This window comes from Acartia tonsa, chromosome 5 (assembly GCF_053477335.1).
Source record: "Acartia tonsa isolate MP-2025a chromosome 5, ASM5347733v1, whole genome shotgun sequence".
Classification (NCBI taxonomy): domain Eukaryota; kingdom Metazoa; phylum Arthropoda; class Copepoda; order Calanoida; family Acartiidae; genus Acartia; species Acartia tonsa.
Genome location: NC_137264.1, coordinates 47,751,080 through 47,895,258, shown reverse-complemented (window position 1 = coordinate 47,895,258; position 144,179 = coordinate 47,751,080). Strand labels below are relative to the sequence as shown.

At 35.3% G+C, this 144,179-nt stretch overlaps 7 protein-coding genes and 1 long non-coding RNA gene across 8 annotated transcripts; 6 read left to right on the top strand and 2 right to left on the bottom strand.

The window, feature by feature from the left end:
- The first annotated feature begins 1,309 nt into the window (after positions 1–1,309).
- On the top strand, positions 1,310–20,084 carry LOC145320367 (protein Star-like). The gene is made up of 14 exons (XM_080162782.1): positions 1,310–1,334; positions 3,308–3,357; positions 4,079–4,122; positions 5,410–5,484; positions 5,919–5,980; positions 7,003–7,087; positions 14,709–14,755; positions 15,162–15,241; positions 16,530–16,559; positions 16,905–16,953; positions 17,585–17,716; positions 18,209–18,251; positions 18,808–18,859; positions 19,960–20,084. Exons 4-14 carry the CDS (start codon positions 5,463–5,465, stop codon positions 20,060–20,062), a joined length of 705 nt encoding a protein of 234 aa, XP_080018908.1. The 5' UTR covers positions 1,310–1,334; positions 3,308–3,357; positions 4,079–4,122; positions 5,410–5,462; the 3' UTR covers positions 20,063–20,084.
- A 694-nt stretch (positions 20,085–20,778) lies between these two features.
- Positions 20,779–26,790, bottom strand: LOC145320366 (uncharacterized). The gene is made up of 6 exons (XM_080162781.1): positions 26,188–26,790; positions 24,809–24,871; positions 24,319–24,367; positions 23,258–23,289; positions 22,580–22,649; positions 20,779–21,662 (listed from the first exon to the last, which is right to left on the bottom strand). The coding sequence occupies exons 1-6, from the start codon at positions 26,282–26,284 to the stop codon at positions 21,599–21,601; spliced, it is 375 nt and encodes a 124-aa protein (XP_080018907.1). The 5' UTR covers positions 26,285–26,790; the 3' UTR covers positions 20,779–21,598.
- A 29,503-nt stretch (positions 26,791–56,293) lies between these two features.
- On the top strand, positions 56,294–58,048 carry LOC145318453 (uncharacterized). Its single transcript, XR_013879339.1, has 3 exons — positions 56,294–56,366; positions 56,957–57,022; positions 58,008–58,048. It is a non-coding gene; the product is annotated as an uncharacterized LOC145318453 (long non-coding RNA).
- Positions 58,049–80,448: 22,400 nt separating this feature from the next.
- LOC145320179 (uncharacterized) lies at positions 80,449–82,441 on the top strand. The gene is made up of 6 exons (XM_080162620.1): positions 80,449–80,558; positions 80,662–80,713; positions 80,804–80,891; positions 80,985–81,121; positions 81,639–81,736; positions 82,171–82,441. Exons 1-6 carry the CDS (start codon positions 80,542–80,544, stop codon positions 82,439–82,441), a joined length of 663 nt encoding a protein of 220 aa, XP_080018746.1. The 5' UTR covers positions 80,449–80,541.
- Positions 82,442–84,824: 2,383 nt separating this feature from the next.
- Positions 84,825–96,675, top strand: LOC145320365 (sushi, von Willebrand factor type A, EGF and pentraxin domain-containing protein 1-like). Its single transcript, XM_080162780.1, has 11 exons — positions 84,825–85,002; positions 85,349–85,509; positions 86,622–86,742; positions 87,080–87,186; positions 88,862–88,973; positions 89,584–89,662; positions 90,224–90,336; positions 90,993–91,056; positions 91,953–92,024; positions 92,910–92,974; positions 95,785–96,675. Exons 1-11 carry the CDS (start codon positions 84,867–84,869, stop codon positions 95,880–95,882), a joined length of 1,128 nt encoding a protein of 375 aa, XP_080018906.1. The 5' UTR covers positions 84,825–84,866; the 3' UTR covers positions 95,883–96,675.
- Positions 96,676–100,243: 3,568 nt separating this feature from the next.
- LOC145320364 (uncharacterized) lies at positions 100,244–105,039 on the top strand. Its single transcript, XM_080162779.1, has 5 exons — positions 100,244–100,314; positions 100,726–100,805; positions 102,280–102,351; positions 102,902–102,988; positions 104,885–105,039. The coding sequence occupies exons 1-5, from the start codon at positions 100,263–100,265 to the stop codon at positions 104,957–104,959; spliced, it is 366 nt and encodes a 121-aa protein (XP_080018905.1). The 5' UTR covers positions 100,244–100,262; the 3' UTR covers positions 104,960–105,039.
- Positions 105,040–117,957: 12,918 nt separating this feature from the next.
- Positions 117,958–124,304, bottom strand: LOC145319687 (uncharacterized). The gene is made up of 7 exons (XM_080161972.1): positions 124,095–124,304; positions 122,824–122,908; positions 122,108–122,238; positions 121,597–121,642; positions 120,698–120,751; positions 118,638–118,867; positions 117,958–118,170 (listed from the first exon to the last, which is right to left on the bottom strand). Exons 2-7 carry the CDS (start codon positions 122,899–122,901, stop codon positions 118,125–118,127), a joined length of 585 nt encoding a protein of 194 aa, XP_080018098.1. The 5' UTR covers positions 122,902–122,908; positions 124,095–124,304; the 3' UTR covers positions 117,958–118,124.
- Positions 124,305–131,588: 7,284 nt separating this feature from the next.
- LOC145319686 (uncharacterized) lies at positions 131,589–138,274 on the top strand. Its single transcript, XM_080161971.1, has 11 exons — positions 131,589–131,714; positions 132,113–132,173; positions 132,705–132,793; positions 133,346–133,398; positions 134,308–134,424; positions 134,733–134,850; positions 135,648–135,730; positions 136,221–136,421; positions 136,786–136,897; positions 137,200–137,285; positions 137,554–138,274. The coding sequence occupies exons 1-11, from the start codon at positions 131,618–131,620 to the stop codon at positions 137,671–137,673; spliced, it is 1,137 nt and encodes a 378-aa protein (XP_080018097.1). The 5' UTR covers positions 131,589–131,617; the 3' UTR covers positions 137,674–138,274.
- Positions 138,275–144,179: the final 5,905 nt, after the last annotated feature.

The window sequence follows — 144,179 nt, the reverse complement described above, 5'->3', positions numbered from 1 at the left end:
TTTATCATAAATTGGGGTGTATATTAATTTATGTTCAATTGTCTTATCCCTTAAGATCCCTAAAACCTTGGGCTAAAGATGTAAATAAAACAAAGATGACATTATCCATGAGTAGCGAAGCATAAAGAATTGTGAAAGAATCCGGAACAAAGTGTGTTAGTGGGCAGAAATTTGATATCATTAATCATTATAATAAAGTAAAAGGGAAGGTACTACCACCCTCCCATGAGAAATAGCCAAAAATTACGAAAATTTTTGAGATATGTCCGCAGGGCGACGCTTATATTGTAGAAACATGAATGAAAAAACAGCAGATTTTAACATATTATTATATGTATAAACACAGTTTAATTTTTTAACTTTCTTTATTGATGGAATACATATGTTTCTCTATAAAAATAGATCATCAGTTCCAATTAAGATGTATAAAGTAAGAGTTAAAAAAAAATATGTCAAAGCATTTTAAATCCTTTTTAAAGACTAAATAAGAAAGAAGTGTTAAAAATTATACCCCCTGCGGGGTTTTTTACTGCTTATATCCTCTTGGGGTTAGGGGGGAATTAGCATTTTTATATAAAACCATAGACAAATTATTTCCCGAATTAGATATATTTAAAATAAAAAAAAACATACATTTAAAGCATACTGAATGCGCATTGGTAAGGTATATATTCACAAAAAAAAAATATATATTGATCTTGGAAAGAAAACGAAGTAGCGGGTTCACAGTAGCTTTTCTCCTATTTCTAGCTCAAGCAGGAGGCCCTAACCCTGCGGGGCCAATTTCCTAACCCTTCGGTGCAATCATTAACATTTACCTAACCTAACCTAAAATAGCCTATCAAAAGCTACTTTTAAAATACGACGAAAACCGCTACTTCGTTTTCTTTACATGATTTAAGAACATCAATCCATCCTGAATAGAAAGCAAGAAAATCTCATCAATTATATTACGTTACGGACGGACAGACAAAGTGAATTAGCAATAGCTTCAATATTGGGGTTAGGTTTATTGCAGGTTTCTCAAGGGATAAGACAAGGAACGATAAAATGACGGACATCTACAATGATGATAAACAAAATTACCCTCTTTTTAGATTAAAAATATCTTTTGAAATGTTTGGACACAAAATTTAGTAAAAGTACCCCAAAGTTTTTGAGCCAACGTGGTAATAAAACTTTGGATACCAATGAGATTTACAGTCCAATGTCACCTCTCTCTTTGGATCTATTAAAAGAAAAGAAAAGTAAAAATTGAGCATATATTTTGAACAAATATCTTTATTTGAATCCAAATAAATGTAGATAAAATCAACACAACCTATATTCTAACGGTATATTTTTTGTTTAACAGCAAAACTACACTATAGTTCATGTTTTCTATCTGTATGTCCGTCAGTCAGTCCGCTAGCCCCTGACCCTATGAGAGAAATGTAATTTTCTTGGCTGTTATTGAAGATAAAGAGATGATATTATTATAGTGATTATTCATTTGAAATGTGCTCATTTCATTTATACATAGTTTTCTGTCAATAATTCTTCAAAAGACATAAATTTTTTTATAGGTTTCGTGATTATCTTTAGACCTAATAATTAAAATAATAACTAAATTGATTCCTTATATAAAAGTAACAAGATCTTTGTCTGTCTATGTGGGTACATGGCGTTCCTGCAACTGGCCGAAATACATCTAGATGTATTTTTGTCAAAATGTAAAAAACATTGCCAATTTTACATCTAAAATTTTTTTTATGTCATAAATACATCCTATACATTTTAATTAATAATAAACAATAGTGAACTGTATAGTAGACATTTATTATCAATACAAGATATCAATTAATACAATACAGCAGGACTAGGAAAATGCAGCAACCCATTGCTTAAAATATGATCTTCCTCTCTTGGGAGTTTAATATATGAGAAAAATATTGTACAAATTATTGATGTTATGTGGTAAATAGCTCGACATTTTCTTACAAAAATGTTTATTTCCATGTAATTTTTAATATTATAAAACTATAACCAGCTCCCATCCCCCTTTTAAAATCTATTGGATGTTTTGTTTATATATTTTGGTTTTGCAATAAAATATTATTTCAATTGAAAAAATTTAAGGAAGCTTTTATTAAATGATGTACCTTTTTCACAGTAAATAACGGAGCCAATTAGTAAATTTGATTTTAACTATCCTGTTTTTTATTCCATGGAACTTTGCTTTTCAGTTTGTCCTTATATTTAATTGTCTTATAGTTTCTTATATCAGAGTGTCCCCTCTTGATTTTCAAAGATCTAATCAGTGTGTTTTCAGTGCTCGATATGCACTTTATGGGAAAGCATTCTATACCTCTCTTTTTCCATCCATCTGTTTTCCTTTCCTTGCTTTTTATTAAATATTTCTTGTTGAAGTGAAGCTACTATTTAATTAGAAAATCTTAAGAATCTGTTATTTTTACTTTCTTGATATTTTGGTAAATGACTATATTTATCTGTGCTTCGCCACTTCGATGTTGACATCCTTGTTTAGTACAAAACATAATTTAACATTATGCTCAAATATTTTCTTTGTTTTTTAAAGATTAAATGTCCCCCTCTCTCACTTCCCTTTTCTTCTGTATTTTTCTTAATTTCAATATTTTTATTTAAAAACATAATTATAATTTTGCCTCTCTTTCTTTAAAATATTATGGGATCCAATATTTTTTATTTTAAATTATCGTCCTGAAATGTACAGGATGTATTTATGACATATTATAAAGTTTAGATGTGAAATTGGCAAGAAACAGATGTATAATTGACAATTTTGGATGTTTAAATGCCTGTGTTAGATGTTTATTTGTCAGCATGCCTACGATATATAGCAAATTACTGTCGAATTTACATCCAGACAAACAATTTTGACAAAAATACATCCACTGTATTTCTGCCAGTTGCAGGAACGGCAACGTCCCGTCTATGTATCTGTCGTCTATACCAAATGATCTCGCTAACCTCTGAACAAATATGGTTTTCCTTTACAGGGCAGCTACTCATAGGTCATAGAAAGGTTTTTAACAATCTAGGGGGAGGTGGTATAACCATCGCCAAAAAGAGATAATGCCCCTAGAAAAATTACCTCCCCCCAATTTTTTTTTTACTTTTACTTGATTTCTCTTGGGAGGGTGGTGGTACCTTCCCCCCAAAAAAATTTGCTTCAGCTGTTAGCGAGATCCTTTGCTGCAAACAAACAGACAGACAGATAGATAGACATCATGTTAATTTATCATGAGGATACAAAAAAAGATTTTTTTATAAAAAAAATATTAAGGCTGATGGTGTTCCGAGAATACACAATGGAGAACTAATAATTGAAAAGAGGTGATTTTATTTTAAGGAGTTTTTTATTGTATGAAAATAGATAAAGTGGGTATTATTGCATTGCAAAGTGTGATTTAATCTGGGTTGTTCATGGTTGGTTAATAATCAATCGCAAGAGAATAGTTATTTATCTCATCTAACCAGTTCTATTCCAGCTGATATTAATCGGTTTTGAAGCCACACTGGAAAAACAGATAAATATTACTGCATGAAAAAGTGAGATAGAATACGGAGTGCTCATAATTTATACCAGGAGAAAATCACCATCTAATAATAGATTTTTGTAGCTTTACAAATGTCAGCCAATAACAATTAAATAATAAGAAGAATTGTGTGGCTAACATTAAAATTTCAAATAACTCTCCTGAGCCTCCCCCCCCCCGCCTTTAATTGCAGACCACTTTATAAATGAACTAGCGGCTTCGCCCACAGAGGAAATAAAAAAATAAGTGCTTCTGGTGCTGCCACTTATTTTAAGATAACTGCCTAAAAATGGTGGGGTTGTGGGTGTCCCCCCCCCAAAAAAAATAGCCTAAAATCACCACAGTCGCAATAGGTATATTCCCTGAAGAGTAGAATCCAATCGGTTCAGTGGTTACCGAGATCTTAAGGGACAGTCGGACGGACGGACAGACAGACATCATTCTACTTTGTATTATAGATTTCTCGTCAAATTTATTAATTAAATTTATTTAAACCTATTACTCAAATCTTTATTTAGGCCTTTGTTAAACTGTTTGGAAAATGATGATCCCTACCTTACATGTAAGATAGTATTTACAAGTATATTTATTTTATTTGAAATCCAAGACCAAAAACTGTTTGAATACTTTCATTAATTAGGAATTGTTTGGTTCAAACTAGCATTGTCCAAACATTTAAAACCTTAAATTCTAAGCTAGAGAAGTGTTAATATATTTTTCTAAGTAAAGTATCTTTTTGAACAACCCTCAATATGAACACTTGTATATATAGTAGAGTGATAGAACTGAAAAAGTAGAATATTTTGTATATGTAACTGCTAAAATACAGGATACTGTTTAAAGACATACTTGCATTTTTAGTAATTGATTATAGAGATGCTTTCCTTATAACATTCTACGTTTGTTGTATTAGGAATCAGTATTCTAAAAATGAGATGAATAGGATAATAATAACACATAAAAAATTGTTGTAAATAAGGTAAAAGAGCAACATGTTATAAATGGACGTACGAACATTCTGGTAACAATTATATAGCTGCTACGCTTCCTAAATCGTACCTAACTGTTGTAAGAATCATCATGCAAAGTTGATATCGATAGGACAATTATAACATGTCTAAATTAACTAAAAAACCTAACTGTCAAGGACGGACTAACCCTAAATATAAAAAAGTTTTATTTAAAAAAAAACTAATTTATTACAATTATTGATCATAAAGTTTGATCACTTCTAGTTTTGAACCAACCAATCAAAATCCAATAAGATTACTAGGGTTGGGCCGGATATCCGGCCATTTTCAATATCCGGTTGGATACCGGATATTAAAACTATCCGGTTACAGGATATCCGGCTGATTTTTGACGCCGGATTAGGGGCGTCCAAGCTTTTTATTTTGGGGGGGGGGTAAAAATTTTTGAAGGGGGGGGTAATTCGTTTTTTGGGGGGGGTAAAATGGCGCCCGAAGCGCGCCGCAAATTTTTTTTACCCCCCCAAAATTTACCCCCGGGGTAAAATTTTTGGGGGGGGTAATTTAAATTTTAATAAATATATAGTATTAAAATGCGCGCGAAGCGCGCAAAATTTTTTTTATTAGAGATTTTTTATTTTGGGGGGGTAAATTTTAGATGGGGGGGGGGTAATCGCCCCATTACCCCCCCCCTTGGACTTCTATGCGCCGGATATCCGGTAAATTACCGGATATCGAACGTTGGCCAGATATCCGGCCGGAACCGGATATCCGGCATTAGAAATAAGCCGGATATCCGGTATCCGGCCAAAAAGTATCCGGCCCAACCCTACTATAAATTTGGGTACCACTGCACTGTAATGTTTATTCCAATAATTTAGATGTTATACAAAGAGATATATTAAAGCCCCCAAGACCCTGGAGTGAAGAATATATGACAGCAAGCTTCAATTTCTGTAAGTGCAGGATCTCATTAACCTTTTAACTCATAAGGTTCTCCTTTTCAGTGATGCTTCATAGAAGGTTTCTAACTATATTAGGGTATAATCCCTTTCGTGGCAACGCACCTTAAGGGGCGATTCTTCGTATTTTTCACAGTAGCTTTTCACCTGCGGGGGGCTATAACCCTGCGGGGCAATCACCTAACTGAATATAACCTAACCTAACCTAAAATAACCTATAAAAAGCCATTTTAAAAAAAAGATGAATCGCCCCTTAAGGGGCATTGCCACGAAAGGGACTATTCCCCTATATTGGAGGGAGGGTAACATCACCCATCATAGTAAAATCGTCCCTAACAATTTTGACTTGGACTTCTAAATAATGTTTGATTTCTCCTTCATGTTAGTAAATGTTCGTTTGTCTAACATTTAATTTTTTTGTTTTGTAGATTTAAAAACAAATTATCAGGCACTGGATGTGATGGAGATGGTCTATAAATTTAACTTGAAGGTATTGTTGTAAAGAAACAAGGATGACATTATCCATTAAAGGGAAGCTCTAAAATCTGAAGGAAGGGCAAACGAGCAATAACTATTGTAGAGTGTCAGTTCTTAGTAAGTTGGATATTAATTACTAAGTCTTAACGAAATGTACATAAATTTGTTGCAAATTGCATAAATACAGGATACAATAGAAGAACATATTTTCTTTTTAGGATTTGATTATGGAGGTGCCTCGCGTTAGATATTGTACATTGTTGTCTTAAGAATCATTATTTTAAAAATCATAGTATGAATAGGATAATTATATCATGTCAAAAATTGAAAATCAGCATGTTTTGAATAAACGTACGGCCTTTCTGGTAACGGTTATAGAGTTGCTGCACTTTATAAATTGTACTTAACCATTAAAGGAATTATCATGCACAGTTTAAATCTATAGGACAAATCTAACATGTCTATATTAACAAAACAAGCTGACCATTGCGGACGGATGGACTGACCTAAGTTATAAAAAAGCTTCACTTTTAAAAATAAGGATGATAACGTTTATAAGTAGGATAAACGCACCCCACCCAACTCCGTTTTTTTTATTTTGTGTGCGTGAAAAAAGGGTGCTATAACTAACTGACTCTTTTTTAACTCACTCTACATGACTGAGAATTAATTTTTTGTATCTTCATCTTGGCGGGCATAGTCTGCCAACAAACTTGGCAAGTTTATCCAGGTAATATGCAAAAATAAGTTGGCTTGATCAAAGCCTTTTATTTTCAAAATTATTTTTGATGTGATATAATCATTCGATTGATATGTTTATTGGAATACTGGTTCTGAGGACAACAAAGTACAATATTATAAGTGAAGCATCTCTATAATTTAGACCTAAAAATGTAAGTATGTCCTCAAACATTTTCCCTGTATTTACTTTTATTCTATTTTATTTTGTTTTTCAACAAATTTATTTAAAAATTTGCTTTGCTTTTTATGGATGTTGTCATCCTTGTATTTTTATAAACTGTTTGAATGTTACAGGGGGGTTTCTTTGTTGAAGCTGGGGCTTGGGATTGTGACTCTACTTCTGTATCTTTGCCATTAGAATATGAATATGGATGGACAGGTATTATTACAACTTTTACCTCAAATAATAGAGTTACATATGAGACATATTGGCTAATTCCACAAATAGGAAAATACTAAAGGAACATACAAGAGATCTCATTGGATGAAATTGTTTACACATTTTGTTACATAGGGGCTTATTTTTTCATTTTGTTTAGTCAGCTATAAATTGTTGCATTTTTAAGGATTAAGCTTTTCCTGGGTAAATTAATTCCTTTAAAAAATTCTTCTCGCATATAATGTGAAGCATATGAAAAAAACAAATATTAGGTTAGTAATGAAATTCTTTTAATAAAGTTAGCTTTCTAAAAATTATATCATCGAATAAATTCGTCTCAAATTCCATCGCCAGTATTTAGTATAAAACAAAATGTAAACAACCGATCTATCTGCAAAAATTCTCTTTTTCATTTTAACGAAAATTGGGTCAGTTGGACTATCTATATTCTATATATAATATGTCTATTCTTGATATTGAGGTTTTTTTTTAATGTACTATGTGTTGTACTTTCATGATTTTGTACACATCTGACATGTTAGTGTGGTAAGACGGCAGCATACGGACGGGCATTATACAGAGTTGCTACGCAGTGGCTTATCAAGTCAAGCCTTCTGCACTAATCCTATTATCACCATTCACCCCTGCCCGCTGATGACCCCACTGGTAGCGGTCAGATTGGACTGGCTAAATGGGGGAGGGACGCGGCCACCTAGCAACCCCGCGCCCCTCAGGCAACTATCCTACCGGGAGGTGGTTACCTTCCCCTTTACTGCAGCTTACCCCACAGATGCCTACCGCCGCGGGCTACGCCCTTGTCTCCCCACACCCCCTTCAAACCTAACTTATTATTATCATCTATTTTTGTATATATAGTAATCACCCATTGTAAATGTATTCAGTTTTAAATATATTTTTGTAGTAGTAAATCCTGCTAGTTTGTTATTGGTAGAATTCTTCAAGGCTAGGGGCTCGTTGGATTCGAACTCGCAACGGTAAGCTGAAACGCTTCAACTTACCACATCTTGGTGTCAGCGTGTTTCAATCGAGCCCTGCTAAAACTAGCCAATTCTACCTCTGATTGGACCCTTTTGCAAGTAAGGGGACAGTCAGCCGCCAACTAAGAAGCCAACTGACCCGCGAGACGGCCTTTTTAGGTCGATTTTCCATCATTTTGAACACATTATGTAGGCCTCTGGCCTACGGCAAGCAGATTTAGCCTGCTAAAAGTGCCAGTTGACGGCGTTTTCCATACCGTGAGGGAGTAGCGCTAGGTGCGCAGCCACGGTAATCGGATAATTTAGCTCAGACGGCTACAGAACTGAGTCTAATTTGGCACGTGTAGCTGGGACAAGCCCCAGGACACCCAGGCCAAATCTACGAGACGGACAGCTGCGTAGCTGGTCTCCCTGAGAAGGCAATGTGTGGCTGCAAAGCTTCAGCAAAGTAAGGCCTACCACTGCGACGGATAGCAGAATTTGAGCCCAAGGTGCGGCAGGACGGGACATTCCCTGCCGTTACCTCCCAGGATTCGAACCCACGGCGCTGCAGGACGGGCCATTCCCTGCCGCCACCCCTCTGGATTCGAACCCGCGGCGCTGCAGGACGGGACATTCCCTGCCGCCGCCACTCCAGACGCAACCCATCGACGCTTGCAGGACGGACATTCCCTGCTGTCATTGCTTCCAGAATCACACTTAGAGCTCCTAGTGATAACTACACATAAGTGTTTATAAATGTCAACCAAGTGATAAAATATAAAATTGTTGATCCAGTGATTTGATAAGCTCTAGTGATTCGAAGCTTCAGTGTAAGCCACCACCAAAGGTTTACACCCACTATGGTAGGCGATAGCACCATAGCTGCGGTTCGGCCGCCGCCGAAATTTCGCCTGACACCGGCCGAGCGGGAGGCCCCCTTGTCCCAAGGGCAGGACCTCCACTTCCCCTGCCATATCAGGGTGAGGTTCCCTACTCCTGACCCTGCCCAGCACGTACAGGTTGATGCCATGGTAGATTCTGGCAACCGTGAACCAGGGTCCGCTGTTATTTCCGAGCACCTCATGCACGCAATGGGCGTGCAGCGGATGTTGGTTCCAGACAACACCCAAATCCTGACCGCTAATGAGGAAGGGCAGCCCCTTCAGGTAATTGGAAAGTTATATGAATTATATATGGCAGTCTCACACACTCTTATACTCCATCTGTACCACGTGACCGTGGTACGGAATCTCTCGCACCCCCTGAACATAGGGGGGTACTTTCTCAAGGAGTTCGGAACTAGGCTCTGTTTTGACATGCAACCCCCCTGCCTGTGGGTGCGTGGGGAGTTTATCCCACTCCGCGGCGTCCCTATAGACCGGGAGACCGCCGAGAGAGAGTTGAGTTACGAGGGGCCTCTGCCAGGCCCGCTGCCGGAGCAGCCGCGCGTAGTCAAGCGAGGCACACACTGGGTGGATGCCGCGCTGAACGCCCACAGGGGGACCAAAAATTCCCCGAAATTTCCAGCCCTCCAGAGCCTATCTTCTCCGCCGATACCTTTATCAACGGCCAGCCGTGTCCACCTGGCCCCCTCTACCTGGGCCCCCCAGCAATCCAACCTGCCAAGTCCGAGACCAGGCCCGTCAAGTCGTGGTCTGATGCACTCGGAGCCGCGCCTAACACCCAGGATTCAGCCTCTCCCGGCGCCGTGCCCGTCAAGTCGTGGCTGAACGCCCCCGGAGCCAAGGCTGGCCCTGACAACCCGGCCTCTCCTAGCGCCGAGCCCGTCAATTCGTGGCCGGACGCCCTTGGAGCCACGAATGGCTCTGATGCCTCAGCCTCTCTCTCGGCGCCGAGCCCGTCAAATCGCGGCCGGTTGCCTCCGGAGCCAAAGCCGGCCCCGTGCCAGCCACTTACAAGCTAAGTGCTGTCACTCCAACAAATGGCCAACCACCCCAACTCCGTACGGCCAAGCGGGTGGTCTTGCCTGGGCGCAGCGTCATGGCTGTCCCTGTCTGCTCCGGAACAAAGGTTTGGGGAGTATCTTGTCATACCAGAAGGCCTGTATGCGCACCGGCCTGGCTCCGCCAACGTGTTCCAAGTACTGGTGGTCAATGAGGGGGAGATGCCTCTCCTGCTGAACGCCGGCCTCCCCGTGGCTGGGGAGCTGGTGAAGCCCGACATTCTAGAAGTCTCCGACAAGCCTCCCCCTCGCATCCATTCCTTCCAAGAGCCTGCTGAACCCCCAGATATGCAGCAGCTGTGGGCAGATCTTGAGATGGAGGAGAACGAATTTCTGCGCAAGGACCCCTTGCTCAAGAAGGAGGTCTGGACCCTGCTGTCGGAGTACAGGGACGTCTTCTCCAACTCTACACCGGGCTGCACCGACGTAGTAGAGCTACAGCTGCGCCTCAAGCCAGGGACCCAGCCGATCCGCCAGAAATTTCGTGATTTGAACCCATGGCAGGAGGCCGAGCGGGAAAAGCAGCTGGACACCTGGCTGAAGGAAGGAGTCATAGAGCCCTCGGAATCGGCCTGGAGCAGCCCCCTGGTGCCCATCAAGAAGAAGGACGGGAGCACCCGTTGGGCGGTCGACTACCGGGCCCTCAACAAGTGCCTTGAGCTGGACAGCTACCCCTTGCCCAAGATCCAGCAGCTGGTAGAACGAGATGGGGGACACCGCGTCTACAGTGCCTTAGACGCGGTGGCTGCGTACTATACCATCCGAGTGTCCGAGGATAGCCGGCCCTGCACCGCCTTCACCACCCCCAGGGGCTTGTACCAATGGAAAAGGATGCCCTTTGGCCTAGCCACCGCACCTGTCTACTCCAGGTTCATTGCAGGGGTTCTGAACCCATTGGGCACGGCCAACCTCCAGTCATATCTTGATGACATCCTGTCCTTCCACAACGACACCTGGGCCCACCTGGCTAGGCTCCAGGAAGTCTTGGAAGCCCACCGCAGGGGAGGAATCCGCCTCAAGCCCTCCAAGACCAAGCTGTTCCTAGCCAAGGTAGACTATCTGGGCCACACCCTCAGCCGTGAGGGGATAGCCATGCAAGAGGATTATATTGACCGTATCCTCAACTGGCCGGCCCCCAGCACCCACAAGGACCTGCTGGCACTCCTGGGGTTCTTTGGCTACTACCGGTTGTTCATCCCTGAGTATGCCGACCTCACCTACGAGATGAATTGGCAGGAAACGGCCAGGACACTGACCTGGACAGCCGAGATGGAAGCCCAGCTGGTACAGCTCAAGGACAAGTTTCGCCAAGCCCCCATCCGAGCGCCACCCAGGTTTGACCTACCAGCCGTGTTCCAGCTCACCACGGATTACAGCAGCCGGGCCATCTCTGCAATCCTCAGCCAGTGCCAGGACGGCAAGGAGAGGCTCATTGCCGCTGTGGGGCGCAAGACGACCGACCCCGAGACCCGCTATCCGTCCTGGAAGGGAGAGATGGCCGTCATCATGTATGGGATCCGGAAATTCCACAGCATCTTGTCCTACCGCAGCTTCCAGATCAACACTGATTCCTCAGCCTTGCTACAGATGAAGTCACTGAATGCATCCACAGGGATGGTGGCCCGCTGGCAGGAGGAGCTAGCGGCCCTAGACTTAACTGTCTGCCATCGCCCCGGCACCCAGAATACCAACGCTGACGCCCTCAGCCGCCGGGAGGATGACAATATGCCGGCCCCGTCTGCCGAAGAATTAGCAGAACAGGCTGAGTATCTCCATCACCTTTGCCAGCTAGGGGAGCCCGCAGCTGGCAGACCCTCCGCAGTACGGCTGGATCCGGCACGAGTCTTAGAAGCCCAGACCCAGGACCCCCTCCTGCTCCGTGTCCGCCAGTGGGTGGCTGACGGGAAACCCCCAACTAAGGCTGAGCTACGGGGCAAGGACCGAGACGAGCAACAGTACACCAGCCGCTTCGCAGCCCTTGGACTCGACGAGCATGGCTGCCTCACCACCACCGACAAAATCCTGACAGGGGAGAGAACAAGATACCTGCTGCCTTCGGCCCTCCGGCAGGACGCGTTCTTTCTGGCCCATGGAGCCCCCATGGCTGGGAACTATGGGATGGACGCCACTATCGCTCACGTCGCCAAGCACTTCTGGTGGCCCAACCTGTCCCGCGACGTCTGCCTGATGGTCCAGACTTGTCCTGAGTGCGTACAGAAGGTCACCAAGGAGAGGCTGAAGTTAGGAATACATGTGCCCTCCCGGCAGGGGTATCCACAGCAAGTCCTGTTCATTGATCTGGTGGGGCCCCTACCAGAGACGCCAGCCGGGAACCGCTACATCCTCACCTGTCAGGATGGGTTCAGCCGGTTTGTCAGCCTCTACGCCATCCCCAACAAGCGCACCCTCATGGTGGCCGAGACCCTACTGCACCGCCACCTGGCCACGTTGGGATGCCCCCTGAAGATTCACTCCGACAATGGGATGGAGTTCACTGGCCAGGTATTCAAGGAACTAGCCTCCAAGCTCGAGATTGGCCTGACACATCCACCGCCCTACAACCCGCAGTCCAACCGGGTCAAGAGGTTCCAATGGACGCTCAACACAGGCATGCGGCTGTTCCTGGATAGAGACGACAACAACTGGGAGCCACACTTGCCTGCTATCGCCTTCGCCTACAACACCAAGACCTGCAAGTCCACGGGCGTGACCCCTTTCCTGGCCTACTTTGGGAGAGAGGCCAAGCTCCCGGTGGACCTGGTACTCCGGCTGCCAGACACTGAGTATGCATCAGTCCCAGCCAACGTCCAAGCCCTCCTGCAACGATACCACGCCGTGTATGACGCAATCCAGCAGCGAGAGGAGGGAACCATCCGAAGGAGCGCGGCCGCCTACGAAGTCACGGCCAAGTACGAGGTTGGAGACCTGGTCTGGTATCTGGCCCCCAGCCTGGTGCCAGGGAAAGCAGCCAAGATTACCAAGAGATAGACCGGCCCCTGGAAGATAGTGAGACGGGCCACGGACGTCCACTACGTCATCAGACCCGCCTCCCCAACAGCCAAGATCTCAGAAATCACCGCCGACTGCGCAAATACACAGGAGATGTCACCGCCCAGCAGATTCCAACGGACATCCAAGACGACCTGGACGGCGACAAAGACGCCACTGAGCTGCCGGCCGGAGCCGCGGCGCTGCCATCTAGTGAACCAGGGCAGTTTCCAGTGTACCAGCCGGCGGCCGCAGCCCCACAGCCTAGCTGCCAGGATCGTGACCCGGTGGAAGAGAACCTGCAGCACCAACCCAACGAACCACAGCTGGCGCCGCCGGCCCCAGAACCACCCACGGATGCAGTCTGGAACCCGGACGCGGACATGGAGCCCCTATCTGCCAGCAGCGAGCCCTCAGGAGGAGAAGTGGCCACTGAGATGGAAGTTGCGGCCCCAGAAGGTGAAGCAGAAGCGATGTGCCCCCTCCAGATGACAGCCGTCCCCATCCGGGTGGGAGCTAAGAGGCCGAGCAACCTGGACAAGATGGGCGCCCCTATGGAGTTCTACGCGCCTTCTACCATCGTTGTCCCCCCCTTGGGAGCCTCTAGAGTGAGCCTAGGCCTCCGTGTTCAGCTACCAGCCAAGACAGAGATAGTCCTGCAGACAAGGCCTAATTTCCAACGCCGAGGCCTGGCCGTCGCCAACCCTCAGCTGGGAACCAACCGGGAGCTGACAATGCTGATATCCAACCACAGCCAGACCGAGCAACGAGTGTCCCGAGGAGCCTGTATAGCCAGGGCTGTCCTACACCGAGCTGTGCCCCAGGGAGAAGCTGCCGTCTCCCATGGTTCAAGGCCTGGTGGCCCGGTGGCCCCGCAGCCCTTGAAGGGGAGGTTGTGGTAAGACGGCAGCATACAGACGGGCATTATACAGAGTTGCTACGCAGTGGCTTATCAAGTCAAGCCTTCTGCACTAATCCTATTATCACCATTCACCCCTGCCCGCTGATGACCCCACCGGCAGCGGTCAGATTGGACTGGCTAAATGGGGGAGGGACGCGGCCACCTAGCAACCCCGCGCCCCTCAGGCAACTATCCTACCTGGAGGTGGTTACCTTCCCCTTTACTGCAGCTTACCCCACAGATGCCTACCGCCGCGGGCTACGCCCTTGTCTCCCCACACCCCCTTCAAACCTAACTTATTGTTATCATCTATTTTTGTATATATAGTAATCACCCATTGTAAATGTATTCAGTTTTAAATATATTTTTGTAGTAGTAAATCCTGCTAGTTTGTTATTGGTAGAATTCTTCAAGGCTAGGGGCTCGTTGGATTCGAACTCGCAACGGTAAGCTGAAACGCTTCAACTTACCACATTAGTAATGCTTTGAGAGTCATTAAATTTTTTTTATACAGGATACAAGACTAATTTTAAAGATAGATTGCTAAAATTTTATGTGTAGATTTTTATGACAATGAATGCAAAGCATCTACTCTATAACTCCCTTTGTTTAAATGTACATTGTACATATGTCAAGAATGCTACAAGGACTTCTTTTAAAAACAGATTCTGAAATTTTCAATAATTTTCATTGTCAATCCAGTTTTTTGAATCCTGGTTCAATAATTCAATAATCTGCGCTTTGCTACTTATGGATGTTGTCGTCCTTTTGATTAAAGGTAAATTTTAGGTGTTTTAATTGAGCCAAATCAAGAATATTTCAAAGAATGTGAAAAGGTGATAAATAAATATTTTCAGAGTAGCTTTATCTATGGATTAAAAGTCATCATTGTTTCTTTATCTATCTCTCTATCTTTTTTAGAAGTAGAGCTTTTTTTGTCTGATCAATTATAACTCCTTTCATCAGTAGTAATGCTACAAGTAAAAATGTTATTCTACTTCTGATCAACTTTTCTACATTTTTCAAATATATATTTATAATCTACTTTTGAATCCATCTAGCTTCCTTTTTTCTGTTAAATCTTTTGAGTAATATTTTAATAACCCGCCATTTTGAATTATTGGAAAAATGTTATTTTGATTTTTAGTTGCCAATTACGAAATATAAAGTCGTTGTTTTTTCTTTATTATAATTGTGGCATGTTTTGTCTCCTCTTTGATGTGATTCTTGTTATGTTGTAAGGTTGGAAGAAAATCCTTTTTAATGAACAGTTGTTTGGGGACTAAAAATTCTCCACATTTTACATATGTCAACTTTTACAGGTAATATATACTAGAGTCTAATTCTTTTAAAAATCAGTTTGTTAAAAAATACAACATTATATAATAATAAACTTTTTTGTGGGATAGATAAAACTATATTCCTTCAACATAAAATTAAAAACTACATCTAGTATGTGAAATTTAGTATCATAGGTTTTATCTAAGCAGTCAATGAAAGTAAAGTCACAATAATTTAACCCCTATATGAGTTTCTAACACTTAATGTTTGGAGAACTAGAGCTCAACCCTAGAAATTTAATACCTATATAGATCTGTTATGGATGCTATAATGCAACCCATTTTGTAAATATCTAATATGAGAAATTCTTGTACAAAAAAAGTTGTTGCTAATATAGGTATTAAACTGGTGAATAGGTGGTGCAGGCACCACCTAAAAAATGATATCATATTGTCTTATCCCTAAATATTAAACTTTTTTCTTTCATTGTCTTATCCCTAAATATTAACCTTTTTTCTTTCATTGTCTTATCCCTGAATAGAACCTTTTTCTTCCAATGTCCTATCCCTGAATATTAATCTCTTTCTCTCTCTCTCTCTCTCTCTCTCTCTCTCTCTCTCTCTCTCTTTCTCTCTCTTTCTCATTCTCTCTCTCTCTCTCTCTCTCTCTCTCTCTCTCTCTCTCTCTCTCTCTCTCTCTCTCTCTCTCTCTCTCTCTCTCTCTCTCTCTTTCTCTCTTTAAATATTAAGATACTACACATAAAGATTACTACGACTTTAGTTTATAATTACTAGTAAATAATAACTAAAAAAAGGTTGAATCATGGAAAGAAAACGAAGTAGCTGGTTTCGTCGTAGCTTTTAACAGGTTATTATAGGTTAGTTCTATGTTAATGATTGCCCTGCCCCCAAGGGTTAGGAAATTGGCTAAGAAAAGCTACTTTGAAAATATAACAAAACCGACTACTTTGTTTTCTTTCCGTGATCCAAAATGTTTAGCATTGGGTCATTTCTCAAAAATAATTATGCTTCCCTAGACCTAGACTGTAAGAGAGGACCAAATCAGTTCAGCGGTGTGCGAGAGCCATTGGTACAGACATAAAGACACACAGACATACGTCCTATTGCTTTTATCAGAGGATATTTAAATTTCATAAATATCCTTTAGGTGTGCAGCTATACTGAAAATTAGGTACAATAGTCCGTCCAACCTGAGAGTGAAATTTTCGCGTGTCGGCGGGGGTAATTTTGTGTATCAAATTATTCTGTGCATCAATATATCGTCCATTGTCTTATTCCTTAAGATCCTTGATAACAGTTTTTTTTTCAGTACTGGTAGCGACAATAATTCTAACACAGGGTAAATACATTTTAGCTATTCACTTTCTTTGTAAATAATTGGATTTTTTTCATTTTATTTTTAAATTTAAATTATTACAATAAAATGAGAGAGTCAGGGTACAATGGGCTTTTTATTACTCTAGTCCTCAAAGTTTTATAATACCATTTTCTTATTCGTTGGCACTTTGGGGACTAACGTGAATTTTAATTGGTCGGTTTCCTTAACTTGAGTGTTCAAACGTTTCAACCACTGATTTTAATCTATAGAAGGGGTAATTTTGTGGATTATCATTGGAGATGTACATTAATTCATCAGTTATTGACTTATCCCTTTAGATATTTGATGACAATATTTAATTGTTAGAATGATGGGAGGCTTTGTGGATGGAAAAACGGATAAAGCGGCCTTTGAAGTGAGTTTTCAAAAGCGAAGCTTTTCTATAGTTATGGTCAGTCTTTCCATGCGTAACGGATAGCTCTTTTCGTTATTTTAAACATGTTAGAATTGTCCTATTCGCTCGTTTGCAGGATGATTCGGGAATAGTCCTTTTCGTGGCAGCGCCTATTAAGGGGCGATTTGTATAATTTTTATAGGTTATTTTAGGTTAGGTGAGGTTATATTGGGTTAGGTGATTGCCCCACAGGGTTATGCAATTGGCATAGGAAAAAGCTACTGTGAAAAATACGAAGAATCCCCCCTTAAGGTGCGTTGCCACGAAAGGGACTATACCCGATGATCCTTATAACAGTTAGGCACGAATTAGGGAGCGTAGGAACTCTATTATCGTTATCATACGTCTATACTGATTTTAATTTTTTTGTATGATATAATTATCCGTTTCATCTGAATTTTAGAATGATTGATGATTCCTATGTCATCGACGAGGAACCACACACACTAAAATCTTATGCTTAGATATTTGGGGAGGGGTCAACAACATCCTTCCTCCCTTCTTTGGCGGATTTTTTTTTGCCAATATATCAATCTATTATTCAAAGATTATATAGATTAGTTTTTGTATGAATTACATATTTTTTCGTTAGATTCAATGCTTTCCGTTGGAATCAATTTTGCTGGCTTTGCAGAATCCTAAAGTGAACCTATTTGTTCTCGATATTGAGGGATTCGAACTGGCTGTTCTTAGGGCAATTAATTGGGATAAAGTAGACATAGAGGTGAGTAACATTACCAAGGATGACAACATCCATAAGTAGAAAAGCACAAGCAATCACGGATAGACAAAGTGAAAAAATGTGACAGCTAAAGTGTCATGTGTGACGTCATAAAAATACGTCTATTGTACATCTCTTTTTAGTGGTTTCCTTTCCCACTTCTCCTCTCATCCTCCCCTTTTAGACGTATTTTTATGACACTTCACGCTGTCCCCTCAAAAAAGTTAGCTATAAAGCAGTGTTCAGTAGTCAAAAAAAGAGTAAAAAAGGAAAAAAGAGAATAATATGATAAATAATAGTTAATATCGATACTTTCATCACTTAACATTACATGTCTTTTGTAGCATGACCAATAAACTGACTGACTGAAATTCGTATAATGGAGAGTGGAGGGTCAATTCCTACCCCACCCATTTCCCCCTACTTTTGCTCAAAAGCCCCTAGAGAACTCTGGTGGAGTAGCCGCTAGTGCTGTTAATTTGATTTATTCTTTAGGTTTTATCAGTTGAAGTAGAGCATTCTAGTACAGCCATGAAAGGTAAATATTTGTAGCTGTTTATAGTGCCTTAGGAAAATGGGGATAGATGTCACTGCTTTTGGCCTACCTATCCTATTGGCATCAGAAAATACCCTATAGCCCATTTCTTTTCTAGGGAGTTTCTTTCCCCCTTATCTTTCTCTTTCCCTCTACTGTGATGTTAGGCCAAAAGCTAAAACACCTATCCCCATTATCCTAGGGCAATAAACACAGGTACAATTTTTTTTAATTTTTACATTTCTACCAGGGATAAGACAATAAGCCATAATTTGCAATTCATCCCCAATGAATTTAATCAAAATTGTATCTTTTGTAGATTAAAATCAGTCATTGAAAAGTTTGGACACTACTAGTTTGGGAACCAACAAATTAAAATTCAATCATAGTACCCATAGTTTAATAGCCAACGAATACGATAACGTAGACATGAAACTTTGAGTACCAACCAGGGTAATGTTCAGCTCAAAGTCCCTACCCTTTATTTAATCATTAATCATATATCCGTGATTTGTATCTCAATTATATATAACTTATAATGTTGTCATCCTTGTTTTAGATTCTTCACCTCAAATAATTGAACATTTTATGGCGAGCAAAGGATATAAAAGGTATCTATCTATCTATCTACCTATCTGTCTATCTAACTAGGGGAAGATTTACAAAGTGTCTCGAAAAATCAGCCTTATGGCGTCATAAAAATGAGGGATTATCCAACTCTATTTGATGGGTTTTCTTTCCCTATTCTCCTATTCATTTTTGTGACGTCACATGGCTGATTTTTTTAGACACTTTGTAAAGCTTCTATCTAGAGTGTCCCATAGTGTAGTGGTAAGCGCACTAAGCTTTGGGTTGGGAGAAACTTTGGATCTACTGCAGTTCACGGTAAAATATTGCTGGTAACGAATATTGCCAAAAATCTATGAATTTTAAAGGCTGCTAGCTGCCAAACGGCTTAACGTACAGATCATGCCCACACACTGTTTTAAGCGGCATAAGAAGGCCTACAAATAATCTGGAATAGCCATTAATCAATAATGCATAATTATCTCGCAGAGAAGAGAAATGAGCAAAAAAGGCATATTTTACGCGTTTTTTCTTCAGTGAAGCTTTCCCTGTGCATCATTGAGTCTTGGCTATTACAGATTATTTGTAGGCATTCTTATACTGCTTAAAATGGTGTGCGGGTATGATCTGTACGTTCAGCCGTTTGGCAGCTAGCAGCCTTTAAAATTAATAGATTTTTAGCAATATTCGTTACCAGCAATATTTTACCGTGAACTGCAGTAGATCCGAAACTTTTTCCCTTCATATAGTTTTCACTTGTTTAACAAATGCTGTCACAATATATCAGATTATAAACACGCAACCTTCCCTCAGGTGCCCTAAGGTTGTAAGGAGGGAGATATGTAGAAAGTTAGGATTTGAAATGCCACACAACTTACATCATGCTTTCCATCGTCAATACTTCTCAGAGTGCCATTGATTAGGGTGGCTTAATATGGAACACCTGCCAAAACTCTAGGCCAGAAGAGTAATAATTGAGTAGCTTCTATGAAAATTGCGGGTCTGCTTGTAATATAACATCCAGCTGTGCGCAAAACTTACCAATGTATAATTGGCCAAAGGATTCTCACCTCCAATCTCCGTGTGCATCTGAATCCTAACTTCAGAGAATCAGGAATACTTATTTCTATTTATCTATATCTAGGTTTCAGCACAGAAATAGACGAAGTATCTATACTGGGAAAGAATTAGATATACTATTTGTAAGAAATGATATTGTATTAAAATATAATGTTGTCCAATTATAATCAATAAATATTCAACTTTTAATCTATCATAATGTTATGTGTGTGTGTCTTAGTAAAAAAAAACTTTTTAAATTTGTGTAGTACCATGAGTTAAAATGTCGTCCTACCAATTTTTTTATTTTTTTCTGGATGTTAATATTCAGAAATTTTCTGGGTGTTAATATTCAGGAAGGGTAATCTTGTATATCCTTATTGGGAATAAATAACAATGTATCTTAAACATTGTTGTGTCCCTTGTTATATTATATAATAGGGAAGGGGTGGTGCAAGCACCCCTATTTAGTCTGAAGTAATTGAAGAAGAAAAAACTATTTTATTAAATCATTATGAATCTCATATAAACAAAGCTTGTATGTCAGTTCGTTCGAAAGAGAAGAGAAGTCACCCCTGAAAAAAATTAAATAAAATTAAAAATCAAATATATAACACCCCCCTCATCAAGTACCACAGAGGCCTTTAGAGACACAACCGTTGGTAATGCATAAATGAAGAATACCTGGTCCCTTAAACAACAAAAACCTGATTTGTGTACAAAGTATTCTTAATTCAAGAAAAAATTTATAAACAAAAATTCACAAAACTTTTGTATATAACATTTTATTAAAATAGAATGGCGAACTAACGTACTAAGTAAATTGTGTATTGGATGTTCATTGGTAAGGGGTATCTCCACAAAAAAAACACAAAGTAGGTTTGCTGCCAAAAATGGATAATTCTTACTATAAATAAATTTATTTTTTCACAGAAAAAAATATATATATTACAGTATATGAACCAGAAAAAAAAATAATTAGTCATAGCAGTTTATATCATTTAAATTGTCCACAATTCAGCTGTATTTTTTTATTAGTTAAAGAGAGCTTTAAGTAAAACTAAAAGCTCACTTTCCAAAGGGGGGAGAGGAGGGGGGCTAACACTGAAGGGTCATATGATCCTAGCGGGGGACTTTATAAACTTTACTTTACCTAATACCTAACCTAACCAGGGACAAGGTAATGATATTCTGACAAACAACTCTAAAGGAAAATTTCCCCACAACCCCCTTCCCCTTTTACTCCCCTTCTTTCCCACCCCTCTTCAGATACATGACAAAAACAAAATATACCACCAGATAATTTATAAGGTTTCGTGATTTATTTGTAGAATTGTTGGTTAGAATAGCTACCCCTGAACCTAACCAGTGATATAGGATTAAATTCTAATTTTCTAAGGTAACTTTCCTTATTTTAAATGGAAAATTTATTAGGAGGCTTGAGGTTCCGTACCCGATGGGCACTTAGAGGGAAAGCACCTGTTTTTTTTCATAAAAAAATTAAGGAAGGAAAAATCCGCAACAAGAACTGAGCAGCTTTGCAACTTTGAAAGAGGAAACTGCTGCTGCAAAAATTAGAAATCAGCTGCTCTATTTAGCCGCTGCAGTTCATTCAATTATGTTAAGCCACTGCCGAACCCTGATAAATAAAGATGGAGGTTAACAAATTACAATCATAGAATTATTAGAATGACACAATATTAAATTCGCTCCCCATGATGAAGTCAACATTTATATTTGTCTATTATGTTTTGCTTGCCTTCTTTGAACCATCTACATACCCTTGACCTGTGATAAAGAAAATGGTTTATAAAAGTTAAGCAAAAAAATAATCTCTTTAAGTAGCAGAGCTATTCTACAATTTCCGTTGCTGACCGTCCGTCATCAGCAAGGATTTAAAGATTTAAAGTTTTCTTATTCGTTAAAGTGAATTTTGATTGGTTGGCTCATTAAGTTGAGTGTTCAAACGTTTTAACAACTAATTTTTATCTACCTAAGTGATAATTTTGTGTATCATCATTGGAGAAGTACACATATTTATCGGCCATCGTCTTATCCCTTTAGGTCCCTGTAGTGAAAGGGTACGTGATATTTTATAGTTATATCCTTGAATTATGACCTCAGCACATCTGCTTTTTAAATAACTTTGTCTGTCATTCCATGATATTTTTTGTGTTTCGCCGATTTCTCTTGGCATGGTAGAGGTACCCTCCTCCAAAATAGATGTAAATTTATGATAATCTCCACGTTAAAGAAGAACAATTTCGTTTTAGCCATTACCAAAAATCCTCACTGCACAAACACGCATAGACATCCTGTTACTTTCATGTAAGAATGGATAATACATTAAATTGTTCTGTGTAAATGCAGGTAGCGAGGGGACATTGGGCTTATTTTTACACTAGTCCACAAATAACGTTTTCTTATTAGTTTGCTTAACAACCTTGGGGACGTTTAATGAATTTAAATTAGTTGATTTATTTAGTTGAGTGTCAACCACTAAATGTTAAATTACAGAATGGGTAATTTGTTGTATCATCATTAGGAATATACATAAATGTATCCGTCATTGTCTTATCCCTTTAGATCCCTGGTGTCAAGAACCTGGAAAGCAAATTAAGGCCATTCTTACCCTAATTCTTTCTAACAATATTAATTTATCTCCCACTGCCCTTTTCCCTGAATCCCTTAAAATAAATACTTACGCTAAATAACGAATATTATTATTCTGTTCAAAGCATTCACTTCTCCCATTACATCTTAAAGGTCGACATTCTATCAAAAAATAAAATATCATAAAAAACAAGGATGACAACATCCATGAATAGCGAAGCACTAAAAATTCATGGAAGTACAAAAAATGAAATAATTATGGATAATATGGTCAGTTGATAAATATGCAATAATTCATATAGAAATCACAAATCCGTTCTCAAAAAAAAACAAATAATTTTAAGAATATTTTTAATGCTTGACCGACAGACTGACGGACAAAGTGAATTATACAATTTATGCTCATTGATATTGGGAAGCTTTACCAAAAATTTCAGCCGTCTATCTTCAATAGAAGCTGAGAAATTCGCAATTCTCCTATGGTGTTACGGACGAACTACCGGAAAGAAAAAGTGAAATATAGAGTAGCTCCGCTACTTAAAACATAAATATATATAGTGAAATAGTCTCAGAACAAGGATGACAACATAGCCATGGCCGCAGCGCTCGGGCCCTTAGCCTGCTTAGCCGCGGGCGCTCGGCCCCCTAGCCATATAACCTAACCTAAAAATTGTATAAAAAAATAACTTAACCATGGGATATTAAATATTTAAAAAGAAGAATATTTAAAATATTTAAAAACTTTGCCTTTTTTTGAAAAAAAAACTTACTTGATATACAGGTTTTCACTAACTTGGTGTATCTACAACAAACAAAAAATGTTTTATAAAGCCGTAATTCTTATATTTATATTCTTGATAATACAACAAGGTCTGTCTGTCTGAATCTTAAGATCTTAGTAAACACTGAACAGATTGGGCTCTGCTCTTAAAAGAGAATATGCCTACTAGTCATGTGATGGTTTTAAGCTATTTGGTTGGAAGGTGGTAGAGTTTAGAGAGAGAGATCTTCTCAAATGACACGCTGAATTTTTAGTATCAAAGTTATTAATAGTTATTTCTTTCATCGTATTATAAACCGCTTTCCGCGGATATAGAATGTACAATTATAAGATTAAAACTAGTTTTTTAGCCCCGAGGTGCCGAAGCACGGGCTAAAAAAACTGGTTTTAATCTTATGATTGTACATTTCTATATTCGTAGAAAGCTGTATATAATACGATGCTAGGCACCCCCTTAAAGTTAAGAAAATTTTAATGGTGTGCAGAAGGTGGTGTAGGTGGGTGTATCTACTCTCTTGGCATAATTGATGAGGGTAGAACCACCCCCTAAGGGTCCACTTAATTCTCTACACACCCCTAATGCAGCCAAGGTTGGTGTCAAGTAAAAACAAGGACGACATTATCCATAAAAGCGAAGCTCTGAAACGGGAGAAAAATCAGATAATTAGATCACATAAAAATTTGTTGTTAAAAAAGTAAAAAATTAACATATTTACGTACGTACGGACATTCTGGTAATGATTATGGAGTTGCTACGATTTCTACCACAGGAATCACCATGCAAAGTTTGCCATGTATAGGACAATTCTAACATGCCTAAATAAACAAAAAAGCTATCCGTTCCTAATTATAGAAAAGTTTCGCTTTTACAAAAGTCCCCAATGAAATTAAGGAGGGTGTATAAAAGTTTTAATTTTAAAATTTAGATTTTTTATTTGTGGATTTTTTTTAATGCGATGCTATACCGAATTTTGCAGTATAGCTGAGAGCCGGTTCTAATCCATTGGATATCAATCGGTTTCGAAGCCATACTGGAAAAAGTTTACTTACATGCTTTTGTCAGATGGAATAATTCCTAGTCCTAGTACAGTATACTTCTCTAAAATAAAATAAAAATATAAATTTGTGACATTTCTATAATTTCTGGGGACTTACACGAGGAATCCTGTAATAATTAGGCATTATCTCGAGTAGTGTAGCAACTCTACAATCGCTAAAAAGTAAATATTCTTGTCTGGGATATTTTCAGCTGGTATTTTCAGCTTATGCAACGGCCAACCCAGGTTATGAAAGTACCACACTATGCATAAAAATATGCGAATATGTGTAATAATTCTATTTTTATTATTTTGTATGCTTATGTTGAAATACATATCTATCTATCTATCTATTAAAATGATTTATTGTGCTGAATTGTTAATGTTCGTTTGTCCTTTCTACTTATTTTCAGATCATAATGGAATACGAGGTAGATGGGTAGAAAAACAACTAAGCGGGAGGGGGAAGGATTCTATCCCCCCCCCCCCACAAAAAAATAAACCTGGCTGAATCTCTTCACAACTTTCATTCCTCCATGTAAAATCCACTGGGCATAGATCATCATCTAGACATAGATAGATAGATAGATAGATAGTCAGATAGATAGATAGATAGATAGATAGATAGATAGATAGATAGATAGATAGATAGATAGATAGATAGATAGATAGATAGATAGATAGATAGATAGATAGATAGATAGATAGATAGATAGATAGATAGATAGATAGATATATAGATAGATAGATAGATAGATAGATAGATAGATAGATAGATAGATAGATAGATAAGCATAAACATAGGCGTCCAAGGGGGGGGGGGGTAATGGGGCGATTACCCCCCCCATTCAAAATTTACCATTTAGGAGGGGGTATTTACCCCCCACCCAAACAATTTTGGGGGGGTAAATACCCCCCCCCCCAAAATAAAAAATCTCTAATAAAAAAAATTTTCGCGCGCATTTCTTAATAATATATATTTAATAAAATTTAAATTATTCCCCCCAAAAATTTTTCCCCGGGGGTAAATTTTGGGGGGGGTAAACTAAATTTACCCCTGCCAACAGATTTCAGGGGGGGTAATTACCCCCCCCAAGCAAATTTTACCCCCGGGGTAAAAATTTTGGGGGGGTAAAAAAAATTTGCGGCGCGCTTCGCGCGCCATTTTACCCCCCCCAAACACAAATTACCCCCCTCTAAAAAATTTTTACCCCCCCCAAAATAAAAAGCTTGGACGCCCCTGAGCATAAACAAAATTGTAAGTATATTTGTTGTAAAACTGCTCAAATAGAAAATACTGTTTAAGGACATACTAACATTTTTTGGACTTGATTATAGAGATGATTCACATATAACATTGTACCTTGTTTTAATATGCATCAGTATTCAAAAAATTAGATAAATAAGATATTATGTAAAATTTAAAAGATTAAAAATCAACATATATTCAATGGACGTACGGACATTCTGGTATTGTTTCTTACGCTTTCTAAATCTTACATAACTGTTACAGCAATCATCATGCAAAATTTGAAATCGATAAGTCAATTCTAACTTGCCTAAATTAACGAAAAAAGCTATTCGTTACGAACGGGCGGACGTACAGACCGACCCTTATTATAGAAAATTAAATTTTTAAAAAAAAAATTATCAAAAAAGGTTAAAAATCAACATGTTTTAAATGGATATAGGGACATTCTTGTAACACTTTTAGAGTTGTTACGCTTTCTAAATCATACCTAACTATTACAGCAATCATCATGCAAAGTTTAAAATCGATAGGACAATTATAGCATATCTAAATAAACGAGATAAAAACTAACCGTTGCAGATGGACAGACTGATCCTAATTTAGAAAAGCATTGCTTCGCTGTAAAATTACCTTTCTGATTAAAAACATAGACACAAACTATGGCTACAGAAAGAATCACAAGAACAAATATTCCAATACAGCAGACGTTCTTTCTGGTAAGCCCCATTTTGTCATTACAACTACTCTTAAAGTCTAACTCTGAAAGGGTAGTTCAATTAAAAAAATTAAAGTAACACTGGGATCGGCAGCCTTAGTCACCATCAGCTGCGCGGCTTATAAATGCCCAACAAATCTGCCGCTCGTCGTAAACAAGCCTCACAAATCGGCGGCGTGGGCATTCAGCCTCTAAATTTAATTTTTCTAGAATTGGGCTAGAAAGCCATACTAGAAGCTTTAGCCGCACCCAAATGCAGCTGCCTTTAGAGTTTTTTTAAAAGCTGTAACCGATACGGTCCTCACTGTTGCAGCTTTATAACCGCTGAACATTAGCTCTATTACACTTTTTAATATTTGGATCTTCGATTGTCTTCCTTGTTATAACATATCTTTTTTTAATACACAACTTACTATTACTAAGTTATTAAATTTTCATTGTCAAATTTTATAGTTTTCTCATACAGAGATAAGAGGTTAATAATGAGTAAGAGTAATCAAAAGAGTTAAGAATATACTAAGCTCTCAATTTGAGTAACAAAATGTAAATAAACAAAATTATCTCCCAAAATGTTGCAATATCTATAAAATTCACTAATCACTGATAGTGATCAAGGTACATTTTTTCAATTAGAAGCGAAGCTCCAAATAATAATTTGAAAAAGAGATATATCCTTTTAATTTTATTCTAAATATTTTTTATAGAGTTTACATTGTAATTTTTAGACTTTTTATATTGTGAATTAAAAAAAAAATACTTAATTTAAAGGAAAGTCATATCGGGGGAGGAGAGGGGGGGGACAAAAGAAGAAAAATTTGCAGACAAGAGGTATTTTTTTAGGGGGTAGTGTTCTTATTATTGAAACAACTATGGTATACAGGGGGGGGGGGGGGTAAAAAAATTAAAAAAAATTGAGGGGTACCTATGACACCCCAAATTCATTTGGGAAGGGGGGGGGGGGGAATCACCGCAAACCCCCCCCCCCCCTCCCCCTAGATATTCCACACTTTTCTGGGATCTTGCCAAGTCAAGTATCAACTGTGGGGAATACCAAAGGATGACTCCATTCAAAATATGAGCTGGATCCGGCCAAAACCGGCCGTGATTTTTATAAAAAAAAAAGTTTTTTTCCGGTTTTAGGGGGTATCTGTAAATCGATTCAGCTGGAGCAAAACCGGTTGGAGGTACAAAAAATTTTACTTAACATGAAATTTAGCCAATGCAATTGTCTACAAAAATGTACTTTAGCACCAACTTGATTGGACAACTCTTTCCCCTCCTAAATGTCTATTTAAACCTCGGAAACGGCAAAAATCGCCAAAAATCAGGACTTCGGCGGTGAATAACGGCTAAATGGTCAGCCGGGGGCGAATCAAACATAAGTAAAGAAATGTCCGCCTCAAAAAGTTGTTCAACATTCCTTCCCCTCCTTTGAGGGTAAAAACTGAAAAAACGCGATTTTCAAAAGTATGCCCACTTCGTGGGTGTGGGGGGCACTGAACCCGTCACCCCAGGGTCACCAAATATAAAGTCTAGGCGGCCCACAATGCTGAATTTTCACTAAGTGAAAGTCTTGTGTCATTATCTCTTATGAGAAAAAAGTTATTAGCCGTGGGCAAATTTCAAATTGTGATTTTTGATGAATTTCTTTAATGAAATGACAGGCTGGTCAATTTTTAGGCCATTTTTTGCGGTTTTCGGCCTGCCACGCCCAAACGGTTTGAGATAATCTCATGGGACCTTTTGCACTACCTAAGTCTGGTTATTTCCCGGATTGGATGAAGCACGACGTCGCTGCGTGCCATCAAAAATCACTGGTCGGCTCATTTTGCCCCCTCTAAGCCTCACCGTGTGCCATTTTTCTGTGCAAAGATTATACCGTTTAGCCGTTATTCACCGCCGAAGGCGTGATTTTTGTCGTTTCCGAGGTTTTAATGGACATTTAGGAGGGGAAAGAGTTGTCCAATCAAGTTGATGCTAAAGTACATTTTTGTAGGCAATTGCATTGGCTAAATTTCATGTTAAGTAAAAAATTTGTACCTCCAACCGGTTTTGCTCCAGCTGAATCGATTTACAGATACCCCCTAAAAACCGGAAAAAAAGTTTTTTATAAAATCACGGCCGGTTTTGGCCGGATCCGGCTCAAATTTTGCATGGAGTCATCCTTTGGTATTCCCCACAGTTGATATTTGACTTGGCAAGATCCCAGAAAAGTGTGGTTTATCTACCCCCCCCCCCCCCGTTGGACGTCCCTGTTCTCAAAGGTCATGGGGAGGTTTATAACTTATAACACGCCTCCTGAAGTGCCCCTATAGGCCTCTTGGGGGGCGTGGCTGCTAGTTTAAATAAAAGCAAAACATTTTTATTATTTAGTGTTCTTTTATCACTCCATAAAACATCTTTAATCACTTTTCCATAGCATATTTTCAAGTATACATAGCATCGTATCAAAGACAACTTTTGACAAACATTAAAACCAAAATAAAAGAATTATTCAAACATAGTACTACTTTTTTCATTTTAAAGATTTATTCAAAAATAGTACTACTTTTTTTCATTTTAAAGATTTATTTGTTGGGTAAAGTAAAGTTTTGAGGATGTAACAATAGTACTACTTTTTTTCACTTTAATATCCGCAGAAAGCTTTCTATAATACTATTCTAATATTCTTAACTTAGTGTTCACTATTAAAAAAGCTTTCATTCAACTAATAAATTTAAATGCTGTTCTGGTTATATTTGTGGAGATAAGACAATAAGTATGTACTGTAGTACATCATAAGCAGAGTAAGAAAAAAAAACAAGGATGACAACATCCATAAAAGCTAAGCACTGAAATGGTAGGACAAACAGACATTAACACTTGTATAGTGTCAGAACTGAATAATCAGAATATAAAAGTATAAGAGTTGAAGCAAAATTGTAAGTAAATTTGTTGAAAAACTGCTTGATACAGGATAATGTTTATGGACATACTTACATTTTTAGGACTTGATTATAGAGTTGCTTTGCTTATAATATTATTCTTTGTTGTTCCAGGAATCAATATACCAAAAATCAGATCAAACGGATAATTAGATCACATAAAAATTTGTTGTTATAAAAGTAGAAAAATCAACATGTTTAAAATGGACGTACGGACATTCTGGTAATGTTTATAGAGTTGCTACGCTTTCTAAATGGTACCTAACTACTACAGGAATCATCCTGCAGAGTTTAAAATTGATAGGACAATTCTAACAAGCCTAAATTAACGAATAACAGCTACCTATCTCGGACGTACGGACGGACCTACCCTATTTATAGAAAAGCTTCGCTTTAAGAAAAAATGGGCGAGTTAGGCGTACTACCTTAATTATACGAGAGATCATGGGGGGAGGGGTATGGGGTAACCAAGAAGAAGGTACTATTGGGGATTTTAAGGGCGCGCTCAACTTTCCTCTTTAAAATATTTTCCCCACCTCTAAATGACGTAAACTAGAAGTTATAAAACATACATCAAATACACGTTTTATCTTGACATGTTTTTAAAAGCGAAGCTTTTCTATAATTAAGGTCGGTCCGTCTGTCCGTCCGTCACACACGGATAGTTTTTTTTCCGTTAATTGTTAGAATTGTCCTATCGATCTCCAATTTTTATGTGATCTAATTATCCGTTTGATCTGATTTTTGGTATATAGATTCCTGGGACAACAAAGTACAATATCATAAGCGAAGCAACTCTATAATCAACATTATCAATTAACATTATCCTGTATAAAGCAGTTTTTCAACAAATTTACTTACAATTTTGCTACGACTCTTATACATTTATATTCTGATTATTCAGTTCTGACACTTTACAAGTGTTAATGTCCGTTTGTCCTAACGTTTTAGAGATTCGCTTTTATGGATGTTGTCATCCTTGTTTTGTCCAAAAATTATTACAATAGGTTCAGCGATTACTAAGAAAAGCTGACAGAGAGGCAGACATTGCTCTCCTTACTCATATATGGTAGCAAGGTTTTTTGTCTGAAGCTAAAGATCTCGAAAGATACTAGCCCGAATTTGATGTACTATTCAGTGAAGCTTTATAAATAGTTTTATTGGGATGGTTTAAGGTTATTTTTATAACCTCTCCTACCCTCCCCAAGAGGCATAACAACTTGTCTATATTACAAAGTAGTAGGATATCTTTTTGTCCGTCTTCATGTCTATCTGAAGCTTAAGATCTCAGTAACTGATGAACCGACAAGGTTGTGCTTCTAGTTTTTTGTTGGTTTTAAGCTATTTTCAAGAAAGGTTGGACACGCCCTCCCGAAAACATTGTCACATCTTGATATTTCTTCAATTTTTTATTTCAAGTTTTAGACTTGTTTTCCTTTGGTTATTTTTTTTAAAAAGGGGAATCCTCATTCAAAAGTAGGGGCTAAGCCACCAAGATGTGTATTGTAATAAATCATACCACTCGCGAACACAGACAACACATACACCTACACACACACACACACACTCAATTTCGCTTGAGGCACTAATCTACAATGAAGACTTCTTTAAAACTAAAATATTTTAAAAAACATGCAATTTAAAAAATTTATTGTTCACTTTTGTTTAAATATTTTTACCCAAAATATAAAAATATAGCAGCTAATAGTGCTTGAAAAAATAACGCTATACTGGCTTCCAGTTATCAAATAAAATATATTCCGGCCTACCATTGGTAATTTAGTCTGTGTATTAGACTTTTAGTCTGTAATCGTTCATTTGTATTGAATGACGTCATTTATGTATAGGCACTATAAAGAGCTTCTCTCTAAATTCATTTATACTTTTTAAAACTTAAAATCACTATTGGAAATATAATATATTGCTAAAATAAGAATGTGTAGCCTTTGGTTTGACCTTAAACATTTTTTAAAGAGAATCTTACTATATTTAGGTTCGGTCCGTCCGTACGTCTGGAACGGATAGCTTTTTACATTAATTTAAGCATGTTAGAACTATCCCATAGATTGCATGGTGATTCCTGTAGTAGTTTGGTACGATTCAGGAAGCATAGCAACTCTATAATCGTAACCAGAATGTCCGTATGTCCATTTTTAGAAACAAATTTTTATATGATAAAATAATCTGATTGATCTGATTTTTTAAAGACTGATTCCTAGGAAAACAAAGTACAATGTTATAAGCGAAGCACCTCTATAATCAAGTACTAAACATGTAAGTAAGTCCTTAACAATATCTTGTATTTAAGCAGTTTTTCAACAAATTTACTTATAATTTTGCTTCGACTGTTATACATACATTTATATTCTGATTATTTAGTTTTGACATTTAACAAGTGTTAATAATCGTTTGTTCTACCGTTTCAGAGCTTCACTTTTATGGATGTTGTCATTCTTGTTTGAATGTGTATTGGCGTGTACAGCAATTCAACAGGGAAGTGTGAAACCATTAATGGATGTAAACATAGGGGAAAGCATTCCTTCCCTAGTTCAATTTTAATAGTGGACAATTTACTGCCACGTCTCACGGTCGTAGCGGTCATGCGTCACATTTGAAGGGTGACGCAAATTTCAGATCTCGTTTTTCGCTGATTTTTCTTCATAAGATAAAAGATAAAAGGGAGGGGGTAGAACCGGTTATAATAATGTTTTGTTTTCTCGACTTTAAATTAAACTCTACCTCAATTTTAAGTAGGGGGGTTACATTTACTTCCCCCTACCACGCGCCCGCAGTGTTTAAAGAAATAACTCTGGTATAGGGTATAGCCAACAAGAGAAATAATTATAAAATAATATTTGTAGGGCAGATCAAAAGGTCGTTAATTTTACTTTGTGTTGCCCCCGGCCCAACAACTGCTCAAAATCACGTATAGGTTTCTTAATTTTTTACCGAATTAATTTCGTTGTTGGTATGACCTGGATTTTATGTACACAAAAGTAAAAGAAAGGATTGACAATAAAATAATGCACGATGTTATTGGAAAATTAATAATTTATAAAATAGAATTATTTATAAAACTAATCAATCAAAAAAAAACATCGAAATTCTATTTGTACCTTTATAAAATTATTAAAGAAAATTTACCATTTACAAATATGAGAGAGGACAATAAGCCGTTATTTCACTAGTCTTATTCGTTGGCTTAACAACTTTGGGGACTTTTATGAATTTTGATTGGTTGGTTCAATAAGTTGAGTGTTCAAACGTTTCAACCTCTAATTTAATTATATAAAAGGTGTAATTTTGTGTATCATAATTGGGGATGTACATCAATTTATTGACACAACCCAATCTTTCCCGATTTTGTATAATTTTTACGGAACACGATTCCAGTGACGTCATATTTTTCTTTCCCGAAAAAGGGAAGGGGGGAAGAAAAAAAGAGATGGGAGAAAAGGGGGTTTTCCCCATCTCTTTTGAAGAGATTTTCTTACCCCCTTCCCTTTTTCGGGAAAGAAAAATATGACGTCACTGGAATCGTGTTCCGTAAAAATTATACAAAATCGGGAAAGATTGGGTTGTGTCCAATTTATTGTCCATTGTCTTATCCCTTAAGATCTCCCTAAGGGCAACAAAAATTTGTAGGAAAGAAATAACTGAAAACCTTCCAATTAACTACTATTACTATATATTTTTCTACAAATTGAAAACTAACAAGGATGGCAACATCCATAAAAGAGAAGCTCTGAAAGGGTAGGACAAACGAACAATAACACTTGTAGAGTGTCAGAACTTAATAATTAAAATATAAATAAAAAGACGAAAAAAATAGTTAGCAAATTTGTTTAAAAACTGCTTAAATACAGAACAATAAATAAGGACGTACTTACATTTTTTATAAATTGATTATAGAGAGGCTTCGCTTATAACATTGTACTTTGTTGTCCTAGGAACCAGTATTCCAAAAATCAGGTATGTCTCAACCATGACACTTTGGTTGAGCTTGACTTCCGAATTAGCGGGAAGTTCACGAGATCAGCTGGCGAACATACAAACCCCCAATACCAGGAACCATCAAGTTTCAACAGCAGGTTTGAATATAGATTTATTGATGAAATTATTTCAAAGACCTGAAATTACAATATCAATTAGTTCATAATTCCAGTTATTTATAACCACGTAATCTTATTTGCTTTTTAAAAATCATTTTTCTCTACGGTAAAAAATCTTTGGAAACTTTGGCTTTAAAGGAAAATTATTTGGTTTAATCAAACATTGTTAAATGCAACAATAAGGCACATAAAAATTACTAAAACATATATTAATCATAATTAAGTTTTATGCTTAGCTGGCTAAAGCCTTTTTAAAACTACATATAATCGTCCTATACACCATTCTTCCTTATAAAATTAACAAATTCTACCTGAAGCTCTTATGGTTTCAAATCCCTGATATACTAGGGTCGTTCACACACAATGAGACCAATGATAGGCCCAATTTTGTTCTCCGAAATCTTCACACTCTCATATCTCATTCAAAAGTAAAGAACGTGCGCATCATAATAAACAAAACAATCCATGCCGCGCCACATTATGAAGGGAAAGGCTAAAAAGACGACATTTGCGCTTAGTTTTAGGATTAATGATAAGGAATTAATTTCGTACTTGATAAACACAAAGCTTCCTCGAAAAGAGGTTAAGACACACCCCCCGTTTGAAAGTCAAATTAACTTCCTTAACGAGATTCAAGGTTTTTTTTGCGCTGAGCACTAGCAACATTTCTCACTAAACTCAACTCACCATAATCACATGAGAATGCCACATCCCGAAAACGTGACAATTTTGCTCCTAACTAAATGAAACCCCGTGAAATGCATACACAATATTATACTCCTCACTAGGACTCATAATACCTCACATTTTAGGATAGAAGGATGGGGATTGGTTTGTACCATACAACATTCCATGCACATGACAATCACAAGATCACATACACAAATCCTAAAATAGATAATCCTATTAATCATGATGTTGTAAATATAACAACTATACTAATAATAATCATTTCATAATCAATAGGTAATAAATCATTATTAATAAATCAATAAGTACCTACGAAATCAGGTTGAAATGTAAATGTAAACAAATAATGGTAAAAATAAAACGAAATAAATCTTAGACAAGAAAATTAAGATTTATAGGTACTTAAAACTAAATTTGTTAAGCATCAAAAAGAGTAGTGAGAAAAAATTTTTCAAAATCCTTGGGCAGAAAGTTTTTCAAACCTAATGAATAAGAACTGTAATATCTTAATCAACAATAAAACTTTTTAATACTTAAAGAATAGCAAATAATATCTTCGTTAGAATTTTCATTGAAATTATGAAAAAAAATACCAATTTTTCTTTGTAAAAAAAAATGAGACTTTAAATATGAATTTTCAATCATTCCTTGATCTGAATAAAAATGTTTTACTTGATTGAAATTCATATATAATTTTTAAAAAAAATCTGCTAAAAAAATACTTGATTTTTTTCTTAGAATAAATATCGAATCACGCAACCTCGACACATTTATTCCTTTTTGTTAAACTTTTCAGGTAAGTTTTAAAATGAATTGTACTTTTGAAAAGAAATTAAACTCAATAAAATTAAATTTGAGCATATGAAATAGAAGAATATTTAATCGCATTTCATTTGATTCTTATTTTAGGCATAAAAATAGGCATATGAAAAATGTGGCTTTTTACTAAAAAAAATCTCAATTTCCATAAAATAAGAATCAATTATTAATCATAATTTTTAACAACTGCCTGACTGATACAGCATGTTCTTCTAGGGGAGATTTATCTGTCAGTCTGAACAAGACTCTTGCAGTCTTTTTCCCATCCTCAATTCTCGTCACTCGGCCCATCCTCAAACATCTCATCAGCGGATTGGTACTCGTAACCAGAACTATATCTCCCTCAGTTAGTGGCTCCGCCATCTCATCCTTCCACTTGGACATCCGTAATATCTTTGGTAGGATCTCCTGGCGGTAGGCAGTCCAAAACTGGGCAGACAAATCTTCCAACAACTTCAACCTGGAGGAAATTTGGTCCTCCGGTTTCATCGCCACATTGCACAACGGCTGGCGGTCAACATTTCCCAGCAGCTGGCCAGGGGTAATCAGCCGCCAATTCTCCACGTCGTTCGCAGCTTCAATCGTCAATGGTCTGCTATTCATCAATTTGCTAACCTCCGCCAACAGCACCAGGAGCTCGTTGAAATTAACAGAACTATTCACCAACTTCTTGGACAGCAATCTCTTGGTTAATCCCACCATTTTCTCAGCTTGCCCAATGTAATGATGGGCTCGGGCCGGGATCTGAGACCAAGAAAACTCTACCTGGCTGCCCAACTTCTGCTCTAAAACTTTGCGAGCACCGGATAATTGTGTGCCCATGTCGCTTACTATGATCTTCGGCAGACAATGAACAGCTTCCAACTTGCGCAGGGACAACAGGATACTGCTGGTATCATACTTTTCCAAGGCATCTAACCATAACGCCCCTGAGAATCTGCAGACCACCACGAACACCCACACCTTCTTCGTTGCTGTCTGACTCCTCGTTTTGGCGGCAGCTCTCCTCGTAACCAGCGGACCCATCAGGTCGACTTGCACAGCTTCAAAAGGCCTGCTCGGGACCAACTTGTCAGGTAACACGTCCTTCATGGTAGCACGACATTCCTTAGCCCTCTCAACACTGCAGGGCCAACACTTCTTCACCTCCATGATGGACAACCTCCTTGCCTTCACAATCCAGCACCAACGGCGGCTCTCAGCTAAAGTTCCACGGACACCAGAGTGAAGCTCAGCATGTGCTTCTCTCATAAAAACAGCAGCTAACCAATTACCAGGCTCCAAAATTATTAAACCTGGCATGTCTTCAAATATCATTTTACGGCCACCAGTAATGGCGTCAATGACTGGCTGTCCACGACCAACCATCTTAAGAATCCTCATCTCCCTGGTCACATAATTTCCTCCGGGACCAACGACAGGCCAGGTCAATGATACTTCATGCACTAATGGATTTAATGACGCATAATTGCCTTTAGCGTCATTTATCCACTCATCCTCTTGGCTTCGTGACACAATGAAAAGTTCCGCCGCCGCCATAAAATTGTACAAAGACGGCTTGTACACAGTATCTGCGGCTGCTACATGACTATCAGCGGCTGTAGTCTTACCTTCTTGTCTGCTCTTTAGCTTCTTCAACCAGGTGTTCGCAACTTGCAGGACAGCTGCCATAATACGTTTGGCCTGTCCAAATGATCTCCTGTGCTTAAACCTAAAGACATCTTCAGCGGCTTCTCCGGCAACTTTCATTGAACATAACTTAACCATTTTGGTATTCAACTCCTCTGGGGGTAAAACCTGCTTGACTTCTTCGGCAGTTTTCACCGGCCACGCACTTTCATCCTGGCGCAACCATTCTGGGCCCAATCTGTACCTGGAACCTGGTCCCAAATCTGATACCTTGCAGGTGCTTCTGGTGCCCAAATCTGCAACGTTGTGCGTCCCCGGGACCCACCTCCAGTCATCCTTGTTGGTTGCAGATTGAATTTCTCCAATACGATGAGAATTAAATGTGTTCAGCATAGCACTGTTGGAAACTATTTGTGATAAAACACACGATGAATCAGTAAAGTACATCACTCTGATAATATCAAAGGGCAGGGCATCTCTGACGGACTTTGCCAACCTTGTGGACATCTGGCACCCCATCAACTCAAGGCGTGGAATTGATTCACACTTGACCGGCGCAACTCTTGACTTGGTGGCTAGCAGAAACGTTTCAAATCCTTGTCTAGTTGGCCACCTCAAATATGCATTAGATGCATAAGCCTCTGATGACCCATCCGAAAACATCATCAAGGATGGAAGGCCAGTTGGTTCATCCGGGACCACACAACGGTCAAACTCCAATTTAGCGACCTCAGCTCTGTCCTCCAGTGACTGAACAAGTTCATCCCGTAGACTTTTTGGAATGAATTCTTGCCAGCCCAAATTCAGCAAACATGTTTTCCGCAGGACAAGTTTAATTCTCAACAGAATAGGGCTGCAAAGCCCGATCGGGTCGAAGGTTTGGGCGGCGAACCTGTGGACCATCTTCTTTGTCAGATTCTCGTCCAAGGCGTCCTGGAGGTTGTACAAATCAGCATCCTCTTTCACCTTCCTTCCCTTGACCTTACCATCTTGGTTGACTCTTGTGGCGATGGACAACACATCGGTGGCTGGCTTCCATATCAGCCCGAGAACCTTGGTAGGCTGGCAATCATCTCCAGAATAAATGACTTGTTTGAAAGAAAAACTACCTTTGCCGATAATTCTGTCGGCCTCTTTCATCATCTCCTTGGCTTCTGGCTTCGATCCTGCTCCCGAAATAACGTCATCTATGAAGCTGTGCTTCTCAAGCTTGACTGCAACTGGAATCTGAGGTAACTTGAATTCCTCATCAGGGTAGGTAGGTATTTGTGGCTCCTTCCATAATTCAGGTTTAGCAACAATTTCACTACCGTTTATCTGTCCCTCTCCATACATCTCCTTGACCTCTGCTTCACTCTTTCCGCCGAACAGGCGGGACGTCAACTTCAGGGCTGTAACTGCCAAATTTCCCGCGGCTAACTCGCCGAAATTCACAACTTTGGTCAGGTAAATTTCAAGTGGACCATCTGGCGTCGGGGAAAATAAAACTCTCTTCATCTGGCTGTCGAACTCTGTGGCCAGGATGGAGTTATAAAACTTGGAGATATCCGCGGTTATACCAACCTTGTAACCGCGGAAAAGCATCAAATGATAAAAAATCTTCTGCATTGGCGGCGGGCCTCCCAGCATTATGTTATTAAAACTGGTACCCTTGAACGTCAGAGAACTATTTGCACACAATCGCATGGGTGTGGAACTTGAATCCTCCTTGAAAGCAACCACTATTGATGAACAAGACTTAGGTCCTTCATACTGCAATTCTTCAGGCGTGGCTTTTTGAAAAACGCCTCTTCTTATGGCGTCGTTGAATACCTCCACATACATTCCATAGGTACCTTCCTTGACCATCCTGGCACGATCCTTTTCAGCAATTTTGCGGGCTAAACTCTCATTGTAGGGTAAAGTGTGAGGATCTTCAATATAAGCATATTGACCTGTCCACTTGTTGGACTGCAAGTCTAGTGTTAAACCTGCCTCAATTATCCTCTGCCTCTCACGCTGGTCCCAGGTAGTGCCGTCGGCCATAGCCTTGCACTCTTGACAAGCAGTACATCCTGGACAAAGTGCCTGCGGCTGTATGCCAAACGATTCAGACGTCAGAAAGTCTGGCAAAGTGCCTCCACTGACACTGACAGCCTTATAAGCTGACTTTTGATCTCCAGCTCCACCATCAGCACTCGTACAGATAAAACCACTACCAAAAATGGTTCGCCACAACATAGACTGGCCCACTTTCTGGTAGGTTGAAGGAAACACGTCAGGATGTGTATTTCCAATGATGATATCTAAGCCTCCACTAATATATGTAAACCTTTCTGGTGGCATTTTAAATATCTCGGCGGCAGTTTCGGGGTGGACCGAGCGCATCTCGTTGGCCCCGCCGAGGGTAGGCATGACAGCTGCCTCAAACTCCCTCAGATTGCCGTCCCTATCCTTCAAATAAAACACAACATTGCGGCAGGAAGACTCACTACCATCAGCTACAGAAATAGTTGTATATCTGCCGGTAGATTTCAGCTTCAACTTGTTGGATAACTTCTCAGACACAAGTGGCAAATTTGCCCCGGAGTCAAACATTACCGTGGCGTGGCAGGTGCCGCCGCCAGGTGCTACAACAGGAACTAACTGAAGTAAGAAGGTACAGGGGCTGGGTGCAGAACTTGACTTGTAGACTGTATTCACACCAGCACTAGCCTCATGGAGTAACCTTGAATGGTATCTGTCACAATTATTGGTACCACAAACACCAAGCTTATCCGATTTATTACACTTGTCAGCAGTATGGCCGTCACACAAGCAGAGTTCACATAACTTCTTCTGCTGGACAACTTTCTTTCGGTCGACCACATCCATCTTCTTAAACGTGAGGCAACGGAAAATCGGGTGTTTCTCCTTGCAGTTCTCCACAGGACATGCACTGTTCCACTTGGAAGCCTTGTCCTTCCCAGCCTTTCCATTCTTATTGTCGCTGCGGCCAGATACTTGCGCGGCGGCAGCCCTGTCACGATTTCTCTTGCCGGCGCCACTGTCATAGGACATATCACCGGCCAACATGGCACCCCTGGTCCTCTCCAGCAGTTCTACAATCTTCGGGATGTTTGGTTGGTTCATGCTACCTAGCTCCATCATAATTTTGTCTCTCAAATTTTCAGGGCACTTGTCTTTAAAAATATGAATAAGAGTTAGGTGGTTGTAATCCTTAGCTGCAGAACCAACGATGGCTTCTACCTCCTGCATCATGCTCTTGAAGGTAGCAATTGCGCTAACCACGTCCACAGGTTTATCCACAGGTTTCATCTTGTTTAACTTAGTTAAAATCCTCATGAACCGGCGAGTGTTTGATAAAAACATCTGATCAAGAAACGCCCATTGTTCATTATGATCTCTAATCGCTGACACTTGCTTGCGTAGTTCCGGGTTGGTTATCACCTTCTCCATACACAACATCAGACTTAACCTCTGGTCAGCAAATCCATAACCAGAGCATAGATCCTTAAAGACCTGTTTAAAGTTTGGGTAATCCGTGTCAGTACCGTCGAACGACGGCAACAAACTGTTGTCCCAGCGCCCATACTGCGGGTTGGAACTCCGAATATCCACGGCAGACATACTTCTGGAGAGCATGGCAGGTGTCCCACTCTCATCCAGATTAGATGAACGACGTTCCATCTCTCTAAGCCTTCGGTACATATCACGTACTTCTTGGCGCAACTCCACGGAAATTTTAAGCACTCCCATGTCCATCTTCACCTTCTCAATGACGTCAAGGTTCCTGGCGACAGTGCTTGACCTCGCGTCATCTGAATCATTGTCAAGCCAGTACAGAATTTTTGTACACTGCTCCAACGACGCATAAACTTTATCTGCAACAGTTTTCTGCTCACTAGCTTCATCCAAATCACGCTTGAACTCGCGCAGCTCACTAGTCTCCACGGCAGGTTTTAGACTTTTTATTAGGTCAGATTGGTCCTTGACCTCACTAAAAATGTCACGAATTGATTTTACAGTCACATTTTCACATGAACTAAAACTTTGGCAGGCTTTTAGATTGTCATAAAACACTTTTAACTGTTCATCAAAAACTTCTAGCCTTTCACTGCCAATAGCGATAGCTCGCTCAATTTTCTGCTTTTTGGTTAGTGGCATATTGATTCACTAGGTACTTATTTCACAGAAAAATTGTCACAGTTTATTGCATCAATAATTCACTGGATGCTATTGATCTCTTGATGAATGCTAACGCCTATTCATCAGATACTTTGAAATTGTCTCAACCATGACACTTTGGTTGAGCTTGACTTCCGAATTAGCGGGAAGTTCACGAGATCAGCTGGCGAACATACAAACCCCCAATACCAGGAACCATCAAGTTTCAACAGCAGGTTTGAATATAGATTTATTGATGAAATTATTTCAAAGACCTGAAATTACAATATCAATTAGTTCATAATTCCAGTTATTTATAACCACGTAATCTTATTTGCTTTTTAAAAATCATTTTTCTCTACGGTAAAAAATCTTTGGAAACTTTGGCTTTAAAGGAAAATTATTTGGTTTAATCAAACATTGTTAAATGCAACAATAAGGCACATAAAAATTACTAAAACATATATTAATCATAATTAAGTTTTATGCTTAGCTGGCTAAAGCCTTTTTAAAACTACATATAATCGTCCTATACACCATTCTTCCTTATAAAATTAACAAATTCTACCTGAAGCTCTTATGGTTTCAAATCCCTGATATACTAGGGTCGTTCACACACAATGAGACCAATGATAGGCCCAATTTTGTTCTCCGAAATCTTCACACTCTCATATCTCATTCAAAAGTAAAGAACGTGCGCATCATAATAAACAAAACAATCCATGCCGCGCCACATTATGAAGGGAAAGGCTAAAAAGACGACATTTGCGCTTAGTTTTAGGATTAATGATAAGGAATTAATTTCGTACTTGATAAACACAAAGCTTCCTCGAAAAGAGGTTAAGACAAGGTACATCGGATTATTATATCACATAAAAATGTGTTGTTAAAATAGTTAAAAATCAACATGTTTAAAACGGACGTACGGACATTCTAGTAACGATTATAGAGTTGCTATGCTTTCTAAATCGTTCCTAACTACTACAGGAATCACCATGCAAAGTTTGAAATCGATAGGACAAGACAATTATAACATGCTTAAATTAACGTAAAAAGATTCATTTGATGACAAGATCTTAACATACCGAAAAAATCATACTACTTTACTTCCATCGCCTTTAGCTTATTTGACAATTCTTTAAATTCAGAAAAATATCATAAATTATTAAAAAGCTTCCCTGCAAAATACAACCAATGCTGACCAACCTTTTCCGAGATCTTTAGACAAAATAACTTACTAGGAATTCCATAGTCTCAACATTTTTTTTTACTAAGACTTTTTCTAAAGCACCATTCTATAACACATGATTCATAAAAATGAAGAAATGTCTTGGCCCTTTAACAGACTCATCCGCTCCCATTCGCATGCTTTGCTGTTGGACCTGGCATTATTTATGGGAAATCTATGTCTTGTCACGGGGGGCTGCCATTTACACATCCAGCAAATTTACAGTGGATGTGTTTATGCCAGTACAGTGGATGTATTTATGACAAACTGAATTTTTACTGTATAAATGACAGTAAAATCGATTCTCATGCCATAAATACATCCAACACTGGCAAAAATACATCCAACATTTTTAAACGTATGTCAAAAATACATCTGACACTGGCATTTACACATCCATACTTTTTCAATTATTTGTCATAAATACTATCTACATAATACAATATTATGATATTATTATATAGTTGTAAAGTAGCGAGCATATATGTACTGTTTCGTTAAACACTTTTTTAGTAGCGAAGCTACTCTATAATTTGGAATATCCGTTTTTAAAAAGAAATATTATGATATTATTATATAGTTGTTAAGTAGCGAGCATATATGTACTGTTTAGTTAAACACTTTTTTAGTAGGGACACCGCAACCCCCCAAGATTAAAAAAAATCCCCACTTTTTCGCTTAAAGTAAAAACGATGTCATTGTTTTATATACTACGCTGATAATGACACACAAAACAACAATAAGGGGAGGGGATTGGACTTTGAAGCCCCTATGATGCTAGTGTCGAATCCACTAGTATATTCTATAGCAATAATTTGACCACATGCGCAAATGTATCGATGATGTTTTGTTGGGAGCATCTTGAGAAAAAGGGAAGTAAATAGGGGGAGAGTAACTACTAAAATAGGGTAAAAAGTTTAAAACCTATACATACTGTACAAAATTTAATTAATTGTAAACAAATATTCATATAAATTAATCTAGATGTGTATTTGCCAGTGTTGGATGTATTTATGACATATAATTGAAAAAGTATGGATGTGTAAATGCCAGTGTCAGATGTATTTATGGCATGAGAAAGAGGAAGAAAACATTTTGCCAAAAATACATCAACTGTAAATTTGCTGGATGTGTAAGTGCTATAGCCCCCTTGTCACAATTTTAACTTATCATATCTGTATCTAAGTTTACATTTTTTCCTTTTTTTCTGCGCTTCTGATGATATTAGTCCCTTGTAAAAATAACTAGCGGTTGCGCTCATAGCGTCTCGGGCCAATGTTTTCGAAGGCGTAAGAAAAGTAAAAAAAATAGCCTAAAAAAAACTTAGATACAAGAATTAAATAGCATAAAACTATACAGGGGTCAATTAGAAGTTTCCATAAAATGATGAACTCAATCTATTTAATAGTTATTGAAATCTTAAGCTACAGACAAGAAATTCCCTACTACTTTCTATTATATTCACCAATGACCAAAATGTATGAAAAATACTTTTTATCAAATGCATGACATTTAATTATGGTAATTAATATTTCTAATTTGTTTCTATCAATCAACATATCATATTTATAGAAAATATATAAATGTTCAATTATACACAGGGAGTAAGGGAGGGGACAATGGGCAATACATTCAATTCAAGAGTTTTTGCTGAAAGGCCATGAAATCTAGATTTATCCAGAAAATTTAAAGAAAATTGTAAAGGGTATGTTAATCAAATTTAGAAAACTATAAAATAAGAAAAAAGTTCCAGGAAGTAAAGCATTCATTTGTAAATTAGATCACCAGTACATCAGACTGACGTAACCATTCGTTAAAAAAAATCTTCCCTGGAACTTGTTTACCCCATATTCCTAAATTTTAAAATGCCACTATATACAAGAATTAAATTAACGGGTTCTTAGATTGTTTATTACACAAATATCACAATAATTTTTTATCTATGAAATGGTATTTTTTGGAGAAAAAAATTTTTAAAACCAGCCATCTCATATCAAATTTTTCAGTCTGCTAGAAATTAAGTTTATTGATACTTGTTTGCTATATTCAAAACTAACTCAGCGAGTTAGCGGCAATGATGTGCTAGTACCCAAAGTCAGTCAGAATCTGATAAAATCTTGCAAATTCCCTTTAAGCCAGTACCCAAAGTCTGAGACTCCTAAAAATTTAATATCCGATCCATTGTCCCATCCCTAACTCCATGAATTATACACGTGTACATGAAACCACAATTTGACATTTGGTTCATTTGTCTTTAACTCTTTTCCTGAGGGGGGGGGGGTGGGGTTGAGAGGTGTAAAATCCGGTTGAATTTGTTCCACCGGCAAGATTTTTTGGTCTTTTGATAACTCGTTTTACCCCATCCCTTATCCTCTACCCCACTTTTGCTTTCATTACAAAATTCTTCCATCCTAACTTAACAACGCTGCTCAATAATGTAGCTCACCAAATTTACACATAAGGTGACGTTAACATGGGAAATACATATAATTAATTATGAAAATAATATATCCAAGTGCGTCTGTCGATAAAAAGAGAAAGACGCAATAAATCATTTAGCTCTTTATTTTTAATTTTTTAAGTTTAAAAATATTGTACTCGGCTATTCCTTGGCCGATTTAGGCTTTTAATCATATCCTGGCCGAGACAAATTTAGACCATTGACTAATCAAAAATCGGTTCAGTTAGAGGGATACCCAACGTCTCAATTTATTGCTACCAAAAGTCTTATAACTACGTTGCAATTATATAAAAACCCGTAAATTGAGTTTAATCAAAGGAGTTTTAAATCACGCCCCCATCCCGTGATACAGCGTGGAATTAATTTGTCATCGACCGTAAAATCCCCCCCCCCCCTCAAACTATCTCGACTTTCATAAAAATCAAGAAAGACTCAAAAGCAAAGTTGTTTTTTTAAATGTCAGGATGATTAACATTAGGTGCATAATTTGATAATGTTTACAATTTCCTAATTATACCAACTTTAATGTAGTTTTAAAGAAACGATTCAGTTGTAATATTTTAACTTCTAAGGGAAAAGTACATCTATCTAACAAAGTTTTTTAAAAAAAATTGGGTCGCTGGTGAGGCAAAATTGTTTTCGTAAAAAATCCTCCAAAATCACATAAAAAACCTACAAAAATACAACAAAATCTTTGTTAATAACCCTTTATGATTTTATTTTACTTTTGTAGATTTTTTTATGCGATTTTGGAGGATCTTTCACAAAAATAGTTTTGCCTCACCAGCGAGCAGCGATCCTTTTTTTTATGAATTCGCCTCTGGATAACTTCTAGAAAACGAGATACTCTAATATGTCATATTCTGGTATTCTATCATCCAAATCCATACAGACAACCAACATTAATATCAAAACCTTTGTCTGAAAGTCCTAACGGTGCATGGCAATGAGTTGCGCATATTTTGGGCCAAGCTTCAGCTGTAACCGATTATGTGGAGCACTTGACGCTCCACCTTAGGAACCATTTCTAACGTCTTTTGTTATGATTTTAGTGTATGCTGAAATCTTCAGTATTTTGTTTTCATTAGAAACCTCGATCGAAAAAGGGGAAAATAGCCTAGGATGTTCTATGGCAGGCGAATACCCACATTTTTATAGACATTTAGCTATCTCTAATATAAAGTAGAAAGATGTCTGTCCGTCTGTCCCTTAAGATTTCGGTAAACACTGAACCGATCGAATTCTACTCTTCAGATAATATATCTACTGATCCTGTGGTGATTTTAGGCCATTTTCTTGGGGGTGAGACACCACTAACCCCCCAAAAAAACAAAAATCCCCCTCAATTTATATAAAATAATTTGAAATTAGTGGTCTCAGCAACAGAGGAACTTATTTTTTAATTACCTCTTGGGGCAAAGCCCCTAGAGGTACTAATATATAGCGTGACTAAAGGGGGGGGGTCCTTCTCCCCTATTTTCAAACTACCCTGTAAACAAAAAATATCATTAGACCTTGTATAATTGTCATCAGAGTATCGCTATGTTGATAATAAATCAGTCAAAGTCAAAGACACAGGTCATTCAACGTCATATGAGCGACATAAACCATTCAGTTATACATATACAGGGTGCGTCACATAAATCGGGACATTTTGTAATTTTTAAAGAAATGAACATAAAATCGTCAATTTTAATGATTTTATTGAATTTTAAAAACTTGGAAGCAAAATAGGTATATGACTAGTAGATTATTCAATAAAATCGCCGCCAGCCTCAATCACCGTCTCTACACGCCTCCTCAACCGCCGGCAGGTCCAGGTTAAAATGTACCTGTCCAAGCTGGCGTAGTTCTCCTTGATAGTGGCAATGAGGGAGGTCTTTGTGGTATGGGCACGTCTATTGGTGCATGCTTCAAAGTAGCCCTAGGCCCAAAAGTCCATTGAATTAAGATCGGGCTCCTGGGAGGCCACATTTCCTTAGGATCATGAGTAACCGCCAAATTGACAAAATCCATGTTTTTGCTCTCATTTGGGCTAGGATTTAGCTACAGTGGACTTTAAGTACTCAAAATGCGTGTCTCGATGAGCTTAAGACACACAAAAAATTTTGGGTCAAATTTCCAACTCCTTCCCTGTCGGGCTCTACTGTTTGTGATTTCTTAAGGCTCAAAATCTTGAAAAATCGACCTCATTTCGGCTAGGATTGGGCTAAAATGAATTTAAACACGGCAAAATGTGTGTCTCAATGAGCCTAAGACACCCACAAAATTTGGGGTCAAGATTCCAACTCCTTCCCTGTCGGACCCTACGTTTTGTTATTTTGCACACTTAACCACCGGCGCATTTAGAATCTGCCTTGTTGAACATATATGCGTCCAGCTCGGTGTACACGTCCATCTTCGTCCAAAGATATTTTTGTGCTAAAAGGTCATTACCTAAGCTTTCTATAGTGGGGTCAAACGTCCTGATTGGTCAAGTAGTTTTCGCGCTATGGCCATTTAAAAAATGTCCCGATTTATGTGACGCACCCTGTATGTCCACAGAATGCTACCAGCTTAGACATGATTGTTTTTAAATAGACAAAAAATTATTTTCAAATTACTATAATTTAATCCTCAGTCAGTTGATAAGGTATAAAAGGTTCAGGCATTTAAAGGGATAAGAAAATAACCGATAAATTGATGTACATCCCTAATGATGATACACAAAATTACACTTCTGTTTACAATTAGTTGTTGAAACGTTTTTAAAACTCAACTTAATGCACCCTCAATTCAAATTTTAATAAAAGTCCACCAAATTTTTAAGCTAACCAATAATTAGAAAACGTTATTATAAAACTTTGGGGACTAGTGTGATAAACAGCCCAATGCTCCCTCCCTGAAAAAAGGTTGGAATACCTTAGCGCATGCAGACAAATAAACAAGGATGTTAAAATTAAAAGTAGCGAAGAATACAACTCTAGCCTAAAACCATTCAAAGACATAGATAGAAAAATAAAATTGTATAAAAACCATCCCTGGACCTATGAGAAGGTTCCCTAAAATGGAGAACCCAATCGGTTCAGCAGTTAGCAAGATCCTTCGTTACAGACACAAAAGCTTACTTCTTTATATAATAGGATTTTCTGCAATAACTATACAAACAAATTTAAAATCAACACATTTTCAATTGAGAAACTAACATTATAGCAATGATTACAGAACTGCTACGTCTTCTAAATTGTAACATGAAATTGTTAAATGAATCACCATGCAAAGTTTAAAATCAAAAGAACAATTCTAACATTCTTAAATTACAAATAAGATCTATCCGTTACGTTCAGATGGAGGTAACGGAATGACCCTAATTGTAGAAAATCCTGGCTTTCCAATTTTTTTATCTTCGCTTCAACAAATGTGTTATACCTGTTAAATGGTTTAATCAATCTAATGATATGTTGAATGCATTTCTAATGAGAAACAATTATAAGAAGGTTCAACTACGAAGTATAAATTACAATGTTTCACAATCGGACAAGCCCAGGAAGGGGTTGTCAAGAAAGTAGCTTTAAACTAACCCAAGACATTTATGAAGCCTCTCTTAAAATTGAGACCAGCAAATATTATCACAACTTAGAATAAAAAAAAGAAATTAGAATCAATAAAGACGAAAAAAGTCCCTCAAAAAATCAGCATGTTACGTCATAAAAACGAGGGATTCTTAAATCGTCATCTCTTTTTTAGGGGTTTTCTTTCCCACTACTCCTCTTCTCATCCCTCATTTTTATTACGTCATTGAATAAACTAATTAGATTTAAGATTTAATTCTTTTTCACAAAATTTGAACTTTAATCCATAGTGTAAAGTGGTATGTTTATTTATGGACATTCTAGACTTTTCCAAGTTTTTAAGTTTTTACTATCATTCATTACAACAAATTAAAAATCCACCTAACTCCTAGTTAATTTTTTACATTATTTATGATAGTGAGCATATTCCCAAATAAAATTTCAGTTCCTAAGATTTTATTCTTAGGAATGGCAAATTGCAAATTTTTTTTTAAAAATGCTAACCCAACCAAAATTTTGAATATTTTCTTCCTTGTTGTTGTATAAATTCTTACCACTGTTGAAAAGTTTGACCGCCAATTGTCATCTGCTAACCCTTTCCTTCCCCCCCCCCCCTTCCTTTACAATAAATAATTCAGTTGTACATAAATTCTCAAACAATTAGGTACACAATATTTCAAAGTAAAAATTGGATTTTATTTTGTTTTTAAAAAATTTCTTTTTTCAAAGTACTTAATATTTTTAACCTGTTTTTTGTTAAACCTATATTAATTTTAACTAGTATGAAGCTTGTTGTTTTCTTAATCATTTTTGCAAATATGGTTATTATTTTATAGAATTGAGAAGGCTTGAATAAAGCAAAATATATTTTCTACAAAGAAGTGTGTCCTTACTCTTGTAGCCGCGCGTTTTTTGAGATTTTATTCTTAATATACAACTTCAGGGTTTAAAACGGACAATCAACCAGAGAGAGAGGGTACTAGTCCCCAAAGTTTAATACCAACGTTTTCTTATACGTCGGCTTAACATATACGGGGCTTTTAATGGATTTTGATTGGTTGGTTTATTCAAGCACTAATTGAAATCTAATTTGGGTATCATAATTGGGAATGTACATAAATTTATAAGATATTGTCTATTCCATAAGATCACTGACAGTCAACTCTCCCCAACCAGGGAGTAAGGGAGGGGACAATGGGCAATTAATTCAATATAAGAGTTATCAAAGAAAGGGCATGAAATCCAGTTTAATCCAATAAATGTGTAGGAAATTATAAAGGGATTGTTAATTGAATAATAAATTTCTATAGCGTCATGTAACGTGAAATCACAACTTGTTTTTGATGAAATATATTGAGGTTTTATGGTGTGATTTTTATATTACAAGATTATTGGACCTGGCCAGCTGCTAGCACGAATATGACTGCCCCTTTTTATTCTATTTATTTCCCTTGCCCCTTGCCCCCACCTCCCTTCTCCCTTCTCCTCGTCTGCTACATTCCAAACTAACACAACGAGTAGTTATTTCCCTTGCCCCCACTTCCCTTATCCCTTCTCCCCGTCTGCAATATTCAAAACATACATAACAAGTAGCGGCATTTCATGCGCAAGTACCCAAACTCAGTCAGAAACTGCTAAATTCTTGCACATTCCCATTAAGCCAGTACCCAAAGTCTGAGACTCCTAAAAATTGAATATTCGGTCCATTGTCCCCTCCCTTACTCCCTGCTCCCCAACATCTTCTGTGTGTACATATAAGTATCTTTGCCTATAGCATATAGGGATATAAAAAAAAAAGTTTTGTTAAGATTTTCTTTATCCTCCTAATATATAAAGTAGTAAGCGTTTTTTGTCTGTCCCAAAGGATCTCGCTAACTGCTGAACCAATATTTTTCTCCTTTACAGTGAAGCTTCTTATAGGTCCTGGGGAGGTTTTAAACTATTTTGGAGAGGGTGTCTTCACCCCCCTCCACCCTAAAAATATTCTTTAAACTCTTTTGAAAACCAAATTTAAAATGGGATGAGGTCAACTTTTCCCCCTCCTACCAGTTCTCCTAGAGGCTTCTAGGGGCGTAGCCGCTAGTAAGTTATATTTGATCTTGTATATCTTAATTATTTTTTGTTTTTTTCTAGTTGTAATTTATACTTTGCAATAGCATCTAAAATTTTAGTGGTTTCAAAAGAAAAGTTATTTTTTTTATGATTAATTATTAATGAAATTAGTGTATTAAAAACATTTAGACAAGCCTGCATTATCAGTCTACATATTAAACTTGGAGCATGCTATATCCGCACTCTGCATATTTTTGTTTTATATCAAAATAAATTTCTATTTCAATTTTTTTTAAACTTTATCATTTTTTAATTAATATTGACTTTATTAAAACCATATTTAAACAATGGTTTAAAAATGTGACTCTTTTAACCCTAAAAAAAAGAAGGCTAAAAATTTTTGTGCATGTTCCCTGTTTGAAAAAAAAATTTCCAACTGTAAGTGAGTCAAAGTCAAATTTCCCAGGGAGTAAGGGAGGGTACAATGGATCGAATATTCAATTTTTAGGAGTCTCAGACTTTGGGTAAGGCTTAAAGGGAATGTACAAGAATTTAGCAGTTTCTGTCTGACTTTGGGTACTAGCGCACAGAATGCCGCTAACTTGTTTGTTAGTTTTAAAAATTGCAAACAAGTATTAATAAACTTAATTTGTTATGATGTGACTGGTTTTAACAATTTTTTTCTCTCCAGAAAATATAATTTCATAGATAAAAACTTTACTGTGATATTTGTTTAATAAACAATCTAAGAATCCAATTAAATTTTGGGTTATGGGGCTATGGGTTGAATGGGTTCCAGGGAGATTTTTATAGTTATTAATTACAGAATGGTTACGTCAGTCTGATGTGCTGGTAATATAATTTTCAAATGAATGCTTTTATCTTGGAACTTACTTCTTATTTTATTGTTTTCTGTATTGTATTAACTCTCCCTTTAAAATTTCCTCCATATTATCTGGATTTCAAGGTCTTTCAGCAAATACTCTTAAATTGAATTAATTGCCCATTGTCCCCTCCCTTACTTCCTGCAAATTTCCCCTCTTTCACCCTTTAATTTAACATATAATTAATTTTTAAGGTCTTTTTTACGTTTTTAATAGCCGTATTTCTTATTTTTTTTAAATCTAGAAGAACAATTTTTTCTTAATATGGCAATCTCTTTGCAATTTTTATATTTGATACCTCAAAATATATAATTTCTGCTGCGGCAGCTGTCACGTAGTGTAGACATGTTAAAAAAGCTTAAGTTTAAAATTTGAGGCATCTAAGCTAAAAAAAAATTTGTAACATAAAATACTTTCTTGTCAAAACAATATTTATGCTCTATACTTGGGTGACCATGTCATGTTTGCTCTCAGTCAGTTATGTCTCAAATCCAAATACCACCAACCCCCCCCCCTCCCCCCCCCCCCCCAACTGTTAAAGGTAAGAATTCAATGATTTTCTTTCGATATGTCACAGATTTAATTTTTATTTCAGAAAAATATTGGACATATGTAGACATAGATAATTTTTTTCTTTTCTACAAACTTAATTTTGCAATAGATAATGAAAAATTAAAAATGCTTTATTCTGTTTTGGTTCATTTTATGTTCTTACATGGAATATGCTATTCTGGGAGTTTTCATTACTCACCTTTGGAGCTTGGTTCTAGAAAAGATGGGTATGAAAATTTTGGATTTCATTAGGGAGGGATGGGACATAGGTATAATAAATCTCTAAACATGGATATGATGTATAAAATGGCGATTATCAAAACGGTGAAATTACAAAAGGGCGAATGGTACAAAACGGCAAAATTTAAAAAAAGGCAAATGTTACAAAACGGCAAAATTACAAAATGGTGACTATTACAAAACGGCAAAATTATAAAAAGGCAAATGTTACAAAACGGCGAAATTACAAAATGGCGACTATTACAAAACGGCAAAAATACAAAACAGCGACTGTTACAAAAATATAAACAAGTAGATATTTCTTTATTAAATTGAATCTATGAACAATTTATGAATTCCAAAACAAAAACAAGTGAATTTTAAACAGTGTTACGGTTTCCAAATAGGAAGTCTCCTTATGTTTTCTGGCTTATAACTCTGGAAACTTGGAGCAAGCCAGAGCATCCTCCTCATTCATAAACCCACGGATAACTGAATAGATTGAGTGGTTCGTTATTCTTTATATATAAAACTAGCGGCTTCGCCCCTAGCCTCTAGGGGCTTCGCCCTATATAGTTATGGGAAGTCAACCCTCCTTAATAGAAATATTAAAAAAAAATATTCTTTGTTTAATTACTCTGTGGTAAAATTAAACCCAGGTTGTGCGCTTTATGCAGAAAAATTTTGATTTGTACAAATTAAACCCAGGTTGTTTGCCGTATACACAAAAATTTCAATTCGTAAAAATTAAACCTAGGTTGTTCGCATACACAAAAATTAAAATTGAAAAAAAAAATATTTTTATTTTTTTGTCGGGGGGGGGGGGGGGGAATTCATTACTGGTTTTTGTTTACAAAAATTTTAAAAAATTAAAAATTTTGGAAGTGGGGATTTTTCTTCTTTTTGGGGGGGTTGGGGTGTCCCACCCCCCAAGAAAATAGCTTAAAACCACCAAAGGACCAGTAGGTATATTCCCAGAAGGGTAGAGCCCAATTTGATCAGCAGTAAAAATGTAAAAAAAAAATTTAGGGGGTTGTTTTTTTTTATTTTTGGGGGGGTTGGGGGTGTCCCACCCCCCAAGAAAATAGCCTAAAACCACCACAGGACCAGTAGGTATATTCTCTGAAGAGTAGAATCCAATCGGTTCAGTGGTTACCGAGATCTTAAGGGACAGACACACAGACGGACAGACAGACGGACAGACGGTCAGACGGACAGACGGACAGACATCAAGCTACTTTGTATTATAGATTACAAAAGTTGGAAGATTTTCTTTTAATATTTGGAACATTTTTTCAATAGGTCAATAGGTATATTATTTTTCGCCGTTCTGTAACAGTTGCCATTTTGTAATTTCACAGTTTTGTAAAATTCGCCGTTATGAAAATCGCCGTTTTGTATCCACTCCATTCCTCCTATATTGTTTTACTCTAATCTTTATATTACACAGGCAACTAGATTTTTATAACCACGTTATCTTATTTGTTGGCTCAAAAACACTGGTTACTTTTATTGGATTTTTATTAACTGATTATCTAGTATTGTCAAAAATAGGCAATTGTGATTTTTATATGAATATATTCTTGATTTATGACCACTGAATATCTGCTCTTGAAATCACTTTGTCCCTATGTCTATGATCCTTTTATTTAAGTTGTCATCCTTGTTTATAAATTCAAAATAGTAAAATTAGACAAAGTAAATAAACTGATGGCTTCCCTCTACTTAATACAAATTTAAGTTATCTTTTATAGATTATGGGATGATTATTTTGCATATGATGAAATCATGTCAACAGGGATAATGGTGAACCAAAGCTGGGCCAGCCTTGATCATATGCTACAGGTTCATTTTCAATCAATTCAGGATCATGTTTCACAAAACTTTGAGGAAAAACGTTCAGATTCATAAGTTTAAAGGAAGTTTGTTTTAAAAATTGGTATTATAATTTCTTTAAAATAGTGGTAACTAGTAAACTTTTTATTAATCCTCAATCCTTATAATAAAGTAACATGGTATCTGTGTGTGTACTAAAGGATTTCACTAACTATTGAACCTATATGGTTCTTCTTTTCAGGGTAGCCTCGTAAAGGTTCTAGGAAGGTTTATAACTATAAAGGAGGGTACAACCACCCTCTTAAGATAAATCGCCCCTTGAAAAAAAGTATCACCTCCTAAAAATAAATTTTAAAACAACAATACTGGAGGCCTCTTGGGGCGTAGCCTATAGTATGTTGATATTGGACTACAGTTAATAATACATTTAAGATTTTTAATATTGATTTCAACATATTTTAGGAAGAATTGTTTGGAACAGGTTAATTATTTCATATCAAAATTATCTTGTCTACATAGTATAGTAGGTCTAATATTAGAAATTAATTGAACACCAAGCAGCAATCAATTTAAAAGAAATAAATTTGCAAATTTTCCTCCAATTTTTGCAAATTGCATTAAAATATCTGATAAATATTTAATTTGATTGAAGTGTATTTATTTTAGAATGTACTATATTATTCCCCATTCATAAATTTATATTTTACCAAATTGACATAGGATATATTGGATACCGTCCTGAAGTTCAATGAAGTGTATTTATTTTAGAATGTACTATATTATTCCCCATTCATAAATTTATATTTTACCAAATTGACATAGGATATATTGGATACCGTCCTGAAGTTCAAAGATGCAAAGTTAAATGGAGATAGTAAGTAATATTATATAAATAAAAATATAAAAAAAATTACAATTAGTATAATTGGAAGCTGTCAATAGTGCCCTAGCAAAATGGGGATATATGTCACTGCTTTTGGCCTATCTATTCTATTGACATCAGAAAATACCCTTTATCCAATGTCTTTACTAGGGGGTTTCTTTATCCCAACCCTTTCTCTTTCCCTCTAATATGGAGGAATAGGTAGGCCAAAAGCTGTGACATCTATCCCCATTTTCATAGGGCACTAAACAAAGCTGTGTTTTTTTTATAAGATATAATGTTATATTTTAAAAAGTATGAATATTTTTCTTTTTAAACTTTTAGTTTACCCAATGTGAGATTATATTGGTCTGGAGCACTTGCACAATTGAACATGCAAGCAAACCAGAGTAAGTATCCTCATCAAATAATAGTTATTTATCGTATTCATTCGAAACTAATTAATATCAGGTGGATTAGAACCAGTTCTCAGCCATACTCAAAAATTATATATAGCATTGTAGTATATCCAGTTTTCTATGAATAAAAATGTATAATCATAAGATTAAATTAGTTTTTTAGCATGTGCAATAGGCATCTTAGGGCTAAAAAACCTTGTTCTAATAATATAATTGTACATTTTTATATTAGCAGAAAGCTGTTTATAATACAATGCGATAAATAACTCTAATCGTATCATATTATAAACAGCATTTCGCAAATATTAAAATAAAGAATTTTAAGAATCAAACTATTTTTATTAGCTTTGAGGGACTAAAGTTCAGGCTTGCAAAACTGGAAATGATTTCATAATTTTTATTTTAATATTCATGTGTGGGGTGGGGTATTTTTTTTCATGGCCCACAAACATATTTTATTGAAGAACTGTACCGAGATGATGGCAAATGTGGTTATGGTTTCAATGTGCCAGGTAAGATAAAAAAAAAGAAAATTTTCATAGTTGATAGGTGTACTCATTAAAAGCAAGTTGTTTCAAGTTTAAGGGAAAAAAACCTGAAATTATAAGGAAAAATTTTTGTGCTTGTTTTTAATGATAGTAAAATCAAATGTATCATTAATCAGATGTATTTGATAAATGTACAGGAACAGACATTCCAGCTGCTTGTGATCAATCCAATGGCAAAAGATGCTGTTCAGTCAACAATGATTGCACAAGTGATTGTAACTGCCTCACTCTAGGATGCATTGATTATGCAGCTCGTAAGTTGACATTAAATATTAATATCAAATTAGATGTGAAAAAAATTATTACTGTATATGTTCAGGCAATTCTGCTATAATGCGTGTAGCATACATGTATAAGATGCAAGATATTGATGACTGTGCAAGGCAAGTACATATTACACATAAAAAAATCACATTTAGAATTTATTTATTTGTATTTAACCCCTTTGCTAAAATCTATCTAAACAAGGATGACAACACCAATAAGTTCAAAAATTATTAAGGGATTTCGGGAAAAAAAATTATTATAGAGCAGTGTGATACAATAAATATTAAACTTGATAAAGTAGGGAAATCACGAAACCTTTAAAATCACGCAACCTTTAAAATTATGAAAACTTAAATTCTAGTAATCAAACTAGCACCGCAATTGATAAACAAATCTTAATATAACTTAATGAAAAAATGTAAAATATGAGCATATTCAATCCCTGAAAATCTAAAAATTCTAGTAATCAAACTAGCACCGCAATAGATAAACAAATCTTAATAAAACTTAGTGAAAATATGTAGAATGTAAATTTGATTAATCCCAGAAAATATGAGCCCTCTATCTTGTAAAAGAGTTGAGAAAATCATAAAACATAAAAATCTAGGAATCGATCTAGCACCCCAAATAACAGACAGATGGACAAAACAATATATATATTAGATGGGCATATAAAAATCCGAGAAAATCATGTTTTCCCCATAGCGTTACAGACTGACAGATAGACGGATGGACAGGCAAAGCGAATTATAGAGTAGAAAAATATGTATAACTACCCCTTCTGTCTATCAGGAGATGTTTACTGAGTCCAGCATGTGATATGTTTATGATGCATGGGTCAACATATTGCTTCTTTTATCCATATTCATCTATGAAGTCCCATTATATATCCCAGGTAATACCATATAAATCTCACAAACTCAACCCCATGCTTTTAATAAAGTTTTTACTCACTTGCAATACCCTTTGCATAGAGGGTGAATCCTGGTTGTGCAATATTAGTAAAATTATCTTCTTGATGTTTCAATTCGCAAACCATTGATCTATAAGGTCTCTGTTTCTTTTGAAAGGGGGTAATCCCTATTTCTTTGGGTAAGGGCTGCTATCATTGAAATTAAGGGTAAACAAGGATGACAACATCCATAAAAGCGAAGCACTGAAACGGTAGGACAAACGGACGTTAACACTTGTATAGTTTCAGAACTGAATAATCCTAAAATAAATGTATAAGAGTTAAAGCAAAATTGTGAGTAAATTTGTTAAAAAAACTGCTTGATACAGGATAATGTTAATGGACATACTTACATTTTTAGGACTTGATTATAGAGCTGCTTCGTTGCTTCGGACGGACCGACCCTAATTATAGAAAAGCTTCGCTTTTAAAAAAGAAAGTTTAATTATGATTATGACCTGCCCCTCCACCCTTGAATAATGTATATAAAATGATGTATATAAAATAATATAATGTATATCAAAAATTTTCAGACAACAATAACTGGAGAACAAACTTATGTCATGGAATGTGATGAAAGTCAAGCTAACATATTAAAGGTGTTAATTTTATTTATACATATATAATATACATTTTATAACATTACTTGTATAATCTGTATATACTAGCTGCTACTCCCCTATCATTTAGTGGCTCTGTAATCAAAGAGGCAGAGATTGGCTAGAAATATAGCTTTTACAAATCATCCCAAGAACTAAAAAAAGAATACCCTAAAACCATCACAGGACCTGTGTGAAGCTTACTAAAAATGAAGTACCCAATCATTTGAAAAGTTCTTGAGATTTTATGCTTCAGAAAAAAAACTTAACCCTTAACAGTCCCCTTGCCGCACCTTAATCGGTCTGGGGGGGGGGGGGGTCGTTCAACGCCCCCACCCCTATTATCTCGGTTTCTATTAGAGCTAGAGGGCTAAATTTTTTTGTACAAGTCCCCTGTTTGATAATAAATTTTTCGACTTTAAGTAAGTCAAAGTCAATTTTCGCTTCATTCACCCTTTTATTTAACAACCTTTGTTTTTAGGTCCTTTTTTTCTTAAAATTTTTAAACGGCTGTATTTTTCTTATTTTTGAAGCTAGAAGAAAATTTTTTTGCAGAAAATGTTTATCTTTATGTAAATTTTATATTAGAAATATCAAAAACTAAATTTCAGCGGCCACAGCTGTACTTGGCAGCTGCCACAGTCGGCGGTCGGCGGGAAAACCGCGGCAGATCTTTATGAAATTCTAAGTCAAAAATTGCACAGAAGCCTTTTAAAGATTTCTGGAGACCTGGAGGATCAGGTTCTGCAGGATCATACCTGGAACCTGAAATTGACTTGAACACCTGTATTTAATATTAGGAGGTACTACTAGAGAATATTTCAATATTTTGGTAAGAAAAGTGCTTTATTTAAGTCAGGTTTGCTGGCATCCTGTGCCCACCAGGATGGAGATATTCAAGAAATTCCAACTCTCAGCCCCCCCCCCCTGACTGTTAAGGGTTAATACTTTATATTCCTAAGACTATTTAAACGCAAAACTTTAGGATAATGCCTGGACAGATTCAATACCTCCTCCTACCTGGACACAGACAACTGATTGGTAATTATGATAGTTATTTATTGCTTTCCGCAGATGTAAAAATGTAAAATTAAAAGATAAAACCAGTTTATAACCCCAAGTTGGCAAAGGTTAAAAAATGGTTTTAATCTTATTATTGTACATTTTAATATTCCTAGAAAACTGGATATAAGACAATGCTATATTTGATTTTTCAGTATGGCTGAAAACCGGTGACAATCCACCAGATATTAATCGGTTTAAAAGCATTACTGGAAAATGATCTCTGGAACTTTAATATGCAATTTTGTGTCTTACATAAATTGTAAACTGATATTTTTTTCTTAATTATAGCACACCTGAAAATGGAAATGGAAAAATAAATAAACTGGACACATATATCAGTACTAGGCAAACTAGATATTATGATAACTTTTTACCAGGTAACCACTTCACTCTTTGCAAACATTTTTGAAAACTATTCAATTTTTGTATTAATTTTTCTTCAAATATTTTATTTTATCACTAAAATAATTTTTTTTTACCCTACTTTTCCAAGATATTCTTATATAATTTTGGGGATGTAGTCCCTTTCGTGGCAATGCTCCTAAAAGGGCAATTCTTCGTAATTTTGAAATGGCTTTTAATAGGATATTTTAGGTTAGGTTATGTTGGGTTAGGTGATTGCCCCTTAGGCTTAGGCAATTGGCCTAGCAGGGTTAGAGCCACCCGCAACTGTGAAAATACGAAGAATTGCCTCTTAAGGTGCGTTGCCACAAAAGGGACTAGACCCTAATTTTGTTTTATTGCTTAAGCTTGCCCAACTGCTTGGGAGGATTTTAATGGTTTGCAATGTTTAAAAATTGGACATGGGTGAGTGTTAATTCATTATGATAATAAGACGTACAATTGTTTAAAATAAAAAGTCAGTCAGTAAAATTAATTAAAAATATTTCTTTTAATCAGTAATGGATTTGACAATAAAGATTGGCATCATTGCAAAGTGTAAGTAAATGTTGTACTATTTTTATAAATTTGACAAAAGATTAAAATAAAAAAAATGCAAAAGTATATAGCCTGTTTTTAAAATCACATAGTTAACTTGAAAGCAATATTCTTAACAGCCATGCTCAACATTCAATGGCAGCAACAATTGAAAACCAAGAAAAGATGGATTGGGTAAAGAGTAAGTTTGGTTCACAGGTGAAATCTATTTGCATATGCATATTAAATTTTGTATTATAAAATAAAAATTGAATTTAAGATGACACAAAGTCATGAAAAGTTTTTTAATTTGTGGCTTAGTTTTAAGTTGAATTTAGAGGCTCATGATTGGGATTAGTGATGAGGGACTTAACCAGGAGGGAACATGGTATTGGGATTATGATCACTGGTATGCACGGCATTGGTTTGATAACAATGCACACAGAAGGTAATACTTAATGTTTCTTGATCAATTATCTGACAAAGAAAATAAACAAGCTATAAACATTTAATCCAAGATTGCTTTATAATTTGCTAATAATGTAAACTATTCTTATTATTCTTAGTCTGTTGATCATTAATTAGAAAATACAAATTGAATTATTATTTTTGTTTGACTTTAGGAATTAGACAGTAAAAGGTTTAATCCTATGAAAATTAATTTTGAACTAATTAAGTTCTTGAGGGAAGATTCAAAGGTTAAAGTCAACCAAATCTATAGAGCTAGTAAATAAATGTGTTTCCTAAATGGTTCTGAAAAAGTATATATCAAGCAGAATTTAATCTGATTTGTAGGAATGTTACAAACATATTCATCAGTTTTTCAAATGAATTTTTAGTTGGTGGGCTGGTGGAGAACCTAATAATGCGGGAATGGGAGAACATTGTGCATTTATGTATAATGGTGAATTTTTGTCATTATTTATCTAATTATTTAATCTTATCAGGACTGTAAAAACTGATAAACTTTATTATAATTTTAAAGGATTACTTTGGGATGTTCCATGTGGCTGGGGTGTCAGATTATTATGCCAAGGAAAAAGAGGTGATATATAATTAAAGCTTTCAGTTTTGTTCTTCAAGTTCCATATTGATAGATGAAAAAGAAAACATTTAAGAAATCATTCTTAGACAGTGTTGGCCTTGGAGGAATGGTAGATGGTTATTATGTAGAACACATGGGTAATTCATTTTGTTCAAATTTACATTTATCTATTTGTGATATCAGTAACTAATAACATCTATTGATTTCAGCAATTTGTGAGGAACATTCAAGGTAATTTGTACAGACATATCAACACAATTTTTAGATAAAATGAAACAAGAAAGTGTATTATTTATTAAATTTTATGATACAGTTAGATTTTAATTGTAGGGATATATTTTGGAATTTGGAAACAACTGTAGAAAGTGCAGAATCTATAGGTTTAACACAGAAGTACATAGAATTGTTTGCACCTAAAGGAATGATCAAGGTTTGGCACAGGTAATGCAGAATTCTCAAATTCAATATGGTTTTAATAAAATAACTAAAATGTTAACAATATTTTTATTTAGATATAGTCATCCAATCCATGTAACGCATGGATATAAAGTAAAGATATTTGTTGATGACGTAGAAATAGGCGAAGGTGAAGGCAAAAGACATAAGGGAACTAAAAGCTTACCCACTATGGTGTCTGCTAATCTTGTTACATTTCCAACAAAAGTTAAAGTTCAAGTTATAAAAAGAATTTATGGATATGGTTTCCTTTCTCCAATTGAATTTAATGTAGGTAAGGTATTTTGTTCCTGAATGGACTATATCAATGTAGCATATTTTTTAAACAAGGACTATTACATTCTAGAAAAGCTTTTATTTTTATTCAGTTAAAGGTTTATAGATTGTAGTGAAAGATCAGTGAATGGAGGGAAAACATATAAATATTTAATGTGAAGTTAAGAAAAGTCTAAATATTGAGAAGTCAAAACATGTTAAAAATCTGTGCTTAGAATAGACATACAGACATAGACTTTCACAGAATAGTTTTGTAATCAAAGATTTTTTAACTAACAATATCAAGCAGTAAAATCAACACTGATTCTATTTTATAATAATGATAGATATGCCCTATCATTTGGGATGTTATGATACAGAAAAGGGTGAACATGATATTGATGTCACATCACCAGTTGAATGTTTAATACATTGCAAGGTAATTTCATGTTTATTGATCATATCTTTACCATGTATCTCTCTATATATATATATATCTATATTATTATATTTGGCAGGAAAATGGAAAAAGGCTGGCACTTTTATATGGTGGAAAAGTATGCTCTTGCAGAAATGAATTTAATCCTCTTCAAATCAAAAACATTGCAAATGGTAATTTGAATAATGTAAATTGCACAATACAAATAAAAGCTTTATTATTTTTTTTTATATTCTATTATAGTAAAATGCAATCTGACCTGCACTGGATCTACTAACCAACTGTGTGGGGGTGAAGGTACATTCTCTGCATATGTTGCAGGTAATATTAATTAAAAACAAAATCAAGAAGACAAAAAAAATTTTAAGCCAGTTTAGATAAATCGTAAAGTTTTATATTTGTGCAATTAAAAAAATCAGAAAATTTTGTAGCTAAAACATTCTCACAACTACAATGAGATGCAAAAAAATGGGCGTTCTATAATTTGATTCCCCAGAATAGGGTTATGTTTTCATTAGATGCTAAAAATGGGTGGGTGGATGTTTAAATGTTTAACAACAGTTGAGTGCCATTAAAACTTTATTTATACATACTTCTAGTATGCAGAAAATGCAGTTTTCTGAAAAAAAATAAAATTTTTATTTATATTTTTTTATAAAAGAAAAATAAACCAGGAAAATATAAGATTGTGAAAAAATTGGTGAGTTGCAATTCTATCTGTAGGGGGTGACTAATCTACCAGGAAAACCACAACCCACAACTAAAAAATTAGCATGGATGGATAGGCAGACAGACAATCAAACAAAAATTTTTCTACTTACTACTACTTCTACTGTATTATAGATTTGATTGAGGATTTAAAGGACGCCTGCAAGAAATACCACGCTTTAACTGCTGAAAGACTGCCACAAGTAGACCCAATACCCCAAATTTAAAGCCTTCAGCTTCAATAACAAAAAAGTTCTAGGCATTTCAAAATAGCATTTTATGTACAATGAAATTATTGAAAGATTTCCAATGCTCATAAAAGAAAAAAACAATATTAAATTACGTCGCTTAGACACAAAATTATAACCTTATCTTTGTCAGAAACTTAGATTGCCGGTAACTGATTACATTTTTACAATAAAAACACCACATTTCATAGTCAAAATCTATGAAAAAAATTCGATTTAAATTGTATTTTTAAATGAAAATCATAGCGGAAACAAAGGGGGAAACTAATGCAAGCTTAGCTGTGATTGGTTGTTAAGCTGATTCAGCCTTCTGATTGGCTACAGTACAAACGGTACAAAGCAAGTTAAACTTAATTTTTTAAAATGATTTTTACTATAAAAAGGGGTATTTTTTATTGTAAAAATATAATTAGTTACTGGAAACCTAAATTTATGACAAAAATAAGCCTATAATTTTTTTTCTAGGCCGTGTAGTTTAATTTCAAAGTTTTCAACATGAGCATTGCAATTCTTTCAAAATTTTCATTGTACATAAAATGTCATTTTAAAATGCCTAGAACTTTTTTGTTATAGAAGCTGAAGGCCTCAAATTTGGGGTATTTGGTTTACTTGTCGCAGTCTTTCAGCAGTTAAAGCGTGGTATTTCTTGCAGGCTTCCTTTAAAGGCACTACTTTGCCTATTACAGACTATTAGAAACATAATTTATTAAGAATGTGAGAATGGTTATGAAAGATATGGCGGTAGTTGTTACAAAGAAGAAACTGAATCCTCATTAGCTGATGCTGTGATGACCTGTGGCTCCCAAGGCCTAATGTTATGGGGTCCCAAGAAACAAGGAGATGAAGTAGCTATTCCAGCTTTGTTTGGGTATATTTGATGTTTGAATTTAACTAAAATGATTTATATTTAAATTATTTCTATTTTAGGGATACCACTGCAAAATATTTGCTTGGAATTTATTATGTTAACTATTACGGAGTTCATTTTATTGATGATGCAAGTGTTCCTGGTTACAGTCCTTTCTATTGTAAGTATTTTATCATTCTTCTGTTTATTATTCTATAAATATTTTTGCATTTAAAAAAAAATTACAAATTATTACTATTCTGCCAACAATATTCAAAAGCTCATCAATGACATAAGTATTTTACTTATCCTTAGTTTCCATCCCATACATTGCTGATGAAGCCAAGGATCCAAACCCTGTTGCATGGAATCAATATCATAATGCAGTAAGTATAATGAGAAATACTTAACACTCAAGATTTATAAAAAAAAATCACTAAAAGAATGCACGTATCTTTGAAATAATGTTTGTTTTTTTAATATTTTGACATTAATATTAGCATTCTTAAATCAACCAATTACACTCATATAATTTTAGTTTTTCTTAATTGATTAATATTCATATTCCTATATTAGGGTTTTACTAATGCTATTTATAACACAGTTGTTTATTTACTATAGGCTGCTGGAAGTGGATACACCCTTAAAAATGGAGAGATTAAGTTTGGTGCTACTGGTAATGGCAAGGTTATTTGTGAAAAGTCAATAGGTAAGCATATGTACAATAATTGTGAATGTTACCCTATTTGTTTTCTTTTTGATCAATTGATATCTATCAAATCAAATATTACAGTTGCTGGTGAAGGCATAGAAAGGCCTCTCTTGTCTTCTGGAGTTGTAAAATTTAAACTAGACCAGAGCTCAAACCTTGAAAATTATGAAATTGATGAAACTGTATTGCAAGGTATAAACTATTCTCAAGATCTATTTACATTATTTGTAAACCAATTATTCATATGAACAGTAAAGTAATAATTCTAATTTATTAGCATTTTATAAAAGCAAGAGTATAAACTTTAATTATTATCCCTTTTATTTTAGGACATACAGGCTTACCTTTTAAAATAAGTAGAACAAAGTAAGTTTTATTAGATCTAAAAACATTTTTTTTTCTTCTTATGAATTTTATGAATATGCTTACAATAACTACTCTTTAAAAAAGACATTTTTCATTTTAGGGGTTCTGAAGATACGTTAACTCTGTATTTTCAATTAGATCATGCCATTGTACTTGAAGGATTTAAATTTGTTTATCCAAAAGTGAGTTTAAAATTGTAAATTGTTTTTTTTTTTAAATGTTCTTATATTAATATTTTATTTACACAGGCTAAGGCAATATGGGGAATACTTTATCGAATTCCTGCATATTGGTATCCCTATCCAGAACACAGAAATCAATATTGGATTAATTGGAGGACAGTAGATAAAGACATAACTGCTGATGATACAATCACTGTTAAGCACAGAACAAAAACACCATATGTGACAGATAGGTAAAAAAAAATATTTTTAAAAAGTAGATATACTCTACTACAATTCACCCAAATCAGTCACTCTGTTTGTAAGTCAGCTATTTGTTAAGCCAAATGTTCAACAGATAAATTGCAGTTGAAGCTATGCATTAAAAACATAGATTTAAGAACAATTTTTAAAAGACTTAGCAACCTTGCATGATTATATAATTAGATAATTGAATAGCTTTCAAAGATGGTTTTCTGTATTGATTATGGACAATTTCATGAATGAAAAAAACTTATTTTACTAGATTGGAGTTAGTGATTTATGGACCTAGAATAACAGAAGTCAGAATTGAAATGTATGGTGCCATATTATCAGATTTTATTCCAAAGACTGATATCCATTCTTTACTTCAGACATCCAGTAAGATTTTTATCATAAAATGAATTAGTAGGCAAACTTCATGTTGGCCCTGGTGGTGATGCCAATACGGTCTTCTATTGTGACGTTTAAAATCTAAGACGCTTCGCTTGCTTTGGCCATTTCAAACAAAACACTCAAGGGATATATGTATCTCATGCGAGTTATATTGGGTAGAATGCTTAGTTAAACCTTAAAGCCAAAACTGCCTTATGAATTTACAACCAGTACATGAATCGCAAAAGCCCATGCAATAAGATGGTTAGATACAAGCATTAGGGTAGTTGGTGGTGTAGAACACATGAAACAAGCATATATATATATATATCAGGAAGAAAGGCTTTTACTACTATGTACTATATTTACAGGATATGGGGCATAGGAACTATGTTATAAGTTACAGTGTGATAATAAGTCATATATATATTACAACACAATATTACAAAGTTAAAAAAAAGGAAAAAGGAAAATGGATTAAATAGGAAATTAAGCAATTAAAGGCTTGGTGTGACAGTGCATACATTTATAGGCCTATAGTTTAAGGTTATGAATGCAGTGAACACACTAAGATCTTAATATCAAAGTAATACAAATCAAGAATCTTAATAAACTAAAACATAATTACCCAGTAAGCTACTGGGGGCTTAAAGAGGAGTAGTTAATACTACAAAGTCCATATAAGAACTGACTTAAAGTTAGCATTACACCTAGGAATATCAACTTGGATATAGGTCATAGGAGGGGCTTAAAGTAGGTCAAAGTAATGATAATTATATGGTAAGAGATATTCTTATATGGTCATGATTAATAGTCATTATAAGTATATGTAGGCCTGATAATATATTAAATAGTGCAATAAGGTGATCAAAGTACTATTATTGTAATATATAGTGCTTTGTTTGCTTATCCTTAAGATTATGCTAATATTAAGATGTTGAAATGAAAGGGGCATTATGTATAATTAAACAAAATTGATTAACACTCTGCATTGCAATTATATCATCTTTTGGACATCCATCAGGAAGTAGTATGACAGATTAGAGTGTAGCATCTGTTTAATTAATCAATACAGTTGTTCAATTTATTGAAACTTAGATGGCGCATCTACACTGGTAAAATATTAGGGTATTATGCACAAATGACCTACAAAAATATGCATACACAATAACAAACTAAAAAATTTTAAATTTGGGAGAGGTGATCAGTAGTAGAAAAAAAGCTGAGAGATAAATGTACATTTTTATTTCTAAAGCTACATATTTTATATAATTTTTGTGAATTTAGAAAGTAGAGCAACATCAAGTACAACTACTACTGTTAATGATATTTGTCCAGATGGGGGAATTCATCTTTCAGGTTTGTGGTATTATGCCAGTCTTATCCTTTATCAGTTCACTTTTTTAAACATAATGGTAGTTGTATATTTTTATGCATATTTATTTAAGTAAATATATTTGAATATCTATTTGTAAATTAGGCACAATCAATCAAGTGCTTCCAACAGCAGAAACAAATGGTAATATTTTTACAGTTGAAATTGTAAATTCTTACAAATTTGATAATATTTTATCTTCTATTATTTTGTGAAGGATTAACAGCAGTAGTCAAGGGAAAAGATGGGTCAGATCTTTTAGAGGTGTCTCTAACATATCCTGGAAGTGGTGCAAATCTTCATCTAACAGTTGCAGGAACTAAAACAGAAATTTTAGATGCCATTCAAGATTTAAAATCTAGGATTGTACATATTCATATCACATGCACTGAAAAAGATTTCAAGGTATTTGTTTGATACATTATAAATCTTAATCTTGTATTTTGATTGCAAATTGAAATACCTCTTTTATGAATATCTTTTTATGCCAAGGTTTATTTTGAAAACAGCATATTGGGATCTATTGACCATTCATCTTCTGTTCCATCTGTGGGGTCTGTTTCTGTAACAATTGATAAGACAATTTCTGAGGTAAGCATATGTTTCTATTTTCATAGCTATTCTAAATAACATAATTGTTTATTTTAGTCTAAATAATTATGAACAAATACATATTCTTATTTTCTGTTCAATGATTTTAAATTGATTTCAGGACTGGGTAATTGATTCAGTTGGAAGAACATTTTCACCGTTAGTCTTTAGCGAAGATACTTTTCCAGAAAAGCGAATTGGTTGCAAAGGTAAATACCTAATAGCAAGAATACTTATTTTTAAGATTTTTTTATTTTTCTTTCATAAGAATTTCATTAATTTAATTTCTTGATTTTATTTTATCTTCATTTCTTCTTGAAATTAGATAAATTCTATACATTTGTTGTAGATACTATATAATCTACTTTTTTTTGCAGAAAATAAGTGTTTCTTTCCAATAGAAAGACAGTTTAAACTAATTCAATTGTATGAAGTTGCACCAAACAAGGTACACATTAAAAAATTGTAGGGTTAAGATATTGTTTTATCTTGTTTTAATTTGTTGGAGTTACATTGATACATTGTAAAATTGGTCATGTTTTAAATCTATCTTCAGATGACAACAGTAAGAGGTTGGCCTAATGTAGTATGCCACAGGACAGTAACTAACAATTTAAAGTGTAATGTAGGTCATTTTCTATGGTAAGTGTACAACTTGTTTAAATGAATTATTCATTATTGGATTATGTTTTAAATATTGAAAATTTTTATTTATAGGAATTATTGGAGAAATGAACATAATCAGCCATATATACCACATAAGTCTGTTTGTCCTGATGATGCTGGTGTGGTTGCTATTGATCATCATTGCATCAAAGTTATTAACACTGACATGACCTTTGAGGTTTTGATTTTTAGATTTAGCATATTTTTTAAATCCTGCTATTCAATTTAAGCATTTTTACTTCTTATAATTTTTTATTACTTTAACTAAGTTTAAGTGTGGATTGTTATTTTTGTCTTGCTTATTGTAAAAATATGTGTATAAAAATTGTAAAAGCTTTTGATTTTGGGATTTTAAAAATCTAGTGTAAGTTTCATATTTATAAAAGTTTCATTGATTAGGAGTCTGTGGCAGAATGTAATAACTTCCTAGGACACATTCCAATTCCTGAAGGAGACACAATGGTTGGTAAACTAGGGTAAAGCTTGTGTTAATTTGTGTAGAAAAAATAGTAAATTTTGCACTCTAACTAACTTTTTCTAATATCATAAATTTAAACAATAAAATAAAATGAAAAATAAAACAAAAAATCTACTTTTGTAGGTCATATTCATTACATACATCAATAGGATCCTTCTGGCTTGGAGTCCGCAAAAAAGATGGAATCTGGATGAGATTAGACAGGGACATTATAATTATCTATAAATTCAAATTAAATTGTTTACTAGATATACATGAATTGATTAACTTTATTTCTTCAATCATGTTAAGTGATTTCACTCAAATCTGTTTTTGAACCACCCTCATAGTTTATAATCACAAGTTAAAGGGACTGTGAACCTAAATTTTTCTCATCTTAATATCAAATCTTAACATAATCTCATTCATAATATCTCACAGATAGAGCATAACGCGCTTTTGTTTGCTTAAAAAACGGCATTTTCCGACGATTTTTATAAGGTCCAGGGAAAGGAAGAAATTTTCCGTATTCTATAAAATGTGCATTAAATTGCTTTTTTCTCCCATTATAGCTAAAATTAAACTTTTTCACATAGTTCTTGATTTTTCCTAACGGTTAAGCTGACTTTTAACATAATCCTTGCTTTAAACCAATGTATAGTTACTTAGAAATTGATAAAATAAGCATTATTTTTTATTGAAAACCAAATACAATAACAAAGCTAGAAACAGGTTTTTTTTATTAGTATCCAATTAACTTTAGATGGCCCATCTCTCGCCCACCTTTAATTACAGTAAATAATAAAGATGCAATATATCTTTATAAACAGTCTGATAAAAGTGTAAACTAATTCTCCAAAGTGGGTTATTTATTGTCTAACACAATAAAAAAGGATATTATGATTTTAAATAACCTATGAGATTCAACCTTTTGTAGACAGTGAGGTATTTTTTTGTCAATAATACGAATATAAAATAGGTCTTTATTACATAATTACTACGTTGTAAAAAAACTAATTGGCAATTTTATATCATAAAATAAATCCTTAACAGTAAATAAATTGTTTCAAATATATATGACAAGTTAAATATCCCTACAAACATTATAAAAACAAAAACATTTAGATTTTCCCTGTTTTTTTCCTTTTTCCTTCCCAAAATACCATAAAATCAAGGCATTAATCCTGGATTTTTTTGTTAATATGACGTTTTTGGTTGATCAGTGTAGTGAAATGTGCTTATTAAATGTTAAGATTTGATAATCAGATGAGAAATTTTTACGTTCACACTCCCTTTAAATGTCTTGCAATGACTGATCTTATAAGCATAAAAATATTTTCTTCCATATTTTTTTTTTTTTTTATATCTGATATTAGGGAAACCTGCTAAAACAAATGTTGATATATTTTAAATTTTTGATAATTTGTTACAAAAGGAAACCAAAGCACCTGATTGATGTAGAAATCTTAAACCCAGAAGAAGAAGGTATTTTGTTACATTTAATTAATGACATAGAAATTAAGAAGAAAAAAACATTTAATATGATTCAGGAAATTGTATCATTGCTGATGAAATGAACTATTTTAAAGGAAAAATTGTTGACTGTAACTCTAAGTTTAAGGTAAATTAATGTTTATTTATATGGATTGTGTTGTACAGAAGTGTTACAAAGGACAAAACTGTTATTGAGTAAATTAGTATAGTTTTAAGAATACAAAATGGAATACATTTAAAAATTACAATATAACATATATACAAAAAAAAGGACATGACAGTAAGGAATTGAGTCCATGGTCATGCACTGGCAGGTGGGGTGGAATACTTTGGTGAAAAAAGGATTAAATAACTTTCTATATTTTAGGTAGCTTGGCTTTTCTTTAATTATAACTAATTGGCTTTCACTAATTTTACATACATTTTGTACAAGAATGATTGTCTGCATATGCAGGGCTGATATTACTAGAATTAGGCTGCGCCCAACTACAAAATAAGAAATACACAACTATGTATCATCTTTTTTACAATCTAATCAAAAAAATTTCAGAATTTTAACTTTCTGCTGAAATAATGTTTGATTAGCTTTACTTAACAAGCATTTGGTAAAAATATTTACTTTACCAAAAGTTTATTCCATTTATCAACTATCATTAATTTAGAGTTTATGCAAACTTGGTCCAATTTGTCCTGAAGGATATATCTGGATGCCACCAACAAGATCATGTGTTGCTATTATAACTAACAAGATCAAGACAGCTGACAAACAAACTCTTATTGACACATTTACAGGTATAAACAGAAAAAATAGAATTTTGTCTCAGTTGCAATATTTAAATAGTCAAAGTAGGGGGAATACTTAGCCTTAAGTAAGGTAATGCAATCAAATTGTTATGTGTTTCCAGGATTTTATTAGCAAGATTTAGTTATGAGATACACCAAAATAATACCTCTTGGTGTATCCCATCCTTGTTTCTTGTAATATTCCTTTTTTATAGATGAGAAAATATGTATGAGAGACAATGCCAGAGCTCTACACATATCTCCTAATCAAGAATATTTAGATGCTGTAATAAGATATATGACTACATTTCTTTCAGTTGATTATTCAGCAGGAACAGGTAAAGTTTAAGATATTATTGTACTAGAAAGAAATACTTAAAAATGCTGTTAGAGAAGTGAAAATTATATGTTTTATTTGAAGGTTGGAGAAAAGTAGAGAAGAAAAATGGAACAAAATACTACACTTCAAGCAGCACAAATCAAGTTTGGGATACAGGAGATATTCCTGACTCATTGAAGATGACTGCTGACTCTGTCATTACTATTGAAAATGATAATGGTACAATTAAAATTAAAGGAACAAAAAACCCAAGAAGTAATACGAGGAACAAAGCTGTTGCATGTCAAGTCACAGAGTGTAGAACAAAAGATGATAAAATTTGTCATTTTCCCTTTAGATACAAAAACAGGCTTTATTCTTCTTGTATAACATTAGATTCAGAAACTTCATGGTGTAGCCTTAACACTGACTCAAACAATAACCATATTGATGATGGAACAAGTAGAGGTGAATGTCAGGATACTTGTCACATTTTAAATTGTCCTATTGGTTTCTTCTATCAGAACAACAATTGTTATCACATATCTGCAATGACTTCTAATGATTATCAATATAGTCAACAAGGAGCAGAAAGTATTTGTCATAATCTTGGTTCAAGATTGTATCAGCCAAGAGATTATAATCTAGATGGAGACCTGCTAAAGTCAGAGGAAAACTTTTTTAAGGAACTTTTTCACAGCCTTGCTAAAAAACCCCAGTTTTTAGCTATTGGGGCTAAAACTTCAAATTTTCCTTCCACAGGAGAAGTTTATTACAACGATGGAACAAGAGCCTACTATCTAGAATCTGTTATAGCACTTCAGGGTGGACTTACATCAACATATATTCCAGATTTAGCCTCCATAGATGAAACAATATGTATATTTATGACAGCTGAAGCAAGAATTGTAGCTGAACAATGTAATGGATTTGATGGGAACAAACCATTGGGATTCATTTGTGAGGCTAAACCTCTTATTACAAAGGATGGTCTAGATGTTAACAAAGCTTGTCATTTTCCATTTCGATTAAGTTTTGATGATGTAGAATTGTACCATTCTTGTATTTATAATAAAACTGCAAGATATTCCTGGTGCTTTACAGAACTTGATTCAGAAGGAGTGGGCATTCCTGGCAAAACTGGTATATGTCCAGATGAAAGAGAGATTACCTATGATGGTCCTGGTGGTGGAAAAGAATGTCACTTGCCATTTCTTTCAGAGAGAGTATGGTATGATCAATGTGCAATAGAACCAAGAGAGGAAATTTGGTGCCCAACAAGAATGGCAAATCCAAATCTCATGTTTGATGAGAACATTGATGAATATGGCTATTGCACTGGATATTTAGCAAGTGCTAATCCAAATTGCAATGCAAATTATGACTTTATTGGAGGAAAGTGCATAAGAGTTTCACCTTTCCCAGAAACCTTTGAGGCAGCTTCATTAAAATGTAGGTCTGAGGGATCATTTTTATTAACCATACTTCAAAGTTCTGTTATGCCACCTATAAAGTCACACATTGAAGTTATATCTAAAAGTAAAATACAATTTCTACCTAAATACTCTCCAGACATATCAACTTACTGGGTTGGTGGAGTTGTCACTAATTCAATTTGGAGTTGGGAAGCAAATGGAAAGAATTTTTCCCTATATTCTAATTGGTTGGATAAAAAAGAAAATGAGGGTTGCGTTCTTAACCAATGCACAAACAATTATCGACTTTCTGTAGAGGTCAACAAGAATTATGCATGGAAAGCTGCAGATAAAAATCTAGAGAAGCCTTATATTTGTGAATCAAAGTGTCAAGCTGGATTCTTGTGGTTCAAAGGTGCGAAAAAATGTTTGAAAGTTGAAAGTAAAAGTGTCCAAGCATCCATTGGTGAATCAATTTACCAATGTTCTAAATATAATGCAAGACTCATAAGCTTTGATTCCTGTGAAAGTGCAGAAAATCTTGCTAAGGATTTTAAAAGAATGCTTACTCAAAAATCTGATGAACTATGGATAGGTTTGTTTTCTAATGGTTTAGATAACCTTTTCCCAAGAAGGTTGAGTGAAGAATCTAAGTCATCTCATCCTGTTATAAGATCTGATGGTTATGCAGCAATAAAAGATTGTGCTTATCTTCCAGATACTAGTGAAACAGATGCACAAATAGGATTCTTTGAATATGTAAAACCAACTATTACTTTACAACACATTGAAATAGATACTTCTGAAAAGAAAGGATATATCTGTGAACAGGATTTTGACTGGAGCTGTCCACCAGAATATGTAAAATTTCAAGAAGATTGCTATAAAATATCTGATACACAAAATCCTTTTACTGATGCATTAATAAAGTGTAGAGAGGAAAATGGAATATTAGTTGAAGTATCAACGGACCTGCATAAATTATTGTTTGTTGAAATGGCTAAGCATAAAAATGTATCTAATACAAATATTTGGACTGGGTACAGGAAGGATCCTCCTAATGTTGCTGAAAATCCAAACAAAATGTATCATTCAACAACACACAAAGAAGTTACTTTGAATTCTGCAACAGGTTTGTTACATAATTTTCACATGTGTTATAATTTGTAATTTGTAAAAAAAAAAAATTAGGGGGGGGGGGTAACTTTTTCATAGGGGCTTTGTCCCATTGTATAGTGGGGGCTCCCCAGCCTTTCCTTATTGTTTTAGTTTACACAAAAAATTGGGGGTGGGGAGAGACAGACAGACATAGATATACTTTGAGTTATTTATATTTCTGACAGATGTATATTTACTTTATATTTTAGATATAAAGTAAAATTAATATCATCAAAAACATATTAATAAAAATAATAATTTGATTCTAAACTAATTTTCTGAATAGGAAGTGGAGAATGCTTGTCATTGGACATTATATCAACAGAATTGAAATTCTTGGAGTGTTCTGAACAATTGCAGTACATATGTCAAGTCAAACAAACTACTCATCCTGATAATATTGAATCTATGAAACTGCCCTATTATGTTCATCCTTTAGATAATATTACTGAGGCCAATTCTGAATCTTTTGTGGGATTTTCAAATAAATCTATTTTAAAAACTGAATTAGCTTCTGCAGCTAACTTTATGGGCTCCTCAAATTCATTTCTTACAGATATGAGTCTTCCTGACAAATTATCAACTTTACAGGGATTAACACTCGGGGTTTGGATCTATCCTAGAAAACTAGATGGTGAGCAATACATCATGAGCATTGGAGATTTCATCCATTTTATGTTAGTAGATGGAAGACCAAGAATAGATCTTTTTAATGAAGATGGAAATAGCTTTAGACAAACAAATGCCCATGCTCTGTTAGTCCCAATGAAATGGCAATTTGTGGCAGCAGTTATATACAATAATGGAATTAGTGCAATTTTTATTGATGAACATTATGGATATAAAACTAATGGAGAAGGAGTTTTTACATCAGAAAGAGAATTTTTCCCCATCACATTTGAAGAATCTTCACCACAGATTATATTTGGTAACAATCAGGTAAGAGATAAAGGTTTGCTTGCTAAGATATCTTGCCTTCAATATTATGATAAACCATTATCAAAAGCTCAAATATATCAAATGTCTAAAGTTTGTCATGTTGATAAAGAGTATAGAAGAGTCAAAGCTTGTCCAGATGATTCCATATTGATGGATAAAACGTGCTATAAAATGTCAGCCAAACCAATGACTTATACAGAGGCTCAACTGGAATGTACATCACCTCTGAATAGTAACAGGGTTTCCAGAGTTGCTTTCCCAAAAAGTTATCAACATCATCAAAATCTTCTTGTTCTGGCTCATTACTCAAAATCGGTAGATTCTATTTTCATTGGAGCAGATAGTTTATCAGGTAGTTAATTGTAAAATACCATTGATATATATACCATAGATTTATGAAGAAATCAACTGATATTCAAATAGTTAATTCACAAATATTTCATTATGAATATCATTTATTACAGTACATCCTGTGGGAAATGATTGGATTGATAGTAATGGGAAAGTTCTGACAAGACTAGACTGGGCTCAAGATCAACCTGATACTGGACATTGCGCTGTTATTGACTACAACTTAAACAAGTAAGGTTATTATATGCTTATTTTGTATGGCATCATTTAATTGAATTAAAACTTGCAGTTTAGAATTCTGTAAAACTTTGTCCATGGATGGGGCACAGTTTGACAGGGGGGGCACTTTGATTTATTATTATAAAACTTTTAAAATAATCAGTTCTTGCTAACTAATGCTACACCTGATGCACATCGAATTTTGATATCTAAATGCTTTTGTATAGAATAAGTTGTAAAATTTACAACTGAGTTGAAATTAGATTTAATATTTAAATAATTTAATCTATTTTGTTACTTTTGCTCCCCAGAGGTTTTGATGTACTAGTATGTTTGTCTCACACCCCTAGGACATTTACAAGTGTGCAAATAATATATTGATCACAGGAATACTAAGAAGTTCATTTGTTTAGTAAGCTCAGAAGTGTTGAGTGTACAGAAAAGCATTATTTTTTCTGCAGTTCACCTATTGAAGAGGAGCCACTGTGTCCTAAAGATCATTTCTATTTCAAAGGTAGAGTAGACAACATGTAATGTTTGACTATAATTCTAAATAAGCAATGTTTGAAATTACTAAATACCCTATCTTTATTTATAGGAAAATGTTTTTATGCAAGTGAAAACCATGACTTGTTGAATATTACTGAAGCTAAGGAGTCATGTGCCACTAGAGGAGGACTAATTGTTCCTATCAAAACTTCAGGGGTATACTATTACCTCAGAGCCCATGCTTCTCTACACAACATGTTTGACTTTCATATAGGAAAGATGTTGTTTAATTTATATCACCATTTCTTCTATCTTAGGTTAATGAATTTTCAATTAAACATAAGGTAATTTTATCTGACATTAAAATATTAAGTACCCTTCCTTTTAAGCCAAATGTGGTTCTGTTAAATTGACCATATCAGCTAATCAAGTGTTACTAATTATGAAGGGAAAACTAAAAATTAACAACATTTGCAATAAAGGTATTAATCTTACAACGTCAAAGTATACTGATGATAATGAATATAATACTGAAAGTTATGATTTTGATGGTGACAATGTAAAGTTTGTTGGCAAGAATTGTGTATATGCCAAAAGAGGAATTGGATTCAAAACTCGAGGCACTGAATGTTCAGATTCTTTAAACTATTATTGTCAATGGAATGGTAATTTATTACAAAAAATATTAAATTAAAATAACAGGGCTTGTGAGCCAAAGCCTCAGTCACAGTCATTGGCAGGGCTTACAGGATTATCACCATTAAATATAATAAGCCATCAATTAGCCATAGCTGTAGCTAACCTCAGCCAAAAGCACAAACTTCAAAACCTGAGCATAAGCCACTCTCAACCACATAACGTTATTATCCATGCCTTTTAATAAGCAGATAACCATAACAAACTAAGCAACCGAAAGGAAGCTAATTTGTTTATTCCTAAGCCACAGTTGCCAGGCCTTGATAAATTGGCTATATCACCGCGGCTCGCTCACTTATAGAAATGGGAAACTTATAAAAGTTTTACTCAACACACGAAATCGTAACAATTTTCATGAGAAATACGCATTTTATAAGGCCTACAAAACGCTCTAATTTTCGTTCTATTTAACGTAGTTTTATAATTTTTTTTGCTGTTTATTTTATTTTACATATACTTTTATCATTTTATCAAAAAAAAATTTATCTTTTTTCATCATTTTTTGGAGAAATTAATGCTTAAACTAAGGGTATCTTTAGACGCAAAATTGACGCACTTAGAATAAAAAATGCGTATTGAGTACAAAGGGGGGATAATTTCAAGTCATGGATGTTCTAAAGATATCTTTTTTTCCATAAAATTTTAATGTTTAGTCCACCCCATGTCACCCCGAAAATTATATATCAATTTAGGAAGATAATTCTTGTAGAATAGTTACTGAATTTACAACTTTATGTACTCTGAAAGTATAGTTAAGATCAAAGGCGTGCAAAAGGTTGGTATAGGGGTTGTTTACACCACCCTTGTAAAATTAAGGGGGATGGATACACCTCCCCAGGTGTCCACCCATGTCCACCATCTTGACAAGAGCCTACACCCTCAAATACACCCCTCTATAAATTCCAAGGGGGTGTAAAGGAAATAAATTTACACCCCTTAAAATAAAGTGGGGTTGGGGGTGTTTAAGGAGGGTGTATATAAGCAAGTCAAAGATTCAGATAATTATATACTATATATATTTTTAGATAAATTAATTACCAGTTAATGCAACCATCCCATAATCAATTAATCCAAATTTTGTTATGAAAATTGGCATGTGTAATCCTTGGTAGGTCTGTTTTTCAAAATTTAACAAAAAGTTAAGCTTAAGGGGGGGGGGGGGTAAGGCAACCATCACGTAATCAATGCACAAATGGCACTTAGAATTCGAATTTCATTACAAAACTTGGCATGAGTAATCCTATTTTCCCAAAATGGAACAAAAAGTTGGAAAAGTAATGGCTAATGGCTGTTTGCTCAGCTGTTTAGCCGTTTTTGGGCTATTTTCAGGGCAAATCCATCAATAATCATGTAGGAATCATCCATTAGGGATAGGTTTTAATGGGTACTGAGCTGAAAAATACTACCAAAAATAGTGGCAGCTGAGTGATGGCTTATAAGGATATAAAAAAATTGAATATTTCCATGGAATTAAACTTTTCTTAATTAACATTATAACTTTATGTCATGGACATATTACTAAAAGAACTTTTTTTAATTTCTAGATTTTGCTGTCATAACAGCTAAAAACTGCCAAAAATGGCTGAGAACAGCTGTCAACAGCCAAAAGTATATATTGTAGATTAAATCATCCCACCCTGGAAAAATTTTTATAAAAGTTATGCCCCCAGTAAAAATTGGTTGATTTAAGCAAAAAAATGACCCATGCTAAATATTTTTTCTGTGATGCAATAATTGTGACCTCATGAGCACTGCAAAGTTTTTGAAATCTGCAAAAAAAATGTTTTTTTTAGTTCTTTTGTGTGATCTCAATTTTAAAGATTTTTACAAAATTTAAATTCTAGTATGTCAATATAAACCTGAAATTTACCAAAAAAATGGAGCAGTCTCAATTATAACATATGAAGGAGTAGCAAGTAATCTGCAAAGTCAAATTCCATTTTTGCAGAGTTTTTCTTACATAACTTAAAAATAAAAATTTTAATTTTGTTTTTCATTTAGATGCAGTAACTACTGGACCAGGCAGTTTCAAAATTTTAGCTCAATATTCAATCAATTTTGCTCACCTTCCAGCACAAACCCCCCCCCCCCTTATTGATAAGAAGACCATTAATCTTGTTTGGGGTTTCCCTCAAAGTTTTTACACAGATAGTGTTAGTATTTATAGTAAATTATGACCTCAAAAATTGTATTATATATGTATGCAATTTTGACTTTGGAAGATGTGACATGTCTAGGGTAGGTTTTTTTTTTTAAACATACTTTTGCTTTAATGTATGTTAATTATACCAATAACCATATTTTAATTTTCAGTACCACCCACTTAACAGCTAGAACTGGCTGGAAACAGCTGGGAGTGGTCAAGAGTATGATGAGTAGATAGGGCTTTTGATGTGTTTAAGGGTAGGTTTTTATGGCTGCTGAGCTCCAAAATACCACACAACATCCATATGGCAGCTTGCTAACGGCCGCAGCTCAGCTGGGAGTGGCCAAGAGTAGAATGAGTAGATAGGGCTTGTGACGTGTCTCTAGGTAGGTTTTGAACAGTCTGTGTAACAGCCCCAGCTGCCAAATGGATGGACCCCCACTATTTATAGTAGTATTTTTGAGCTCGGTACCAATAAAAACCTACCCCTAGACATGTCACAAGCCCTATCTACTCTTCATACTCTTAGCCACTCCCAGCCATTTTCAGCCAGTTCTAGCCATTTAGCAGCTGGTACAGGAAATCTTAAAAATGGATATTTAAAGCAAAAATATGTTTTAAAAAGTTGATTCCTATGTAATTAATGATAGTTTTGCCATGAATATAGCCCAAAAACGGCTAAACGACTAAGCCGCCAGCTGTTAGCCGTCCCTTTTCCAACTTTTTGTTTCATTTTGGGAAAATAGATATACCAAGGATTACTCATGCCAAGTTTTGTAACGAAATTCGAATTCTAAGTGCAATTTGCGCATTGATTACGACATGGTTGCCTTACCCCCCCCCCCCCTTAAGCTTAACTTTTTGTTAAATTTTGAAAAACAGACCTACCCCCCCTTAAACTTGAATTAATTCCTTTAATTATCTTGATAGACATATGTTTATAACTTTTAATATATTTTACAATAGTGCTCAAAGATAATGTTGGGAGGGAGATATATCCCAATCCTCTTTTTATAAAATTTTTTTGAAATGTAATAAATTTCTTATGTAAAGTAGTTTTGGTAAAATCTTAATAAAATAACCCTTGATTTTAGTTTAAGGGGGCTGTTAAAAGTCATAAGTGGGGTGTCAAAAAATTTAGTTGTTAATAAATTAATGGAATATTACCTAATATTATAGGTAAATTTGAAACATATTTTTGATGTACAAAGAGATTTAAGGAACATGTATTACACTTTTTTTCATAGAAGAAATTGAATAATTTTTTATTTGTTTTTTTTCAACAAAGGTTATTTGTGTATCTCTTGGTACAAGATACCACCATATTATTAGTTAAATCTAATTTTTTATAAATTAAGTGAATCAGACTGTTAGACCAAGGGTAGAAACTCAGCAGATAGACAGACAGACAGGCAAGAAGAATTATCAAAGTTTGACTATAATAGACAATTAATTAGATAAAATCCAATAGAGAACCTGTGAATGATCAGACAGACGGAGGGATAGACAGACGGACAGACAGAGGGACAGGTAAATAGTAATAGACAGTCTTTGAGGCATTAACAAATTACAATTAGGCTATGCTAGATGATTCATTGAAATCCAAAAGAGAGGCAGTTAGACAGATAGACAGACAAGTGGTGGGACAGACAGACAAAAGGACAGACAGACAGAGGGACAAAAAGACAGACAGACAAATGGGTATTGCCTAAAAACAGTTTGGCTGCTATATGAATCATTAAAACCCACAATAGAAAAGAAATTTACATTAGTTTTTTTTTTCTATACTCAACGCCCCCCCCCCTCCCCCACTCAAAGGGGTTTATTATTTCTTAAAATCAATAAGTGACTTCTCAGCATAATAAAATTGAATATACTTTTTATTTCATCAATTTATCTTAAATAGAACGAAAGTTATAATCATTTTATTGTCTACAAGAAATATGATTTGAGTAAAAATCAACCTAATTGTCAGTAAAAACGTCATATTTATGCATATTTACACAGTAAATAAATTTTAAAATTGTATTTTATTGTAATGAATAACTTAAGGGGGTTGTATGAATTATCAAAAACCTAAAAAAACTAATTTGGTTAAATTAGTCTAAGTAATGATTGATTTAGTACAGCACATATGAATATGTTGTCAATTTCCTATCAGAGTCGCAGTGATATCAATCTGATTTTAGAATAATATAATCTTCTAAAGAAATTATAGTAATTTTTCTGTATCAAAAGTTATCTATAATTTAGCTCCAACATGTCCCACTGATTACAATCTGGCAAATCATGAAGAGGATGGAAGGACTTGCTACGGTCTTTCAGCTGGTATATTGAACTCTTTTAATATTATAAGTTATATATCCATGGATCAATACATACATCTCGGAATAATTTAGATTATCATTACAAAAAAATAGATTTTTTACTTTGTAAGGTTTTTCATTTCTGTATATTTACTTCACAGGTGAGGTAAAATTTAAAGATATAACCACCACTTGCAAAGGAGCTGGCAATGATCTTATACGTCCAGTTCTACCTGGTAGTTTGATAGACGTTGAAGCCATGCACCAGTTTGATAAGTAAGTTTATTAAATAATCCCTGTCAAATGCTTTCCTATTAGTAATTATGATACACAATAATTATAATTGTGAATAAAATGAAAATATTTTTATCTGTTCTAGAGATATATGGATAGATGCTAGTGCAGAAGGAACCTTTCATTTTAAACCTGAGGTATTAGTTTTAAAACATAAATCAGGATAATAGTAATTAAAGATTTTAAAGTAATGATATGTTTAAACATATGTTCATCATTCTCTACAGGTTGAAAGGAACTTCTCTTTTAACATGCCAAGTAAAATCACCGATACTTCAAAGGAAAGATCTTGGATTGTAGCTCTGAAAGATTCAGGTGGGAAATATATCCTTTTCTTTCAAAAATATTAAAACAAAAAATTTTTAGATACTTTAATCAAGTCTAAATATTTAAATGATTAAAATTTAGGTTATCTGATTGAAGACATGAAGACACCTGCTAAAGTACATTTTGACCCCAGTATTTGTAATGATGAAACAAAAATGTTTGCTGTGTATGCTAACTTTGGAACAAGAAGATTATCATCAAAAAAACCAGTCATTAAGGTAATTTATAAAAGAAAAGAATGGGAAGGGGAAATTGACTAGATTTTATTAAAATTACACTACTTCTGAAAGTAATACACTATTATACCATTTGGACTTTAATTAGCATTTACTATATGTTTTCAAAACAAATGATATCCATTTTTTGTTGATGGTGGAAGAACTAAAGTTGTATTTCTTTCAAATTGTGAAATATAAGTGTTTTACTTTTTTTGCAAGAGTATTTTTAATAACATGCATTTTTCAGATTTTTAGAAATAGGTAGTTCAAAATCAAAGTAAATACGAACATGCTGCTTCAACTCTATTCACAAAGTCTAAAGTATAATTATCAGTTTTTAATTCAATTCCTCCCTATTTTGTGAAATAGATCCCCTGAGGATTACACCTGACAAATTTTATAATATTATTGGTGCACCCCACCTCCCTCAAATCCCTTAATTGTAATCATAAAAAAAAATAAAAAAAATTTTTCTAATCTTACACAAGACATAATTATAATTAAAATATTTTGCCAGTTAATGGTTGACAGTAAAAACTCACTTTTGAAATGGACTTTCCATATGTATGGACTTTCTGGAGAAGAAGGAAATCCACACAGCTTCACCCTTGCCAGGTAAAAAAGAATGAACATTTCTTTAAAATTTTTATTTGTACATTATTTATATTATCTGTCTGTTATTGTTGCAAAATTTTTACTAAAATATCAAAAATATTAAAGAACTTAATATTTCTAAACTTATAAACCCTTATTACTTCTCCAATAAAAGTGCTTAAGTTTTTTTTTTAACATGAAGGTATATTTGTTTTTTTAAGTAAAGGATGAAATGATTTTATATAATTTTTAAAGTAATTAAAAAAAATACATACAAACACTATTTAAACTATGATTGATTTAGCAGCTTTTTGAAAGTATCAAATGCGCTTCTTAGGTCAAAAGACATTTCAAGGACATAAAATTTAGCTAAAACTTATTTTCAGTAGTTTCTTAGAATAAATTAAGATTGGATTTTTTTGATAATATCTTTTATTTTGACTATATTTGTTTAGAATTGTTGATGGAGAAATTCTCAATGAAGAAGAATATCCTCTAGTCAATCTAAAAAATCTAACTGATATCTTTAATGTTAAAATAATTTGTAGAAACAACAAATTTAAAGTTAAGTTTAATGATGATACTGAAGGAAGTTTCAATCTTGATCCAAACCTTTTAGCCTCTATTTCTGATATTCAAATGATTGGAAGTTTTGATATTATTTCTGCTGGTTACACTGGAGATCAGGTAAGTTATGTAAGAAAAAAGTTTGCAAATACAACTTAACCTACTAAAGATTTATTTGAGTTTAATTTACAAATGTTTATTCACTATTCCTTTTTCAGAGTTGTCTTAAGCTTGCTTCTAATGGTCGTATTGTACCTGTGTTCGGTAAAGGATGCAAGGATGAAACAAATCATGTTCTCTGTGAGTACCAAGCCTGTTACACCATTGAAGGAAGGGAATGTAAGTTCCCCTTTACCTACAAAGGCATAGAATATGAAAAGTGTATTGTGGATGATATTTTTCATCCCTGGTGCCCAACAGGTATTTTCTAAATTACATTAAATACATGAATTCATTAACAAAAAATAATTATATTTCATGTATTCATTCACAATTGATTAATAGTTTTTTAAGCCCATGCCTATGGCATCTAAGGACTAAAAAAACGGAAAAGTGGAAAGTTTATAATACGATGCAAGAAATAACTATTATTTGATCTTCAGAACTTGGAGGTTCATCTGGCTTTGATATAATAGCTTGGGGATCATGTTTGAGGGATTGTCCTGTGGAAGATTTTATTACTGCCTGTGAAACACCACCACCTATTCCTAATTTTCCATTGTTTAACAGGAAAATTTTGTTTCTCATTCTTTGCCTTATGAGATGTCTGTCCGTCAGTAAGGCATTGTTAGCTTTCATAATTTTTTTTTAAGTATGTAGAATTATCCTATTGATTTCAAACTTTGTATTATGAATCCTGTAACAGTTTAGTACAATTTAGAAAGCGTAACAACTTTACCAAAAAGTTTTGTACATCCATTTTAAATATCTATTTATCTCACTTTGATGAAAACATTTTCTGTATACTATGCACGCCAGGATACAATTGAATCAAGACAAAAGTAAGTGCCGAGCTCTGGGACCTATGTATGGTGAAATTAGACATAAAACCATGATGATTCCAGGTAAAACCAAAATATTTCAGCAGGGTCTTTTTCAGAAAATTAGATTTGAAAATTTCAAGTTCAATTTTCACCCCCTAGGAGTTGCCGCATAATCATGACAAGAAAAGCAAAGATTATATATTTAAAATTTTGAACAACTTTGCTTTCATGAAGTCTTTCATAAAACCTCACTATATATGATTTATTAAAGGCTGAATTTCCGTGACCTTAGCAAAGCAACTGATAAAAATGGCCATTAATTAACTCCCTTCGCGAGTGGTTTATGAAGAACTTTATAAAAGCAAAGTTGTTCAAAATTTTAAATAAATAACATTTGCTTTTCTTGTCATGATTATGCAGCAACTCCTAGGGGGTAAAATTGAACTTGAAATTTTCAAATCTAATTTTCTTAAAAAGACCCCGCTGAAATATTTTGATTTTACCTGGAATCATCATGGTTTTATGTCTAATTTCACCATACATAGGTCCCACAGCTCGGCACTTACTTATGTCTTGATTCAATTGTAGCCTGGCGTGATGCTAATCCTATTCATTTGATCTTTGATTCTTAGGAAAATAAGTAAAATATCTCTTTAATAAAGTCCTAAAAAATGTAAGTTAAAGTACTGTTAAAAAGTATCATACATTTTAGCTATTTCTCAACACATTTATGTACAATTTTGTTTAGACTTTAAAAAAATATCATGCTCATTTAGTTCTGACAGTAAAAAATTCTTAATTTTTTTAAAGTTTTTTAAATTTTACATTTATGTATAAAAATTTTAAAGGCTTTTAAAACAATTTCACTATTGATTGAACAATTCATAATTAAAACAGAATCAAAATTAAATAATATTTATAGTGCTCAATCACATTTTACCTCAAGTTGGTTCAACATTGAGAGTCAAAGACCATGGTATAAATTATGGAATACCAGAGAGAGACTTCACTATCCAACTTGGCCGTTTGATAATGCCAACACAACAGATGATGTGGAAATTTTAATTAAGGAATATGTTCATAACAACTCTGATAATAACAGTTATTATTTTTTACTTTTCATTGATAGCTTCACATTTTACACATAGCTTACTTCTTTAAAGAATACTAGCGGCTTCGCCCGTAGCCTCTAGGGGCTTCGCCCCAAGAGGAAATTTTAAAAAATAAGTACTAATGGTGCTGCCGCCAGTAGTTATATGTGAACTAACTTCCCCATAAGAAACAAAATTGTGGAAAAATAGGTACTTACTCGAGAAAAAAAAAAATTAAATTGGGGGGGGATTTTTTATTTTTTGGGGTGTTGGGGGTGTCCCACACCCCAAGAATATAGCCTAAAACTACCACAGGACCAGTAGGTATATTCCCTGAAGAGTAGTATTCGATCGGTTCAGTGGCTATTGAGATCTTAAGGGACAGACGGATAGAAAGACTGACAGACATCGTTCTTCTTTGTATTATAGATAAATTCTTATTTATCTTAGAATATGCAACATATTTTAAATTAGACCAACCTTGATGATATTTCTGCTCTGTATTCAACAATGTTTGAGGGAGATAACGTTACCTACACTTGTGACCATGGTTATATATTTAATGGGACCCATGATATAACATTCACTGCCACCTGTCAGAATAAATCTTGGGTATATGATTTTGATGAGTCACTTCAATGCATACGTAAGTTTACTTTGTTTATTAGAAATATTGTTTCAGTTCCCTTTATATAATTTTTTTGTTGCATAGATAATAAATGTACAATCCAGACATCTACCTGCCCAAAGTGATGGAGACCCTTTTATCTGCTTTTTAAAACATTTTATTCTTTTGTAGGGACTCAGCTGTGTAACATTTCTAACCCTATTAGCAAATTTTTAAGACCGAATACAACATCGGGTCAGGGTCCCTGTCCTTTATGCAGAGTTACTTATAGCTCATACCTCCTTGTTTCTTTTACTTTAATGCATAAATAACAAGTGTGAATTTGTTTTAAAATATGTATGAATAGTTTACTTATTGTGTTTAGCTGTTTACTGTTACTTGACAGTACCTGTATCTCCCAAAGACTCCATCGAGGCAGAACATAATGCTGAAGAGAGAGCACTTAATGATACTGACTGGAACAGCTTTTCAAGGGTTATCACTTACAATTGCCCTATTGGGTCTGTTTTAGAATATCCTAACCAGGTATTATTTCTTTATGAATTTCTAAGTTCAAAACACTGTCCTAACCTTCATTAACCCTTACAGATCGGGGGGGGGGGGGTCATATTGACCCCCCCCTCTAGTTTTTTTAATGTCATTTTTTTTGTATGTAAGATGGAGAGCTGTGACTTCATGACTTTTTAAGTTTAGTAATTATGCGTCGGCAGGAGTTGATTTTATTAGGATATCTGGTCTGTGTCGGTCGTGGTGTCCGGTCAAAGTCGGTTGGGTAGCACCAAAATTTAAAAAAAATTCTAAATAAATCTTAATTTCTACATTATGACTTTTGTGTATAAGGTAGAAACCTAAATTTTTTTGGTGAATACTGAGATATCAATGACCTTATGAGAAAAGTGGTGTTATGACCGTTTGACCACACCCTGACCGACTTTATGACCGATTTTTGTCCGGCTTTTACTACAGACATATATCATGAATATCGTGGCTTCTATTACAGCTGGAGACCTATAAATTTTTTTGATGAATTCTTGAGCAACAATAAACAGATAAAAATATTAATTGGCGCCGCCAACCGCCATTTTACCGCCGTAACCGCCGAAAATGGCGGTTTCCGTTATTTGCCGTTTTTCGGCGATGATCAGAAAAAGTAATATTTTTGTTATGAAAAATAAAAGTTCGTCCTAAAATTTGATCATCCTAGCTGCAAAATTGGCCGCTCTACAGCTGTTTTAAAATTTAGCGGCTGGCCGCTAAAAAGCGGCTAAGGAGCGGCCTGACTGCTATGACTAGAAAAAGTAATTTTCTCTAAAAATACACATGAACCACCAGAAAAAAATTTTACGTCTTTATCTGTAACAGAAGCCAAGATAGAGGGGGGGGTCAATATGACCCCCCCCCCCGATCTATTAAGGTGGGAATAGGGGCCCGATCTGTAAGGGTTAATGAATTTTTGGATCAAATTGATTTTGCTTTACTTGCAAAATATGGGCATACATTACCTTACTTGACAAAATATTGGCACACTTACCTGTTGAGTTTGGCATACTCTTTTTTACTTGATCAAATTTTTTTAATAAGTTAACATGTCATCACTCCTTTTCATAATTAATTTTTTTATTCACCCTGTTATCTAGACTGAAGAGCAAACAACTGCCATTACAAGTTTTGAAGTGAGATGTGATGCTGATAAGCATTGGCGCCCAGTGCTCCCACACAATCCCTATCCTGAACCTCCACAGATGCCCAGTTGTATTGGTATACCAAATTATAAATGCATTGCACAGTCATATTTTCTTATTTTAAACTCTTATTTTAAACTCCCCCCCCCCCCTTAGAGAAAAAGAAAATAAATTTATGGAAGGGGAGTCAACCAAAATAGTTTAAAATTCTTCCCTGGACCTATGAGAACCTACCCTCTAAAGGAGAACCGTATCAGTTCATTGATAAAGAAATCCTTCATTACAGACAGACAGAAAGAATCCTGTTACTTTAATAAAAGAATAAAAAAAAATATCCAATTTAAATTTAAAACAAAATAATTTTGATATATAATTTGTTTACAAATCAGCTCATTTTAAAATCATAATTTTAGCCATCAACTGTACTGAGGCACCTTTTCAAGTGGATGCCACTGGTCTCACTGTAATGAATTGGACAGAAGAGGTTGGCATGGCCCGCCCTTATGCTACACAAATCCAGGTAAAAACTTATGAAGATATTCTGATGATCCTGAAATGAGAAATGACAAGTATTTCTAAAGGAGTGGGGACAAAACACCTAATTTAAAAATGCCTAATTTTATAAATGTCTCAAGTTACAAAACACCTAATTTAAAAAGACCTAATTCAAAAAAGCCTAATTTAAAACTACCTAATTTTAAAAATGTCTAATGTGACAAAATACCTAATTTTAAAAACACCTAACTTTATATATGCCTAACTAAAAATGTCAAACTTTAAAAATACCTAATTTTAAAATAACTAATTTAAAAATACCTAATTTTAAGTATATCTTAAAAAATTGTCATATATATAACACAAAGTAGAATGATGTCTATCTGTCTGAAGCTTAGGATTGAGCTCTACTCTTCAGGGAATATAACTACTGGTCCTGTGATAGTTTTAAGCTATTTTTTGGTTGGGGGGTTGAGGGTTGGGACACCTCATAGCCCCCAAAACAGGAAAACACCAGCCCCCACAAATAATTTTTTTTTCTTTTTAAAACTAAAATCATAAAATGGGGGTGGTTGAGTATTTTTCTTGAGAATGGAGTGGTAACCTCCGCAATGAGTTATTAACCTCCCCTGGACCTATGAAAAGCTATTTGGAAAAGAATAACCATATTAGCTCATCGGTTAGCAAGTTCCTTTAGTACAAGCACACAGACAGACAGACTTATATAGGGATAATCAAAATGTACATTTGGTTAGATATGCTTCACATATTTTAAGCTATTTTTAAAAAGTTTAAGTATTTTAGGAACTAATATCTACTTATTTAGAAACAAGGATGAAAACATCCATAAGTAGCGAACACAAAAAATAATGGATACTAATAAGGACAGGGAGATTTAAAGAACATTTCTTAAAATCAAAATATATTAATAAGAGAAAATAAGCCTGAAACCTTTCACATGTGTCATTATTTTTTAATATCTATATTTTGTTTGATGAGTGACAAACATTTAAAAATTGGACCATCAACTTTAAAGATATGAGGAAATATGTAGAATTTTTTTTTTTAATTTACTTGTCCTTTTATCTAAGACACAAAAATCCCTGAGAACTACGGAAAATTTTATTTTAACAAACAATTTTTGAAAATCAGACTAAAAACACCAAAGATATGGAGGGAAATGTGAAAAATATAAGTATAGACAAAATTTTGCCATGGATGTTTTATAGTTAATTATGTTCCATAACAATGGGAATGTTTACAAGAAGTTTCAGCCTTCTATCTTAAATAGTAGCCAATAAAATCACATTTCCCCCACTTCTTCTCTTATAGAGAGACAGACAGACAGTCATATGGAATTACAGAGTAGCTTTGCTACTAAAAACAAAAATTTATTTAAGACCTAAGTGTCCCTTTTAGGTTTATTAGTGAAAAAGTTTGAAATTTTAGAATTAGGTATTTTTTAATTAGGCATTTAGATATTTTTAAATTAGGTATTTATAAATTTGGTGTTTTTAAATTAGGTGTTTTTATAGTAGGCGTTTTTAATATTAGATATTTTTTAATTTAGGTATCTTATAATTAGGCATTTTTAGTTAGGCATTTTTAAATTAGGTGTTTTGTCCCCACTCCTTTCTAAATTAAAACTTTCAGTAATGTAACTATATAGTATACTTAAGTAATAATTGATTTGGTTTCAGTACATGTGTTCAAGAGAGGGCTGGGGTTATCCTTCATCAGGTCTTAACACAACTATAAATATTTGTCAAGCTAATGGAGAGTGGAGTACTAAAGAAGTTGAAATGTGTGTCAGTAAGTTTATTTTTTGTCTACGTAAAATAAATGTTGATTGAATCAAATTTAATAATAATTCACTTTCTACCTTGCTAATATCTGTTAACAACTTTTATATTTTAAAAAAAATCCATAAATTCACGATAACCTGATATAAATCTAAATTAAAAGTAGTCATGAATGGAATAATATTTCTTGTATTCATTCAAATCCGGTGGATAGAACCGGTTCTCATCCATACGAAAAAACTATGTCCAGCATAGTATTACATCCAGCTTTCTACGAATATAAAAATGTACAATCATAAGATTAAAACCATTTTTTTCGCCCGTGCCTTCGGCACCTCAGGGTTAAAAAAATGGTTTTCATCTTATGATTGTGCATTTTATATCCGCAGAACGTGTTAATATTTATAAAACAATGCGAGACATAGCCATTCCAGTATTGGCTGTATTAGGGCTATGATTATAATCATTATATCAGTTTAGATAGCCCGTGATATTTGGTTCCTTAGGGCTTAAAAACTGGACTTAATCTTATATTTTTTTATTTTATTATTTGTGGAAAGCTGTATATAATACGATGCAACACATAACTACATCATTCCTTATAAACTTATTTCTTCTAGAACTTGATTGTCCTGCACAGCCACCCCCAGCACCAGAAGGTCCAGGTGCTAGCAGGAAATACGGTTTATTAGCAACAAAGTAAGTTCACCTCTAAACTATTTTTTTTAGTAGTAGCAAGGCTATTCTATAATTCACTTTATGCAGCAGGTCAAATGTCTCAAAGATCAGCCATGTGACGTCATAAAAATGAGGGACTATCCATCTCTTTTTCAGGGGTTTCTTTTTACACTTCTCCTCTCATCTGCCTCACTTTTATGACGTCACATGGCTGTCCCTATACCACTTTGTCTGCCAGTCAGTCTATAACGCTATGATGGAAAAGTAATTTTCTCAGCTGTAATTCAAGATGGAAGGCTGTTTTTTTTTGAAGATTCCCTATAGCAATGAGCATCAAGCATGTAATGTACTTTGAATGCAGTCATGCTACAAAATATAGAAATATGTGAGAAAGGTTTTGTGATTCTTGATTTTGATAAATGCTCTCAAAATCTCCTTGTACATATTCCAATCCATATTTTTTTGGGGCGTTGCCACTTATGGATGCTGATCTACTTGTTTTTATGATATTAATTTGAATTAACTTGTTGTGAAATTAACTTCTTGTGAAATAACTAAATTTGAAAACTTGTTATGTTCTAGGTACAGATGTCAAAATGGATATATGTTTGAGAATGGAGACTTTCCATTCTGGTATAATGAATGTAGACCTAACAGAGAATGGGCAATGCCTGATGATATAGTACCATGTATCAGTAAGTCAAATTATGTTTTAACTACCTAATTTATAGTGGAAAAATGTTATGCATACCGTTGGATTGTCATAAACTCTAGCTTTTTTGTGCTTTTTTAGTTTTAGAGCTACGGTGAAAAATCTGAGAAAAAGTTTGTAAAGTTTTAAGTTAATTGGAACACCTAGCTCCTATACTATATGTATGTATCACAGAAATGGTTCGCATATATCCAAAAACTCCCAACTCCTTTGAACAGATTTTCTTCCCCCCTTCCCTTTTTCTTTCCCAAAATCTGTATGACGCCACAGGAAGCAAAAGTGACTCAAAAGTAATACAGATTGGGCTTCGTCGTTTTTTTTATTAATAATTTAGTTTACAGAAAAAAGACATTTCTCTTGAAAGACTCTGGTCTGTACAAATCAGGTTTTAAACATTCAGTGTTGAGAAAGAAATCGATATATAATTACATGGATGTTGCACAAGATTTTCAAGTACTCTAATAAAGTTATACTTCCAGTTGGCTAAAATAATGAGACCTTCCATCCGTCCCCTTTACCCCTCCCCTCCTACTAGATGAACAAACTTACAAATAAATAAGGTCCATATTACTATCCTAAATTTACGACAAATTTTCTATAGCCAATATAACCAATTCTACGTATACTATATCAATTTAGAAAGAAGATGCCATGAACCGCGGCCTTCAGCTGATCCAAAAATGGAAATTATCTGGCCCTACAAGTATGTTATAATAATAATATGAAATAATGTCAGATTTTAATTCTTAAAGTTTTTCTTTATAATAAGTCAAAAATATCAAATAGAAAAATGAAATATGCATCAAAAAATTTAAGAAATCTTTATTGAAGATTTCAGCTGTCTATCTTCAAAAGCAGCGTTGAAGAATGAATTACCGATATATAAAGTAAATGATATTTTAGCTTTGCTAATATAGTTAAATTATAGATTAAATGAACTAGGAGATACAATCCTGTACAGGTGTCCAGCTGGCAAAATATAGTTAAATATTTTAGATTAAATGAACTGGGAGATACAATCCTGTACAGGTGTCCAGCTGGAAAAATATATTAAATATTTTAGATTAAATGAACTGGGAGATACAATCCTGTACAGGTGTCCAGCTGGCAAAATATATTAAATATTTCAGATTAAATGAACTGGGAGATACAATCCTGTACAGGTGTCCAGCTGGCAAAATATATTAAATATTTTAGATTAAATGAACTGGGAGATACAATCCTGTACAGGTGTCCAGCTGGAAAAATATATTAAATATTTTAGATTAAATGAACTGGGAGATACAATCCTGTACAGGTGTCCAGCTGGAAAAATATATTAAATATTTTAGATTAAATGAACTGGGAGATACAATCCTGTACAGGTGTCCAGCTGGCAAAATATATTAAATATTTCAGATTAAATGAACGGGGAGATACAATCCTGTACAGGTGTTCAGCTGGCAAAATATATTAAATATATTAGATTAAATGAACTGGGAGATACAATCCTGTACAGGTGTCCAGCTGGCAAAATATATTAAATATTTCAGATTAAATGAACGGGGAGATACAATCCTGTACAGGTGTTCAGCTGGCAAAATATATTAAATATTTTAGATTAAATGAACTGGGAGATACAATCCTGTACAGGTGTCCGGCTGGCAAAATGTTGGAGATTCCTCTGCCTTGGTAATCACACTAATAATCTTGTTATTTCAATATTATTTAATCTGCAACATTTCTACACTAAGAGGGAGGTAGGTTGTGCTAAAATTCGATAAAATTGTGAGTTTTAAGGCTTAAAAATAGAAGTAGAATGATAATATTAACTACATATGTGTATTCATTATTGAATAGAACCATAGATAAAAAAAATTTCCTTCCTCCCCTTTTCTCAATTTAAATTTTTAATTGGTTTAACATATGTTTTTACAATTCCAAGGTCCAGAATTTTGACAAACAATACAAAGTGAAAATTTTCCACAATCAACTTTCTTCTTTTTTCACTCTTCTCACCCACTTCACTTAAGTTACAGGACAAAAAAGTTTTACGCCAAAATTACCCCACAAAAATATTAAGATTTTTATCTATTTCAAATGGATTTAATTTGCTGAATCACGGCTCCTGGGAATTTCAAAAGTAGGGCTTGTGATTTATTTACATTTCTCTATATTTCTCTTTCTGTCACTAGCGGCTTCGCCCCTAGTCTCTAGGGGCTTTGCCCCAAGACGTAATTTACAAAAAAAGAAATTAAGTAACTCCACACAACTCCTAAAAAAAATGAGGGGGATTTTTGTTTTTTTGGTTGGGTTGGGGGTGTCCCACTCCCCAAGAAAATAGCTTAAAACCACCACAGGACCAGTAGATATATTTCCTGAAGAGTAGAATCCAATCGGTTCAGTGGTCTTAAGGGACGGACGGACAGACATCAAGCTACTTTGTATTATAGATAAGCAATACAACATCTGCTATATAACTCACTTTATCCGTTGTGTAATTCATGTACATTGCAACTTAGGGATGTTGTCATCCTTCTTGTTGATTTAGTTAAAAAATAAATTTATTTTCGCCAGGGGTTGGGAGCCACTTGATGGTAAGTCCTGGGGCGAGTATGGAACAAAAGAGCATCCCCAAAGAGGTGAGTCTGTTACAATTGCTTTGATAGGATAGTTTCTGAACTAAGATTAAAGGTATTTTACCTTAAATAAACACTACATTAACTTTCTATTTGGTGCCGTCACAGCCAAAAACTATTTACAAAAATTTATCTAAATATATGTATGTACATTGTACATTAAGATATATAAGTTTTTATAACATTTTATAAACATCCGTGATAGGTGGATTGAAAACTACCTGCGCTCTAATTGGTTGAATGGTGTACAACACTTAAGCTTCTCCAATCAGAGCGCAGATAGTTTTCAATCCACCAATTACAGATGTCAAAATTAATCAACTTAAATTGTATTTCCGCTTTTAGATAAAGAATTATACAAAAAAAATGAATTTTATAAAATAAAATCCTTAAAATTTGATGCAGATTTCAAATCTACCTCTAACATTAAAATTCTTTCCAACTTGTATATCTTATTGTACATATTACTAGGAGGGTGATTACTTTTGGGTGGGTGGAGCGTTATCCTCTGCAAAAATAGTTTGAAACTATTGCTGGACCTATAAGAAGCTTAAATTTAAATGAGATCCATATCGGTTTAGCGATTAGCAAGATCCTCTGCCTAATTAACACAATCAGGCGTATAGAAAACCTTTTACTATTTTAAAAGGATCAATTGTGGCTCTTTTTATTACAACAATATTTCCTATGTAATTATCTTACTCACTAGGTTTATAGACCAGATAGTGACCTATACCTGGATACATGATCCTGATAATATATCTTATTCTCTCTGTGTATATATAGACCAGATAGTGACCTGTACCTGGATAAATGATCCTGTTAATATATCTTACTCTCTCTCTGTGTATATATAGACCAGATAGTGACCTGTACCTGGATAAATGATCCTGTTAATATATCTTACTCTCTCTGTGTATATATAGACCAGATAGTGACCTGTACCTGGATACATGATCCTGATAATATATCTTACTCTCTCTGTGTATATATAGACCAGATAGTGACCTGTACCTGGATAAATGATCCTGTTAATATATCTTACTCTCTCTGTGTGTATATAGACCAGATAGTGACCTGTACCTGGATACATGATCCTGATAATATATCTTACTCTCTCTGTGTATATATAGACCAGATAGTGACCTGTACCTGGATACATGATCCTGATAATATATCTTACTCTCTCTCTGTGTATATATAGACCAGATAGTGACCTGTATCTGGATACATGATCCTGATAATATATCTTACTCTCTCTCTCTGTGTATATATAGACCAGATAGTGACCTGTACCTGGATGCATGATCCTGATAATGGCTACAATGATACAATGGTCTGGCTACCAAATCTTATCTATAAGAAGCTTCAATTTAAATGAGAACCATATCGGTTTACCTATTAGCAAGATCCTTCGCCTAATTAACACAATCAGGCATATATAAAAGATAGTGACCTATACCTGGATACATAATCCTGATAATATATCTTATTCTCTCTGTGTATATATACTAGATAGTGACCTATACCTGGATACATAATCCTGATAATATATCTTATTCTCTCTGTGTATATATAGGCTAGATAGTGACCTGTACCTGGATACATGATCCTGATAATATATCTTACTCTCTCTGTGTATATACACTAGATAGTTACCTGTACCTGGATACATGATCCTGATAATATATCTTATTCTCTCTGTGTATATATAGACCAGATAGTGACCTGTACCTGGATACATGATCCTGATAATATATCTTATTCTCTCTGTGTATATATAGACCAGATAGTGACCTGTACCTGGATACATGATCCTGATAATATATCTTATTCTCTCTGTGTATATACACTAGATAGTGACCTGTACCTGGATACATGATCCTGATGATATATCTTACTCTCTCTGTGTATATATAGACCAGATAGTGACCTATACCTAGATACATGATCCTGATGATATATCTTACTCTCTCTGTGTATATAGACCAGATAGTGACCTGTACCTGGATACATGATCCTGATAATATATCTTACTCTCTCTCTGTGTATATATAGACCAGATAGTGACCTGTATCTGGATACATGATCCTGATAATATATCTTATTCTCTCTGTGTATATACACTAGATAGTGACCTATACCTGGATAAATGATCCTGATAATATATCTTATTCTCTCTGTGTATATACACTAGATAGTGACCTATACCTGGATAAATGATCCTGATAATATATCTTACTCTCTCTCTGTGTATATATAGACCAGATAGTGACCTGTATCTGGATACATGATCCTGATAATATATCTTACTCTCTCTGTGTATATATAGACCAGATAGTGACCTGTACCTGGATAAATGATCCTGATAATATATCTTATTCTCTCTGTGTATATATAGACCAGATAGTGACCTGTACCTGGATAAATGATCCTGATAATATATCTTATTCTCTCTGTGTATATATAGACCAGATAGTGACCTGTACCTGGATAAATGATCCTGATAATATATCTTATTCTCTCTGTGTATATATAGACCAGATAGTGACCTATACCTGGATCCATGATCCTGATAATATATCTTACTTTCTCTCTGTGTATATAGACCAGATAGTGACCTATACCTGGATACATGATCCTGATAATATATCTTACTCTCTCTCTGTGTATATAGACCAGATAGTGACCTGTACCTGGATACATGATTCTGATAATATATCTTATTCTCTCTGTGTATATAGACCAGATAGTGACCTATACCTGGATACATGATCCTGATAATATATCTTACTCTCTCTCTGTGTATATAGACCAGATAGTTACCTGTACCTGGATGCATGATCCTGATAATGGCTACAATGATACAATGGTCTGGCTACCAAATCTTATCCAAGACTGTACAGGTTAAAATTGTAAAGAGGTTACTCACAAAAAAAAGATATTTTTGTCTTATTTCTTTTTCTCATGGGAGGGTGGTGTTACCCTCCCAAATAATAGTTATAAAACTTCCAAAGACATTATAAGAAGCTACATTATAAAAAGAAGTACTTCGAGAAGACATTTGATTACTTTTATATAAGGATAAGTAGGTTACTAACACTTTCAAGACATTTTAAATTCCTAAAAGTGGTAGCTTTAAATGGGGTTTGTATACTGTGTGTATGATAAATTCTAAAGTAGGTTATACAATATACATATAATTAGCGGCTTCGCCCCTAGCCTCTAGGGGCTTTGCCCAAAGAGGTATAATTACATCTTTTATTACCTGGAGATGCACCTTCTCCACCACTATTTTAAATGATTAAAAAAACATTGATGGGAGGATTTTTTGTTTTTTTGGGGGGTTGGGGGTGTCCCACCCCCTAAGAAAATAGCCTAAATCCACCACAGGACCAGTAGGTATATTTCCCCTGAAGAGAAGAATCCGATTGGTTCAGTGGTTACCGATATCTAAAGGGACAGACTGACAGAAAGACGGATGGACAGACATCATTCTACTTTGTATTATAGAGACCAATTACCACCCCCTCCGGCCATCCATTTCTTGTTAGCCATGTCATTAAAAGAATATGCAAGAGGGATTTTAAAGTTTGGGAGTTTTAAATTTAAAAATTAACCCAGAAAGTTTCAGAAACAACATTTTAATTAATGGGGCGCAGTGAAGAACAGAATATTTTCTAATAAAGGTAATTTTAATTTTTGTAAAGCCTCGGTGAATTCGTAATTCTATAATTCTATAATTATAAAATTCAGTTGGTTGCCTAAACCTATTCCCAAACAGACAATCCATCTCTTCATATTTTTTCCTCACAAATGCGGATTTTAATTCGAGGCTTATTCTCAGCTGAGGCACGGCTGCTGAGCCTTGATTTCTTCACTCTATTTCATGTTAAGAACTTATTATTATATCTATTAAGTGAATGAGTTGCGCTGCTAGTTTAGTATTTTTTTGTATGTACATTGTACAGGGGCATTTTTGTGCATAGAAATTTAAATATTATTATTAAGTATATATCATAGTATTATTAATAAAATATGCTTGAATCAAGCATGTTTTATGTATCTTATATTAGTTTTTCATCGATTAGATGATAATCTAAACAATTTTTGTATAAAAGTAAGCGGATGTCTTGTTGACTATCTGTAGATTAAGATCTCAATAACCGCTAGGTTGCCTCGATATCTTATTTAAAAAAATTGCCTTTTCAGTTTTAAAAACAAACACTAAACTACTTTAATGTACATAAGTTAAATAAACCTTCAGCAAATTAATTTCGTCAGAAAATGCAGAAAATTTGGATATTTTGTGGTGTCACTAAAGGGAAATAAGGAGGGGGGGGGGGGGCGGTGTGTTAAAGAAGGAAGTGGGTTATGGGGAACTGTACTAAGAATTGTTTGTCAGAACCACTGTCTCTTGTCCCTGATTAATTTGACTTATTAGTTTATCTGTAACAGAACTGCATTTTACCGGCTAGAATCAAGATTTACGCTGTCCTACTTTTATTTTTCCATAGTTTTTGCTTTAGTTTAATAAATTATGGATAGAGCATATGAGGAAATGCAACCTGTAATGCTGTGTTAATCTGCTTTTTCTGTCTAAATAAAATTAAACTTTCCTAATCTATTAATTATTTTGATCTTGGAATATCAATTTTAAAAACCTTACTCACCCCCCCCCCCCCCCCCCCTCCCAGCAGTTAGTCTTTTTGCATCACTGTGCATGAGGCTTTCCCCTTCATTTCTCCAAATAGAAAAATCCAAGAAGAATCAAGTATGCAAGGCGGTAAGATAATAATTTTGACCTGTAATATAAAGAAGTAATGTTTCTTTTGTATGAAGCTAGAGATCTAGGAAATTGTTTTCCTTACGGGTTAGGGGCGAAGAAAGTTTACAACCTAATAAGGATTTTACTTCAGTTTATAAATAAAAAAAATTCCTGGAGGCTCTTTTTAAATAGGGATCTAAAGGGATAAGACTATACCTGATAAATTGATGTAGATCCCCAATGATGATACAAAAAATTACCCCTTCTTTGGGACTCAATTAGTGGTTGATACGTTTGGGCACTCAACTTGATGAAACCACCAATCAAAATTTAATAAAAGTCCCCAACGAGTAAGAAAACGAAATCATAAAACCTTGGGGACTAAAGTAATAAACAGCTCAATGTCCCCTTCCTAGTTGCTTTTTTACTCCACACCACCAACAAAATAAATTGACCCATATAATGAATACAGTAGAAATCTTCTCTAACAATAAATCAATGCCCAACCCGATCAGCTGTAACCGAGATAGTTTGCTTTAAACGGACAGGCAGAAATATAGCTTTGCTGTAAAAAAAATGACCTTGAAATATCGCATCCATATTTCTAATATATAATATTCATTATTTATATGTATATGTAAAATTTATTAATTTGGGGATTAATTCATAACAGCAAATAATACAAAATTAGTTTTTTTTTATCGCATCGTATAATAGACAGCTTACCGCGGACATCAAAATGTAAAACTGGTATTAATATAATGATTTTTATTTTAATATTCATGAAAAATTGTCTGTAATAGGTTGCCATACATGAGGTCTCAGTATGGCTAGGAATCGGTTCTAATCCATCGGATATTTATAGGTTTCAATGCCATAGATAAAGATCAAAGAGTCGGTTGTCTGAAATTTGCGATTTTAATGCCTTGGAGCCCACTATAAAGGTTACGTTGTTTAACAACCTTCCCCATTATCGGGTATATAACCTTCAAAAGAAATAAAAATGATTTAGAAATAAAAAAAAATGCTTAATTGTAAAAATCCCCCTTGAATGCAAACAAAAAGCGAATTTAGTTATAGATTAATGACATTAGTTGTATTTTAATTAACACGTTCAATCATTCAATGTTATGTGCTAAATATTGATTACATTGATAGTGCTTTATGTTACTAACTATTTATATCAGGGCTCGACAGCCGACCGTCAGCCTCCTGTAAGCCTTAAGGAAATCAACCCTTTTCAATCTTAAACCTGAGTCTAAACCTGACCCAAAAAATACCTCCTTTCAAAATTAAATTTTAAAGCATCCAAAAGGCTTGAAAGAAGGTGTCCTAACTTTTGTGATTTATTTAAAAAGCTACTAAGCTAGTCGATGTTTTTAGTAAGTAGTAGATGTAAAATGATCCATAGAATTTAGATATTAAATCGTTTTTTTTTGTGAAATATTTTTGAAGTTAGTTATGAGATTATTAGCAACATAATGTTATAACATATATAAGTTTTTAAGATACCTTACTATTTGAGTTCTGTTGAGTAATTATTGAAAAAAGCTATTTTGTTGAACCCCGTTGAAAAAAAAACTTTGAACCTTTTGTGATTTTTTAAAAACTAGCTAGTCAGTCTTTTTAGTAAGTAGTAGATGTAACTATAGAATTTTGATATAGAATAGTTTTTTTTTGTAAAACTCTTATTTTTGAAGTAAGTTAAGTTTTTTTTTAAATCAGTTCGTTTTAGGGTACAAAAACGCAACAAAAAAAAATAGAATCGCCATTATGAACAAAAATAGAAAGATCTTTAATTTGACACCTTACTTTTTGAATTCTGTTGAATGATTATTGAAAAAATCTATTTTGTTGAACCCTGTTTAATCAAAACTTTGAACTTTGGGATCTCGTCACGAATGTGTTAAAAAATAACAAAAGTTAGGACACCTTCTTTGAAGATTTGTCGCGCCTGCCGAGCCGTGATTTATACCAATAAAAATATTTAAAGACACCATTTTTTTTAATAAGTTGAATACTTATTCCTTTTTAAATCACTTTTTTGCTTTAATCTTTTTCATTAATTTGTTTCATGAATTACTTTTAGAATTTTTGAAAGTGAAGCTTTTCTATAATTAGCATCATCTCGTCCGTCTGTAAAGGGTTAGCTCTTTTAGTTAATTTAGATATGTTAGAATTTTCCTATCGATTTCAAACTTTGCATGTTGACTTAAACAGTAAGATACAATAAAGACAGAACGTCTATTTAAAACATGTTGATTTTTAACCTTTTGATATCAATTTTTAATAAGATATGCAATATTATAGGCTAGGTATCTCTATAATCGAGTCATAAAAATTGAGCATGTCTTTAAACAGTATCCTGTGTTTAAGCTCTTTTGACCAAATTTACTTTTAATTTTGTTTATTCTCCTTTTTAGTTCTGACACTCTGCAAGTGTTTATGTTTGTCCTTGTTGATGAATTTTTGTTTGTGGATATTGTCATCCGGCCTTGTTTTCTAGAATTATTATAATCAAAAATGTCAATTTTACAAATAACAATGTTAAGTACACTATTATTGTGTGTGCCTGGTAGGGTTTGGCCGGATATCTGACCTTTTTCAATATCCGACCGGAAACCGGAAATTGAAACCTTCTGGCCGGACAATATAATTTTGTATACTATACAGCAAAAAACCATGTTAAGAAACAGTCACAAGCACTATTTCATAAATTTTTGGTTGAGTTTTACCGACCCAAGAAAGTAGAACTTAGTCAAATGATAGCAAAAGTTCATTAGATTAATTGCTTAGAAGTAGGATCAACCTAATAGTTACTAATTTTAAAGTTTTAACCTTTTTTTCATTCGAATCCGGCGCTAATAAAAAACTGGTTTTAATCTTACAATTGTACATTCTACATCCGCGAAAAGCTGTTTATAATACGATGCGAGAAATAACTATTATCCGGTTTACGGCCAAATATGTATCCGGCCAACCCTAGTGCCTGGCTGGAGTGATTATGTCTGGACAGGTTCTGAGTGGGTGTGGCAAGAAAATTTAGATCAGGCAACAGCTCAAATGGTAAACATTTTTCATTATTGTCTTTATATATAAAGTGTGTTTTTTTTATGAGAACTTTTTTGAAAGCAATTCTATCCCACTTATAGTTATCAGAATTTAATGATTAATTTTTAATGCAATTAATAGAAAAATAAAAAATATTTCAGTTTTTATTTAAAAAGTACAGTAAAATCTAGAATTCAAAACTTAAGTGTCAAAACACTTCAAAGTTGAGATATAAAGCTAAAAATGTATACAGATACTATTAGGGACATGTACTAGAACATATCAAAGTTTGAAGGTCATATCCCAACCAGGGAGGGAGTACTGGCCCCCCAAAGTCGACTACAGAAAATCCAATTTTTTAAAGAAAAATGCGCAAAAAACATTTTTATATGTTGACACCTAAGTTTTGAACTTTAGATTTTTCTGTACTTTTTAAATAAAAACTGAAATATTTTTTTGGTATCCTATTAATTGCATTAAAAAACGAAGAAAATAAGCCATTAATCAATAAATTCTGATAACTATAAGTGGGGTAAAATTGCTTTCAAAAAAATTCTCATAAAAAAAACACACTGTATATATATGTTTGTATGAATGGATATAGAATACGTGGATATTGAGACAGGGGAATTTTTGTCGACAATTTAGGTTTCTAATATTTAGTTGGGTTGAGCTATTTTAGGTACAGCTTAGCACTACAGTGTTAGGGCACTACAGGTGAATTCTTTGAAAGGCTAGGGCCACTACAGGGCAAGTTATCAGGAAAAAACGAACCCCTCCCTTATTTTCAATTTATTAGAATTAAGAGGTAGGGGTTTCTGCTTGTTAGGTACCATGTTGAAAATCATCCTTAAATTCCATTAATAATATAAAAACAAGGATGACAACATCCATAAGTAGCGAAGGTCAAAAATTATGAATGGATATCGGGCATAAATGGATATAGAGCAGTGTAATACAATAAACATTAAACATGATAAAACAGGTAAAACAGAAAACCTTTAAATCGCGCAACCTTTTAAAATCCCGAAAACTTAATATCTAGGAATTGATTTAGCACCCCAATTGATAGACAAATCTTAACAAAACTTGGTGAAAATAAGTAGAATCTAAAATTAATTAATACCTAAAAAATTTCAGCACTCTATCTTGAAAAGGAATTGAGAAAATCACGAAATCTAGGAATCGAACTAGCACCCTAAATAACAGACAGATGGACAAAACAACATATAGATTAGATGGGCATATGTAATTGGAATCCTCACTAAAAATTTCAGCTGTATATGTTGAATAGGAGCAGAGAAAATCACGTTTCCCCTATAGCGTTACAGACAGACTGACTGACAGACGGACAAAGTGAATTATAGAATAGCTTCGCTACTAAAAACTTGGAGTGCAACACCTATGTCTGGATGTCCAAAAATATATTATTGTTTAGTTGGCGAAAGAATAATAAATATTTGGAATTTACGCTAACTAACTAATTAAGGATTATGTTGATGACTATGAAGATTATCATGTTGAACTTGTGGCTGTCATGGAGTTTGATGATACTAATGTGGTAGGTAAACCAGCGGAATTTGCGTCAATGATAGCGTGCTTGCTGTGGGAAGGTGTCGGGTTCGAGACTTGACCACACAGCGTCATATTAAAGACTTTAAAATGGTACCTTCTTATACTTTGTCTGGCAGTGACTTTAATAGGGATAGTATGGGAAATGTCTTGACCTGTAAGTATGCACAATTCATTACCATGCACAGTTAGGACTTGTACAAATGACAAACACATTTATTTTCGTACAAATTCATGATTTTATGCTATTTCTTGGTCACTTTATTTTTATGATCACTGTACATCTGTTCTATATCTTACTTTGTTCATCTACGATAATTTTATCCTACGCTTCTTTTGGATATTGACATCTTTGTCTTTTTAGAAGCAGTTGATAGTGCCTAAAAAATGACGTCATACTATATAAATGACCAATGACTGGCCAGAAAACATTGATATTGACAAATGGTAAAATGTATACTTGCCTATCATTGGTCATTTGTATTGTATGACGTCATTCTTTATAAGGCACTATCAAATGCTTCTTTTTATTATTATAGATAGAAAAGAAAGAAAATGAATATGATTATTTTGACCCAGATCTAAAGGAGCCAATTCTTTCTATTTCTACCAACAATAAAGAAATGGTAAATATTTTTAGCAGAGTGAGGCTACTTTATACTTCACTTTGTCTGTCTGTTCGTCCATTAGTCCGTAATACTATGGATAAGATTTGATTTTCCCGGCTGTTATTCAAGATAAACGGTTGAATTTTTCTGTACCAATGAACATCCAGTAAATTTTATTCGATTATTATATTGTTGTATCATGCAGGGAGTAAGGGAGGAGACAATGGATCGAATATTCAATTTTTAAGGAGTCTCAGACTTTGGGGACTGGCTTAAAGGGAATGTGCAGGAATACAGCAGATTCTTACTGATTTTGGGGACTTGCGCATCAATGCCCCGCTAACTAGCTGAGCTAGTTTTAAATATGCAGACAGAAAAGTTTGTTATTTATCGCTGGTTTTAACAAATATTTTTTCCCAAGAAAATGTCTTTTCGTGTATAGAAACTCTACTGTGATATTTATGTATTAAATAATCTAAGAACCGCTTGAATTTCGGGGTCAGTTATAAATATATCAGAAGGGTTGAGTAGTTCTAAACAAGATTTTTCTAGTGATTAATTACAGAATGTTTACTACATTGTGATGTGTTGATAATTTAATTTTAAAGTAAATGATTTTTTTCTTAGAACTAATTTTGTTCTAAATTAGGTTACCATGATCCCTTTACAATTTTGGTAAAATTTTCTTGATAAATCTGGTTTTCATTGCTTTTCAGTGAACCCTCTTAAATTGAATTAATTGCCCATTGTCCCCTCCCTTACTCCCTGTGTATCATGACAGATCGAATGACCAAGTAAATATTTTCTGGTATTCATTTGAATCCGGTGGATAAGAACCGGTTCTCATCCATACGAAAAAAAACTATGTATAGCATCGTATTATATCCAGCTTTCTATGAATATATAAAAATGTACAAACATAAGATTAAAGCCAGTTTTTTTCAATATTCAATATCCGCGGAAAGCTGGTTATAAATTGATGCGAGAAATAACTATTACTGTATGTTCAATGGTATTGGGGATAAATTTATTTCCTAGTATAGCGTGATGCACATCACGAAACCTATGACAAGTTAGCTTATATGAATAGTTGAATTCCATAGAATAAAGTTAGCTTTCTATAAACTCTAGCTATACACTCGAAAAATTGCAAGGTGTTTTGTCTGCTGTATGAATTCCTTTTTCAGGATTGACGAATTTTGGGGTCAGATGGAAAATCATCATATTTATTATGTTAGCGAAAAAGGTTCTTTCGCACAAAGTTCCTATTAAGCACTGGGAACACCCTTCCCCTTTATTAGAAACAAAGTAGCTTGATGTCTGTCTGTCCGTCCGTCTGTCTGCCCCTTAGGATCATAGAAACCACTCAACCGATCGGATTCTACTCTTCCGGGAATATACTAACTGGTCCTGTGGTAGTTTTAGGCTATTTTCTTGGGGGTTGGAACAACCCCAACCCCCCCCCCCCCCAAAAAAAAAATCACCCTCAATTTAAAAAAAAAATTTAAATTAGTGGTCGCAGCTCCAGTGGTACTAAATTTTTTTTTTTTCTTAATTACCTCTTAGGGCAAAGCCTCTAGAATGGGGGCGAATCCGCAAGTTTATTATAAAGGAATAAGGTATAACCAACAAGTCAAATAAATTTAAAATGATATTTAGGGGGGCAGATAAAATGTCGTCAATTCTATTAAGTGTTTCCCCACAACGACAGCTGAAAATCGCGCATAGGTTTCATGATTTTTTCCCGAATTAATTTCATTGTTGGGATAAGCTAATTCACTATGCCTTGACCTTTGATTTCTGAAAATTGTTATAAACCTTTCCAAACATATAGAAAGTTACAATTTAAAAATATCGACCCATTACTACAAAATAGAGTACAGTTAAACATTAATCATTTTTTTTGTTTTTTAGGTATTGCCTGAATTCATGGATAAAGCAATTAAAAACCTTATGCAGTGGATACACATTTTTGTTCATAAAGATTGAGAAGATTCTAATATTGTTACAATTAGATAAAATAAAAATACAAGAATGAAAGCATTAAATCTTTTAAAAAATAAAAAAAATATTTTAAAATGAAATATTAAAGCTTCTATTAAAAAAATGTATAGATGTACAGGGTGGGGCAAATAAGACCGGACAAATTCTAACTTCTAAACAAATGAACATAAAATCGTCAATTTTAAAGATTTTATTGAATTTTAAAAACTGGCAAGCAAAATAGGTATATGACTATTAGATTATTCAATTAAAATCGCCGCCATCCCTAATTACCGTCTCTACCCACCTTCTCAACCGCCGGTAGGTCCAGGTCAAAATATACCTGTCCAAGCTGGCGTAGTTCTCCTTGATAGTGGCAATGAGGGAGGTCTTTGTGGTATGGGCACGTCTATTGGTGCATGCTTTAAAGTAGCCCCAGGCCCAAAAGTCCATTGAATTAAGATCGGGCTTCTGGGAGGCCACATTTCCTTAGGAACGTGAGTAACCGCAGGATCCAAATTCGCACAACTTTCAAGCTACCCTTATACACGGAGGCTCTTATTTGGCCCACAGTTGAGCTAGAACGACGTTCTTTACCTTTTTAGAAATGGCATGAAGTTTCAGCTAGGGTTGTGAGCGCAACCCATAGTCTAAAGTGAGTTTTAAAGTTCAATGTGGGTCCCTGAAGTCAAGAACCGATAAATTTTCACGGATTTGTGACGTTTTTTACATCTCAAAATCTGCCCCGTTGCACTTTGTTGGAGTACTACGGCCAAGCCATTTCAGATAGAGAGCTCTAGTCTTTTTTAGTGTCTTACTTATGTATCTAACAGTATACCCAGCAAGTTGCATAACTCTACCTCACCTACAGAGGGGCTGAGGTCAGATTTAGTGGGCCCTAGTCTAGAATCCAGATTAAACCACCGGCGCATTTGGAATAAGCCTTGTTGAACATATAAGCGGCCAGCTCGTTGTACATGTCCATCTTCGTCCAAAGATTTTTTTGTGCTAAAAAGTCATTACCTAAGCTTTTTATAGTGTGGTCAAACGTCCTGATTGGTCAAGTAGTTTTGGTGCTATGGTCGTTTAAAGTTTGTCCGGTCTTATTTGCCCCACCCTGTATAATCCAGACAACTATCCGGCCTAAGTGACGGAGACCTTTTTAGTCTGCTAGCTATTTGCTCTTTTGTAGAGACTTGGCCGTGTTTATATTTCTAATGCTATTGGCAGATATTCAGATACCCAATGGAAAGTCGGAAAAACCTCATCCCTTGGATATCCTTATACTAAAGTAACAGGATGTCTGTGTGTCTCTGTGTTTGTTTGTACCGAAGGATCTCGCTAACCGCTGAACCGATCGGGTTCTCCTTAACAGGGTAGCTTCTCATAGGTCCCGGGAAGGTTTATAACTATTTTCTTGGGGGGTGGGACACCCCTAACCACCCCAAAAAATGAAAAATCCCCCCCCCCAAAAAAAAAATATTTTTTTAACTAAAATTAAAAATTAGGGGGGGTACAACCCCCCCCCCAAAAAAAAAAAAAATTTCGCCCCCCCCCCCAAATTTTTTTTAACTTTTTCTTTTAAAATCTAAAATAAGAAATTGGTTTATCAAATTCCACTCTCCCCTCCTCAAGTGCCCCTACAGGCCTCTAGGGGCGTAGCCGCTAGTAGTTACATATAGAAAGTACCACCGGTCCCCCTCTATTCTTTTACTTTAATCTTGAAACAAAAATTAAATTAGCAACCGGTTCCATTCCCGTTGATAATAATCAGTTCTAAGCACTACTGGAAATAAATTCCACAAAATTTTAAAATTACTCTGATTTTTCGAATACATTTCTCTGAACCTATAAGAAGCTTCACTGTAAAGGAAAATCAGCGGTTAGCAAGATCTTAAACATTGACACACAGTTAAGCAGACATCCTGTTGCTCTTGATAAATAGCAGTGGATTTATATAATACTAGCGGCTTTGGCTTTCCTCTAGGGGCTTTGCCCCAAGAAGTAATTTTAAAAAGAAATAAGTTACTGGTGCTGCCAGTAGTTTTATGTGAACAAACTTCCCCATAAACAAAAAAATGGAGGGGGGGGATTTTTTGTTTTTTGGGGGATTAGGGGTGTCTCACCCCCCCCCCCCCAAGAAAATAGCTTAAAACCACCACAGGACCAATAGGTATATACCCTGAGGAGTAGAATCCGATCGGTTCAGTGGTTACCGAGATCGAAATTGGCGAAATTAATATACACCAGCATAACAAAATAAAATATTTAGGAATAGCAATTGCTTATAATATCTTAAACATTAAAATAATTATAAATTTTACTTTTAGGGAGGTTATCACTTGATGAGATATAAACATCCAGAGAATTAAGGTAGAAAGTTAAACTAGATATTTAATTTTAAAAGTGGCAATCTTATTAATTTCAATTGATAAGAAAAAAAATTTAGGATCAACAAAGTATTTATTTATGATATTCTAAAGTGTGTAAAACTATCAAGTATTGGGTGTTTACGTATCTAATATTACCAATATTTAATCTACTTAGGTGTATATGATCCCATGTCTGTACAATTATATGGTAAATAAAATCTTATTTTTTTATTTGACAACATTTTGACTAAATATCTAAAACAGTTACTCAAAAATGATTTCTTATAGCTATTTTATTTATCTAGCCAGTTTTTTGGATAATTGAAGAACAAAACTTAGAGTATCATACCTGCCTTTCCAAACCTTATATTGAACATTATGCTGGAGAAAGCTTATATGCAGAAGAAGTTCCATTTTTATTCAAGTAAAATTTATAATGTTTAATTTTATTGGATTTACTAAATAACATTTTGTATGATAAAAAACCTTGTATCTTTCTCTTATTTGTACTTGATATATTATTTTGTTTACATCTTTGCAAGGATGGTCCAGATTTAGGAATACCCTGAATGTTGTGAATTAAATAATTTAAATTATGGATTTTATTTACAAAACTTAGGTTACCCATTCAAAAATGTAAAATTCTGTTTTTAGATACAATTACCTACTGAAACTGTCTTTCTGGTGTTGGAATCCAACTTGGCATCATTGTTATTAGTTTAGTTGTAAAATTTGTAAAATAAATAAAAATTGTCACATACTGTTTTTAACCTATTTTTCAAAGATATTCTGGTAAGCCGAGCGTTCTCGGCCCACAGGGTAACGAGTTCGGATTCAACGAGCCCTAGCCTTTAATTATTCTACCAAAATAAACAAGCAGGATTCAAACATACAGAAATGATATATTTAAACTGAATAATATTTACAAGTTATGTTTACTATATATATACAACAGATTATAACAATGGTTAGGTTTGAAGGGGGTGTGGGGCACTAGGGCTTAGCTCCCGACGGTAGACAGGCTGTGGGGGCAGCGGTGGTAAAAGGGGAGGCAACGCCTCCCGGTTATATAAGCGCGTGAGGGACGCGTGATAGTTGCATGTTTGAGTCCCCTCCCCACATTTAGGCAGGCCAGTTTGACCGCTGGGTGCGGGGTCAACAGCGGTCATGAGATAGATGGTGATATAATAAGATTAGTGCAGGGGGTTTGTTATCATAAGTCACAGCGAAGCAACTCTGTAAACGGCCTGTCCGTCTGGGTGTCGTATTACCACAACCTCCCCTTCAAGGGTTGCGTGGCTCCTGAGCCACCAGGCCTTGAACCTGGGGATACGACAGCCTATGCCTGCGCAGGACAGGCAGTTCTTGGGGCACAGCTCGATGGAGGACAGCTCGGGCTACACAGGCTCCCTGGGACACTCGTTGCTCGGTCTGACTGTGGTTGGTTATCAGCATTGTCAGCTCCTGGTTGGCTTCTAGGCGTGGGTTGGCGACGGCCAAGCCCCGCCGCTGGAAATTTTGCCTTGTCTGCAGGATTAGTTCTGTCTCGGCTGGTAGCTGGACACGGAGGCCTAGGCAGACTCTGATGGTTCCTAAGGGTGGAATGGCGATGGCAAAGGGTGCATAGAACTCCATGGGGGCGCCTGCTTGATTCAGGTTGCTTGGTCTCCTAGCTCCTACCCGGATGGGGATGGCTGTCATCAGCAGGGGGCACATGGCTTCAGCTTCATCTTCTGGGGCGGCCTCTTCCATCGCAGTGGCTGGCTCTTCTCCTACAGGCTCGCTGCTGGCTGGCAGGTTCTCCATGTCTGCGTCAGGGTTCCAGATGGCATCTCTGGGTGGCTCTGGAGCGGGCGGCGGCGGCGGTGGTTCGTTGGGCTGCTCCTGCAGGTTCTCCTCTACTGGGTCACGATCTTGGCCGCTAGGCTGTGGGGCGGCTGCGGCTGGCTGGTGCACTGGGAGCTGTCCTGGGTCGCTAGCTGCGGGCGCCGCCGCTCCAACTGGCAGCTCGGTGGCATCCTCGTCGCCGTCTATGTCAACTTGGATGTCTGCTGGGATCTGGTGGGCAGTCACATCTCCAGTGTATTTGCGCAGTCGGCCTACATGCGCGGTAACTTCTGAGATCCTGGCTACTGGAGAGGCAGGTTTAATGACATAATGGACTTCTGTAGCTTTCCTCACTACTTTCCAGGGGCCAGTCCATCTCTTGGTAATCTTGGCTGCCTTCCCTGGCACCAGGCGGGGGGCCAGGTACCAGACCAAGTCTCCAACCTCATACTTGGCCGTGCCTTCGTAAGCTGCCGCGCTCCTCCTGATGGCTCCCTCCTCCTTCTGCTGGATGGCATCATACACTGCATAGTAGCGCTGCAAGAGAGCTTGGACGTTGGCTGGAACTGAAGCATATTCGGTCTCTGGCAGCCGTAGTACCATGTCCACCGGAAGTTTGGCCTCTCTCCCAAAGAAGGCCAGGAACGGGGTCACGCCAGTGGATCTGCAGGCCTTGGTGTTGTATGCGAAGGCGATGGCAGGCAGGTGGGGCTCCCAGTTGTTATCGTCTCTGTCTAGGAACAGGCGCATGCCTGTGTTGAGCGTCCTATGAAACCTCTCCACTCGGTTGGACTGCGGGTTGTAGGGTGGTGGATGTGTCAGGCCAATCTCAAGCCTGGAGGGTAGTTCCTGGAATACCTGGCCGGTAAATTCCATTCCATTGTCGGAATGGATCTTCAGGGGGCATCCGAACGTGGCCAGGTGGCGGTGCAACAGGGCTTCAGCCACCATGAGGGTGCGCTTGTTGGGGATGGCGTAGAGGCTGACAAACCGGCTGAATCCATCTTGGCAGGTGAGGATGTAGCGGTTCCCAGCTGGGGTCTCTGGCAGTGGCCCCACCAGGTCGATGAATAGGACTTGCTGTGGATACCCCTGGCGGGAGGGCACGTGGATCCCCTGCTTCAGCCTCTCCTTGGTAACTTTCTGGACACACTCAGGGCAAGTTTGTACCATCAGACGGACGTCACGGGCCAGGTTGGGCCACCAGAAGTGCATGGCAACGCGGGCGATAGTTGCGTCCATCCCAAAGTGCCCAGCCATGGGGGTCCCATGGGCTAGAAAGAACGCGTCCTGCTGGAGGGCCGAAGGCAGCAGGTATCTTGTCCTCTCCCCTGTCAGAGTCTGGTCAGTGGTGGTGAGGCAGCCATGCTCGTCAAGCCCCAGGGCTGGGAAGCGGCTGGCGTACTGCTGCTTGTCTCGTTCCTTGCCACGCAGCTCAGCCTTAGTTGGGGCTTTGCCATCAGCCACCCATTGGCGGACACGGAGCAGAAGGGGGTCCTGTGTCTGGGCCTCCAATACTCTAGCTGGATCCAGTCGGGCGGCAGGAGGCCGGCTAGCTGCGGACTCCCCTAGCTGGCAAAGGTTGTGGATATACTCAGCCTGCTCTGCTAATTCTTCGGCGCTAGCCGTTGGCATGTTGGCATCTTCCCGGCGGCTGAGGGCGTCGGCGTTGGTATTCTGGGTGCCAGGCCTGTGGCAGACGGTAAAGTCTAAGGCCGCTAGCTCCTCCTGCCAGCGGGCCACCATCCCTGTGGATGTGTTCAGTGATTTCATCTGTAGCAAGGCAGAGGAATCAGTGTTGATCTGGAAGCTGCGGTAGGACAAGATGCCGTGGAATTTTCGGATCCCATACATAATGGCGGCCATCTCTCCCTTCCAGGACGGGTAGCGCGTCTCAGGGTCGGTTGTCTTGCGCCCCACGGCGGCAATCAGCCTCTCCTTGCCATCCTGACATTGACTCAGTATGGCAGAGATGGCGCGGCTGCTGAAATCTGTGGTGAGCTGGAACACCGCTGGCAAATCAAACCTGGGCGGCGCTCGGATGGGGGCCTTGCGGAACTTGTCCTTGAGTTGCAGCAGCTGGGCTTCCATCTCAGGCGTCCAGGTTAGGGCCTTGGCCGTCTTCTGTCGATTCATCTCGTAGGTGAGGTCTGCATACTCTGGGATGAACAGGCGGTAGTATCCAAAGAACCCCAGCAGCGCCAGCAAATCCTTGGGGGTGCTAGGGGCTGGCCAGTCCAAGATACGGTCAATATAGTCCTCCTGCATGGCTATCCCCTCACGGCTGAGGGTGTGGCCCAGATAATCCACCTTGGATCGGAACAGCTTGGTCTTGGCTGGCTTGAGGCGGATCCCTCCCCTGCGGTGGGCTTCCAAGACCTCTCGGAGCCTGGCCAGGTGGGCCCAGGTATCCTGGTGGAAGGTCAGGACGTCGTCAAGGTATGACTGGAGGTTGGCTGTGCCTAGTGGGTTTAGGACCCCTGCAATGAACCTGGAATAGACAGACGGTGCCGTAGCCAGGCCAAAGGGCATCCTTTTCCATTGATACAAGCCCCTGGGGGTGGTGAAGGCGGTGCAGGGCCGGCTGTCCTCGGACACACGGATGGTGTAGTATGCGGCCACCGCGTCTAAAGCACTGTAGACACGGTGCCCGCCAGCTCGTTCCACCAACTGCTGGATCCTAGGCAGGGGGTAGCTGTCCAGTTCCAGACACTTGTTGAGGGCTCTGTAGTCGACGGCCCAGCGGGTGCTCCCGTCCTTCTTCTTGATGGGCACCAGGGGGCTGCTCCAGGCGGAGTCTGACGGCTCTATAACTCCCTCCTGTAGCCAGGTGTCCAGTTGTTTCTCCAGTTCAGCCTCTTGCCGCGGGTTCAGATCCCTAAATCTCTGGCGGATCGGCTGGGTCCCTGGCTTGAGGCGCAGCTGCAACTCAACCACATCTGTGCAGCCGGGGGTAGAATTGGAGAAGACGTCCCTGTATTCTGACAACATAGTCCAGACCTCCTTCTTGAGCAAGGGGTCCTTGCGTAGGAACTCATTGTCTTCCATCTCCAGGGCCTCCCACAACTCCTGCATTTCTATAGGCTCAGCAGGTTCTTGGAACGAGTGGAGACGCGGGGGAGGCGTATCAGAGACCTCTAGAATGTCAGGTTTGACCAGCTCCCCTGCCACTGGGAGGCCAGCATCCAGCAAGAGGGGCATCTCCCCTTCATTGACCACCAGTACTCTAAACACAGTGGCAGAGCCAGGCCTGTGGGCATACAGGCCCTCTGGAATAACAAGATCCTCCCCAAACCTCTGTTCTGGGGCAGCTAGTTGGATGGCATCCTTGGTGCGATGGCCTACTAGCTCAACAGGGACCGCCATGACCCCGCGGCCAGGCAGGACCACCCGCTTGGCTGTGCGGAGCTGGGGTGGCTGGCCATCAGTTGGGGTGACAGCGCTTAGCCTATACGTGGCTGGTGCGGGGTCAGCTTTGGCTCCGGGACCCACCGGCCGCGACTTGACGGGCTCGGCTTCTGGAGGGGCTGACGTGTCGGAGCCAGGTGTGGCTCCGAGGGCGTCCGGCCACGATTTGACGGGCTCGGCGCTGGGAGAGGCCAAAGTGCTGGGTCCAGCTTTGGCTCCGTGGGCGTCCGGCCGCGACTTGACGGGCACGGCGCCGGGAGAGGCTGAGGCCTGAGAGTTGAGTGTGGCTCCGGGTACATCAGACCGCGACTTGACGGGTCTGGACTCGGGCTTGGCTGGTGGACTGGCTGGAGGTCCCAGGTAGAGGGGGCCAGGTGGACACGGCTGGCCGTTGATAAAGGTGTCGGCGGAGAAGATTGGTTCTGGAGGGCTGGCAATCTCAGGAAACGTTGTTGGCAGGCTCTCCCTCGGCACCTTGGGCACTGGGGGCAACCCCATGGCTAGCAGGTTAGCTCCCTTGTGTGCGTTGAGCTCAGCGTCCACCCAGTGTGTGCCTTTCTCAACCACACGCGGCTGCTCAGGCAGGGGGCCTGGCAGAGGCCCCTCATAACTTAGCTCTCTCTCGGCTGTCTCCCGGTCAATGGGGACGCCACGGAGTGGGATAAACTCCCCACGCACCCACAAGCAAGGTGGTTGCATGTCGAAACAGAGCCTAGTTCCGAACTCCTTGAGAAAATACCCTCCTAGGTTCAGAGGGTGTGAGAGGTTCCGGACCACAGTCACGTGGTATAGATGGAGTATAAGAGTGTGTGAGACTGCCATATATAACTCTTTTAACTTTCCTATTACCTGGAGGGGCTGGCCTTCCTCATTAGCAGTCAGGATTTGGGTGTTGTCCGGAATCAACATGCGTTGCACGCCCATCGCGTGCATGAGGTGCTCAGAAATTACAGCAGACCCTGGTACACGGTTGCCAGAATCAACCTGTACATGCTGGGCAGGGTCAGGGGTAGGAAACCTCACCCTGACATGGCAGGGGAAGTGGAGGTCCTGCCCTTGAGACAAGGGGGCCTCTCGTTCGGCTGGGGTTGGCAGAAACTTTGGTGGTGGCCGAACCGCAGCTATGGTGGTATCGCTTACCATGGTGGCTTAGACTGTAGCTTCGAATCACTAGAGCTTATTAATTATCACTGGGTCAACAATTTTATATTTATTTTTATCACTTGGTTGACATTTATACACACTTATGTGTTGTTATCACTAGGAGCTCTAGGTGTGATTCTGGAAGCACTGGCAGCAGGGAATGTCCGTCCTGCAAGGTTCAGAGGGGTGACGGCGGTAGGGAATGACCCGTCCTACAGCGCCGCTGGTTCGAATCCCGAAAATGGCGGCAGGGAATGGCCCGTCCTGCAGCGCCTCGGGTTCGAATCCTGGGAGGCAGCGGCAGGGAATGTCCCGTCCTGCCGTGCCTGTGGCTCAAAATCTGCTATCCGTCGCAGTGGTAGGGCTTACTTGTGTGCTGAAGCTTCGCAGCCACACATTGCCTTCTTAGGGAGACCAGCACCCAGCTGTCTGTCTCGTAGGTTTGGCCTGGGTGTCCTGGGGCTTGTCCCAGCTACACTTGCCAATTTAGACTCAGTTCTGTAGCAGTCTGAGCTAAATTATCCGATTGCCGTGGCTGCGCACCTAGCGCTACTCCTACACGACACGGAAAAAGCGTCTTAACTGGCGCTTTTAGCAGGCTAAATCTGCTTGCCGTAGGCCAGAGGCCCACATATTGCGTTCAAAATGATGGAAATTCGACCTAAAAAGGCCGTCTCACGGGTCAGTTGGCGGCTGATTGTCCCCTTACTTGCCAAAGGGTCCAATCAGAGGTAGAATAGGCTAGTTTCTGTAAGGCTCGATTGAAACACGCTGACACCAAGTTCTGGTAAGCCGAGCGTTCTCGGCCCACAGGGTAACGAGTTCGGATTCAACGAGCCCTAGCCTTTAATTATTCTACCAAAATAAACAAGCAGGATTCAAACATACAGAAATGATATATTTAAACTGAATAATATTTACAAGTTATGTTTACTATATATATACAACAGATTATAACAATGGTTAGGTTTGAAGGGGGTGTGGGGCACTAGGGCTTAGCTCCCGACGGTAGACAGGCTGTGGGGGCAGCGGTGGTAAAAGGGGAGGCAACGCCTCCCGGTTATATAAGCGCGTGAGGGACGCGTGATAGTTGCATGTTTGAGTCCCCTCCCCACATTTAGGCAGGCCAGTTTGACCGCTGGGTGCGGGGTCAACAGCGGTCATGAGATAGATGGTGATATAATAAGATTAGTGCAGGGGGTTTGTTATCATAAGTCACAGCGAAGCAACTCTGTAAACGGCCTGTCCGTCTGGGTGTCGTATTACCACAATATATCTAAAATATAATGAGGCACCTGTAGAATCATACTGCAGAGCTAAAAATACAAATAAGACCCCAAATAACTTTTTGGGGGGATTTTACCCCCCCCCCCCCCCCCCACTAGTTTTTTTCAATGTCATTTTTTTGCAGGTAAGATAGAGAGCTGTGACTTCATGACTTTTTAAGTTTAGTAATTATATGTCATCAAGAGCTGATTTTATAAAGATATCTGGTCTGTGTCGGTTGTAGTGTCCGGTCAAAGTCAGTTAGGTGGAACCAAAATTAGAATAAATTCTAAATAAATCTTAATTTCTACATTATTACTTTTTTTTTATAAGATAGAGATCAAAAATTTTTCTGAGAAAAGTGGTGGTTCTATTACAGCTAGAGACATACAGGGTGGGGCAAATAAGACCGGACAAACTTTAAACGGCCATAGCGCCAAAACTACTTGACCAATCAGGACGTTTGACCCCACTATAAAAAGCTTAGGTAATTACCTTTAAGCATAAAAAAATCTTTGGACGAAGATGGGCTCGTACTCCGAGCTGGCCGCGCTTATGTTCAACAAGGCAGATTCAAAATGCGCCGGTGGAATAATATGGATTCTCGACTAGGGCCCACTAATTCGGATCTCAGCCCATCTGTAGATGAGGTAGAGTTATGCAACTTGCTGGGGATACTGTTAAATACATAAATAAGACACTAGAAAAGACTAGAGCTCTCTATCTAAAGTGGCTTGGCTGTAGTACTCCGGCAAAGTGAAACGTGGCAGATTTTAAGATGTCAAAAATTGTGTGAAATCGCGAAAATTTCTCGGTTCTCGACGTTAGAGACCCATATGGAACTTAAAAACTCATTTTAGACTATGGATTGCGCTGACAACCCTAGCTGAATCTTTATGCCATTTCCGAAAGGTATAGAACGTCGTTCCAGCTCAACTGTGGTCCAAATAAGAGCCTCCGTGTCAAAGGGTAGCGTTAAAGTTGCGTGAATTTGGATCCTGCGGTTACTCACGTTCCTAAGGAAATGGGGCCTCCCAGCAACCCGATCTTAATTCAATGAACTTTTTGGCCTGGGGCTACTTTGAAGCATGCACCAATAGACGTGCCTATACAACAAAGACCTCCCTCATTGCCACCACCAAGGAGAAATTCGCCAGCTTGGACAGGGACATGGTGACCAGGGCCTGCTGGCGGTTCAGGGGGTGGGTGAAGGCGGTGATTGAGGCTGGCAGCGATTTTATTGAATAATCTAATAGTCATATACCTATTTTGCTTGCCAGATTTTAAAATTCAATAAAATCTTTAAAATTGACGATTTTATGTTCATTTGTTTAGAAGTTAGAATTTGTCCGGTCTTATTTGCCCCACCCTGTATATTTTTTTGGTAAATCCTTGAGCAATAATGAACTTCCGAGAATAGTAAGGTCAAGCTGTTTGAACACTCCTAGACTGAGTTTCTATTTCCCATCAGTAATTTTGCTGTTTATAAGCTGCCAGTTGTCGAACAGCTCTAAACCAGCCAAATTTTATATGTAGTCTTTTTATTGTGATCATTCCTAAAAAATATATATACTTATATATTATCCTATTTATCTTATTTTTGAAATAATGATTCCTGAGAAAACAAAGTACAACAAGGATGACAACATCCATAAAAGCGAAGCTCTGAAACGGTAGGACTAACAAACATTAACACTTGTAGAGTGTCAGAACTAATTAAATCAGTTTATAAAGTCGAAAAAAGTTTAAGATTTGTTAAAAACTGCTGAAATACAGGTCACGCCAGGCTACAATTGAGTAAAGATAAAAGTGCAGAGTTCTGGAATCTATGTATGGTGAAATTGGACAAAACTATGAGGATTCCAGGTAAAACCAAAATATTTCAGCGGGGTCTTTTTTAGAAAATTATATTTAAAAATTTCAAGTTCAATTTTCACCCCCTAGGAGTTGCCGCATAATCATGACAAGAAATAGAAAGATTATTTATTTAAAATTTTATTTAGTTTAGTTCTTCATAAAACCACTCCTGAAGAGAGTTAATTTATGTCCCTTTTTATCAGTTGCTTTGCTAAGGTCACAGAAATTCAGCCTTAAATAAATCATATATAGTGAGGTTTTATGAAAGACGTTTGAGACTCCTGCGTTTGTCCTGGAACCTTCAAATCATATATTACAGTATTGACTCAATATAATTGCTAGAAATTCACCAAAATAAAATATTGATATTTCCAGTATACCTTTAAGTCTGATTAATATCCGTTGGATTAGAACCGGCCATACTGAAAAGTGATTTTTAACATCATATTACAGAAAATTTTCTAATAAAAGTACAAAAAAAAATATTGAAATTTATACCAGTTTTATTACCCAAAGTTTCATTAGTGTAAAACAAAATTGATTTTAAACAGAATGTTTTGCACTATCAATATAGTTAGTTAAATTTAAAATGAACGAATCGTTTGCAGTTTGTGTAGCTATTTTTTAATCCTAACCTAATCATTTAAAATTCTAAAATTTTCATTGGTATTTATTTGGTCTTTTTACTGAACCCTTTATTTATATTTTGAAAGATCATTAAATCCTCCAGTTTTGCCGGTTGGGTGTAAAACTAGCAGTTAAAAATATTGACGGTGACATTTCATAAACTTTCATACTTCACTAGCGGGAACTTTGACAAAGTAACCTCAGGAAATTTATTTAAGGAAAGTAGCTTTTTAAGGAAAGTAGCCTCCATTGTTAATAAAGGTCATGGCCGCAGCACTTAGCCCCCTAGCCTTCCTATCCTAGCTTATAATTTAATCTAAACCAACTATTATAAAAAATATTAAAAATTGCAAAAACAATATTATAAATTGTAAAAAAATGGAAAAAATATACCAACAAATTTTTAAAATCCACGAAATTCTAAACCACCAATGTATTTCCTTAGGAGGCTACTTTGTCCAAATCCTCACTAGCAGCTCTAAGAGTATTAAATTCGTCTCTACATTTATAGTTGTAAAATTTATTCATATTATATACATATCTTTAACATTAAAACCTATGTTAAGTCATTAAAGTTTTTTTTTTACATACAAATTTTAAAAAGTTTTGTAAATTATAAATTTTTAACATATAACAATTTTTATTTACATTTAAGTATTTTTTTTGTAGATTTAACTCCAAACTGACTTCATATCAACACCAGAAATATTCCACAACCTAGAAATAAAATAAAATTTTTTCTCGTATTCATTCGAATCCGGTGGATAGGAACCGGTTCTCATCCATACGAAAAAACTATGTCTATTATCTTATTATAAACCGCTTTCTACGAATATAAAAATGTACAATCATAAGATTAAAACCAGTTTCTTTAGTTCGTGCCTCCGGCACCGCGGGGCTAAAAATACTGGTTTTAACCTTATAATTGTACATTTTATATCCGCGGAAAGCGGTTTATAATACGATGAAGAAATAACTATTAAACTTTTTAAAAAAATCTAATTAAATAGTTACTCAAGAAACATTCAGTCCGATTACACCAATTGGAACTTGAATTGTTTTATAGCTATTATAGGTTTCATTTAAAAAAAAACACGAAAATTGATCAGAAATTTGCGTAAATTTTGTACTTGTTAGAGTCATTTCTATTTTCAGATTTTTTAGAGAAGCTATCAGAAATTTACCTTTTATCTTGAAATTGAGAACTGGCATTATCAACAGGCGAGCAGCTGTCCTCATTTCTGGCACTTGCTGCCTGCCAATGGTCTGCCACCACGTGGTAGGAGGAGCCGCCGCCGGTCAGTTCAGGTATAGAGTTGGAGAGGGTGTGTGTGGAGTGGAGTGTCCCCTGCCCCCCATCCTCCTCATTGTCATTGTGGGATAGCACCCACTTCAGTGTTCTTTGTGCCTTCATCTAAATACAAATATTTTGTTAAATCACAAAACCTTTCAAGTAAAAAATTAAGCAAAACTGAACAAATTGAAAAAAATTTAAGATCATTCGGGTTTTTTTTTGGGGGGGGGGGGGGGAGGGGGCAAATCTTTGTAGCAAATACCTTTTTATTTTAGATTTATTTCCATGGATATATATAACTTTATTTGCGATAAAAAAAAAATATCGCATTTACTCTAAAACAACGCCTAAATAAAACAAAGCTTAACCAGAAAGAACCATACTAAAGGGTATGCAAAAAAATGCGGACATTTTTTAAATTCAAATTGCGCGGCTTGTGTCAATAGTAGAAAAAGGTTACGCATACCGTTAGAACCACTAAGAAGTCTATTTATTTTTTGGAAATATAAGAAAGATTCCTCTGCTATGTATATTTAGGGAGCTAGGTGTTAAAATGTCCCAACTGACGTAAACCTTTACTTGAGAGTATGTATATAACTAAAATTTAGAGAAAATATTTTGCAAAAATAGATGCGTACATTTTTAAATTTCAAATTGCGCGGATTGTGTTAACAGTAGTTACGCATACCGTTAGAACCGCTATGAACTGTATTTTTTTTGGAAATTTAAGAACGGTTCCTGTGCTACAAATAATCTAGGAGCTAGGGTGTAAAATGCAGGAATAGGTATAACCAACAAGCAAAATAAATCTAAAATAATATTTGGGGGGCAAATGGAGATGTCAATTTTACGATGTGTTGCCCCCCCAATGACAGCTGAAAAACACCTATAGGTTCAGTGATTTTTTCTGAAATAATTTTGTTATTGGTAGAAGCTGGGTAAAATGTCCCAAAATATACTCACAAGTAAAGTTTTAAGTCAGATGGGACATTTTAATATGTAGCTCCTAAATCATACGTAGCAAAGGAATCATTCTTATATTTCCAAAAAAATAACTTATTCAGTTTAAATTGCGTTTGAAAGCATAAAATAATAGCGGGAAAAAATTAAACTATTGTAAGTAATACAGATGCTCAGCTGTGATTGGTTGTTCAGCGGACTTAGCGTAGACTCAGGCTTCTGATTGGCTGGAAATCCTAGAGGCTGGCATTCTCACGCTACAGTACGCTCAATACATAGCAAAATAAACTGAATTTTTTAATGATTTTTATTATAAAGAAAAGTGTTTTTATTGTATAGACGTTATCAGTTACTGGTATCCTAAGTTTCTGCCAAAAATAACCTTATAATTTTCTTTCTAGGCGACGTATTTTAATAATGAAAATTCTATTATTAGCAATCAAAAACTTTCAAAATTTTTATTGTACTAAAATGTTATTTTGAATGTCTATAACTTTTGTTTTTGAAGCTGGAGGCTTCAAATTTTGGGTATTGAGTCTACTTGTGGCAGTCTTTCAGCAGTTAAACGGTATATTTCTTGCATGGTTTCTTTAACACAAGCCGCGCAATTTGAATTTTAAAAATGTCCGCATTTTTTTGCACACCCTTTAGTTTATAGGATTCACCACTATACACAAACAGACAACCTGTTATTTTAAACAGCAGCGTAACGCCCTAATAGTAACACTCCCCTGATACATCTGTGCACGACATTGTATTTGTTCAGTATAGCTTAGAAACAGATTAATATCCGGTGGATAAGAACCTGTTCTTAACTACCGAAAAAATGCCTTAATATCCAGTTTTCTAAAAATATAAAAATGTAAAATCATAGTAAAACCAGTTTTCTTAGCTTGTCCCTCAAACATCTTGGGGCTAACAAAACAAGTCATAATCCTATACATTTTTATATCCGCGGAAAACTGTTTATAATAAGAGAAACAACTATACCTGATTTGGATTATGTTCTGGGTACAGCAGTAGTCTTGGCTTTATGCTATCTTTCTGTAAAAAATTTATATATAAAAAGAAATTCAATAAAGACTAAATACATTAGGCCTAGCAAGGAAAAAGGTAGCTTAGAAAATATGTAAAGGAGGGGGGGGGGGGGGGGGGTTAGTGCAACTATTTTGTAATCAATGAGTAAATGGCACTTAGAATTCGAATTTTGATCTGACATTTTGCACGAGTAATCCTTGGTAGGTCCATTTTCACTAAATAGAACAAAAGATGGCTCAGCCGTTTTTCCCTATTTTCAGGGCAAATTAATCATTACGTAGGAATCCACTTTTTAAAACATATTTTTTGTTCAATTAATGTTAAATTATAGCAATAACTATTTTTTTTAAATTTCTAGTACCAACAGCTACCGGCTAGAACATTTTGATAAAGTTTTGGAGCTGCAAAGAGTATTTTGGAGATATGTTTTGTAACTAATTTGCCCTTAACCTGCCAGCCACTACTTTTCCAACTTTTTGTTCAATTTAGGGAAAATAGACCTACCAAGCATTACTCATGCAAATTTCAGATGGAAATTCGAATTCTAAGTGCCATTTACTCATTGATAAGAGATGGTTGCATTAAAACCCACATTATAAAAAAAATATTACCATATCCTATTATATAAAGTAGTGAGGTTTTTTCGTCTATAGCTTGAGATTCTGATAACTACTAAACTATTTAAGGAAAGCTTCACATAGGTCCTGAGACGATATTACGTTAATTGATTAAGGTTTGCTTTTAGGCCATTTTCCTACTTTCCTAACTACATCAAATACAGAGCTCCTAGAAGCTATAAGTGCAGCCGCTAGTTAATATATATAGAGTAGCTGCGCATTAATGATTATTACCTTTTCACAGCTACCATCCTGTACACTGCTTGGATACTGACCAAACCTGAAAAAAAAAGAATTAAAGTTATCTTAAATACAAAAGAAAAGTGTTAAAATACATGTCTGTAAAATCTCGTAAATTCTGTAGAGCTTTACAGCTATTTCACGAGGTTAAGGGCATAGACGTCCTAAAAGAAACTCTCCCTCAAGAAAAAATTATTAAATTAAATGTTTTAGAAATACTTTAAATGTAAGTATGTCCTTAAACAATATTCTGTATTTAAGCAGTTTTTCAGCAGATTTACTTAAAATTTTGTTTCGTTCGACTTTTCTACATTTATATTCTGATTATTCAGTTCTGACACTATACTATAGTTTGTCCTAACGTTTCAGATTTTCGCTTTTATGGAGGTTTTCATCCTTGTTCTTATTATCATTTCTAAGACATAAATAGGTATATCTTAATCAGCTTCGCCACCAATGCACATAATAGTCCTTGTTTAAAAGAAGTTTTTGTCCAAACAATTACCTGGAGTTTAAGTCTTGAACCGAAATTCTTTCCGGATTAAAATAAGTTGAAATAGCAGAGATATCTCCAACATTTGTGTCATACACAAGGGTGTTAAAATCTACAGGCCCGCGGTGCAAATGGTTTAAAATCTAAAATAATAAACAATGAAAATTATGTGAAAACATTTTTTCAGTATGGCTTCAAAGCCAATAAACATCAAACTGGATTATAAAATTTTCTCTTCCAAAAAAATCATGTATAGCATCATATTGACAATTTTCCACGAATAATAAGTTAAAATCATAAAAATAAGTCAGTTTTGTTAGCCTGGGTTATGGCCACTCGTGGTCAAAAAACTGGTTTAGATCTTTTAATTTATTTGTATTAAAAGCTGTGGAAGGCTGTCAATAATAAGATACAATAAATTACTATAAGAGAGTTTTTAACCATTGGTTTAAAAATAAGCTAGGATAGAAAGATATTGCGAGTAGGGTTAAAGATACAACAAATTTATTCCGTGTGAAATAACTGAACATTCTTGTGGTTGAATGTTTGCATTGAACCACTTGAAGGAAAATATAACTGGGATTTTCTTCTGGTTCCAGGATTAGAGATAGCCTCTGGTTCAACAGAAATATTACCTGGGATTTTCTCCTGCTCCAAGGAACAGAGGTAGCCTCTGGTTCAACGGGAATATTACCTGGAATTTTCTCCTGGTTCGAAAGGAATATTACCTGGGACTTTCTCCTGGTCCATGGGACAGAAGTGGCCTCTGGTTCAACGGGAATAAGGTCACCCTGTGTAATCAGCATCTTCAATCTAATAAATTACATGGTGTTAGAAAGGAGACTGAAAATTATGCATAGATGTATTAATAAATAACAAGTCAAACAAATATTATAAACATTGAAAGGGGAAAAGATGTAGAAAAAGAAAGGAGGATTTAATTTATAGTCTTAATATCTCTGCTAGAAAACTATAAAACTACAAAAAAAAATTACAAAAAGTGCAGTTAGTCTCTTGTATAAATGTATATTTGGCACTCCTTAAAGCATATAATGTCAAATCAGTACCCCATTATTAGATTGAAAGGACTCAGTGAGTCAATCAGCGAGGAAAGCGGTTAGAGTTGAGCTACGCATCAAAAAGCGAATTTGTGCTATTGTAATAATTTAACAAAATTATATCTAAATCCCTACTCTTCAAATTGGACTAAAAAGAATTTCAAAAACATATCCGGCCAGATCATTGGTTAAAACATGTCAACATTTTAGTAGAAAACAGCTATAAAAAAAATTCTTTAATTAAGCAAGCTTTAAGATTTTTTAAAAAAATTTGTCACAAATATTAAAAAACGAAATATTAAATATTCTGTTAAAATTTCTCTTTAGAAAATGGACAGTTTTTTAGGTATAATCTAAATAAAGTTTAATTTTTTGCAATTAAGAGAAACGCAAAAACCAAATTATGAAAATATTTTAAGGTAACTAATGATTCGCAAATAACAGAAGCTAAAATACAGATACTAAATGGTTAATAATGTTTTCTCAGAAAAAGAGTCGAAGTCTGAACTTTATAGGCATTTATCAAGAATGGAATCATATGGAAATAACGAAGCACAAAAAAATAATGGAAATAAAAACAAACAAAAGCGAATTCAACATTAATAAACAATTATAATAGATAAAATAATGAAACCTTTCATGCGTTTCTTCATGAATTCTAAAAGGATTTAGCATCATAGACGAACCAAGCAAATTAAGCTAATTTTCTAAGGAATCTTTACAATAAAATGACAAAAGTGAAATATGGATTAGCTCCACAAATCCAACACTAAGATAGGTATACACATAAATAAAATACGCAATGTAAAACATAGCACACAAAATATTACATCTTATAAATTAAATCAATTCAAATTGAAACTAAAGGAACTTAACAAATAACTTTCCCACAAAGACGAACAATTGTAAGTGTAAAGTAGCTTTGTAAATTAAAAACTTACCCAAAATATGATGAAACTAGGCAACAAACAGAACACTCAAACACCTTACTGGTGAATAACTTTTAAATTACTGATGAATATTTTGTAAACAATAACTTTAGGGGTAATAAATCATTTTTTGGGGGGAGAAAGGGGGAGAGGAATTTTAGAATTATTAATTGATTATTTTTTATTTTAATTATTTTTATCTAAAGCATAGAAAAAACTTCGTCAGTAATTTAAACATAAACAATATTCCTAAAATGATTAATTGTTGTACATACTGTCATAATCTCTTAGCGAGCTTTTTTTATAATTGAAATTAAATCATAATTCTTAGTGAAAAAATTACAGTCAATTATTCTTCTATAAAAGTTAAAGGATGTTTGTCTGTGTGTCTGTCCGATTAACCGATATGGTTCTTCTTTACAATGTAGCTTTTCATAGATCCTGGAAAGTTTTAAAACTTTTTTGAGGGAAGGGTACAACCACCTTCTGAAGAGAAATCGCCCCGAGATAAAAAAAAATGACCCCACCAAATTTTTATACTTTAATCTAAAATTTAAATAGTGGAGGTCGACTTCCCCACCCTAACTTAAAGATTCCCTAGAGGCCTCTAGGGGCGTAGCGGCTAGTAATAAAATATAACAATTGGTTATTTATTTTCTTAAGAACTGCACTTTTAACTGAAAGATTGAGTTTAAAAGCATGTTGAAACGACGCATATTAACATTAAAAAATGAAACTTATAATTAGTTCTTAAAACAAAATTTGTAAAAAGTAAAGTTTATTTGATATAAATTCATAATAATACGAAGTAGAACAATGTCTGTCTGTTCCTCTTCGATTTGGTCTTTTTCAGAATATCCCATGCATTATTTCATCTTTCAATATTTAATAGAAACTAAGGTCGTATCCATAGAAATCATACTAAAACCTTGCATCAGAATTTTCGGGGGTTTCAATGCTCAACAGGGTACTTTGTGTGAAAGTACAGAGTTTTCTTAATATTAAAATCGAAGCTTTCCTATAATTAGAGTCGGTCCATCAGTACGCCCGTCCGGAACGGTTAGCTCTTTTTGGTTGATTTAGTAATGTTATAATTGTCCAATCGATTTCAAACGTTGCATGTTGATTTCTGTAGTAATTAGGCATGATTTAGAAAGCGTAGCAACTCTATAATCGTTCCCAGAATGTCTGTACGTCAATTTTAAACACGATAATTTTTAACTTTTCTTACAACACATTTTTATGTGATAGAACTATCCGATTGATCTGAAATTTGGATACTGATTCCTAGTATAACAAAGTACAATGTTATAAGCGAATCGTCTCTACAATCAAGTCCTAAATATAAGTATGTCCTTAAACAATATACTGTATTTAATTAGTTTTTTTTTAACAAATTGACTTACAATTTTGATTCGACTCTTATTTATATTCTAAATATTCATAAACATGATAATTTTTAACTTTTCGTTCTTAGAATGTCTGTACGTCAATTTTTAACTTTTCTAACAACACATTTTTATGTGATAGAATTATCCGATTGATCTGATTTTTGGATACTGATTCTTGGGACAACAAATTACAATAATATAAGCGAAGCAACTCTATTATCAAGTCCTAAACATGTAAGTACTAAGTATGTCCATAAACCAGTCTTTCAACAAATTTACTTACAATTTTGATTCGACACTTATTTATATATCAGTCCATCATGTATTCCCTCGGGTAAGAAATATTCATTCCTAAACAAAAAACTGGACAGGAATATCATTCTCATTTAAATAAAAACTCATTTTTATGCTAGTAAAATGTGGTTTAATTTTGGTTTTTAAATTTCATTTATTTCTCTGGTATAATTTTTCTTTCTTTTAGTAATTAATAAAAATTCTAAAATCTTCCAAAAAAAATTAAAAATCTTCTAAAATCATACCAGGGATATAAATGAGATACCAGGGAAATAAATGAATATTTACATCCACTATTTAAGGGGTCGTTTATATGGGAATGGGGTATTCCTGTCCAGTTTTTTGTTTAGGAATGAATATTTCTTACCCGAGGGAATAAATAATGGACCAACAAATTTTCTTACAATTTTGATTCGACACTTATTTATATTCTGATTATTCAATTCTGACACTCTACAAGTGTAGGTTCTTTTGTCCAACCAGTTCAGAGCTTCACTTTTATGGATCCGCATATCCTGATCCCAACCAATGAGGCTTGGAGAGTGAAACTTTACTAAATAACAAGGATGACAACATCTATAAAATATCAGCACTAAAATCAAATGGTAGGACAAACGAACATAAACACCTGTAGAGTGTCAGAACTTAGAAAGCAGAATGTTTTTTTTAAATTGTACTGACAAAAAATTGTATATAAATTTGTTAAATAAAAAAACATAATATATAAGGACATACTTACTAATTTTTTGGACTTAATAATAGATATGCAATATTGATGTACCTACATTTTAACAAGGATGAAAACATCCATAAAGCGAAGCTCTGAAATCATACGATAAAACAAACGAACGGTAACACCTGTAGAGTGTCAAAACTTATTGAGCAGAACATGAATTTGAATGTAATAAACAAAATTGTATATAAACTTGTTGAAAATTGCTTATACATATTGTATTCTGTTAAAGGACATACTTACAATACATTTTTAGTTTTTCATTTTAGAGATACTTCGCTTGTTGTAACTAACTGTTACAGGTATTATCATTTCTAAATTAACAAAAAAAAGCTACTCACGTATGCTATGAGATCATCTATAAAAGCGAAGCCTAAAAATTTAGATGGTCAGACAGACAAACATTTACAAATATAGAGTAGTGAATCGATTCAGTAGTTATTGAGATTTTAAGCTTCAGGTAAAAATCCCATACTTCTTTATATAATAGGATATGAATATGATAATTTTGTCTTATTTTTCACCTACATCGTTACAATTACAAAAGCGCGATTTTGTTTTTTATTTATTTATTCGTTTGCTTTTGCTTTATCCCTGTCAACTAGCGGCTTCGCCCATAGCTCCTAGGGGCTTTGCCCCATGAGGTAACTAAAAAAATGAATAAAAAATTCGAAAATAGACTAAAACCACCACAGAACCAGTAGGTATATTCCTTGAAGAGTAGAATCCGATCGGTTCAGTGGTTACCAATCTTAATGAACAGACAGACGGACAAACATCATTCTACTTTGTATTATAGATATTATTTTTAAGTTCTAAAATAAATATTTTGAATAAACTTTATTGCAACAAATTACCAACCATAACCATGGTTCTAATCTGTAATGTTCTGCTCACATAACAAAAAGGTTAAAATACAAAAAAATGGGATCTAGTGAAGATCATGGTAAAATGTTCCTGGTAACGATTATCTCCAAATATCTATGAAATTTCCAGGCTGCCAACTGGCTAAACGTACATCATGTCATACTCGCACACCGAATGAAATGGTAGAAGAATGCCTATAAATAGTCAGGAATAGCCAAGATCAAATGATGCACAGGTAAAGCTTTGCCGGTCTTTTTTGCGCATGTATGTGCACTGCGAGATGACATCGTATTGTTGAGTAATGACTATTCTAGATTATTTGTAGGCCTTCTTTTGTCGTCGGTTAAAATTTTGTTCTATCATATTCTATGCAGTCCACCGTTTTGCCGTTAGCAGCCTCTAAAGTTTATAGATTTTTGGAGATAATCGTTACCAGGAACGTTACCGTGAACTGCACTAGATCCAAAATTTGTAATTATATCCAGACTGCGGCGTGAAGGATATTGCATATGAAGAAAAATGTTTTACTTTCAGTGGAAATTAAAAGTATTTATTAACTGCAATTTGTCCCATTGTCGCCTATACCTTTTTCTAACAGATCCTTTTTTGTGAAGGGAGGGGAGGAAGTGATATTTCTTTTTTTGGGGTGGGGGGAGGGGGTAATTTTTCATTGGTTGATCAAACTTGTAAGGGTTTGAGGAACCCTCCCGAAAGAAGATAAAAACCTTCATTGAAGGAGAGTCATATCATTCCAGAAGTTAACGAGATCTTTAGGTACAAACAAACAGATCTTGTTACTACAGTAATTTTTTCCCTTTTTTCTAATTCCCTGTATTATATGACTTGTAAAAAGTACTCATGTAAATTATATTGTAATGGTAAAATTTACACTGATTTTTCACTCAAAGCTTTAGCTTCTCTGTAATTTTTTAACTTCAATCTTAATTTAAATTTTCGTTAGTTTATGACAGGTTAGAGCTATTTATCACGGTTGAGGTAATGTTTCAAATATATAGAGCGATTTTAACATTACAACTGTATATATAACTTCAAACAAACTTCCTTAAAAGGACTTGATGAAATGTTCAACATTGTTAGGACCATTCCAACTTATCTTCAAATTCGTGTTATTACAATGGATATAGAATACTTGGACATTGCGAGAGATTCTCTTTAACCCTGATAAAATGTTTCTCTCAGCTTGCTTATATGAAGGTACTACCCTCCCCCCCCCCCCCCCCATCCTCCTTTATGACTTTACCACATCCCCCCCCCCCCCACTGAGCAGGGAGGAACGTATTGACTAATATAAATAATAATCTACAATATCCACATAGTCTATATCCATTGTTATTACAGACGTATGGCTACTATATATATATCCTTGTTAGTAGCGAAGCTACTCTATAATTCTAAGTGTCCGTCAGTCTGTCTGTACGTCAATCACGAAGTGGGGGAAACGTGATTTTCTCGGCTCCTATAAAGACAGACGGCTGATATTTTTAGAGGTTAAATAAGTATACATATCCCCACAAAGTTTCATTAAGAATTGCATATTAGTTGAGGTGCTAGATCAATTCCTAGATTTTCACGTTACAAATCTTACAAGGTTTCAAGATTTTTAGTTTAATGTTTATTTTATGAAACTGCAATAAAGTTAATTTTTTTCCGGATATCCATCCATAAGTTTTGAGCTTCGGTACTTATGGATGTTGTGATCCTTGTTATTTTATTGATATGAAAAGAAAGTATTGGTTCAGGACCAATGACTTCATGGCATGCAAACTTTACGGTCACAAACTTATTATATTCTTTAATCTTTGTGTTAAAGTAAGTGAATGTCTGTCTGTTTGTCTGAGGCTTAAGATCTCGCTAACCGCTGAAAAAAACATGGTTCTCCTTTGCAGTAAGCTTCTCATAGTTCCAGGAAAAGTTTATAGCTATTTAGGGTAGGGTACCACCACCTTCCCCATAGAAAAATGGCCATAAAAATAATGACCCCCCCCCCCCAAAAAAAAAAAAAAAAAAAAAAAAATATTTTTACTCATCAACTCCATACCCATCCCTCAAGAACCCCTAGAGGCCTCTAGGAAGTTATCCGCTATAAAGTATTGAAGGAACCAAAGTTTGTAATATAAAACTTTGGGTACCAGAATGAATTATATTCCCAGTATTGATCCGAAACCGATTAATATCCAATGGATTAGAACCGGTTCTAATCCATATTGAAAAACCATGTATAGTATCGTACTACAGACACGTTTCCACAAATATTAAGATAAAAATCATAAGATTAATACCAATTTTATTAGCCCGGCCTTCGGCCCCTCCCGACTAACAAAACTGGAATTAATCTTATAATTGTACATTTTCATATCCACGGAAAGCTGTTTATAACACGATGCGATAAATAATTATTCTAAAATGAAGATAATTTCCCAACCGTAATTGCACCATGGTCGGGTAAGCTTAGATTTCCATAAACACCAAAAGTGAAATTTCTCGATGCAGTGTAGCCTATGAACGTTGAATTCATATCACTAGGAGCCCTTATCGGATCATCAACTTTAAAACGTTTTCATTAAAATGATTCCCCTCCACGCCACCCCCTAATACACCCCCCTAAGGAGGGTGTTGAAATAAAAAAGTCATAACCTTCTTGAATTTAGAGGGTTTTTTTAAAATTTGGTGCGCTTCACGCCTCAATGTATCCGTCGATGGATGCTTTAAGGACCTATGAGTAGCTTGATTTTGCCAGGGGGTGCATTCATTTATTTTGAAGGATGTCAAATTTTCGGGAGGGCTTCGCGCACCCAACTGGCAAAAGCCTGACTGATTACAAGTTTCATAGTCCACACTAGTATTATATTATCGGTGTGCATCGAACCATGAGCCACAGAACTAAATAAATAATAATTCTTATGTGTTCTAGTTAGGAAGGGTACAGTTACATGTAAACTTTACCTAAGGAAGTTATCTAGAATTATATGAATTTGTTGGTATAACTATCTATACTATATTTTGTGTATATGCAACAAAGGTTTACTTAACTTTTATTTAAATACTAGTGGCTTTGCACCTAGCCTCTAGGGGCTATGCCTCAAGAGGTTTAATCAAACCAATTTTTCATATTTTAGATTTAAAGAAAAAAATTTAAATTCTAAATTTTTTGGGTGGGGAGAAATTTTTTTTTTGGGGGGGGGGACGTAGTCGACCCCACTATTTTAATTTTAGTTTTAAATTACCCAACCCCCAAGAAAATAGTTATAAACCTTCCCGGGACCTCTGAGAAGCTACCCTGTAAAGGAGAACCCGATCGGTTCAGCGGTTAGCGAGATCCTTCGCTACAAATAAACAGACACACATACAAACACACAGACAAACAGACAGACATCGTTTTACTTTGTATTATAGTTTGTGATTTATGATTTATTTTACGTTTTAAAAAAAACATATTGGGGAATAGTCCTTTTCGTGGCAACGCCCCTTAAGAGGCAATTCGTCGTATTTTTAAAATGGCTTTTTATAGGTTAGGTTATATTGGGTTAGGTTATTGCCCCCAGAGGGTTAGGCAATAGGCCCCGCAGGGTTAGAGCCCCCCTTCAAGGCCTAGAAATAGGAGAAAACCTACTGTGAAAAATATAAAGAATCGCCCTTTAAGGTGCGTTGCCACGAAAGGGACTATACCCACATATTGTTTAATGAGACAATATATATATGAATATATTTTCATTAAATATGCATTAAAAAACAAGGCATCAAAATTTACTACTTGATCAACAGCTGCCTATCGTCGCCAGCTGCTTAGCTGTAACTGCAGATTGTTGAAAAGGCCAATTCTTACTAAAAAACTAACGAATTGAATTTGGTTCTATTTTTTACAGGGAGGGAGAGAAAATTGGATTTTAAAATGCACACTTGCACCCAAGGTTTGACTTACTGTTGACTGAGAAAAAATTTTTAGATTATTGTCTTATCCCCTAAGAACCCTGAATCTTAATGTTATTTAATTTCTCGTATTTATTCGAATCCGGTGGATAGGAACCGGTTCTCACCCATACGAAAAAACTATGTTCAGCATCGTATTATATCCAGCTTTCTACGAATATAAAAATGTACAATCATAAGATTAAAACCAGTTTCGGCACCTCGGGGCTAAAAAACTGGTTTTAATCTTATAATTGTACATTCTATATCCGCGGAAAGCTGTTTATAATACGATGCGAGAAATAACTATTTCAGGATCTAAAATGATCTTCTTGCTAGCTGGATTTGTTTTTGTATCCTTTGCTACAGGATCTATCCTTCCAGATAATGATTCACAAGTAGCCGTAAGGGATCAAAAAGGTAAGTAGATTCCATTCATTCCAATCATGAAATTTTAAAAATGTAGGAATTGATCTAGCACCCCAACCAATTGACGAATCTTAATGAAAATATGAAGAATGTTAACACAATTAATCCCTGAAAATTTCAGCTCTCGAGTATCTATCTTTTAAAGGAGCCGAGAAAATCACGTTTCCCTCTTCCTGTCTCTGACAGTCGGACGGACGGACGGACCGACCCTAATTATAGAAAAGCCTCGCTTTTATAAAGGGATATACAGAATTATAGAAAACAAAATAAGGCTAAACAGACAGAAAAAAGATTTAGTTAGATAGATAGATAGTAAGACAGAAAGATAGAAAGACAGACATTAAGAAAATACAAAGAAAATGATAAATATATATATATATATTTTTAAGTTTTCAATGTATTGAACGTGGTGAAGTTTCCAAACGATGGTTGTACAATCGGAACAACTAGGTATATTATTTATTTTCTCGTATTCATTCGAATCCGGTGGATAAGAACCGGTTCTCATCCATACGAAAAAACTATGTCTAGCATCGTATTATATCCAGTTTTCTACGAATATAGAAATGTACAATCATAAGATTAAAACCAGTTTTTTTAGCCGGTGCCTCCGAGAAATATATTAAAAAGGTTTTGTGACATTTTTCTTTAAATTTATCTTTCAATCATTTAATCGAATTGTACTTATTTCCATCCGTGATTTTTTTAGCTTCGCTACATTTTATACACTATTTATTTATTACACTAGTCCGCAAAGTCTTAAAATAACGTTTACTTATTTGTTGGTTTAACAACCTTGGTGACTTTTATTGATTTTTTATTGTTTTTTTTTATTAAGTTGTGCGTCTAATCATTTCAACCACTAATTGTAATCTACAGAAGGGGTAAATTTGTATATCGTCACTGGGAATGTACATCAATTTATCGGCCATTGTCTTATCCCTTTGGTTCCTTGATTTTTTACCTATATTTGTGTTGCAGTGGTACGTGCTATGCCCCTAACGAGTGTACAGCTCTGGGAGGACAAAATATTGGAGCCTGTGCCAACGGATTTGGAGTCTGCTGCTCATGTAAGTTATTACCAGCAGGGAGGAAGGGGACATTGGGTAGTTTAAAACACTAGTCCCCAAAGTTTTATGATAACGTTTTCTTACTTGTTGGCTAACAACCTTGGGGACTTTTATTGAATTTTAATTGGTTGGTTCATTTAGTTGAGTGTCCAAACGTTTCAATCACTAATCTTAATCTTCTACAGAAGGGGTAATTTTGTGTATCATCATTGGGGATATACATAAATTTATCGGCTATTGTCTTATCCCTGGTTATTAAAAAGTTTCATATAAAGTAGTGGCGTGCTGTAGGGCTTGGGGGGGGGGGGTAGAGGAGTGTCAACGCCTCCCTATAGTGAATCGCTGTGCACGCCACTAATATTAAGCATATTCCTGTATAGCTTCGAAACCGATTTTTATCCGCTGGTTTAGCACCGATTCTGAATCATACTGAAAAATTGTATCATAAACAATTTTCTGCGAATAATAAAATAAAAATCATAATATTAATACAAGTTTTGTTAGCCTAGGCCTTTTTTATTTAAAATGTAATAATTATTTTCATATTTTTAGTTAAAGCATCTTGTGGAGATAATATAAGCAAAAACAACACTTACTTTTTGATGGTAAGCCTTTAACATTTTTAAAACCAATAACCTTGCTATAGTATTACTCATTATATTTATTACATTAGTCCCCAAAGTTTTCTTATTCGTTGGCTTAACAACTTTGGGACCTAAATGGATATTGATTAGTTGGTTCGTTAAGTTGAGTGTCCAAAAGATTTAACCACTAAGTTATTGGCCATTGACTTATCCCTTTACTTTATATTAGGGTTGGGCCAGATATTGAAAATCGTCCGATATCCTGCAAATTACCAGATATCCGGTATCCGGCCAGATATTGAAAATGGCCGGATATCCGGCCCAACCTGATCCCTGATTATTATCACATATTTGTCATGCCTTTTTGCCTATTTTAGTTGTTAGATAATGTCCGATCTCCATTCTTATAAAAAAAAAGTAATATGATTTAATAATTATTCTATGTGATGATATCGATATAAATCAAAATATAACGTAATGTTTTAACATGTATGTATAAATATGTGTATCATGTAATATTATCATGTTTAATTTATTTATGAATTTTTCTATTAAGATGAATAAACCATTTAAAACACACAAAAATTAAAGGCACATGCTTTTACCTCAATTGAAATTTGGGATTAAAGGCTTTCTCGTCCCTTATATGTCCCTCGAAAGAAGAATTCTTTAAAAAGTTTATTGTTTATATCTGTCTGTATGTATGTGTTTAAAGAAAATGTATTCATATAATTATATATATCCAACAAACTGGAAAATTTGCAGAAAACTGTTTATAATAAGATGCAATGAACAAGACAAGTATAATATATACTTTAAGACACCTTTTAATAAATATTGTATATACAATTTAACGATAAAATTATTATACAAAAATAGTTAATGCAAGTAAAATATAAAAGTAAATAATAAGAAATTTTATAATTGTAGGATGGCTCGTCCGGACCTTCCCCCTGTAAATCTAACGTGTGTAGGATCGACTCGAATATTTGTCAAATCAGATTGGACTTTGAGGAATTTAATCTGGATCAACCTGTTTCAGGAACAGTAAGTATATTTCCAGTATGGCTTCGAAACTGATTAATATCCGCTGGATTAGAACCTGTTCTAAGGCATACTAAAAAATTATTTATCATGTCGTATTATATCCAGCTTTCTAAGAATTAAAAAAAATTCTAAAACTATCACACCTTTGCTTATTTTGGCTTTTTAAAAGCTGAATACCGATTAATTTGTTATGCACCTAGCAAACCAAGCTCATATAAATTAATCATCACAAACACTAGCAGACATTACAGATTACAGTTTACAGTTACAGTTGTTTTGTAACCGTTAATATGTGATATTAATTGTAGTTGGACACAGCTGGAACTGGAATGTATGGAGATACAGTGTGCCAACGCTCAGTATTTGTCCTGGAGTCGGATAATGGCAATACCACTCCCCTCTGTGGCAACAACAAGGGATATCATAGTAAGTATCAACAATTTATATTACAATCTAAATAATTATACTTTACTTGATAGTAGGGTTGGGCCGGATACCGGATATCCGGCTGATACCTAATGCCGGATATCCGGCCGGATATTTGTACAACGTTCGATATCTGGCACATTACCAGATATCCGGCCAGATAACCAGATATTTGGCATTAGAAATCATCCGGATATCCAGTATCCAATTAGTTTCAATATTCAGTAACCGGTCGAATATTGAAAATGGCCGGTTAACCGGCCCAACCCTATGTAATAAAATAAAAGTAACAGAATGTCTCTTTGGTCTGTCTGTCTGTACCAAAGGATCTTTCTAACCGCTAAACTGATATGATTCTTCTTTACAATGCATATTCTGATAGGTCCTGGGAGGTTTATAACTATTTGCGGAAGGTTACCAACACCCTCATAAATGAATCCAACCCTACAACCTACCCCTTCACCACCTAAAGTGCCACTGGAGGCCTCTAGGGGCGTACCTGCTAGCAAAACAGGGATAAAAAAAAGAGGATAACACTGGAGAATCATATTGCAACTTTTTGCATACAATTAGTCCTTTTATATAAAGTAACAAGGTTTTTTGTCTGTACCTTTGAATGAGTCCTCCATTTTGAGGTATCTTCATATATGTACCCAGATGGATCAGGCTATATTATATTTAGATTCAAGTATTAGGATAGTTTTATTTAAGCAATTTCCTATCTTTCCTTGATATTTAAAATGGAGGGGTTCTAGATACTAGGGGCACAGCAAACTACTTTCTGATTTATATTTCAGTGATTGTTGAAGCTGCTGATGGTTGCAATCTTATGGAGACAACCTGGACAGGTTCTTCCACAACAAGAACACTCAAAGTTTTGGTAGGTTTCTTTGAGCTTTTTAAAAAATATTCTTTTGGGGTCTACTTTAGTACTTACTAAGACAGACTATCAAAACAGTTCTCGTGGTATGTTTGAATTTTTGTTTTGTTTTAATCGTGTTAATCTTTGATAAAGAGAAACTTGCAGGAAATGAGTAACTAAAGTATCCAAAATGCTCCGTTAAGGTTTACTAACATGTAACAGACAACCAATGCTTTGATGCATGACCTTTGTCTGTGAAGTCCTAACTGTGCATGGTAAAGAGTTGCGCCTGTTTATGGGCCAAGGCATTCCCCCTAAAATTTCTTTTGTAGCGTACCTGACATAGCAGCAGTAGGTATAATTTTTAACATCTAAAGTTATGATACGGTGTCAGTCCAAGATTCAAACATATCACCTTCCCGATAACGAGCGAGTGCTACGTGTTGAGCCACGATTGCAGGTTACATACAAAAATATTAACATCATTGATCGTCTATCATTTGCTCAGGTATCTCAAATTGCTTGTGATGCGAGGTGGAAGGCTCCAGCTGGATGCACCCAGTGGTTCACAGGGGCCTCCAACGACGTGGTGAGCTACAACTGGCATGGCGGGATTCACCTGGCTCAGCACAACTACAGGGCCTGTATCAGGAGAGAGAAGGGAATGTGCAGCATCCAGTATCATGCTGCCTCAGTTGAAGATTTTCAGGTATGCTACTCAAAGTCTATTAAACACAAGGTTTAACTGTGACAATTTCTCATAAGGAAACAATCCAAAAAAATGAAGCGGGGATTCTGTAAGCTTTGATAATCTGGTTTCCGTTTTTTCCTAGACAAAAATCTAACTCTTATCAAGTATACTTTGATTAAATTATATATATTCCAAAATTATTTGCTAAATTGATTTAGTTAATTGATAAAGTTAAAAGATAGATTCAATATACTGAAATACAATTTCTTGATAATTTTTATATTTTTTTAATATTTATTTAAAATTTACGGACCAAAAATAATGTAGGTGTCACTGGTAATTTTGAAGGTATGTTAATTTACAGATATATTTTTTTACCCAGATTTCTGGAACAACAGCATCCTCATATAGTGCTGGATCTGAATGCTACTTGGATTATATTTATATTCCTAGAGGAGGTATAACTACTCAGACCACAAGTAAAAAGAATTTAGGTAAAACTTATTTTTCTAATCCTATTCATCTCATTTTTAGAACAATGGTTTCTGGAACAACAGGGTACAAAATTATAAGAGAAACATACATCTCTATAAATTCTAAACATGAAATTATATAATCTTTTACTGCATCCTGTATTAAGCAAAACAATTTTGTACACTTTAGTTTTGACTTGCAAATTAATGTTCTACTTATTAAGTTCTGTGATTCTACAAGAGTTATTGTTCGTTTGTCCTTCCTTCTATGGATGTTGTCATCCTTAATTTCCTAATCTTTAACTTCTTATGAAATTTTTTAGATCGGTATTGCGGAGCAGGATTGGGAGTACCACCAACCACCGGTACGACAAGAACCACTATATACACCAGAAACTATCCTTTCCATGTAAGTAGAAGAATGTTAACAAATACAGATGGTACTACACAAACTAACCTTTGGAAGAAAAAAAATTATTTTATGCTTATTCAAGTTTCCGTCTGGGTTATAGCTCCTGAAAGGGGCTGAAAAGTAAGTAAAACTAAATAAAGTTGATGAATTCATCAATCGAATATTGGTTTAGCAGATCCTTTGTTACAAACAGACAGACAAACTTACACAAATCATAGTACTTTTATATAAGGATAAATGTATCGATATATTTCATTCTCGTTAGATTGGTGTTGTGTTTGATGGGTCAGAAATGGTGCCAGCACCTGTAGGAACTACTCCTGAATATTCCAAAGGATTCAAGATCCACTACTCACAAAGCATTGCCTGCCTTATCACTGATTAGTATCTACATTATGTAATTGTACAATACAAACTTGAAAAAGACGACATTGTAATATTAGATAACGACGACATTTATGTATGATTATAATAATTTGAGGCAAATTGGAAAAAAATGAACTTAATCTTGTGCACCTATTTTTTTATTGATTAAAAAAGGCACAAACACATGCACAAGTATAAATATAAAAGAAACACACATTATATAATTTGAATCTCATTGAAAAATCCACTTTACTAACCAAATTGCACCATAATATGTGATAAGATAATTTGTAGTAAATTTTTGTTCATTGTTCAGTATTCCATTGATTCCACTGGATAAAAACTAGTTCTAAACCGTGTTAAAATTATATGTATAGTATGGTTTTATAGAAATTTTTCGACAATACAAAAAAGTCTGATTTTTGCTTTAAGTTAACACACACAAAAATATTTTTTCTATTTTCGTATCTGCAGTCAACTGTCTATAAAACCATACCAGATTTATATATTATGTGATTTTTACTGTAACTCATAAGACTGAATTTTTTATTGTTTTTTTACAGCACTTTTTTTTAATTAAGCACTCTTACTCTTCAATTGAATAAATGCATACTATTATTTTTAGTCGTTTTAATAATTTATTCAGCTTCTCTATACTTATTTAGCTATAAAAATTGGAAAGAATTTTAATGAATATAATAGATTTGAAATCTGCATAAAATTTTAAGGATTTTTTATAAAATTCGTTTTTTATATGATTCATTATTTAAAAGCGCAAATCCAATTTAAGTTAATAAATTTTGACCAATAGGATAGGTGGATTGGAAACTACCTGCGCTCTAATTGGTTAAATGATGTACGTCACTTAAGCTTCCAATCAGGGCGCAGATAGTTTTTAATCCACCAATCACAGATGTCAAAATTATTTAACTTAATTTGTATTTGCGCTTATAGATAAAGAATTATTCAAAAAACGAATTTTATAAAAATTCCTTAAAATTTTATGCAGATTTCAAATCTATTATATTCATTAAAATTCTTTCCAATTTTTATAGCTTAATACTTATATTAAAACTTCTCATAGGTCCTGGCAAGGTTTACAGCTATTTTGGGGGAGGGTACCACCACCCTTCCAAGAGTAATCGTAAGTAGAAGATGTTCTATTCAGGGATATAAAGGGATAAGATGATGGTTTAGAAATATATGTATATAGCCAAAATTATCCTTTCTGTGTGTTAAAGTTAGTGGTTGAAACGCTTGGACACTCACTGTATGGACCAACCAATCATATTCAGTAAAAGTGTAATAAACAGTCCAATGTCGCCTCACTTTATGAGTGATATTACTTTAAGTTTTCTGTATTAGAGTCTACTGTTTTTTTTAAATTGTAGTAAAGATTATTAAAAGCGAAGCTTTTCTATAATTAGGGTCGGTCCGTACGTCCGTACGTCCGTCCGTCCGAGATAGATAGCTTTTATTCATTAATTTAGGCATGTTAGAATTGTCCTATCAATTTCAAACTTTGCACGATGATTCCTGTAGTAGTTAGGTACGATTTAGAAAGCATAGCAACTCTATAATCATTATCAAAATGTCCGTATGTCCATTTTAAACATGTTGATTTTTCTACTTTTTTGACAACAAATTTTTATGTGATCTAATTATCCTTTTGATCTGATTTTTGGTATATAGATTCCTGGGTCAACAAAAAACAACATTATAAGCGAAGCAACTCTATAATAAAGTCCTAAAAATGTAAGTATGTCCTTAAACATTATCCTGTATCAAGCAGTTTTTCAACAAATTTACTTACAATTTTGCTACGACTCTTATACTTTTATATTCTGATTATTCAGTTTAGACACTGTACAAGTGTTAATGTCCGTTTGTCCTACCGTTTCAGTGCTTCGCTTTTATGGATGTTGTCATCCTTGTTTTTGTAAAATTTTGACAGGTTGTTGTTGTTGCATGTAAAATAACTAAAGAAAATTCATTGGAAGCATGCAGCAAAAGTCGTCTTGGAATAATTAAAATTAAGAAGAACAAAAATAATCATACTAAGAAAATAGCCTGAAACCAAACTAAAAGGTACTCTTCCCTTAAAAGCTTTTTAGCTTCGACCCACTTTGACTCAAATAAACCTTGCTACTTATTATGTTAATAGACTAGTGGCTGCGCCCCTATCAACTAGGGGCTCTGTAATTAGGTAGCAACTCTATAGTCATTACCAAAATGTCCGCATGTCCATTTTAAACATGCCGATGTTTTACTTTTTTGTCATCATATTTTGTATGTTAGAAATATCCGATTCATCTGGTTTTTAGAATACTGATTCCTATTACAACAAGGTACAATGTTATGTGCGAAGCATCTCCATAATTAATTCTTAAAAATGTAAGTATGTCCCTAAAATTTACTTACAATTTTGTTTATACTTATGCAATAATAATCTGCTTATTCGGTTCTGACACTACAAATGTTAATGTTCGTTTGTCCTTCAATTTCAGAGCTTCGCTTTTATGAATGTTGTCATCCTTGTTTTTTTTTTATAAACTCTAAGATACATGAATATAATATTTACTTGTAAAAAGATTCAAATCCTTCATAAAAAAATGCATAACAATAAAAACAAGTTTTAAGAGGACCAAAAAAACGCCAAGAAGCAGCCTGACTGACATTTGATTGTATTTGCATAATTTTTCTTAAAACAAGGATGACAACATCCATAAAAGTGAAGCTCTGAAACGGTCGTACAAACAGACATTAACACTTGTATAGTGTCAGAACTGAATAATCAGAACATAAATGAATAACAGTCAAAGCAAAATTGTGAGTAAATTTGTTGAAAAAACTTCTTGATACAGGATAATGTTTATGGACATACTTACATTTTTATGACTTGATTATAGAGTTGCTTTGCTTATAATATTGTACTTTGTTGTCCCAGGAATCAGTATACCAAAAATCAGAACATTCGGATAATTAGATAACATGAAAAAAGTAAAAAATCAACATGTTTAAAATGGACGTACGGACATTCTGGTAATGATTGTAGAGTTGCTACGCTTTTTAAATTGTACCTAACTACTACAGGAATCACCATGCAAAGTTTGAAATCGATAGGACAATTCTAACATGCCTAAATTAACGAAAAAAGCTATCCATCTCAGACGTACGGACGGACGGACTGACCCTAATTATAGAAAAGCTTCGCTTTAAAAAAATTAATGCCTGCCTTACTTCCAGTTACAATTGCATCTGCTTGTTATGGGTTGCAATACTCATACGCCCACTATTAGATATTAGGTTAAGTAATATCCAAAAGAAAACCATTTGGTTGCACTAATTTTGTCTCAGAATGTCTAAATTAGCACATGGTAATGAGTTGTGCCTGTTTATCGGCCAAAGCATCTCCACTACTCTAACTATTTATGTCGTGTACCTGACATATCAGCAGTAAAAACTGTTTTTAATGTTTTTAGTTATGCCGCGGTGTCGGTCTGAGATTCGAACCTATCACTTCCCCGACGACGAGCGGATACGCAACGTGTCGAGCCACGGTCGCCGATGTTTTCGCGATAGAAAGTCAAAAAAGGACAAGTAAGGCCATAATGAGCGCAAGGTAAAATTCACAATATTTATACCGACTCAAGATTTTTATTAACCTACGGAAGGGCAGGCGTATTTTTACTAGCATAGCTTTTTTTGTTCTACTTCCAATTTAATTTTAAAATTTAAATTACCTTACAAGTACATTAATAAAGCGTAATCTTACTTTGAATACACCGAAGATTTTATCAAGCTGGGTCCAATTTTATTAATCTAATGTCGTATAAGAAGGAAAGAGAAATTAATGAGTTTGCTGCCCCAAAACCTTATAAACCATCGTAGTGGATAAAATGAGGGTAAACATGGACAAATCAAATAATTTAGGATATCTCACTAGTACCCTTACAAACTGTTGAATCAAACAAATGTGGTAGTCGGACAGACAGACTGTCACTTCCTAGAGCATACTACGCTCCGAGACTCCCGATAAACACGCAGGTGTTAAAGCTCCACCCAGCACATTCTTCAAAAAAACCTTTTCTTTTGTTTGACAGCCAGCTTAATGCGGTCAACACTAACAGCCGCCGACGGGGGAAGGGGTTGCCCCTCCCCCCTCATGTTCCAGCTAACCTACCCTTTTCCGGGGGATGCCAGCATTACCCCCACACTAGCCTGCCCTTCTGCCTTTCACCTGGACAGCACTTCCCCATTCTCTCCACACCCATTGTCTACCTAACCCCATATCTGTAATTTGTTGTATATAAAGCGATTATCTTATCATGTATAATTAGTTCTAAATAAATCTTCAAACTGTAACTACTTGGAGTATTTTATTGATAGAATCATTAAGGCTAGGGGCTCTTTTGCCGGACTCACCAAATAGGGCTTGAACTGCTTCACCCCTATTACACAAACACAAGAGCTTATGACGATACTAACAGAATATAACGTTTTCTACTATTAATGTAAGTTGTGCAATTTGGAAATTGAAAATGTGCGCATTTTTTCACAACCTTTAAATCCATAAATCTTCAAAAAGGCCTTTGGAAAAACAGGTTTTTAGGGCATAATTTGTTAAAAAATCATTTTTGAATATTTGAAACTTAAATGTCCTAGAATATATAACATATTTTATATAATTGTTTTATAAAAAAATTAACCTGTAACCTATAATACAAAGTAGTTTGATGTCTATCTGTCCGTCTGTCCAACCGTCCATCTGAAGCTTAAGATCTCAGTAACCACTGAATTTGATTGGAGGGGGGGGGGGGACACCCCAAACCACTCCAAAAATGAAAATTTTTGCCTCCCAAAAACAAAATTCTGGGGAAACTACTTCACATAAAATTAGCAGCACCAGAAATACTTTTTTTAAATTACCTATTGGGGCAAAGCCCCTAGAGGCTAGGGGCGAAGCTGCTAGTTTACTTATATGACTAATTTACTTATAAGTGATTTTCCTTGAAAAAAACTAGCACACAAATAGTTTTGATTATATTTATTCAAATACTATTGGTCTATACAAAAAACAATTCCTCAAAGAAAAATTTACCCCAAGATTCAACTTTATAGCAGACTTTTTATATTCAGTAAATTAAAATATAACCATTGCTTTGTACCAAAACATGTATCTTTCAAATTTGATTATATTTACACTGTTTTCATATTGGTCCAATTGGTACTACGTCAAACCCTAGATACGTCAAACGGTAGATGCGACAAACGCTAGACAGACAAACAGTAGACAGACAAACCCTAGACACGACATACGCTAGATAAGACAAACACTAGAATGCGACAAACGCTAGAATATGACAAACGCTAGATTTTTTCTAAAGGCGACAAACAATAGATACGACAAACGCTAGAATTAATCCTTATAAAAAATTAAAAGGATGTTTGTTTGTCTATACCAAAGGATCTCGCTAAATGCTGAACCGATCGGATTCTCCTTAACAGGGTAGCTTCTCATAGGTCCTGGGAAGGATTATAACTATTTTGGGGGAGGGTACCACCACCCTCCCCAGATATTTCGCCCCTAGAAGAAATTACCCCCCCCCCAAAAAAAAAAAAATAATATTTAAAAATTACTAAAATAAAAAATGAGGTTGATGGGGGGGGGTCAAAAAATTTATAAGAAAGTTTTCTTATTCGTTGGCTAAGCAACTTTTGGCACTTAAATGAATTTTATTGGTTGGTTTAATAAGTTGAGTGTTCAAACGTTTGAACCACTAATTTTATGCTATAGGGGATGTACATTTTAGGCCATTATCTTATCCCTTTAGATCCCTGCATTGATAGTAATATAAATTTAGTATTTATGAACGAAAATATCTTTGAATATTTTTTTAAAGTTTAAATTCTAGCGTATGTCGCTTCTAGTGTTTGTCGCACTTTAAAATTTCTACTGTTTGTCGCGAAATTGAAAATTCTACTGTTTGTCGTAGTCTAGTGTTTGACGCATCTATTGTTTGTCTGTCTAGCGTATGATGCATCTACTGTTTGTCTGTCTAGCGTTTGTCGCATCTACTGTTTGACGTATCTAGTGTTTGACGTAGTACCGTCCAATTAAGGGATTGAGGATCTAGACCTTATATCTTTCTTGAAAAATGTTGTTTTCTTTTACTAAGACTACCCTAAACTCAAAGCTTTGGTTATAATGGAGTAAAAAAAAAATATTAGTTTATTGGGAGGTTATTACAAAGCCTGACTGTGAGTTATTCCAGTGAAGACAAAGAAAGTCCCTCAATGACGTTATAAAAATGAGGGATGAGGAGAGGAGGAGTGGGAAAGAAAACCCCTAAAATTGAGTCGGATAATCCCTAGTTTTTATGACATAACATGCTGATTTTTTAGGGACTTTCTTTGTTTTCTATTCCAATTATATTTCATTGTCCAAAACTACCTACAACCCAAACACCGGTTAGGGGGTTCAGATATTAGTTGAGTGGATCAAGGGTATTTATAGCGACTGAC

Bases quoted from the DNA above. Each gene is read 5' to 3' on its own strand.
- LOC145320179 (XM_080162620.1), top strand. The intron at 80,892-80,984 runs GTGGGAAATATA...ATTAAAATTTAG, and splicing joins TGTAGCTCTGAAAGATTCAG to GTTATCTGATTGAAGACATG. The intron at 81,737-82,170 runs GTAAAAAAGAAT...ATATTTGTTTAG, and splicing joins CACAGCTTCACCCTTGCCAG to AATTGTTGATGGAGAAATTC.
- LOC145320364 (XM_080162779.1), top strand. From the start codon at position 100,263: ATGTCAATTTTACAAATAACAATGTTAAGTACACTATTATTGTGTGTG. The intron at 102,352-102,901 runs GTAGGTAAACCA...TTATTATTATAG, and splicing joins AGTTTGATGATACTAATGTG to ATAGAAAAGAAAGAAAATGA. The intron at 102,989-104,884 runs GTAAATATTTTT...TTTGTTTTTTAG, and splicing joins CTACCAACAATAAAGAAATG to GTATTGCCTGAATTCATGGA.
- LOC145319687 (XM_080161972.1), bottom strand. From the start codon at position 122,901: ATGCTGATTACACAGGGTGACCTTATTCCCGTTGAACCAGAGGCCACT. The intron at 118,868-120,697 runs GTATAGTTGTTT...ATTTGTATTTAG, and splicing joins CAGAACATAATCCAAATCAG to ATGAAGGCACAAAGAACACT. The intron at 118,171-118,637 runs GTAAATTTCTGA...TTTTATTTCTAG, and splicing joins TCTCAATTTCAAGATAAAAG to GTTGTGGAATATTTCTGGTG.
- LOC145320366 (XM_080162781.1), bottom strand. From the start codon at position 26,284: ATGGGGCTTACCAGAAAGAACGTCTGCTGTATTGGAATATTTGTTCTT. The intron at 23,290-24,318 runs GTAAGTAAACTT...TGTTTGTTGTAG, and splicing joins ATTCCATCTGACAAAAGCAT to ATACACCAAGTTAGTGAAAA. The intron at 21,663-22,579 runs GTAAGTATTTAT...TCTTTATCACAG, and splicing joins AATAATATTCGTTATTTAGC to GTCAAGGGTATGTAGATGGT.
- LOC145320367 (XM_080162782.1), top strand. From the start codon at position 5,463: ATGACAGCAAGCTTCAATTTCT. The intron at 14,756-15,161 runs GTGATAAATAAA...TTATGTTGTAAG, and splicing joins ATTTCAAAGAATGTGAAAAG to GTTGGAAGAAAATCCTTTTT. The intron at 18,860-19,959 runs GTATCTATCTAT...ATCTATATCTAG, and splicing joins GCGAGCAAAGGATATAAAAG to GTTTCAGCACAGAAATAGAC.
- LOC145320365 (XM_080162780.1), top strand. From the start codon at position 84,867: ATGTTTGAGGGAGATAACGTTACCTACACTTGTGACCATGGTTATATA. The intron at 90,337-90,992 runs GTAAGTCAAATT...ATATCAATTTAG, and splicing joins TGATATAGTACCATGTATCA to AAAGAAGATGCCATGAACCG. The intron at 92,025-92,909 runs GTAATCACACTA...TATTTTCGCCAG, and splicing joins TTGGAGATTCCTCTGCCTTG to GGGTTGGGAGCCACTTGATG.
- LOC145319686 (XM_080161971.1), top strand. From the start codon at position 131,618: ATGATCTTCTTGCTAGCTGGATTTGTTTTTGTATCCTTTGCTACAGGA. The intron at 133,399-134,307 runs GTAAGCCTTTAA...TTATAATTGTAG, and splicing joins ACAACACTTACTTTTTGATG to GATGGCTCGTCCGGACCTTC. The intron at 137,286-137,553 runs GTAAGTAGAAGA...CATTCTCGTTAG, and splicing joins CCAGAAACTATCCTTTCCAT to ATTGGTGTTGTGTTTGATGG.